The 144,179-nt window shown below is 39.3% G+C and overlaps 2 protein-coding genes across 19 annotated transcripts in view; both read left to right on the top strand.

Annotated features, from left to right (window-relative positions):
- The first annotated feature begins 2,099 nt into the window (after window positions 1–2,099).
- med27 (mediator complex subunit 27) lies at window positions 2,100–61,758 on the top strand. 2 transcript variants are annotated; one of them, XM_041242915.1, is made up of 9 exons: window positions 2,100–2,328; window positions 3,209–3,353; window positions 23,338–23,468; window positions 37,453–37,546; window positions 50,022–50,129; window positions 52,863–52,904; window positions 54,850–54,927; window positions 59,569–59,733; window positions 60,955–61,758. In XM_041242915.1, the coding sequence occupies exons 1-8, from the start codon at window positions 2,126–2,128 to the stop codon at window positions 59,701–59,703; spliced, it is 936 nt and encodes a 311-aa protein (XP_041098849.1). In that variant the 5' UTR covers window positions 2,100–2,125; the 3' UTR covers window positions 59,704–59,733; window positions 60,955–61,758. The 2 variants fall into 2 exon arrangements, with proteins under 2 accessions (XP_041098849.1, XP_041098848.1); XM_041242914.1 differs by having other exon boundaries at window positions 59,569–61,758.
- A 30,533-nt stretch (window positions 61,759–92,291) lies between these two features.
- Window positions 92,292–144,179, top strand: part of rapgef1a (Rap guanine nucleotide exchange factor (GEF) 1a) — a 63,681-nt gene continuing 11,793 nt past the window's right edge. Inside the window, exons 1-12 of one of the 17 annotated variants that reach the window (XM_041242897.1) lie at window positions 92,292–92,591; window positions 122,254–122,399; window positions 123,529–123,707; window positions 125,627–125,665; window positions 125,911–126,067; window positions 126,599–126,693; window positions 127,018–127,170; window positions 128,413–128,533; window positions 129,072–129,252; window positions 131,365–131,841; window positions 133,678–133,880; window positions 136,245–136,415. In XM_041242897.1, the coding sequence (XP_041098831.1) occupies window positions 92,567–92,591; window positions 122,254–122,399; window positions 123,529–123,707; window positions 125,627–125,665; window positions 125,911–126,067; window positions 126,599–126,693; window positions 127,018–127,170; window positions 128,413–128,533; window positions 129,072–129,252; window positions 131,365–131,841; window positions 133,678–133,880; window positions 136,245–136,415 (1,947 nt within the window). In that variant the 5' untranslated portion in view covers window positions 92,292–92,566. Of the gene's footprint in view, window positions 92,592–100,269; window positions 100,510–107,215; window positions 107,479–122,253; window positions 122,400–123,528; window positions 123,708–125,626; window positions 125,666–125,910; window positions 126,068–126,598; window positions 126,694–127,017; window positions 127,171–128,412; window positions 128,534–129,071; window positions 129,253–131,364; window positions 131,842–133,677; window positions 133,881–136,244; window positions 136,416–144,179 lie in introns of those variants that run through there. The other 16 variants (XM_041242894.1, XM_041242893.1, XM_041242901.1 and 13 more) reach the window with 16 other exon arrangements.

The raw sequence follows: 144,179 nt of genomic DNA on the forward strand, positions 1-144,179 counted from the left end.
CGTAAAGACTGTTTAATCCAAGTTTCATCGCGATTGATAAGCTTCCCTAGATATATTGACATGCTAACAGCAGACAGGGAGCCTCGATACCTTCAGATTCTGCTACTCTTGAGAAATTGTGCTAATGAATGTTCTTTTCAACCTTCTTTATTATGTGGATAAACAGTCAGAAATACAGACAGACAGGCACGTTTCCAGTGGATTATGATACTCAGTAACTAAAAAAGTGACTTATCTGTGGGGAGATAATACTAATACTGTATTAGCTTCAGAAAGATTTTATGCCCCTATAGGCAACAATGAGAGCTGCATTTCATTGTTAACTTTGTATAAGAATATGCATACAATTTTACAGCCAAACAAAGGTGGGCAATTCTGGTTTCATCTGAAAATTGATCAGTTAACAACAACATTAAATTGATAAACCTTCAAATGATACCTTCAAATTCAATAAAGCCGGAAGAAGACGAAAGCACGTGATCAATTAAATGCTTTTAAAACTATTACCAGTATATTTACCTTCTTGGTCAATTGCCAACTCATAAGAATGTTTCTGCCGTTAAAGATTTTGTTTGTGAACAAAGACCCGTGTTACCTTAAAGCACGCCTGCAATTTGGATATTGATGTTATGTTAAAGCTTTTATGATGTGGATGCATACGGGTTGGACAAAAAATCTAAAATTTTGTCAGAATGGTGTGTGCCACAACCATAGGCGACCGAGATCATTGTAAATTCATGTGAAGAATCTTCTGCTCTGTGGGCACGCATGACCGTTTCTCCATGGTCTAACCCTTCAAGAGAAGTTATGTGTGGAACTCAGTAGTAAAATCTGATGGCTAGAATGTTACTCTTGAGATAGTATCTTGTACAGTCTTGAATATGGAACCCTCTGCCACAGTTTAAGGGATTAGAAAAAGTCAGTGTTCACTGAGTCTGCGCGACACCAGAAAGATGCCTCTTGTGTATGACAGAGTCAAATGTCAGGGGTTCAATCCGCATAACAAACAGTCAGTCTTTAATATAAAACATGCACACCGTTTTTCTCACGGCACAAGGATACATTTACAATAGGTCCTCAGGAAAAGCTCACATAAACCCTATAATTAATAATATACAATTATCCACCTCACGCACTTCTGCAGACTTCCAATCAAGCTATGTGTTAGAACCACTTTTTATATCTTCATTATTTATTTATGCACTATTAAAATCACATGGATTAAAAAGCAGTTCAATATAAAGATGAATTGTACGAGGGTCGATTGCATTAACACAGCACAATCCACCTGGGATTTCTTGAGGCGAAATATAGAAGAAATTAATTAACGCAAGCTCAGGCATGTGATGAGGGGCTGAGGGTCGTAGGTGCTTCTTTGGTTTATTAGGCTGTAGCAGAATTTACAGTATAGGCAGTGTGTTTTATGACTATGACTAATACGTTGTTTCATCGCTAACTGTTATTTTATATGCTTTAATAACCCCTGTAGCGCTGGAGCCGTTTGAATTAGTAAGAACATATTGACAAGTTGAAAATAGAGCACACATTTTAACTGTCAGAATATATCATATTGGTTCATTCTCAGGAATACTAAGCTATTCAAACTATATATATATATATATATATATATATATATCATATATATATATATATATATATATATATATATATATATATAGAGCGTGCATTTAATTTTCTGTAGCTTACTACATATTACATCTGACTTCCAGATAGGTCCGGGATTATTACTTACTAGCACTGCGATCATATGGCTACACAAAAGCAATTTATATATATAATTTCTATATATGTTCACGTATATGTTTTCAGTATATATATAATTTCTAATATGTTCACGTCATGTTTTCAGTTCAGTTACAAGTGCATTTCCTTTGAAACAGCAGTTAGCCATTATTGTTGAATGTTTAATTAAAATATTAGTTCCCCCTTTAACAAAAAAAAAAAAACGCTGCCACCAAAGTAACTTTGAAATGGGCCGAATTCTTTACTTTCGGCTCGACTCCCGTACTCTAGTTATAAAACTACAACTCCCATGTCGCTAGGTAAATGACGCCTATTACAGTGGCCGGGCTGTTGGCAAGCAGTTCGGTCGCCTGGTGGAAAGATGGCGGAAGTTGTGAGCGTTGGAGTGAATTTGGAAGCTTTTTCCCTGGCAATCAACGCTATTCAGGCGCTTCGCTCCAGCGTAACTCGGGTTTTCGACTCCCTGAAAGATGGCATGAAAAACAAAGAGACCCTTGAAGGCAGGGAGAAGGCTTTCATCGCCGACTTTCAAGACAACCTGCAATCTGTCAACCGGGATCTCAAGTGAGTCGATTGTGAAATTGCTTTTGTGTAGCCAGGCTGCAACCATGATCGCAGTGCTAGTAAGTAATAATCCCGGACCTATCTGGAAGTCAGATGTAATATGTAGTAAGCTACAGAAAATTAAATGCACGCTCTATTGCTTTTGCAGGATACAGTGTAATTAATATGAAGTGCGCGTCCCTCCCCCAAATCTGCACAAACGGCTGCCAAATCCCATTCAGACAATAACTGTCACCATTTAAGATAGGCATTCACGTAGTATAAAACGTGATTATTCGTTATTATATGCTAATTACTGAATACAGTATGTTAGTTTAGCGGGAGGTTGACAGACTCAACTGCCCTCTGCTGTAACAAAACCAAAAATAAAAGCGCCTTTCTGGTTAAATTATAACTAAGCTGCTACCCATCCAGGAGAAGAAGTAACCCACGCAGTAGCTGCCAGTCATGTTGTGTTACTGTCAGTCACTTTGAAAACGACAGAGGTGAGTGGTCCAATTGATGCAGCAGCCTGTGTGTCATGATAGAGTCTGTACCCCAGGTCTCAAAACGATTTCCCTTTGGAATTGCAAGGTATGAGTCACAGGCATACCCATCTGGTTATACTCCAGACTACAAAATGGAAACGTGTTTGTGACAAAGGAATATTTGTGAGACTGGACTCGAGTGGCAGTTCAAAATTGTGATGCGGTGTTTTTGTTTCTTAAAATATGCAATTGATCTGACTGTATTGCCTTTTTAGATTCTGATAATATATTCTGATTAGGTGTGAAACAAAACTGGGCTTTCTCATTGCCTTTCTGATTTTACTATAGGTGATTGTCTTTCTATAAAAAGAACAGTTATAATATGTAAGACTGACTGTCCTTTTGTTGCTTAGTGAACTGGAGCGTCTGAGTAACCTGGTTGGAAGACCCTCAGAAAGCCATCCCCTCCACAACAGTGGATTGCTGAGTCTGGATCCGGTCCAGGACAAGACCCCTCTGTACAGCCAGCTTCTCCAAGCTTACAAATGGTCCAATAAGGTAGAAAGATGATTTCATTAAAACTGATATCAGTTAGGTGCTTCCTGTAGGTATAGCAAATACAGCATTAGGGTGAAAATAATAATTGGTTTTCTAGTTCTATTTTTGCAATGAGAGACCTTCAAAACTATGAGCTGGAAGTATTTGACTTGCATGACAACATAAAGACAGGTACATTTTAAGAGAGGGTGGAGGATGTATATTGTAATGGAAAACCTCTAGAAGGTTATGAACAAGTCACAGAAAATGATCTATTCATTGTTGTAGCTTGCATATATAAAGGCTTGCATGGATTATTACAAAGTATAACAAAAAAGCTAGTCAGCAGACAACAGGGAGTGTGTTTTTGAGCTGGGACGGTGGTGACAGACCCGGTGCTTTCACAGTTAAACTTGCTCACTCTGCGCAGGCACCAGATAAGATGTCCAAGACCAGTCAATTTGTTTTGAAGAATGTCACTGAAAACACAGAAAGCATTTCTGGCTTTCAATTAGTATTTTTCATGGGGGGAGATGAGGGCATTTCCTTTGAGGACTCCCTTTTAAAGTGCACAGTGGTCATCCTCATAACAAGCAAATAAGTAAGCACAGCACCCAAGGGCTGTGAAAGAGCGTGAACCGGGCCACATTTTCTGGAGGACAGAGGTCGCACTTAGCCCTGTGTTTGTTCCATTACCTTGCAATAGGCTTTGTCAGGGTTGCTTATTGCTGTGACACATCTAGTCTCTGTCAAGGGCCCAGGAAGAGGCACAGTAGCCTAATGGAATAATAATACAATGGATGTAACAAATTTAGTTTAGCAAAGAGGGTCATTGACTTTTGATCTTTAAAAAAAACTGTGCCTCCATTTTCTTCTTTAAAGATCAATTCTAAGTTATTTTGAATTCAGCCTCTGTCAAGCCCTGAATTGAAATTTTATTAAAAATGTTTTCTTGGGGACTGTGGATCCAGTGCTTTTTAATGTGCCATGAGTCTGGAAACTCTGTTCTGTTGTGGAATTTGACTTGCTGGTAGCCAAGTGGCAGAGACTCACACACTGCTCTGTTACAGATTGCTCTGGGACTGGGAGTGGTTCTTCTGCTTGTTTCAAACTCCTCTCTTGCCCATGTGCTAATCTTAGACAACGAGCATGGTGATTTCACAGGGATAATAACATTCGTTGAGCGTGGTGCTCCTATGCAATTTCCATGAGCTCAAGAGCACCTTCACAAGGCACGGGTCGTGAGAGTGTAATTAGCAGTGTTAATCCGGTCCTCACTCCTTCTATTAGAAGAAGCCTAATGCTACCTATTGGATCGGTAGTTTTATGGTACAGAAACATCTACTACAAAAAAACTGTTTCATTAACCTAAACCCTCTTGAATAAAATTTGATTACAGTATTCCTTCCAATTTAAGGCACAATTTTTAAACCATTTTAAGACTCATGAATCGCCCGAGTCTTAAATTCAAGTACAGTATAGTGATGCATGTATTAAAATCACCAACAAAAAATGTGACTACCGGAGTACACAAACAGCAATGTGACTGACTGCTGAGAAAAGATGAACAAAGGCATCACTGCCTGATTACACAAGCAGCAGCATGACTTACTGCCAAGAAAAGACTAACCAAAACGTTACTGCCCAATCTCGAGTCATCCCTTACATACAGGCAGACGTTTACCAAGCAGCGTCATTCGCTTAGAAGCTTTAACAGTTTCAGCGTTTCGTTATTAGTCTCAGTTCTAACAAACACTACCAGCTTGGACAGATCGGAAATGCTGATCAGTCCCCCGTGTTTTTTTAACATGCCAAGCAGTACCACAGTTCACATATTGGGAGCAAAACAGGTGTGAGTAATCACGACTGGAAATGAGAAGCAGCACATAACTGTAATGCTCTGTGTGACAGCAGACAGACGCTAACTGGCTCCATATGCGTAAATGAGGTTGTATCTTTGTAAATGCAGGTTTATTTGATTGAGGGTGGGAAATTTGGGCTGCATCTTAAATTTTAAAGAATACGGTATATTTTTCCAAGTGACTGAATATGTTAATGTTTATTACAATTTTAAAATGTGTATCTGTTTATTGACATTACTGTTGACTTGACAGATAGATCCTTTGCTGTGCAGCTGTGTAATATTCTGATTAGTTCTTTAGCAGGCAGTAGTAGCGGCTTTGCAGCTGAGAAAATGCCCGGAAAATGTGTGGAGCTGCTTTGTGGGTGTAGAGTTTGTTGTGTGTAAGCTTTTTTTTTTTTTTTTTTTTTTTTAAAACCCTGTTAATGTTGTTTCGTGATTTTTTTTTTCATGCGTCTGTTTCCGGTCAGCTTTGTAATTGAAACATATTCTTGTTGATTCACCAAACACTCAACTAAAGTTGTCTCTAAGTTAGTGGAAGTCATTGTGTTTTCTTCAGGGAAATGTCTGTATACTGGTACTGTAACCATCTAAAGGGCACATAAGGACCTTTTTATTTTATTGTGTTGCTACAACTGTTTAAGTAAGGTGTGTGTATAGTTTTTAAATGTTTTTTTTTACATTTTGACAGCTTTTTTTAACTTTTAAATTGCATTCCCTGCCTCAAGATGGCTTCCCATGTAACCGCATGGACCTATCAGAACTACATTCCCCATCATCCTCCTGCTCATTGGTCCATGCATCTTGAGGCAGGTAAAGCAATTTAAAAGTTGAAAGTGGTAAATAAATAAATAATTAAAACAATACACGCTCCTTACGCAAGCAGTTGTAGCATCACAATAAAATAAAATTAAAAAATCCTTATGTGCCCTTTAAGTCAATAACTTGATCCAGCCGTGTATCCCCATGTAAGTCTCTGTTAATGTTAATAAGCTCTACTTGTACATAAACTCATGTCATCTGGGATGTTTACCACTGCTGCACCTTCCTTAAAAAACAATGCTGTTACGCTAGTCTCCTGGAACACATTTCAGCGAGCACAAAGTGGTGCGATCATAACTGTCTTTTGAAAAGAATTTAGCAAGATCAAAACCTAATAAACATGCGTGACCTTTTATGTTAACTTAATCCACTTTGTTTCGTGCTGTAGAAGTGGGATCAGGTTTCTGTAATGAATGTGCCAGGGAGCAATCTGTGTTACTGTAACTGTGTTAAAATAAGCATGCACTGACAGCTCCCTTCCTGCCTTACTGAATGAATGAAAGAGTGACTCTTCACTAATTGAGTAATGTCAGCATCGACGGCGCTTCCATTAACCTCACTCCATCCTGTTTAATAACCCATGTGAAACGTTTACTACACTGTTCTCTTCTGCAGCACAGGTGAGTAATGTGTCTGTTTCTGCTTCCGTCCCCGCTGGTCTACTTCAGCAAATCTGAATAAGGAGGTGGTTTTGTATTCTACATGCATGAACCAGGAGAACCGTATGGCATTAGGGATCTGTGCAAATGTTCATCTCTAAGATCTTGCAATCATTTTTATTTAAACTGAGGCCCTTCCTTGCCGATGTAGATTCTATTACAGCAGTTTTGCTTAACAGCTCCTGAGAAAGGAGTTCGCAAGCACAGAACCTGCTTAGAGCAAACCTGGATATGCTCACGCATGTATTGGTGTGTGAAATGTTATTGACTGGATGGAATTAACATACCTCGGGCACCTTCCACCACCTTGTGGCGTCTATGCCACTTTGCCAGGCTGTGACCAGGGCAAACACGGTGGCGCAATGTTTGGTACAGGTTCTAATAAAGTATATATTGTACTGTTACTTAAAAGAAACTTTGTAATTTATAAAACATTTCAACACTTATATAAATACAGTGAGAAATTCGCTCAAATGCTGATGCTCAGTGCTTTAAAGTCAGACCCTGCTTTTATCCTTTTAAGGTAATGTTGCTTACCTTGGATGCCAATGTGTTTTGTTTATTAATTTTTTTATTGCGTGGGGCCGCCTGCGGGCGGAATCTTGTGCTCACAAAATTCTCTCAGGTTTCGCTTCAAGATAGTCGGACTGATATTAATATTTACCAAATGCACTGAAACTCCACAACCCTCAAAAACGTCTGCAGAAATACCAACAGGTGTGCACTGCTACTGGTACTGCCTTTTAAGAAGCATTTATAGGCAGCTGTTAAATAAATCCATTCAAGGAAAGCGCACCTTTGCAAGTGAGTACCAATCAATGTGAATTAACTTCCGCTTTGAGTGTTTACTGCTGACTTGCTGCACCCAGCCCATAAACTGACAATTACAATTTTGCAGTACAGCAATAAAAACGTAAGCACCTGGAGCAGAAGAAAGTTCTCTTCCAGTCTGTTTTTAAAACACTGCATGCACTCCTGCTTTGCCATTGATTGGGACGGCAATAGCCCAGGTGTCGGAGCACAGCATTTCATGTGCAGTCGCTCCTCTTTGCCTTAACATAGGGATCTAATTCAGCACTCAAAGCGTGGTAAAAAAGAATTTGCTTACATACTGACTCCTGTATTGGAGAGAGTGTGCCTTTGATATGGATCTGAGTGGAAACCAAGAACCAAGTAGCATGCCCTGTATGGCAACAGTGTTCAGTGCAAATAGCAGTTTTTACATTTTCATTTTACTGCACTGGATTTACCTTTGCACACCACGTTGGGGTTAGTTCATTAATTTTTTTACTTTGTATCTAAACAAAGTACAAGTCTATTTTAGGATAGGATTAGTTAACCCAGGAGTTAGGTGAACTCGAGGTAACAGTCGGACATCAAGCCAGCGTGGTGTTCTCTTGGCTATAATTACGAGTAGAGAAGATGGACATCTTACTTGGCCTGTCTAAGTACATTATTCTCTGTATACAAAATTGTTATTTCTATGTAATCAGGGAAAAAAAGATAATTGTGAGATAAAGTAAGCAGATGCTTTGGAAATGATTTTCTATTGGTTATTAGTGTTTCTTAAAATCTAAGGGTTAAGTTCTTTGGGTCTCAATTATCAGTAGTTCAAGAGAATAAAATCCAATGAACAGAAATGTTAGGAGTTGCTAAGAGTGACTCTCCATAGGTAAGTTTACCCCTGTGTGTTATAATGGACAGATCTCTCTGTGGGGTTTCAATAAATAGGATTAACCTATGCAGAAAACTGTAAGGAGTTTAGGTCCATGCTGTACAGAGGAGCAGGCTGTTGGCTTCAGATGGTTAATGCACAGTCTCTCCTGTGAGCAGGAAGTTTGGCTGATATCCCTTCCCTAGCTGGAGAGTCGTTTTTCACAGTCCTGCTCATGCTTTTAAACTAATTAGCAGGGTTTTAGCAGGGTGCAGTTTACCGCAGAGTCTCAAAATGAAATCAATTCCCTTCTTTCTGAGACTGCATAACAAACTGCTTTAGAGAAGCAGAACAACTCCAAAATAGTTTTTATATTTTATTTATTTATTTATTTTTGTATATCGAAAGATATGTTTTTTTTTTTTTTTTTTTTTTTTTTTAAAAAGAAAATGTCCAGGGATGGAAATAAGACTCCCATTGCATAGCAGTTCAGTCCATTCCTGGTTTTACTATGACACACCTGATCTTATTTCATACACATTGCGGCTAATCTAGCTTGTATTAAAACCTGGAATGGGTGAAACTACTATGGAGTCTTATTTCCATCCTAAATTTCGTTAGTTTGCCCCACTATGCATAATGAAGGTAATCTGAGGCTGGCAGCACATGACTTGCTGTCAGTACCCCACTGTCCTTGCACTTACTGTTATTTACATTGCAGATGTACTTGTGTGTGTGTGACAGTAGGCTGTATAGTGTCTTGAAGAGCCTTTGTGAACCAGAATTTCTCTATAATAATATGCAGCAGTGGTTGTGTCTCATTCTTGACACATAAAGAAACTATTTAACTTTTGTCAAGTCTTGGTCAGCAGGCTTGGCTTGTGACGTTATTGTTAACTTCAGCAGGAAAAGGCTGCCCAACCTTCACTCCCCATACGTGACACTGAAAATAGACCGAGTGTGTGACTGCTCTTAGGTTCTGGTTTGGGGTAAAGATTCTGTTGCGTGCAGATTTAGAGGTGAACTCGCACAAAGTCATTTTCTGGTAGGACTGTGAGGAGGTGGAGAAAGAGGCTGCTGCTCCTTGGGAGGAATCGGAACATGATGGGCGTGCCAAGTAGGAAAAAAGTGCGTGGTTAGGAGCTGGATTCGTGCAGTTTAAATTGAATGAGGCTGCCACTTTAAGTAGTGCTTATGTGAATGTATTGAGAAAAGGCTGTTCTGTTTCTCTTGCGTCTGTGCAAAGCACTGTGCAAATGACTCCCCCTTAACACACACGTTTCTCTTAGCTATATTAAATATTCAGGACCATGTTTCAGCGTAAATAGTGGAGCAAAACACATGCACATTCATTTAATTATTAATTTTTAAAAAAAGAAGAGAGCATTTTAACCATTACCTGAAGTACTGTACAAACAGGAAGAGCCTTGCATGCTGAGGATCAATTGTATGCACTAATTGAAAACAAATATTTTAATTTTAACATTTTTTGCATGTAGTGTAAGATTGGTTGATGGCAGGCTGCCCTTGCTTATACCAAAGCAAGCACACAGCTGGAACAAATTATATGACAAAATTAGGTGTTACAAACTTAAAACCCATGCTTTTATTGTAAAGTGCAAATCTTTAAAAAGGCAAAATAAATATGAAGGTGTCAAGCTGTGCTTGTGGGCATCTTTTGGTTTCTCTTAGTTTGGTTCATACAGTAAGTCACCATTGAACCTTAAATATCAGTGCCAGCCCCCAAGACACCCGTCTTGCATCATATGCTTTGGGCCGCTTTAGATTTTAGATGGTTTTTCAAGGGCAGACACGTATACTCTTTGGATAAAATACATCTTTAAAAGTTAGGAAGTTATTTTAAATGCACATTTGATATAATAAAGATAATTAAAAAAAACAAAAACAAGAATGATGAAAGATAAATGGCACAACAGTGAATAAGGAAAATGTTTTACTAGATCGCCATAGTTTTATTTTAATCTATATTAGGAATAAATGCAGTGAAAGAGGATGCAAACTACAAAGTGTAACAGAATGAGATTTTATTATTGAAAGCCTTTAGTAAGAAATGTATAGGTACACTGTACTCAAATGAAATCCTGAACGGTAGGCAATTATCTTGCTTGCGCACAGCGTTTTTGAAAAGACAAGCCATGATGGAATGGATTTGTTGGTCCAGTTTTCATTTGAACTGCAGGTCTGAGTTGAGCTGCTCTCAGACCAATCAGAAGTCTGTATGGTCAGATTGCTCTGAAATCGGTCTTTCAGTCTAGGCTGAACTCTGCTATAGTCCTGCTAGAGGTTGCCATAGTGAGCTGCAAAGAAAATATAGCAAGTGGCTCAGATCGTCGATTCTCCCAAAGTAAAACATTTACATGCATAGCATGATGCCTCTTTAGCTGTGGCTAAAAGTTTTGCATCACCTAGAATGTCAAGATTTAGACATAATATATTAACATTATTCATCAGGGTTCGTTCGACTTTATGAAGCAGAATGAGGTAGTGCTATAGGGTGATTAAGATGTTTGGCCATAGCTGTAACTTGGAAGGAAGCACTGTTCTCTTAAGAGGCGTACCTGCAGTCGCTATATAACTTGGTGCTTCACGCTGAGCTTCAGTACACTGGTGCTGGGAAATCACAGAGGAGCACCTGCCTTTCAGATCGGATCACGCAATCTTCTGCAAAACCCCCTATCTGATCTATTATTAATGGAAACGATCTGCCTTTCCTGTGGAGAGTGACAAACTGGAGAATTCTTCAGTTTAATTTTCCTCTTGACAATGCTGACACACAAACCACCATCATTTGTACGCCTGGTTTTCCCAGAATGCTACCAAAAGAAGGCAGGGTTGTGCTGCTGTGAAATGCATACAGAATTTTAGAGACCTTTTCAATATGGTGTATTTCTGCATTTACATAAGCCTCTATTATCTGGTATTACACCCGCCAACTGTTTAGATCAATTGAATAGACCCTGCCATATCACAGCAGCCTCTGCTGCCTCTCTGCTAGTGAACACTGAAGGGTGGTGATGACAAATGCGCATCTTAAAAATGTTAGGTTGTGTGTTTCCTGTATTAACAATAGGACATGGATTCATTCATGAATCTGGGTCAGCAGTTCACTAAAGCCTCTTGAAACTTATATTTGGCTTGCTGCTCTCTGGAAGCTAGCGAATGCAGGCTCAAAAGGAACCGGCTTGGAACGAAGCCCAGGAGTGGAAGGGACAACTTTGCACACCCTCGTTATAGCCTTTGTGCTTTCCAAGGTTGGTGTGGTGAAAACTAGAAAAAAAAAAGTATTTAAAAAGCAAAACAGAGAAACAACTTGTAAAATCCTTTTAAAACAAAGTTGCATTCTTCAGCCAAGAGTCAACTAGTGGGATTTGCTTCTGCTTGGCAAAGGACGAAAGTACAGTAAATTAATTCCCGGTCCTCTCAAGCATCTGCTGCAGACCCCATGACTTCACCTTCTGAAGGTCTGCTGTTTTTGAAATAAACACATTGATTTAGTTTACATTAACAAGAGAGCAAAGAAGAAGTGCTTGTGCTGCATTTACTGAAGCCTTGAAATTGTAGGATGTACAGTCTGTATCAGTAGCTCTACGGAGGCACTCAAATGGTGCACGTTGAGAGATGGAGGAGAAGATGCAACAAATCCCAGCTAATTCTCTGACACCCCTGGGCTAAGCTCATCAGAGTGTGGGAAAATCAAGAAAGAAGAGGAGAAAAGAATGAACGCTGTGTTTGCTAATGAGTTTGTTGAAGATTTATTGTATTTATTTGATGTCCCGTTTCTAACAGTAGAAATGAATGTGACTACTCATTTTATACAGTTCGTCCAATAAAAACTGTGTTTTACTAGTTTGAAAGATTCTACAAAGCATCCCACAACGACTGATAGTTTTTAAAAGGGCAAGGGTAAGAGATTTCAGACAGTGGTCTGCAAATGTGGCCAAAAGTTCAGCATCACCTAGAATTTTAGGAATGCATATATAATAGATCAGACGTTCAAACCATCTGCGTTAACGGTCGTTTACCATTTAAAATACCATACACATTTAAAAAAAGTAGGCTATATTCAGCGTTTATATTCATTGTTATATTTGGCTTTTGTATTAATTTGACATTTTACATAGATTTTCACATCCAGTATTACAGTGGTTTACAATGCATTAAGATTCTCTAAAAGATTAAAATCAATTCAATACATCTTCAGTTAAAATGTTGGCTAGTTTGTGCCGGTGTACAGCAGTGCTGTAAATGCTAAAGGAAACATGAGCCATTGGCGTTCATACCAGCTAAATTATTTGGAGCCTGTGCATATGCTTGTGAATTCAAAGCCAAGCAAAAATACCCTTTAGCCTGCATGGATGTTAAATTCAGGATGATACATTATAATTGTCATAGGAACACCCTTTTTGATTCTCAGGTTCGTGAAGCAGCCTTGGGGAACTAAATATCAGTCACATGGAGTCATCTCGATATGAACGGCACTTAGTGATCACTGAAGTCGTGCGAGAAAGCAAGGGTTTGAGTACATATGAAATTAATGCGTGAATGGCAGACTTGTGATCTTTAGTTGCTTTGTCCTACAGTGTGCATGCTTGGATATAAGCCTTTTAATTGCCACTGTATTACTGTAGTTTGTAAATGCCATGCTGTTGAAAGACAGATTTACGTACTGTTTTTTGTTTTTATTTTCTACAGATTTCAGACTGTTCTGGTCTCAAGAAACCACAGGAAAGTTTCCCAAAGGAATGTCCATGGAGCGAAAGATGTCAGTTGGCCTATGGCAAGAAACGATTTAATGTAACATTTAACAAAAAAACTAAAACCCCTGAAATGAAAGCTATGGAAATCGCATCTCCAGGCTTGAGTATGCTGGTAAACATGTAACTAAAAGCATAGCACATCAATCCAAAGCAATCTGCCAATCGCCAATCCTGAAGTTCCGCTTTCGTTAGTGTGAGGTATCTCAAGGTCCATTCTTTCCTGGGGTATCTTGTTACAAGACTAAACTACTCCCAGGCCAACGTTATGCAAGAACACAAGTGTAGTTACAAATATGTTTGCATCTGCTTGATGTTCAGCAGCATGTACTGCCTGAACTAATCACTGGTTTGTCTTCCACCAGAAGAAAAGTGCATTTTGCTTGCCTCCAACGGGAAAAACAGCCTCAAGCCACGGACAGATCCATCAAGGAAGATATCATTCGACTCCCCTTTCTGGGGGCTAACTTTTCGCACAGGGTTGCTGGGAGTAGTGCTTTAACACAATGTGCCAGCTTTAGTAGTTTATCCCCAGTTGTTGTGCCATAATGAAAAGCAAACACAAGATGGCTTTTTATTGCTCCCTTTTGATTTTATGGATTTGTAATGGCTTTTATTTTTTATACAGTTAATCGTCGTGGTTCCTTATTTAGGGCCTAACATACACCCCTTCATTATATAGAAAAAAAACTATTTATTCTTTGCCATTTCTTTTTCTTGTACATTAAACTAGAGGGTGGCATTGCTGGGGGTTGGAATGAGAAGCGTTTTCTGTACGTCTGCAAAAACAAGACCAGTTATCAATCCATGTGTATTTTCTTTTGTCACTTAAAATCTATTATTTGTAGGTCTAAAAAGAGGTATTTCACGATGAAATATAATTTGTATTAAAGCAGAAAAAAAAAATTGCGTTGTCGCTTTCAAAATGTATCATTTTCTCTTGTTATTCTACAACAAGTGTCCCTAAATATTTAAATGCGTTCCTGAAAAACAGTCCACGCTAAATTGTATAATGTTTAGTTTTTATGTCCACCTCTTTAAGACACGTGGAATGTCCCCTTTCTTGTACTGGACAGAGCAATCTTTAGCAGAAAGATTTCTGATCTTTGATGCAGCTGGTGTCTTTTTCGTTGAAGACATTTGAATGAAATGCAGTTTGTGCAATCATATACCGGAAGCAAACTAAACTGGCCGGCAGGTTCCAAAGCAGTGCAATAAGCAGTGTCAAGAAGACAGGATGTTTGCGGTGTTTATGTAAGTGGTAAAGTAAGTGTATATTTACACAATTCTTTCAGAAATGGGAATTTTCACAGGGAACTATGTATTGCACGGGAACGGGTACATTTTACGGTAATCTGTGATAACCGTGAACAAAATACAGCCTCAATTATCACTGATACCTTTATTAACAGGGCAGAAACAAATCTCTCAACAGCTTAAAAGCATCTCCCCTATCTGCTGCAGGAGGAACAATTCTGTCAGAAGTTCTGTCAGAACGTTGGTATAGCAAACCAGTCTCGCTTACCCAAATAGCTTTCTGTTCCACAGAAATAGTTCACGATGCCTTTTCATAGTCTCCAAGTTTGCTGCTGTTTTAGGTTAGTTACATGCAGTGTGTGCCTTTCCTACAATACAAAAATAACCTTCAGTAGTGTTTTTATTTCAAAGGGAAGAAAGCTAACAAGTAAATAACTGTCTTTGGGGATTAACAAACTGGTCTGTGCTGGTCTGTAAATGTGTCAATAATATACAGTAGAAGGCAGACAGCAAGGAATTCTATTTTGGTGTAGCCCCTCAATGAGTTGTTTCTCTCTCTCTCTCTCTCTCTCTCTCTCTCTCTCTCTCTCTCTCTCTCTCTCTCTCTCTCTCTCTCTCTCTCTCTCTCTCTCTCTATATATATATATATATATATATATATATATATATATATGACTACAGTAAGTGTAAATGGGTAGCGCCTTGAGAGGTTTACAAACAAAACCAATGCCAATAGAAACATTTAAATTGGGTTGTATTTATGTGCAGGAATTCATATGTGACTGAAGAAAAAAAAGGGAAATCTTAATTGCCTGTTTTGTTAAATCTAATATTTCAGTACAGCCTGTATTTCACAAAGTAAGCCACACTTCCTCCTTCCAGTTGCTGACATGCTTGTTAATGTAGTGATTCTATCCAGGGTTACTGCAGTTTTGTTACATGCTGCTTTACCTGACAGCACTCAGACTGGCAGACGAGTAAACACCTGCAAATTCATTGGAGAAAACAGTAAATCTATTGTCCATTTATGTAGCTGTCAAACTCTCTGGCTATATGACAGATTTCTAGATCTGTCTACCCACTGATACACCTTTGTGACGTGTCCTGATCTGTCTGGCAGCCTGTTCCTGCTTTTACTGTATGTACTGGGCCTAGAGAAAGAGGGAGTAGACCTCAGCAGCAGCTATGCCTGGCTCAATAGTGCATGAAACAGCTGTTTAACCTCTCTCCGTCTCACTCTCGCTTTATCAGTGGCGTTCCTTATCTCGACAGCATGACACAGTAACTGCTTGATCATTGTCAATTATCCCTGTGGCTTGTTCGTGGCCCGCGACGATGCTGCACATTCATTTAACAGCAGATAAGAATTTGATTAACGCTCCTGCTTTGTGCCCGGAGCGCTAACAAAGACCTCCAGCCCAGTGAGCCGTTTAAATACCTGCTTATCTCGACAATCCAACAGTGAAGACATCAACCAACCCTCTCGGCAGCTATTCCCGGCAGCAGTCCCAGTGTTCATTAAGCACTTGACCGTTGGGACTTTGTCAGATTAATATAGTGGATCCCCACTACAGCCTTTTTGATTTCTTTTAACACACGCTCTCGCTCTCTCTCTCTCTCTCTCTCTATGACTCTTTATTCCACTGGTCGCTGTCCATCACAAAGATGAGAACACAAGAATCAGGTTCCACCCATTGTGAGTCAAGCCTTCTCTCGGCAACATAGTTCAAGAGAGTACTTAATCTTCTTGCAAACAGCATAGGCAGGGACGGTGACCTGCAGTGGGGTGACATTGCAGTGTATCAGTGACTCTGCCTTCATCCACAAGGTCACGCTGACTCAAGTATTCGATACTGTCAGATTGTAAGATTTTTTATTTTTTTTTACCAGTAGATTTGACGCCAGATCCTAATGGGTATTGAAGTAACAGCAAATTGTAATTAGTTTAACTTATTGTAGGTACCTTTTTATAAAAGCAATTTCCACCATTGCCAGACCAACATTGGAAAGTTGAGGATGCAGTAGCAATTCTTTCTGGGAGATTATTTATTTTGCAGCAGAAATATATTTTTTAAAATCTCAGCAGGTTAGACATTCACAGCAAAGCCCATCTTTGCATGTAAATTCATTGTGAATTGTAATTTAATCAGATGCTGATGATATACAAGGAATAGTTTTTATACCAGCTGGCCCTGGGCTTTAATCATCTGTTAAATAAATACTGTCAGAACTGACGAATGGTTCACTTCCAACAGCTCGCCCACATAAGATCTGGACACAGAACTTCCAGACTGATCCTTTTGCTTTGGTAGTGATGGAATACACGTCTCTGGAATAATTGCTGCTTCAATTAAAAGGATAAAAAGTCGCTGAAAAAAAAAAAGTATGACCTTTTAAAAATAAAAAAGCAATGTTTGATGTGAACTGTGTAGCGCAGGCCAGTTCAGAGGCAGGGGTGCGTCGTTCTGAACATCAGATGTTTATTCTGCCAAATGTCTTTCTCGACAGGGGGCTTTTGAGAATATCAGAATTAGAATATAAAAGCAAAAAAATACACAATACCCATTTGCTGCATATTTGGAAATATTTGCTTTTTTTTTAAGCACAATTTACTGATGACTATCAATCTGCATAATTGGAAACTGTAATTTCATCCTTGATAAACCCATTGCTTTGATGCAACTGTGCAGGTTATCCTAAGAAAAGTCATCAATATCAATTATTGTCCATTAGCATCAAAAATCAATACCTGCTGTAGATTTGCTATAAATCATATACGCCACTTTGTCAATTGGATTGGGTGCTAAAAACTGTTATGTCTCATTTTTAGCGGGGGTTGAGCAACATAATTTTACTGCAAAGCTGAATCTTATAATGATAATTTACTTGACCACTATTTGTTAATTGCTAAAGTGGGATGCAAACCCAGCTTGTCTTTCTAGTACCGTCAGCTCAAGATGAAAACTAAGGGTTAAGACTGCCTCGTGCTCAATATTTAATAAAAAGAGGAAGGGGAGGGAGAAACCCCTTCAACACTGCAATTCCAGCTACGGTCAGAGCTTGCTTAGGCTCTTATTAAAACCCTGCCGCATTGTCACATTTTCACAACCCCTTGTTCAATCACAGCGAGCAGAAACTTGTTTAAACCCAAATTAGTTTCCTGCGCGGAGCCCGTCCGATCTCAGCCGCTTTCCGTAACTCTGATTTATGGGAACCGGTTCCAGAAAATACCATGAATCCCAAGCGGCTCGGCTGGTATTTAAAAATTAATTAACCCTCCGACTGCTCTCTGCTGCCTTTCCGTACAGTACAGTGTGCTGCTGCCTTCTGCACTCGCAGCTTCATACACTGTCTCCCAGCTCCCAAAGAGTATTTGGTAAAGTGGTTTGATATGCTAGTTTACTGATAGACGCATTGTATTCATTATTTTTTTTAGCTTGTTCTGTGATTTATTTTCCTTGCTCCCTTATCAATCATATGTGTTTCATTTCTGCCTGTTTAAAGGAAAGGTTGAGGAGTGGGATTGAAGTAATTGGGGGCTGATTCAGTTTAATTTTATTTTAGAGAATTTTATTTTATTTATGACCAGTAAGGTATTGCCTGAAGTTTTTTGATGGTTGTAAAATACTAATAATAATAATAATGGTGCTATGTAAAGTCCCTCTCAAGCAATTTCCAATAAATCTGAAATACTATAGCGGTCAAATATATAGATAAATCATATAGCCAAACCCAGGACCTTCACTAAATCATGCTTTGAATAATTCTTTCCTTTCTTTGCTGTTCACTGCTGAATAAACCCAGGGAGGCTGAGGCACTGCTGTCTCTTTGTTCTTGTTCTATCTGATCAAAAGAGCCAAAGAGCCTGGCTTGCTCACTGCCAGAGGATCCTTGCTCACAGAGATCCACTGTCTCACCCTGACTTGTGAGCGGCGGAGATAGGGTCTTGGAGTGCAAGAGTGGCAGGGATTTCCAGAGGAATGTTACCTGTTGTGCAGGTTGAGCTTTCCAAAGGGAGTTTTTATTGTTCTTATTACAGTATTTTCATTTTTGATGCAGGCTTTCAAGATTTATTGCTGCCCCAAGGAGGGCTGTGTTCTGTGTTTTTGACAGTTTCAGCTTCTGAAATTTATTTAGTCTAACATGTTTCAGTGCAGTACTAAGCCTTCTAGAGGTTGCTAAATTGTAAAAGGCCGTTTTAGTAAGTAAGGGTCACAGGGCGATTAACGTCTACCCCTCCTGGAAAAGACATTAGATTTTTTTTTTCCTCCCTCATCTGGATTGTATCAGATGCTTATTTTTAGGGGTAATCCAAGGATAGCCACAGATAGGATCAAATCAACCCCTTAAGACGTTTCCATCAGCGTCACGTGGATCACCCCTGTCTCAGATTTGCAGGCTGATCTGACAAACTGTCAACCTGGAGACAGCAGGGGTAGACCACAGCTGTATGACCAATTGAATAGCATTGAAACATGATTCTGCAGCAGAATACATTACTATCGATACAGATAAGAAAAACTCAATTTTCTATTAAAATACCCAGAGAAGAAAACAGCCCTGCCTTTATTTTCCGTCATGCTGTGAAGGGCAGTCTGTGCTTGAGCAAGGCCCAGGAATGAGTAGAGCTGTTCGTGTCAGGATTTATAGCGCTTCTAAAGCTACAGTAAGAGATAAAAACTTTGTGGTGCCTGCCTGCACCTTTTCATGAGCATTTACTAGCAGCAAAAATCATAGTTATAGTTACTGCTGTAAGGAGGACATACTTCAGTTTAGTTCATAACTAAGTTGCTCACTCGTTTTGAAATGGTTGGCAGTGTATGTGTGGCAGCTGGAGTTGCCAGTAGCACTGAGGCTTTGTTACCACTTGCATTAGCTGAGGCAACGGTTACTTGGGGGTAAAGGTAGGAGACACAGGAGTGAAAGCACAAGTCATGCATTTAGTCCGCTTTACCATCTCTCTAATGAGAAAGGCAATCAAACAGCAGAGATGGCTTCCCGTCATCCTCTCTTTGGCCTCCAACGGCGCACTGTGTCTCTTCTGTTCTGTTTGATCTTGACAGTAATTATGCTACCATAATCTTTGTCAGCATTCAGACACCTGCTGCTGGAACTGGATGCCCTTCTTTGTAATTTAGACCTCTGCTGCAGCTCTGCATTTAGCTGTCAGTCGTGGGGTTTGTTATGTTATGTTTATTTTTCATTTCTTTTAAAAGTTTGGCTATTTAAATCACTGGTGGCTCAACCTCCCCCCCCCCCATCACTGATTGGTTTACTGATTACACAGAGCCCAAGACAAGGCTCTCACAAGAGAGAGAGAGATTATTTGGCCATTATTAAATGTAGCTGGTAGCAGACCTGGCATGTCCCAGATCGGATACAGATAATGGTGGTCCTGCTGGTTTTATGGTTCAGTGCTAGCTGGATCCCCGGTGTGCTGGCTCACTGTATTATGAGCCCATACTCCTTTGGTCGTCCGAGTTCAAAATTCTTTTAATCAAATTGGCAAGTTTCTCCACAGGGATGTCTAACATAGCTGTTTTGCTCCAAAGGTTTCAGAAACAAGAAACAGATTCATAAGACATTTTAAAGCCATGTAGACGTTGCATGCCCCCCCCCCCCCCCCTTTTACATGCTCCCCCTTAACTAAAATGAATTCTGCACAGTTTCTTTGTGCTATCACTTTGTGACTTGATAGAAAACAAAGTTGTTTTGAGCAAAGTGTTAATTTTAAGACGTGCAGTTGCTTTGTTAAACCCTTTTTGTATCAGATCTCATATCCCAGCGTGCTAAACCATGACTAAAGAATTCAGACTTTTCTCAAACTTGTCTCATTAGCTGCGCAGGAGTTGTGATTAATTCAAATAAATTGGATGCTGTCGCGTCCGTTGCGGTCAGCCAGATTAAAGTGGGGGAGTGCCGTGCCATCTGTTGCTTGTTCTCTTAAAGCATTACCAGAGGGTTGGATGTAGGCTAATTAGCAGAAGAGGTGGAATATTTTAATAGCAATTAACAGGCTACGGATTTATTGAAACACTAATTGAAGGGCTCTGTCTGTGCTGAAGCCAGGAGACTGATGCAGAGATAAGGTAGTGATTCAGACTGTGGGGAGAGTGGTGCTGCATGCTGATGATTAGCTATTACTGTAGTGGGTTTCAGAACTGCCACCTGTTTGCTGCCTGGGTAGTCCTAATAGTATCAGTACTAGTGAGTCCATCTGCAGACTGGTCACTTCATAAATATTGTGAACGTATGGGAGCAACTACTTTGTGTTCCTGAGTGCGATTAAACTAGACAACTTGATTTCTTGATTGTCCAAGCTTTCAGTATAAATATATTCAAGTCTTTCTTAAGACCTCCTCCTATTTCAGATTTAAAGCCCTAATTTCTTTGACCGCTTAGTTTTCACACAACGGGGGTTATTTTTCATACTTAGAACTCTTCAACAGAGTTAATCAGTGGTGACCCCCATGCTACCACTTGACACTGAACAGCCAATCAAAGCGCATTCTCAGCCCCCATGCGTAAATGGTTTTGCACTCAATATAACAGCAATGATTGGGGTGTCCTTTAACTGGTCTTTGAATGTCACGTGCTAGGATGGGGACTAGACCGGATCATGTGGGTGCTGTACGAATCTGGTGAGTCGTGTCGTTCAAATACCTCCCTCATCATTGCTTTTCCCTTCTTTGTCAGGAACTGGTGTTGATCTGTTTGACGTTACTTTTCTTGCTTTCTTTTCTTTCTGTTTTAGTCCTACTGAATCAGTGCCTGAAAATAAAAGAATCGAGCTGAACTTTCTAGACATTAGTCAAACTATCCAGTGTTCCCATTGTTGGGTTTATGAATTGGAAAGATCCTTAAAACATGAGATTTGTTTTCTTAAAGTGGTCCGGGTCTTTCCTTGATATCTGCAGTTGTTGCAAAAGTGCTTTACAAAGGTAATAAACTAACATGAAGGTATATAAACTAGACTTAAAGTAGATTACAGTATCATAGCTGCTGGGTATTTGCTGAACAATTGGTCACCAAGCGTCTTGTCCATTTGCTGTCAGCCTCCTGAGATGTACTGCCTGGACAGGGTGTCTACAAAGGACTGACCAAAGAGCCATAAGTGAGACAGTGCTGCTAAGCCAGCAAAAGTAATGCTCACAAATAAGAATCAGCACACAAACAGCTGAGCTTGCATCCTCCTTTACAGCTTATAATCAAAAAAAGGACATGCTCCCAAAGCCAGGAAGCCACAATTTGCCAACTTATACTATCCTCAGATGCCCAACCAACACCTTTCAGTTTAAAAATCCAACACTCGTTTTGCTGCCATGGCAAAAAGAAAAACTGCCAGGAACGATGGAAACAGGAAGCAGCTGACGTTTTAAAACAGCCGGTCTTTCAGGATAGTTTTAGGGTTCTCAGGGGTCGATCCCACCCCCTCTTTATGGGTTTAGAGGAGAATTGGAGAAACTGTTTGACTTTAGAGGAAAGCGATTAGAGTTCCGGTGCTCCGAGTGGTTCTGATTTTATTAAGAATATTTTCCTTCGCTGTCAGCGCCCCTCCCCACCAATATAGACCTTAGCCTGTTAGAGAGACATTGCTTCCCTGCGGCCAGTAAATTAGGAGCTGCTTAAACGATGACACAGACACATTATACTCATTTTTACTCACAAGTCCATATTAAGGACTTTAAGGTTTTTCATATTTATATTTCCCCTTTAGGCATAATTTTAATTTTTTTTAATATCATTTTTTGAATGACAAAACTGTTTCTGTAAACTCTGTGGGGCTTGAAGTTGCGCTGCCAAGACTCAGGACAAAACACAAAATGGTATAGGTAACTGAAAGGGATGTATACAGTCAGCGCTATGATATCCGTTACCCAGATACACATCAGTCGCGTTTTATCGCCCTTGTATATATATATATATATATATATATATATATATATATATATATATCTCCCTTCACATTTATCTCTGCATGCCAAATCAGTCTGTTTGTATTGTATAGTTGCCAGTTGCACAGCGCTTCCTCCAGTTTCACATGATGAAAATGCAGTCAAACCAAAGCAAAGTGACAGGCTAGGGTAATGTAAGAGTTAATCATTAAACAGTTTTAGAGACTGTGACGTATTTTTTAAAATCTGTGGTCTTCGAGTTGTTTCTGTTCATTTTCATTTGCCAGTGAACTGTGACATTAGGAATTTTACATACTGCTGCAGTACGTACCAGATTTAAAAGTACGCAAGGTATTACAGTCCACGTGGCATCTCTTTTTTTCCAGTGATATTTTCAGAATCCTGTCGTTCTGAATTAAAATACTACTTCTGTTGAAAATATAGTACTATACCAACAAAACCAATCGAGTACATCTAAATGGAAGCCTGCTTATTTTAGCCTACTTTTCAGATATGTGTTTTTGATATTGTGTCTTTTTTGTGTTCCCTGAAAAACAGACAAGGGTTGGAACGGGCCAAAATGAAATAATCAGATATGCGTCACACGCGTTTAACTGTCACTGAAGTCTAAATTTGATAGGGATGGATATGTGAGTGCTGACTGTGCTTATATTTATATAGACTTACTGTAATGTTTTATCTTGCACACAACTTGCTTGCTCTCGTTTTCTGTAAAATAAATTAATAATGGGAGTCAACACTTCAATAGCTTAGTGGTGACGTGCAAAATGCATGTTGGCATATTTGAGAATTTTCCAACCTGCACGTTCTGGTTATAAGCAGGGCTTCTGATTTTCGGTTTATAAATAAAATAAATCCTGTTATTGTCTTAAATGTGAACCACTGAAATATAGGTAGCATGCACAGTTAGCACAAATATGCATTTGACATGCAGTGTCGTCACGGTAATGTGTGGCTCGGCAGTGCTGTCACGGTAATGCACTGTTGTTTAGACTGATCTGACTGTACCGGCCACGCTGTTTGTTTTTCTCATGGTTTTTTGTCTGTGTTTTTGTTTTCAGCTGCAATACCATGCTGGCCTGGCATCCAGTCTCCTGAACCAACAGTCTCTGAAAAGATCGGCCAATCAAATGGGGGCGTCTGCAAAGCGACGCCCTAAAGTCCAGCCCACCACTCTTGTACTACCCCCACAGTAAGTTATCATAAAAAAGAGGGTACAGTCAGCAACCCATTTCCTATTTGAATATCAGACAGGTAATAATCAATACACTGAGAGTGTTTTATCATTCAAAAGCAAGAATGATAAAAACAAAGTTTAGACACTTAACAAGCTTTCAAATACTACTGAAAACATTAAAAAAAAACAAAACAAAAAAAAACGATCATTCTCTAAACAATAATCAACTCTGTCTTGTGTTTTTTGGTTTGGTTTATTTTGGATGTCCTGTTGAACAAAGCGCCAGGCTCTGAATATTCATGGGCTGTTATGGAATTCAGTGAATAATGTATTAAAGTAGTTACTGCAATGTGTTACAACTACAAGGCGTGTTGCAACACATACCAAACTGTTTAGTTTAATCATTTTAAATAGACGCCATTCTTATTCTTGTCAGACATCAACTACACACTAAAATGGGTTGATGGTATTAAGTAGATTTGCTTTCACGCCATCTCTGCTCTTAACCAGGTGGCTTGAATTGAATTAGGAATCACAATGGGGAAAATAAAAGTAAAATCTATAAAATTGTATTTTTATTTATATATATATATATATATATATATATATATATATATATATATATATATATATATATATATATATATATATATATATATATATATATATAGAAAGATGCTCGCCACACGGGCTCAAGTTCTTTTTCAGCACTAGTGACTGACGAACACACCAGGAAATGGATTTTTAAACACAGTAGCACACTTTTTATTCAAAGAAAAATTAACTAAACAAAAACCGAGCTCCACTTTGGAGCGCTGATTACACACGGCAGGAACCTAACGAAATAAACAGCACAGCTAAGCTGTTTACCTTTTAAAATGAACACAAACAGTTACAAAGCAAGACGGTTCACACAGTACCTTTTAAACGACACACAGTCAGGCTCTTCACACAGCAGCCTCCAGCAGACTGACTGCTCTCAGGGGGACGGTAAGTAGAGTTTTCTATCATTTGTATCTAGGACAAAAGTTTTTTTTAAATATATATAATTTAAAAAAAAAAACACCATCCCACAAAACACACATACAAATAGAATATAACTTTTAGGATTTTGCTTTTATTAAACAATGAACCCAATCAATTACTGATTCGTAATCATTTTTACTTTATGAAATCAAATAAAGAAAATGCAATTCAGTCCAAACGTACTTGCCAAAACTGAGCCCATCTCATTTTTGTGCATGAACATGGCAAAACAAACATAACAGTTAAACAAAAAAGATTCAGGCTACATCAGACTTCACGCACCAGGCCAATGGGGATTATGAGGTGCAGCATGTTTGTATGTTAGGTTTCGGTTTTGATTACTGTATATACTGTGATTTTAAAGCACAGCGTTCCCGGAGAGCAGACTAATGAGACTACTTGTCCGACAAAGTATAACGGTAAAACTTGTTGTCCCTCACACACGTCTTGTTTTTTTTTTTTTTGTTTTTTTATTATATTCACCTATTTGGAAATCTAAACATACCCAACCGCTTGAAAACTTGAATTTTGAAAGGCTTGCTATCTTGGTCATCCCTGATTCGGGGTCAGAAGCTTTGATGCTGGAAAATAAAAGCAATCTCTTGTGTAAAGTCACGATGTGGCCAAGAAGCCACTTTGAAAATTGCCCTCATGGGTAAAATGGACTTCAGATGTAAGATGAAAGTCAGCCCTGTAAGAAGTCAGTGGAATGGATTGTGGGTGTCCCTGTGTGATCCTATAACAGTGTTGTGTTGCACTGGGTACTCCATAAGAGTTCTCAGTTTCAGGATTTATTCCCCCTTTTCTGGGTAATTTGTTTCTCTTTCTCCTATAATTGACCTGTTTATTGTTTGAGTAATGGCCAAGATCACTGAAGTTAACTTGTCTATGTCCAAAATATCTATATTTTTTTAGTGTTATTTTAATTTATGACTGTCATATCATTTCTGTTGTTCTTAATGGTGTGAGAAAAATGAAACCTCCATTAAGAAAGCAATTTGCATTTGTCTCAGATTCCTGGTGAATAGTTTCCAGCCCTTCTGTCAAATTAGAGTCAATGTTGTTGCTGCTGCACTCTAGTCACGGTCCTGTCTTTCAAAATGATTGACTGCTGTAATCCTTGGCAAACAAAAACAAAAAAAAAACAACCCAAAAAATGTTAAACAGCTTAAACCCACGTTGCGTTCCTCGAACAACACAACAGATTACATTAAAAACTGAATGAAAACCCTTGTACTGATATTGGCGGAGAGACATTTCGAGGAAATTATCCCAATGCACAGATTTGACAATTTGCCTATTAACGCACAGTTCAGGTACAGCAGGCTGCAGAACAGACTCGAAGATCGCCAGTTTCTTTACTGCTGTAAAAGTCTGTCTGCGGAGGAATTTAGTGAATGGGTAAATAATGGAGCAGCTCCTTTAGTGGGCTGATATTTAGCACTGTGGTAATTGTTAGCTGAGAGACACTGTGCTTTTCCAGTCACTGACTGAAATCCCAGCAGGAATCTTGAGCTGTTTTTTTTTTACCTCCTGCTATTCTTGTAAACTGTGCACACGGCAGCTTTGCTGTTCTGTGGACCATCAGCTATTGAAGAACTGAAACCAGGCATTCCATTTAGCTCTTTAGCCTCCACTGGAGGGGGGGGGGGGGGTTATAGGTAGCTTTTTTTGCATTACTGAAAATAAATTGTACAACCCCAATAAATAGAAAATACAATTTCCCTGAGATCTGGAGAGTTTGTTTTGAAGTACAGTTTGTGTTTGATTCCAGACTTGTAGTAAACATGCAAGGTTTCCAGTTGACAGAGAGAGTGTATCTGTGGTTAAACTGGTTGCTGCAGTGCTGTACCGCTACATGTATTGAAAATGTGCCTGTTTGCCAGACTGCCACGTAACATCCGCTCTGAGGGTTCTGTTCAAGAGCACTCTGCAAGGCGAAGGTCAGTTGCTTCTCTAGTTGTGTGACATTGTCCTTATGAAACCACACTTCTAAAAGGAGCTACTTGTGAATGATGCCGCGTGACTTTCAGGTGAATTTGCTTTTAAAAAATTGTTATACGTGCTGAAATCTCAGCATGCAACTAATTGTAACAGTGAGATTCCTTCTTGAATTCTAACAGGATTAGATTGATGTTACAGGGGCAGAAGTAGAGTACTAAACAGTTTGGACAGTAGGCACTGTAAAATATTTACAAGAAGTTTACTTATTTGAGATTTCTTGTTTTTAATATTTATAAGAAAGATAAGATTACCTTTCCTAAAACTGATGCTTAAGAACACTGCTGCAGTGCTGAAATATAATATTAGCTGGATAAGCAGCAAGATGCCATAGGGCTGAGAATGGAGTTTACTGTGCTGATAAAATGAGGAGATGTCAAAGTTAAATAAAACCTCATTCGGAGCTCTTAAGAACTTAATCTTGAGAGACTGTGAATCAAATCCAGATTGCCGAAATGTCCTGTATAACGCGGTGTCTAGTGGCGGTGCGCTACGCACACAAACTCAGTAAAGCATTCTAGTGAGTGCGACCCTGATTTATCACAGCAGAGAGCCATTCTGTTTAACAAATGTCATAATATCCACTGTGCAAGCCGTCCCCCAAAGTGAATTATGTAATGGTAGTAATCATACTTGGAACAACAGGCAAAGCCGTCCAAGCCCCTGCCAAGATTTCTCTGCCATCAGGGGGTTACGTCAGTAAGTTGCGTCATTATCGGTTTTCTTTTTTTAACCCAGTTAAAGCAGCTAAAGGGTTGGCTTTTGATAACTTCCCAATCAGCCTGCTGATCCTGTTCAGATTTTTATCAAAAGGCATTTTCACTGGGAAGAAGGGTTTTCGTACCAAAAAAATAATGAGATTTCAGGCCAACTTTGCTGTAAAACACTGAACGCCATTCGGGTGTTACGAGCCTCTAACTATTCATAACGTTAATCTTGTTTCACCTTTTCTTTTGTGACCAGTGACACAGACTGTGCATGCCCACATGAAGCTTGTTCTTTAACTGAGTGTCTGTGGGTGTAGAAAGCAAGTATGACTTTTTAAATGATAGTCATCTAATTACGTTTGCATTTGAATTTTTAAAGAGCTGTTTTGTTCCTGTACTCTCTGAGGTGATTTAATCAGAGGCTTACACAGTAGCCTTTTTGTTGAAGAAATGCTTTTTTAATTGATTGGTTTTCATCAATGCAGAGTGACTTGTCAAGCTTTACTTGCTCTGCCACTGGGGAGGCCAGGGAGATTTATCTTAAGAAAAGTGTTCAGTAGCAAATACCAAGGCAACAGAACAGGTATTGGAACGTCAATTTTGGGTCTGTCCAAAAACAGGTTATTTTAAGACTGCTGCGCTCCCACCCAAGGTGTGGTAGGAGTTACTGTTGTTGATGGAACTGATCCTGGAAAGGTGAGAAATAGTAGCATTAAATCTATCTATTGTAAATATAATATCATTGGATTAGCAGATTCTCTTTTTTTTTTTGTGTGTATGTGTGAATTTAGCCACAGCTGCGTAATCATTTGTGAGAGGTAAAACTAGACCTCTCCCATTGAAAAGTAGGACCAATTCAATTAAAGGCCACCCCAACATGAGCAACAGCTGACCATTAACCCATTAAGTACCAAATTCATTTTTCTTTGAAAAAATGAGAACACAAGTTGTGTTTTATATCATGTGATACATTCTAAATTGAAAATTGAAATCCTTTGTTTTGGTTATGTCCTATTTTGAGGGCATTTAAGTGAGACACGCCTGTAATCAGAGCAGTGAAATTTCGCTCCGGCTATGAAGCTCAGCACATAGAAAATGGAGCTTCAGCCTCGCTCTGTGTAGGAGAACATCAAGAAACGTATAATTTTTCCTCTTCAGTATCTTTCTTTGTATTGAAGTGTCAAAAAAGCTCCTGAAGGGCTATATTTGCAGAATTAACAGCAACATTAAGACATTAGAGTAAGTTATCATAACAATAAAGTTAAAATTTTATAAAAGGTAGATTCCAGTTAAAAATGTTTCAGAATTATAAAGTAGCCTGTCCTCAAATGCGGACAGAGGCATTTAGTGAGTTAAACGCAGCTTGGGAGAGTATACGTTGTTTTTGGAAAGTCTCCTTTCTCGTTGTTGTTTCTTTATTTCAGAGATCATGCTTGGAGACTTGTTACCATTGTAATCCTTTTACATGAGGTCAGCACGCCGCTCTCTCTGACCGTAGCCTGTGAGTATTCCTCTCGGCAATTGTGATGTCATCCCAGTGTAGATTGGCAGCTTCTTCTGTCAGCATCATGATCCAACTAAGAAGAAAAAAAGACTTTTTTTGACATATTACACTGGAAACCTTACTAAGAAGAATAGAATTAAATAATGATAACCTCTACATGAAGTTAATTCACTTGAAACTGACACAGTAGGATGTTATAAGCAGAAGTCAATGGGCACTGAATAGCAATACTTCTTTTTCTTAATTTATGGGTGCAGGTAGCTACATTAAACCTTGTAAGGTGGTAAAATGTCTGCTTTGCACCATCAAGAAAAAAAGAAAGTTGAATTTGTAGTAATTGGGTTAATCCTCCTAAATGTATCCCGTTTAAGGGAAGGAAGTACAGCACGTAGTCTGGAGTTCTAATCCTGATTTCCCATGCAGTGGGTTTCCTGTCTTCTGCTCCGAGTAAGAGATACAATCTGTTGTGATAGTTTAATCAGTCGTTTGATTCCCTGCCTATAAGACGCGGGGAGTCAACAATAGCTGCTGAGTGTGACTGCAAACAGATTAATCCTTTTAAATTGAATCATATTGAATTGGGTTTACTAAACTGGCACTGGCTTGCTGGTTGCATGTGGGCTTGTGCAAGATCATTGTCAGCAATCTACAGTAATGCTGTTGGGAACGGCTGGACGTCTGAACTGTAAGCAATCACTCTGAACACTTCCTCCTTGTTACAGCTGCAAGTACTCCATTCACTTCCATTGGCATTATTGGTAGCAGAGGTTTAAACATTTGGCTATAATTTGACATTTTACGTGATTACAAGGATCCTTTTTATGCACCTGCACTGGTTATTTTCATGTGACTTAAGTTAAAAAAAATAATTTGTATCCCTTCATTTTCCCTAAAGGGCAAACAAAAAAAATATATGAATGTTTTCTGGTCTGCTGTACTGCTTGGCACAGCTTTATCCATGATTTAGTAACACAAAAATATAATAATCTGCCGTCCTGTTTGTCGTCTTTATTACCACAGTCAAAGTCACATTGTGAGATGCAGCAGTGTGAGACCAGAGGACTTATTTAAAACAAGAAAGATGTGTTCTGTTAACTAGACTGGTCCTTTGGCATTCGCTGTTGTTTAAAGCAGTAGTTCATGCTGTTAATTTATTTCACGTTGTCCCTGATTCCGTTCAGCACACAAGCCAATTATTTTCTGCACACATTGCCGGTAATTACCTTTGCGCTAGCTTCTGGTGCAACCACATGGGGGGTCCGGATCCTTTTGTAACTTGAGCAAGGTACAACTAAGAACTGAATTCGCAGAACAGTGAATAACTCATTAAAACAAGTTTCATTTTTGGATGAGCATTTTTTTTTTTTTTTAAACCTTCTGTTATCCAGGGAATTTGTAAAGCCTTTAAATTGGGGCTGCCATTTTCTATAGAGAATTTTGAAAGTGGGAAGTAATCCTTTGACTAAATTCTACCCGTAGATCAAGAGAATTCAATGGCATAGGGCCTCTGTGTCCAAATGCAGTCTGCTTTATGATTGATTCCAGGCAGGGGAGGCAAGGACCGTCTGCATCTGGATTGTGTTGACTGTGTTCCTTGGTCAGCGTTATGAACCTGTAGTTTAAAACCAGCCCAGTCTCTTCATTGCCCGAAGCACAGGCTGAGCAGCAGAACATTTAACCTGCTGCCGGCCAGCATAATCCATGTTTTAAAACATTAACTCTCTCTTGAAGTTGTGTTTCTCTGTCGTCTAAAAACAAATCTATAGTATACTGTATTGTAAGAGCCAGAAACACTAAGTGGAAATACAATCGCAGTTAATCATCAGTCCACTTGGAAAATGCACGGTCACGCATGGGTTTTTTCCCAATGCTACAGTGTGCTTATTTCAACCACAGTTTAATCTAAATAGTTTTAGGCTCTGTGGTTTCTTTTTTTAAATCCAGGTATCTTCTCATTTGAATTGGCAGTGGGTTGTCTTTTACCTATTCAGGACTGGTTTAGACTCGAGTCCCTGAGATCAGTGATCAATTTTTGCTTCCACTTCCAGCCCCGAACCCATATGGTTAAGGTCAGGGGCTTTAGAGTTTGTTGCCCTCTTACCACAAAGTGATTGTGTGTCCCGGCTCTAACCTACATATAGAAATAACCCAGTTAATCCTTCGTTAGTGCTTTAACCACTGAGGTATTTCAGTGATAGCTGTTCCTTTTCTCTCTTATCAGATATTTATCCAGCAATCTGGGATAAAGCTCGCGTCACGTAGTGAAATTGAGGTCATTTGGAGAGTTGATGATATTGAAGGAGGCTTGTCCTTTGCAGGTTAATCTCTTTGTCTCCTCAGAATTTCAATTTCATTGGGTGGGTAGAGGTTATTTTGGTTTGCCATGAACTCTACTTGCAAAAATAGCACACTTTTATACAATGTTCATCCTACGGCTAGTTTCACAGACCCCAGTTAGCACCATTAGAGCTAATGTGGATCTGTGAACCCAGTCGCTAATCTTTCTAACCTAAATCAAGGCAAAATGGTCTTAACAATTGAGCCAGTACCAGTTTGGCTGATGTTTTGGATGCATAACTATTTGAATCAAGGGCTGTTTAAATGTACACTTATTAGTTTCCCTGAATGGATAAAGTCCCTTCAATTTGGTATTGTGCTTCATGTTGTCTCATTTCGTACTCTCTGCACAGCCCCTTCAGTCACTGGTTGTTTGGGGTGTTAGCTGCTTGCCACCTAGCTTCCCAGTATTTAATTACATGATCAGACTTTTAATGTTTCAGGCTGTTATTTAAACATCTTTTCTCTTCTAATCGGTGAGAGATTGGAGGATTATTTATGTTCTACAGACCAGAGTAAGTCTACATGCCTGCTGTATGTGACCACCTGGTGGGCTGGGTCCTTGGGTTCCAGGCACTCCTGTTGGTAGTGCTTCCAAATTGGATTTGCTTTACACCTTATTCTGTTAATCCAGTTGCTTACTTAGTCATTGTATTTCGGACAGCCATAAAGGTATACTTCAGTACAGCAAAAGTGTAGTAAAACCACGAGGGAAGCATGTTGAAGCACGGGTGAGAGTCGAGCAAGGGAAATCGTAAAATTGCCAGAATAACCTTTTACAAAACATCGTAACTGAGTATCTAACTTTTTCTTCTAAAAGGCACAATACTGCATTATACAAGTATTGACTGGAGTTTAGGCGTATAGTGGGTTGCTGCTTGGGTTGGGAAATCAATGACCATTTTTGACCATTGTTGACACTGTGTATTGCCTGTAGCTGCAGTTGTAGCTTGATGAATTCTGCCAAAGCCCAGTGAGACTCTCTATGCTTCCCTGTACACAGCCTAGCAGATCTGCAAGTAGGCACATTGGTTTCTATAGCATGTACAGCAAGGAACCCTTTATCACCCAATGGCATTTAGTTAAGTAATATTATTTGAAATCCAGTATTAAACAAATGTCAGATTTTGAATTTCTAAGTGCTTTATTTCCATGCTTTATCTATCTGATATGCACAGTGTGTTGTAGTATAATGAAATTCATGCTTTCTGAAAATAAATGGTGCGTAAATTTGAATTTCTTCTGTCCAGCTCTCGCTTGTTATAATATGCTTGTATTTATTAGCCAGGTCTGAACTAATTAAATTCATGTTGAAAACATGCCCGCAATAAAACACAGTGGATTTGAAAGTTGGTGTACTGCAATATTGCACTGTGTCTACATCAACCACATGTTTTAATAAAATCTGAGTAAAAGAAAGCAAGAGAATGGAACAGGATTCTGGGTTTATCCCGTAATTTCGAGAGAATGACATGCATCCTTTGTGTTATACATGGATCATCTTGGTTATGCATGTTATACACAGGGATGTGTGTTAACTGCTGCTACTTTATTATTATTATTATTATTATTATTATTATTATTATTATTATTATTATTATTATTATTATTATTATTTATTTCTTAGCAGATACCCTTACCCAGGGCGACTTACAGTTGTATATAAAAAATCCATATCAAGAATTACAGTACAATTAAGAGCAAGATACAAAATACAGTGACTTCAGTCCTAATAAGAGCAAATACAAAACACAGTACAATTTGATATCGGGGCAGTTAAAGAGCAGATAACAGTGTTGATAGTTACATCAGGGTTAGATACAAGTGCAAGTGAAATACAAAATACTATAGATTGGGTTAAGTGCAGGGTTAAATACAGTAAAATAGGGAGCAGATAAGTGCATGTTAAAGTGCATTAAAGGCAGAGTGCTCTATTGTCCAGAAGGGAAGAGTTGAGTTTTCCAAGTGTTGTCTGAAGAGGTGTGTCTTGAGGAGGTGCTCGAAGGTGATCAGGGACTGGGCAGTCCTGACATCCATAGGAAGGTTATTCCACCACTGCAGGGTGAGGGTGGAGAAGGAGCGGGCCCAGGAGGCAGGGGAGCATGGAGGAGCCTGTCTTCTAGTGCAGGCGTAGTGGGGAAGTCGGGTGGGGGTGGAGAGAGATGAGGATCTGGAGGTAGTTGCGTGCAGCCTGGTCAAGGCATTGGTAGGCGAGTACAAGAGTCTTGAACTGGATGCCAGCAGTGATAGGGAGCCAGTGGAGTAGCGTGGGAGAAGCTAGGTGAGCAGCGGAGTTCTGGATGAGCTGGAGCGGATGGGGGCCGGACGCAGGGAGGCCGGCCCGGAGGGAGTTGCTGTAGTAACGCTTTTTAGAGCAGTAATTTTGTTGATCTAATGGGAGGTTCAGTCTGTAGTACTTTTCTTTTTATAAATATAAAATATAATAAGTTCAGCATGAAAGGCTCTCATCTTCGTTCCAGCTCCGTGGTGGTAGCTGTGAGCTGGGGGAATAATGCACCGCAGAGTGCTTTGACAGTTTTTCCCAGCGTTGTAGTACTGTAGCTTTGTACTCTTGTGTTGGGACCACTCTAGTTTTCATTAAACACTGCTAACTGTTGGGAAAGGTACAGGCTTGCAATTTCTTTCCAACATGCCCTGGCATGTATCTGAGCTCCAGAGATGTTCAGCTTAGATAGTCACACTTTTTTTGTTTTTAATAACATTTAAAATAAGCGGATGAGATTCAAATTGCATATGAACTAAAAGTATTGTTTCCTATTGAATTCATTCACATGTGAAAAAGTTTTTTGTTGCTTTATTATTTCTTTGAAACGTTCAAATAGGGGGCCAGCATTGTCACACAGTAACTGGTAGATTCGGGACACGTTTTGTGTTCTGGTGTCCTCACATTTTATTAGGGGATATTGGGTTTAAGTCATTGCAGTTAAGCACTGCAATTTTATTTAATAAAATAAAGTGTTTTCTGCATGTAGCTTTCTATATTTTCCGACATCAAGGACAAATAATGTAAGATGGAGTTGCTAATCCAATAGATTTCTTGCAGGGAATGAGCTGTTTCTTTTCTCATTAAGAATGTACTTTGTTTCAAAACATTTGACTTAGAATTTTAAATTGTGTTGTTAGGGATGTTTTTGGAGTCTAGTTACATGATAACAGCTTGCTTTTTCCATATTTATTAAAAACTAAATGTCTGAGACCCCAGATTATAAATAATTGGTTACATCCCTTTTCCAGAAAGTAGCAGCTAAACAGCCTCATTATCCAATGTGATCTGCAGATCAGGCTGACCTGATGCAGTTCTTATGATTTAATTGATTTCTAATACAAAACACTGCAATATATATATATCCCACTTCCCACAGTAGAAATGTGCAAGTCAGCCTGCTTTTGAAACCTAAGTTGCAACTTTTTTTTTTAAAGCTAGTTTAGGGAAAGTGAATTTATAGCCCCATGTCTTTTTTAAATCTTGATGACATTGCAACAGAAAGTCAGGTTTAGTTCAATTTTGAAATGACCCATTGGAGGTCGAGCAAAGCAAGTGTGGATATCACATTGCTGTTTTAAAATGAAGAAGCCCACAACCCACAAGGTAGTTTTAATACAGTAATAAAGTGACATTCAAAATACACACATTAAGTTATTTTAATGTAAAACGGTTCTCCTAAAACTCTGTAGTAGTAGTAGTAGTTCGCTATGGGTGGCACGAGGACCCTTTTTATATGGGGGTGGCCAGTGGATGCTTTTTTCTTTCTTCTTGGACTTGGCAACCCTAACATGAAATCTAGGTTCTGTGCTGACTTTCCATTGGGATTCTCCACCCTTTTTCTGCTAATTTAGCCTAATCCAAAGAAAATGCAAACTGCTTGGAAACAACATACCGTGGGGAAAAAACAGAGATGGACAAACAGGAGCATAATGACTATGTAGGGGAACAGTATACTACGGTTTTCATAATGACTATGCAAGCTGTAGAGATGTTATTTACTTTAATTGTGGTACACGCTGAGAGGTTTTCATTCTTTTGAAATGATCAAACCTTTTGTGATGGGGGAATGGGGTGGGGTGGATGTGGTTACAGTGAAACATTAATAAACATTTTACTGCAGCAATTATTATTTTACACCTAAAATCAAACAGTATAGTGAATTAATAGGGATTGGAAACAAAAAGCAAGACTGAACATGAAAATCACTAACACCTTTGGTAGCAGATAATAAGTGAATAATTGTGGTGGCCCTTTATCTTCATCTCCACACTTTCCTTGTGAAATAAATAAATTGCCTGGTGATAGATATGATTCGGGTGCTTATGTTTCTTTAATGGTGCACCAGGTAGAAAGAAGAATAGAAAGTTACTGTACCTTAAAAATATTGTCTACTCCACATGCTTTGACTATAGTGTGGATGACAGTGATAACCCAGCATGCACTAAGGAACAACTATGATTCTACTCAATGCAGTACTATGTTTATTTTACCATGTTTACTCTATAGTGATATAGTCTGATCTTTCCAGTAAGGCCAACATAAAAACTGTCTGCCCTCCCAGGTGGTTCTCCTTGTAAAAACGCTTCCATATGGGTTACAGGGAGTGAGACGTGCAGGCTCGGTTCAGTGGTTTTTGACCATGCAGCTTGTCTGGAAGTCCACAGGGAGTGCTGCATTACTCTTAACGTTGCTGTGGGCTGATGAAAATTGTCTGGAGATACCTATTGTTAAGGATCCTGAAGTGGGCCAGGCAGGGTCTTTTCTGCAGGGTTCAGTGGCTCGTCAAAAAAGAAAAAAACCAAGAAGGCTCTGGCATCATTGAGATGGACCCAAACTTGCCAGCATCGGGGATTCTGTTAGTTAAGTAAAGCAGGCATCACATGCTAGTATTTCTTAAAACACATACAGTAGTCGATTGGACTTGCTCGACAGATCATTTATAACTATGACTGTGAAATCAATGGCCACTGCATTTTCTGCCTTTTTATGGAATGGCTATTTTTCCAGAAGGCAATTACTGATGGGTCTCATTGTCAACATAATAGACTGGTAAGAGATGGATGCAAAGGATTAGGGTGTAAAAAGTTAAAAACTAAAACCTTGAATGCAGGGAGTGAGCGTCAATCAGAGCAGTGCACAGGGAGTTGCGCAGCATGGCTGTTCGCTTTAGTAAGAATATCCCTTTCCTAATTGAGTGGCTACACTTTCTATAATGTAAACTAGGCAGTGAACAGTTTTATTGTTCTGTGACTAAAATATATGACTTTGACTGTTGAGTCTACATTTAATCTTGGCTATGCCCTGGGCTGATTTAATCAGCCTCTTCCCTGTCTGTGAAGTGTCTGGCTTGACTTACTTGACCGGAAAATCATTTTATCGCTTGCAGTACAAGACAATCAAATTGAAACTAATGGAGCGGTGGAAACCGACTGCTCGGGTGATACACTGGGAGAGCCCCAGGAACTGTTTAATTCTGGGCCCTGCTACAGTACTGTGGGGTTAAAGTTGGATCAGATTCACCCCTATTGAGTTAATTGCTTTCGCTGATTTATTTTTTTTTTTTTTTTTCCCGTAGGCTCCTTCTGCATTATGTCCTGCAGCCTGGTGATGTGTATTGATTGCTGATGGGTAAAGAGATATTCATTAAAATGCTGATTAGCATACAGTTAGCAGTGACCTCTGCTTGTATGCCGTGACAGCATGACAGCAGCTTTTCTGCTGACTTTTGCACATTCAGGTCCAAGTCTCGAGGACCTTTTACCAGCAGTATTGATATCTGGAAAGCATTTGGTATGTGAGGGGACTGGTCCTGTCTGAGGTTAATTATGAGCTTGGCGTTGCCAGCAGAGATGATGACATTGGCAGTGAGGGCTAGATCACGTGTCCCACGTTCATTGAATACTTTAACCTTTACACTAAGAGTTGTACCTTTTTTAGACTATGGAGGTTGTATCGAATATGCTTTCACTACAGCAACGTGAAGTTGGATCATCACAGTTTTGTGTAATCCGGAGTTACAGCATCGTAGCTGTATGTGCATTATCGTGACAATTCTAATGATCCCTTTTACCTCAATTTGCATTTTTATCATTCCCCAATCCCCTCTCTACTGAAACACTATGAGCTAATCTCTACTGATTGTGTTTTCCAGCTGTGTTGAGCTCTGATTGTGTTTTTCCAGCTGTGTTGAGCTCTGATTGTGTTTTTTCAGCTGTGTTGAGCTGTGATTGTGTTTTTCCAGCTATGTTGATCTCCGATTGTGTTTTCCAGCTGTGTTGAGCTCTGATTGTGTTTTTCCAGCTGTGTTGATCTCTGATTGTGTTTTTCCAGCTGTGTTGATCTCTGATTGTGTTTTCCAGCTTGTTGATCTCTGATTGTGTTTTTCCAGCTGTCCTGATCTCTGATTGTGTTTTCCAGCTATGTTGATGACGTGATCTCAAGGATCGGCAGAATGTTTCCTGACATGTCCATCGAGTTATTCAGACCCAACGGAACCTCCGCAGTGCTGCTGGTAAGGGAGTGGCCATGGGCAAAGTTCTTCATTTATTAAATATGATCTTGCTACACAAAGTTAAACTCCACTTCACTTATCCTACAGAGATGAATGGATCTCATTTCTGTATCTTTTCTTCTGTAGTCTAGCTACAAGAACTGTCTTTTGACTAGCTTGTAATATCTGATTCAATGACTGTATTTGTTTTTATTTGGTTATTTCTTAAGATATCCCCTCTCTCCCTCTCTCCATCTCCATCTCCCTCTCTCTCTAAGCAACACTTGCTATGCTATAAGTTACAACGTATTCTGTAGACTTGTACAGTCAAAGTCGGCTGACCACATACATAAATATGCTATATATTTGGTCACCAGAAGATGGAGAGTCACAAATGCTGATTTAAAGCCGCACAACTAAAGCTGAAATGATCAGAAGTCACCACCACAGAGAGGGTTGGTTTGCGAGTGGGAGAGTTTGTACTGGAGTGCTTCGTTAGCTTAATAGATTTGTGGTCATTATCTCTGGACCGACGGTTTTTCTTTCAGCGTTCAAGTCGCAGGGTGAAAAGCAGCATCAAGGACACAGTGGTACCAATAAGCAGTGGCACATTAACATTACTGCTGTCTGACTTGGCAGCATCGCCACTAACGGGGGCCCATTAACACAGCACACTTCAAAGCAGTGCTAACCTAATGTGGGACCGAGGTCTGCAATAACATTTAGATCAAAGAATCCTGCAGTGGAGAAAACCGTACTTGTTTCAATTAGATCCCTCTGTGTCCCCACACAAGCTTGTTCTCTGAACTGTGCTTATTCGTTGATGGGCAGTGGCTGTCTTTTGCATTATTTAAACCTGATTTATTTCGTACTTTAAAAAAGCATACATAGAAAAAAATAAGTGTATATTGCTTGAAACCCTTTGCCATTGGAGACCCCTGCTTGAAGGAACCACATTGGGGTCACACTTGGTTCATCCATAGGCGTTGCCTTACAATAATGCAATGTGCTGTCTGCATCCAAGCCCTGGGACCGTTTTATTTCTCTGTGGTCGTCTTTTCAAAACTACCAGTAACATTGATGTCCTCCAGTCAACTTTTACTGCAATATAGTTTGTGTTTCTTGGAAGAGACATAGCAGATGTATTTCCTTCATCCCTGAAATGTTACCTGTCAAAGATAACAAGTTGTGGGAATGCAGTAATAAAAGAAATGTCAATACACAACTAGGAGCAATTCTGTAGGAAACAGGTGCAGCGTGTAGCAGGCATATAAAAGGAGCACCCGGGAGAGGAGGGATTAGGCTGTTTTAATTCCTGTGCATTCACCCCTGAGGTTGGATGGAGCCTGTACACAAAGCTCTTTAACAGTAAGCGCTGAGCAGCAGGAGTAGGGGCTCCCTCGGGACCCTCACTGCCTCATCTGATTGAGATGAAGTGACGGCAGAACCTGGCATTGGAGAGAGCGAGCTTGAGGGAGACTGAGCAGCCTAGGACATCTTTCACGTGCTGTCGTCTAGACTGTTGTTGACCGTTGTGTTTTATATATGTAATCGCTTTTTTTATGACTTCTTTCACTTGAAAACAATGCCCTCTCTTTTATTAACTGCCTGTTTCTTTTGGGAATGTATCTTGTGTTGTGGTTCCTGCCTTCCTTCTGCTTGTAGCCCTGCAGTCCGGATCCCAGATCTTGTGCGTTTTTGTCTGACGGGCGAGAACTGTTGCAAAAAAAAAACCAGAAAACCCTCTAGATACATGAAATGTACAATAAAAAAACTGCTTTACTGTTCCATGAATTGAATGACAGAAGTATACTGTAACATATTTTCGTCATTGCTCCTGTTCACCAGTTTCATCTACCAAAACCAACAATAAGGCACGAAACCCCAATCCACAAGCCGATGAGAACTTGAAGCATATATGGGAGCTGTAACATTGGGTCTAGAAACAGAAATACTATCCCTTTTCCTTCATTATAAAATCCTAGTACCTTTTTATTTTCAAATTAACCTCTGCCTGCAACAGAGGCTTGGTTAGAAAGGAAATAAAGCTTCTATCAAAACATTTTAGAAGCTTGTCAGATTCATCAGGTTTCCCCCAGAGATTACATTTCAGCTTGTGAAGTTGCCCTTTGTTGATTCCCTAAATCTCAGTGCATGATGCTCCCTGGCATATACCTTTGTAGTAAACTTGGCAGAAGATGAGGGGTGGCATCTTGTTTTGAATTTCACTGGTGCCATTTGACTAGGTTTCATTGGCTTTATATTACAGGTGGAACTTATTTCTGACTGGAGCTAAAATACTTGATCTCAAATGTTTTTTTTTTTTTTTTTTTTTTTTTTTTTTTTTTTTAATGAAACACTTTTGCCTTAGCTCAGAGGCCTCACACTACTCCTTTCACACTGTGGGTTGGTGTGTGTAGGTATTTATGCTTAGTGCGGTGTGTAAAACGTCGCTGTAAAGCAGAAAAGGTTGTCCAAGATTTAAAAAATCCAGTTGTACTGTTATGTATATTTTTAATGACTATATTAGGATGTGTTTTATTTTGATTTGTTTGAAAATACCATACTGTGTGATAACAAGCCTTGGTGGGGTGCTGTATGACTTTGTGACCTATTTTTTAAATTTGCTTCTAGAAAAAAAAAGCTTGGGGAATACACGAGAAAATGAAATGTCTTTGTTTATGAGGGATGGGGTGGAGTGGGGGGCTATGTTGTGTGTTATGCTGTTTTATTTAGAGACACTGTTTAGTTCTGACTTTGTAACCTCTAATGGAAATTATTCTGCAATACTGAAAGTAAATTTCCTTCATTTCTCAGTATTTATTTGTTCTCCTGCACTTTCTCCTGCATGCAGTAGTTAATGAGCAAGCTGATGGATGCAACGTTGAGTGTTTTCACAGTTTGTTATCTATGTTACAGACACAACAGCGCTGTAGTGTTTAAACACGAGGCAGGTGAGTAATTTCCTGTGAAGCAGCCGCTCCATGCAAATTGTTCATTAGTGTTTGGACTGTGAAGCTGGAGAGGGTTCATCAGGGCCCCTTTATTTTCCTTGCCACAATATTATCTTAATTAACTAGTATTTCATAGAATATATATCTAATATTGTTGATTGCCTACACAAGATCTGTACAATATAGAACCGAAGGTAATGAAGCATTTCTAGAAATGCTAATTGGCTGGAAGACGCTATTGTCAAAATTAATATGTCGATTAAGCTGTTCTAGAAATGCTAATTAGCTGGACTACGCCATTATCAAAAAGATGTGTGAGTTTTCGTAATAAAAGTGCTTTACTGAGGTTCTACGGAGAGCGCTTCTGCAAAATGAATTACCCTTTGGCACCCCAACAGTTAAAAATGAAGTGTTTTTCAAAAGCAAACCGATTGTCTTTTTTTTTTTTTCTTAAGAGACCCAAAACGAGCAGTGCAAGGAATAACACTTGTTTCATGAATTGAATTTATAAGTGACCTTCTAGTGTTATTGATTTGAATGAAACGCTCCCCTTCAAGGGCGAGACAGCACACGCCCTAAGGGCAGGAGTATTAAACCGCAGTGTTCTATCTGTGGAATATTGACACACAGTGCGCTGTGTGCTGTAATAACTTCAGAAGTTCTCATTCTGCTGAGTAACGTGAAAAACACAAGGGTCATTAGAGGCCTGCAACCGATCTCGCTCAGGAAAGACAGCAGACTAGTGATTACAGCATTGGAGGTTCTACCCAAATAATTATCTTGATATTCCCTGAATAGGAACAGTAATCATTCTAGTAAGTACAGCGGTGCTCCAAATATCCACAAACTACTAATGAATATTGACTGGTTCCTCTATTAAGTGCGAGTCCCCCTTGTTGTTTTGCATGTGTAGTAAATGAATAATATTTGGGGGTACCACTGCAGTTGTGTGACAAATTGGGGTACCTTTAGTCGAATGTAACTGTTAATCTCTGAATTAAGTGTCTGCTATTGAGGACAGAAAAACAAACACACATTTTCTGCAACAGCACAATTGCATCCAAGTATTTATTAGGCTGGCTGTGAAGTTGAACAGCAGGGGCTAGAAGCTCTGTTTCACAGCTTTGTGCTGCTGTCGTAATGAGGATGTATATCCAGTGATTTGCTGTGGTACCGTTATTGAGTGTACACCAGTTAAAACTAGATCTGTATAAACAGGCATTGTCACTTTTAATGTCATCACTTTTACAGTCGAACATGCACTCTGTGTATAAGAAGCACCCCACATGGTTATAGCCTACATGATTATACCTTCATAACGATAGGTACTTTTATATGACAATACTCTCGGCTTGGCTGAATCACATCCTGTTAGTTATAATGTACTGAGACACTGCAATATATTTCTGAGAAATGGGAGGCACAATAAGATTTGAAGGTACCTTGCTATGTTGTGTTCTGTTTTTTTTTTTTTTTTTTTTTTTTAAATACAGTTTATGGAAATTTGTGTACAATTTCAAATGAGATATGAAAATACACTTAACAACACAAAGTAACAAATTAAGCACTTTAAAAAAAAAAAAATTACGAGGTGTATTTTGTGTTGTAAGGGAGAAAGAAACATTTAGACGTTTTACGCAATCAGATTAGAGTGGCTTTTTTTTGTCTTCAAAGGCAAATACCAGCAACAGTCTGTTACTCAGTGATACAGTACCTATAAGTCCTCTTTGTAAGCTGCTGAGTCCTGTAACTGCTTATAGGTATGAGGCAGGGTGCTAAAGTATAAAGCCTTGCACAAAGCCTTATAGTGCTGAGACTGTGCTGTATTGGACTGCCAAGCACAGAGATTGAACAATCCAGTGTGAATCTGTGGATAGGATCAGTTACAGTGCTGAGACTGTACTGCACTGCTAGGCACAGAGATTGAACAATCCAGTGTGAATCCATGGATAGGATCAGTTACAGTGCTGAGACTGTACTGTACTGCCAGGCACAGAGGTTGAACAATCCAGTGTGAATCCATGGAAGGGATCAGGTTCCCCCTTGACCCCCCCCAGAGTCCCAGAGGAGATCAGGATTCACCATTATCCTGCAGCCCACACCCCCTTCAAGTACAGGGGAGCCACTGTTCCCCTCTATCAGTTCGTGTAGAGGACTTCACTTTCTTAAGGATTTGATTTCTAAGAAGTCAGGTAAGTTACAGAGTACATGAGTACGGATCGAGGGAAACCGAGAGGAACTTTTCTTCCACATTGAATGGCATGTGTTTAAGGGGTAAAGATTTAAGACCACAACCTGAAAATAATTCAGACAGCTGCAACTATCATCAAATCACAATTTAGAGTAAACAGTAAGTGTCATATTTTCTTAGATTTTGAAAATGGAGTCGCTTTTGATGTGCATATTATTATTATTATTATTATTATTATTATTATTCAGTTGTTTTACATGTTTAACCCCTGAACAGTCAGATGTGTTTAAAGGCACATGCTGTCACAGAGCGTTTTGTAATTACAGAATCTTTAGGTTTAGTTCATATGTGTGCGTATGTTTTTAAGGTTCTTATTTCAACCTGTGGTCCTGCAGTCTAAAAGTATACCTAACCGATACATGCAGTGATTGCTCAGAACCCCTCAGACAGAGCATTGTGCTTTCAGCAGCGCCAGCGAGCTGCTTGATGGACATTGTGGCTATTTGGTTGTACAGGGAGGTCGCTACACTGTGGCTTTCATCTCATTCCTTTTGATTCCAGCAACATCGAGAAGGGAAGAACAGATGGATTATTTTCACTGCCCTGTTTTCTTCTTCACAAATGTACTATCTCTGTGAGGGATGAAGAACAATAAAGCATCCAAATCCATTTGCACCACATTAAAAAGCTTGTCTGTCGAACAAAGGTACTTCAAATCCTTAAGTGTCTGTAGCCAGCAGGAAAGAGATATTTGAATAATGCAATGACAGCAGCTGGTATAGACCTCTCATGGTGTTATTGATAAGACTAAGATATGTTATCAAGGTCACTGCAGTCCTTATAGAAATTCACAGTAGTAATAATGTTAGTGCTAAGGAAAGAAGACTTAAACTAGTACACGTTTGCCAGCAAAAACTAGTGCATGTGTCTTTTTGCTCATAAATGCCAGTTGCCTAAAGTTTCGGTCTGTACCTTTCCCAAGAGAGCATGTGTTTGAAAACTAACAGTGGAAATATTTATAGAGTCTTTCATGGCATAGCAATGTTTTTTTTTTTTAGATGTGATTCTAAGTTTATACTCTTGTTACACTTTTGTACTTAACATATCTTTACCCAAAGTATGCAAAATAGTGCAATGAACATAGTCAGGTAGACAGTCCAGAGTTTCTTACCTAGTAAAGGCACTATCATGCCGAGTGCAGGGTGAGTCCTGTGCATGTGGGCTGTAAAATCAAAAACAATATATAACTTGGTTGGCATCAGCAACTCTTTATTGGATGGTTGTATGTTTATTGTATGTTTTTTCTTTTAACACAGTGACATCATAATGTGCGCACACAGAGCATCAAGGCTTATGTTTCCTCTCCAGCTCTGCACAGCTAACTTAGTCTCCCTCTGCACTTTGGTTCTAAATGCATTGAATTGTGTTCTTCCCTGGGGTAAGCAGCCATCAGATCAGTTTGAAACCTGTGTTAAAACCCAGCCAGCCGCAGCAGGCGATCAGACACTCGACCTCCCAATCCAAATCCAACCGTATGGCACTGCTAAACATTTTGGAAGGCAGCGGTTATGATACAGAGATGCGTTCTAAGAGATGCTTGTACAAAACTGTTTTATGGCCTGTCTGTCAGGGGTCAATATGGATTGATCAGCGGTTTTGTTAATCAGAAACAGTTTTGATTAGCATGGGGGGGTTTATTGATTTGAAATTGATTTGCTATTTTTCCTTCCTGGTTCTCATTTATTGGTTTTCTGTGGTAGCCTAAATCTTAATTATGGACCTCAAAGTTTAGGAAGATAACAAGGTCAGAAAACAAGGTGGAGCTAAGGGCAACAAGGCCAGGCTTTTCTGTCACTTCCAAGCCAGCTCTGTCACATGCATGAGCTGGCTTAAACAAGCCGTTTAAACCCCTGCTGTACAATACTGGAACTGTGTCAGTGTTTTATAGAACTTGCATTGCTTAACCCTCCGCAATGTCATTTTGATATTCAGCAGCGAACACCTCAAGCTTCTTCAATGACAGGGATTGCTTTCTTCAGCAAAGCCAAAAAGTTGTATGTATGAAGTGCCAGTATGTAATGGGTTGTATACTAAAGAAATGTCTGATCTGAATTGTCCAAATACTGAAATGAAGTCCTCTCTGTGAACTGATAGAATGGTCACAGTATTGTTGGTGCTTGGATCGTTGTTTTCCATGTAGCGCAGGCTTCAGTACACAGTGCAACTCTGATGTGCTTCCCCACAGTTGGCTTCGGGGACTCTTTTAAAAGCCCTTTTTGCAGAAGTATAGTGTAACTATGCTTACTAACATTCTACACAAGACACATAATCCACTATACCTTTAAAAATTACAGCAGGGCATTCCAATGACCGATCTGTCTTAGTGTTGCTCAAACAGGATGCAGCTTTGTAATACCCATCACTTAAAGTCCTCTGCCAGGAATGAAACCTGCCATACTTGGCTGGCAAACTGAGTCTTATTGCACTGGTATGGCCTCTCTGCAGTAATGGCTTAAAGTGTGACTGGCTGTCTAAGTACAGTTGCGTCTCTACTCTACATGCTAGAAAGACATGCATTCAATTTTGATCCAAATTGACCCTGTCAAGAAATTATTTCACCTAAAGAATAAAAAACTTCAGCATGTAGACCATGAAATATAAATGTTTGCTTCTGAATTTACTTGCTGTTTTTAATAATGTATTAAATCCATTTTATAAGTTGATGGGCCATGAAAGGCATTGAAATCCTTTGTAGGAAGCATTTTCTCCCAGAACTTAAGTTGTACATGAGTTTAAAAAAAAAAAAAAAAAAAAAAAAAAAAAAAAAAAGATTGGAGAGCATTCTCTTTAGACTAGAGTGTAAAACGAATTGGTAAAGAATGATTACAAATTGAAATAAATGTGGGTGTTTGTACACACTCACAGTAATTCCCACACGTATGCACACCCTCTATTCATTGTTAGTGTTAATCCCCTAGGTAGCATGCAATAAATATTGATTTTGATGAAATGTTTTACACTAGGGCAGCATATCAAGATTTTTGGTCTGCAGCCCAGGCTCTCTCCAAATCATAATCTAGTTAAGTATTGCTGTGTTCAGTGGCAAAAGGTATCTATACAAAAAGCTTATACTGTAGGTGTCAAGTCAGCTACTGTAGAAGTGGTGAAACATTTAAAGAATTTGAATAATATGAATATGCTATGAAAATTACTTTGATAATCTGCCTCATAGGTGTCAGTGTATTTTTTAAATGACATTTTTAGTAATTATGTGAACTCTTGAGAAGTTGCTCTGCCGAAATGTAATGCATTGTAAATAGATACATAGATAGGAAAATGATGATTACATTTATACACGCAGTGACTAAAGGGGATGTTGGGTTATTTTTGTACATGATGCACAACCAGGTGCTGCTTGCATATGAAAACAAATTGTAAAGAGTAAGTATCTTAATGACATTTTCTTAGTTTTTATTTATTTACTGTTCTGTGATGCTTACAGTGTCTGAGTGGTTTATTACTGCAATTACTGAAGGATCAGCACACCTTGTAATGCACAGCTGTGTAATTCCAGCAAAAGCAAACTTAATCCGAAGTGCAAGATCACTAGATGGCGCTGGCGCGTACTCCTATAATGATTCTTTGGCTGATCTAGCCTGTGGTATGCATATCTATGGCAGACAGCTGGAACCGAAGAACAGCTGCTGTGACTGAGCAGCTCTTGGGACATTAAAAAAAAAAAAAAAAAAAAAAAAAAATTAAACTTGAAGTTACTGTTTTAATGTTTATCAAAAAGATTATTTAGTTTGTGGCTCGGTTCCTGTGAAGAGAGATTATTTCAAAACATCAATGAAAAAAAATGTTGAGAGATAAACAGAGTCTGTAAGACCTCTTTGATTTGAAAATCACCAGGGGAGCACAATAGGAATTGTACTTTTTAATGAGTGCAAACTGAACTTTTTTTTCGTTTGTGTTCCAAAACTAAAAAGTTGAGCATTAAGAAGGCAGTGTACTGGATTGTATGGGAGAGACACATTATTTCCTATTTTCTGGCTATCTGCCTTTTTTTGTGTTTCTTAATAAAATCAAATCATTTGCAACCCAGGATTTCACACCCTTTTTGTCCTTTTAACACTGATCTGATAATCGGATCTTCCCGTTAACTATCGCTTTAGCGCCTTGAAAGTTCCAGGCTGAGAAGAAGCTGATTGTGTGCTGGGAGAAATGTAAAAGTAATCACTATGGATTATTTACGCTTGCAGTCAAGCATATTGTCATTGTGTTATTAAAAAAAGATTGTAATTATTGAAGGAGGAGGAGACCACAGATTGGAAAATATTCCATGCCTGACTTGCTCGGTCCATTAGTTAGTAAGCCATTAACCCTTTACTCTGTGTAATTATTAATTTACTTGATATCCAGAATAACTATCACGATTGTGGTGGTCACAGGGCTTGAAGGTCAATGCTGTGATATTTAACTGGATTTGAAAGTAAAGCAAAGTATCCCAGCATTTTAAAATACTTATTTGTGTGGTTTCAGCACTATAACCCATTCGTAGTTGAATGAATCCAGTTAAAATAAATGAACAACCTACCGTTTGTATATTTTAAAAACTGCACGTTATATGATCCCACAAAGATTTAAACAGCTGCCTTTCACTGTCCTGGGACTGTGCCATCTGGACAGCCATATCTTCCAAATGCATTTGAAATAGCATGCATTCGGCATCATTAACATCCCAGTTTAAAAAGACAAGCAGCTGTTACTTAAAAAAAAATCTAATCTCTAGTTAATAATACATGAAGTACACATGGAGACTAATGAGGTTCTATCAGCATACTAAAGATGTTAAAACTAAGGCTTTAACAAAACAATCACTTTACTCTTTTGCACTTTGTCTTTTTGTTTTCCTATTACCTGGAAGGGAACGTTTATAGCGTGGTGGCAAAACATTAACTTGTGAAAACTCTATGGTAATTTTAAGAATTCATTTCTGGAACCTGTAGAAACCCAATGTGTCCACAGAGCTTAACAATGATATTTTTTAGTTAATCTTATTCAAAGTAAAGATATCAAGGGCTGATATGTGCAACAGTGAAATATTTGGTTGGGCAATAACGTTGGCCCAGGTTTGCATTTTCCTGCAAAAGAGTTCACACATTCTTCATGCCTTTTTAATATGCTTTTTAATTTTATTTTTTTCTGGTGCATTTTTAATTTTCTTATGCTGAACTGACTGGTAGGAGGAACTTTCTTTACTTTTCACTTTTCACTCACCTTAAGAGGAGATCTTTGCAGTTCTGAAAGCTAATGTATTTCACATGCTTCCAGTTAAAAGGTTTGCTGTACATTTCACATGTGGACCATGGCTTTGACCTTATCAATAAAACACAAGCAGAAGTGTTTAACTCCATATCCACGAGGGCCCCTGACAGGGCTGCGTTAAAGCTTTCTGGTTTGTATGCCCCGTTTTATGTCTGTTATGTTCTTTAATTCAAATCAATACCTCTTTGTAGCCAGGGGGGTCACATCGGTTCCAGAAATCCTACAGCAGATCAGGAAACTTAGCATGTACTGGAAGGGCACAGGAAATTTGGGATGCCAGCTTTCATTTGAATCTCGTTTTAAATTCGAAAGCAGGCTACACTATAATCTCTTCACGTTTTTTAAATGGCTGTGTTCCATGTTTAAAAGGCATTACATTTGTTGAGGGATGATGGCTGGTCTGCTTGCCAAGCTTGTCGTTCTCTCTTGCCAGTGCAGACAGATTGATTGATCTGAGCTTGATTGAGGTTGATGGAGGTAGAAACTAAAGCAAAGCATTCTTTTCTCCTTCCTCCGTGTAGCTCGCTGAATGAAATGCTACCTGTGGCGTCAAGGCCTGTGTATGTGTGGAGTGGCAGGCAAAGGCTTTTTTCTTTTCCTTATGATGAGTAAAAGCAATCCCGAAAACATAAAAATAAGCATTTAGGAATTTGAGGGACAGCTGAAATGATAAAACTTGCATTTAGCACTGAAAACAAAAAGTCTTAGCATTTGGAGCTATTGTGAGATTGCTCTTATAGGATCATTAGTGTTGAAGTATGTATTTATTTATTGTTAATTCCCTCCACCCCCACCCTAATCCTTCATACAGTTAGAATACAGGTCATTGCCTCTCATTTCAACCAATTTCATAACACAGGATCTCAAACTGACCTTTTAAGCTATCCCCCAAATGAAAAACATATACACTGCTTATTAACTTAATTATAATCGCATTTTCTTATACGTAATTGAATTTGATAGTGATACCCTGGGTGGACTCAGTGGAAAACATATTGGCCAAGCGCAATCCTTTTTGTATGCAGTTACAGTAAGCTAGTTGAATTCTTATAATGACAATTATTTACAGTAGTGATACAGATTTAAACTTACAAAGGGAAATACAATATGATGAAATAATAGCCCATTTCTACATTAGTCTTGAACAGTTTGGAAATCAATTTCACTACGATTAGAATAGCAATAATGTGAGATAGCGTCCGCTTGCAGACAGCTTCTATTTGCTAGAGATGTAAATAAATAATTCAGTTCTCTGAGCACAGGGATAAAATGCCATTAAAGCTGTTTTCCAAATGTCATTGATGTTAAACAGTGCGGGTCAATAAATTAGAGTTTTAAAAGGGGTTGGGCCAGGGAGCACTTTTCTTATTCAGTGGAGAGATTTCCACAGGCAAGCACCAGGGCTGCGAATCTAATGCACACACGCATCAAGAAAACAGAAATTATAAAGCACTTGCAGCTACACAGTTAAAGGGATCCTTTTTTTATATACATGTTCCTAGTACAGTGAAACCTTGCTGTTACTGCAAGGCTAGTCTTACTACTGGGGACATTTGTCAAATCATTTGTCAAAGAATTTTACGAAGGTGATATTTATTCAGATTCTCTTTTATACAGACTGTTCTTATTTATAGTTTTAGTTTCTCAATCTAAACATGCAAACGCATTACTTCACATTGCATCCAAGCTTTCCGATGGTTTGGTAGTTTGATAGCATGTTGATCTTTTTAGAGAGGTCATTTGACAGTGGCTTGATGCGTTTGCAACGCTGACGGTGCCCCTAAGGGGTAAGAAATGAAATGATAGCTTGCAGGTGTATAAAGTATCACTTTAAGCAACGCCACTTCAAGGTAGACAATATCTTACAATGGTAGGCATAACTGAAGTTCATTACAAATATTGCACACTGTATATATGGTAGTAAATCTCATATATGTATATGACTTGTCAGTTTCGATGAGTTTGCTGTTGCATGAAAGACATCTATGCCTATGTTTCTCCTTGTTGGTGTTGTTTCTCACAGGTGACTTTGGGAAAAGTGCTAAAAGCCATCGTGGTGATGCGGAGCCTGTTTATCGATCGGACGATCGTGAGGGGATTCAAGGAAAACGTGTACTCCGAGGATGGCAAGGTACTATTCCAAAGAGAGGAGAAATACGTGCATCCAGCCCGTTAGCACATCAAGAGGCAATCATGCAGCAGATTGCCCTGCGCTGGAAGTACATTAGTATTTATTCTGATTTGTGTGGTACACAGAGGTTGCATGGTAAAATCCAACTCAAACAGCCTGCTGAATTATCCCATCTCTCATAGGGGTGATGGTAAGGTATATCTGCTGTATCTGTTTCTTCAGCGCCTCAGTAGAAACAAGCATGTGCAGAGGCTTCTAATCAGCACCTGGAAGTCCTGTTGTGATCCTGAGGATAAAAATCATGATTTGAATAATTCTGGTTTTACCTTGTGGTTCTCTCTTTCCAGCAACATGCTCCAGACTCCGAAAGTGTGTGTGTGCATATATATATATATATATATATATATATATATATATATATATATATATATATATATATATATATATATATATATATATAAATGTAGATTCTCCCTTGTTAGGTGCCCGAGTCATGTTTATGCAATTTCTCAACTAATTACCGAGCGCCAGGAGAGCAGAAGCCTCCTAGTGTACGAGAGAGAGGGGAAACAGTGCTATCAAAGGAGGGCTTCAAAGACAAGCAGAAGCCCCTCTCGGGTAATTTGCGATCCTGCATTCTTCCAGCTTCAAAGCCTGGCTGTGTGTCGGGGAAAGGGAGAGTGAATCTGATTTCTCTAATAAATGCTGACACCAGCCCTGTTTGATATTAGATTCAGGGAACGTTTTGATTTGTTATCGCCTTTGAAATCGTTCGGACGACCTTCACAGAAGTGCCTTATTACCACTCCTGTTATGCTAAAGAAGGACAGGGTGGGGGACAGGACAGAAAACAAGAAAAACAACAAGAGGTGCAGCCATGTTCAAAATAAAAGCAGGAGGAGAAGGACGCCCCCCCGATAATGTGTTTTCAGCAGGGTTTTTTTGGTGATATGGATTTCAGGCGTGATTGAAAGTGAAAAGCTGAGGAGTAATACAATAGAAGCAAGAAGGTGCAGGATTTATTTCACAGGGTTTATCGTCAGTGAGCTGAGTGAGAAGCTCCCCCATGTAACCCTGATCTCAGCTCGATTGATTGATAGATATAGGAGATTAGTGGAACCCTGTCTGCATTTACAGTCCTATATATATATATATATATATATATATATATATATATATATATATATATATATATATATATATATATATATATATATATATAGGACTAAATGCAGACACGGTTCCACTAATCTCCTATTTATCGTTTATTATTATCATTAGTAATAAGGATAACAATGGTAATTGTTTATTTTATTTATTTCTGGCAGCACACAGTGGCCTGGTTACAGGGTCACTTCCTGCACCAGTGAACAATTTGCATTAATGTATAACATAGAAGGTGGATTAACATTATAGTAGATTACAATTATACATGCAGTGACTGACAAGGGATTAAAAAATGGTTAAGTGCAATATGCTAGTAGTTCATCAAGAGCTACAGTAGGCTTCAAGATATCCTACGTGCTAGAACAGCGGCGAACATATTCAGAAACAAGCCTCAAGTGTTAGTGCACATTGAAGTGAGCTAAGTCATTGGTTTTTCATATTGAGAAAACACTGTAGTAAATATGGCGCCAAGACTCCCATTGCATAGCAGTTGGAGCCATTTTACATTGAGTTTGTGATAGTGATACTGTTTGTTGAAACAGGTGTAACTAGATGGGAAAGCTAGAGTCTCTCTCACTGCTGCGACGTGGATAAGTTCTTGCCATGCCTGTGTTTGATGAATACTGCAACAAAGCAAGTGTCAGAACAGAAGAAACTAGCTAGACATATTCAATTGAAAGAAGCAGTAACACGTCCGAATGGTCCTGGCAAACATTTCTGCAGAGGATTGCTTTTCTGTCACAGTTTTTCTGTACCGTGTCGTCTTCGTGATAAACTCAGTTCTGAGCGCCTCAGTTTTGTTTTAAGAGACCTGCAGTTGGAGATCAAGATGTAAAAAAAAAAAACCCAAAACTGGGCATTAACCTTTTTCCACAAATGGCAATTCATTGAGTAAGTTTACTAACCAAAAAGAGGCTATTTACTCTTCCTTAAACTGAATAATTTAAGGAATAGTGTTTGAAGAAAAATATACAAAGGTATGCATTCCCTGGCTTTCAAATTATGCTCACCAACTGATTTCGTAGAGACTTACCACTGCACTTAAAATGCAAATGGCAGCTTCATAAATTCTTGTCATCATATTTAAATATCTTGCAACAAGAGATCAAGGTGGTGTGTAGATCAAGCAGTTTTGACTTAAGCCAAGACATTTTTTTTTGGGGGGGGGGGGGGGGGGGGGGGTAGTATGATTAAAGCTTCAACACATACAAGGTAACTTTGATGCTGAGATCTTACACCCGTCCCTTGCGATTTGAAACTTTTTCTGAAAAGTTGTCAGCTGACAGTTTCTGGAGAATTAGCATTGCTTGCAAGTGAGAGTGAGGAGTTTCTATTCCAATACAAGTGCAGGTTGTAATTGTCCTACAAGGCAACTACAATGTAAGTTACCCCGAAGGCATCTGTTTCATGTGTCAAAGTGTTAACTTGTTATCCAGTTAAAGCCTTTTTTCTGTTGCTAAAAAAGCAGGACTTATCAAGTACTTGCGTTGCAGGACAACAAAGAAAACTGCCCACATGGCAAACGATGCGTAGTGTTGATTTATTGTTTCCTTCTTTCTGTTGCAGCTTGATATCTGGTCCAAATCCAACTACCAGGTGTTTCAAAAGGTAAGCAGCCCACATTCTTCTTATCTTTTGATGGAAAGCACCTTCAGATGCCACATTAAAGAAACTGAGATCGCTTCTGTTTTGTAGAACACAGTTACCAAAAAGGTGAGGTGTGGCTTTTTCACAGAGGGACCAATTTAAACACTGGGAAAAATGTGTTAAGGTCTTAACGACAAAATGCATTTGCGAAAGGAAATATAATAAATAAAACTGCTGGTTTTATACAAGCGAGTAACAAGAAGTAAAACTGGCCCTTTTTTATGATGTTTGCAGTCATACCTAGTGGCTTGTATTGTGGATACTCAAATACTATGTTTTATTTGGGTGCTTTGACTATTAGTTCAAGATCAACAGCTGCTTTTCAGTTCTAGTTACGTGCCATAGACATATGTAACGTAGACTAGATGTGTCTTTATACCAGTACACTCCAGCATCATCTAGTTCACAGCAGTATGTTGCCAGAGAAACTAAAGAAAACCTCCAAAGCTACAGATTACTAGATCCTGCTGGCTTTTGCTATGGTAGAGTAACTTTGGCTAATCTAGCCCAGGATACATACATCTGTGACGGGCAACTAGAAGCGAGGAGGAGCTCCAAAATTCAGTGTTTCATTAAGTAAGAACTCAAAAGTGTGCCTGAGTTGTTTTTTTTGTTTTTTTTAACTGTGTAGCATTAACATTGATTTTCCTTTCATGAATATCGGTGCAAATTGCATTTTGGTGTTGTGACCTTGATAAATCTGACCATTTTTAAGCAATTGCAAATAATAATTAAAAAAAAATACATGTGCTTAAAGTTTGTAATCAGCAGGCACCATGCACAGAGAGAAACGACACCTTGAATATAAGGATGGCTGCTCTTCTCAGTTATTGTGCAGAAACTAAAATGCATGCTTTTTTTGTTTCCAATGAGATTCCGAAAGTGCAGAAATCATTCCCCCAGCAAATTACTGAGTCCACTTCCTTGGCCCTCCCACCCCGAATTCCATGCTGTCGTATTTGTTCCTGTGTTTGTCAAGCTCCTGTCTCCCTTTTGATCCCTCAGAAGCCAGTGCTTTTTCATTTTCTTTGTTTCTTTTAAATGCATTGCCTCCATTTTCTTCCACAAACATTGCGAGTTTCCGACTGCGACGAGCATCTTTTATCTTGTCCCCCAAATCTCATTAGAGTGGAATTGCTGCCGGAGCAGCGTGTCTGCCACCAGAATTAGATCGCTAGTCAATTTGGGGGTTTGCCTTTTAAAAGAAATTGCTTTTCAAGTGACTTCACATCTGCAGCACTGGATGAAAGAGGGGGAAAAAGAGTGGTGACTGAGATACTATACAACTTTCCTTCAAAGCAACAGAATATCAGTATTTGTTAGTATTTTGTTCTTGTAATTATTTTTTTTCTTTTCAAATGCTCATTGCACATTTTAAAAATTAAAAAGCATTCAGATTAAAAAGCATTCAGATTAAAAAGCACTAAATTGATTAAACTCCTTTTGAATGCTGCTTAATCCCTCTCCAATGTCAGTAACATGACAGTGCCTAGTAGAATATACAACCTTACCCCTCTGGTCCAGTACATTACTGTAATTATTAGAAGCACTGTATGCCAAGCTTATATCCTAATAAAATGAGCTGCAGCTCGATTGCAAAAATCAGATCCCCAACCCAATATTTCCCCTACCTCACATACCGATTCCACTGCGTAAGATTTTATAGCCTGAAACTTGAGCCTTTTTAATTTTTTTTAATAAGGGACATCCCAATAACTTAAATGAAAGGCGAGCGAGATTGAAAGCAATGCAGTTGTATTCTCAGATTGCTGTAGAATTGTTACATAATAAAAGTTTTAATATTATACATTTGGAAGGCTGTTGTAATCGTACAAGGTTAGTTAATCAGGATCGGTGTGTACAGTGCAATATTACCGGTCTAAATCTGCTCTGTCATGTTTTTCAGGTGACAGACCATGCAACAACAGCACTGCTACACTATCAGCTGCCACAGATGCCAGATGTGGTGGTAAGGTCTTTCATGGTGAGTAATAGGACAGGGAACCTGTAAGGGGAGCAGGTGCAATGTTAGGTACTTTGCAATAACACGCCAGGATTGTAGATAAGGTTGCCAACTGTCCAGTTTTTGACTGTACATCCATTTTTAAGGGAATTTATACAGTGTCCAGTTAGAACCACTGACCAGGCAGCAAAAGTCTGTTTCTTACGAATCTCGCTTACTCACTGTTCATTGCTATTTGGGTGTTTCCATTCTCTCTGAGCCAGTCCTTTCAACTCTGCTCTGTGGAAAAAAATCATGCACAACTTATAGTGAAATATCTGTTTGACAAACCAATCAAAATGTATTTCCCTAAAGCCCCTAACCAACAGAGTTGAGTTTTTGGATGCAGTGCAGCACATTTCAGTATCTATGATTGCAGTATTTACTGGAGATTATCATAGACCATGGCATCAAATCACAATTCTTTACCGGAGAGGTTTCTAAAACGTTTTGCAAGTCCAGGTTCTACAGACACTCAGCATTTCAAAAAGGTATCGCACTCTGTGTTTTAAATGGATATATACATTAACTCGCATAATAAGCTAAAACCTTTCCAGTCACTTCTCAAAAGTGTAAAAAAGTGCACCTGTCAAATAGTTTTGTATAAAATCAAGATCATACATGATATTAAAAAAATGATTTCAGATTCTTGCAGTGTGTGGCTACCACTGATAACTTTGCATATTTTAAGTTGGAGATCAATAAATTAAACTTTTGAGAACATTTCTAAAGAAATTAGTTTTCAAGTGGATTTTTTAACTTTTTTGTCACATTCAAACTAGATCAGTGTGGGTATACTTGATCATAGAATTACATGATTATTTATTTAGTAATCTGCAGAGCAACAGCTTTTTAGAAATTTATAATACTGTATACTTTTATACGATAAAAGTTTGATCTGATACATGCTCTAAAGTCAGCCCTCAAATGGTAGAACTCTCACAGTCCCCAAAGGGTTAAATCCGTCTTCTCAGAATTTTACAGTCTAGTCTTCAACCTTTCTCGCAGTGCAGAGGGAATTGAGATTGATTAAACCTTCTTTTAAGATCAATGGAAAGCTATTCTGATCATGCTCTTATGCGTGGGCAAGGCCTCCTCAGAAATGTATCATTTATTATGCACCGATCTTCCAAAGCATTTCATTCCTCTCCCATATTATTTTCTTTTTCGTTCGCTGGCTACACCCCTTGTATTGAGCCAAGGACACAAACCTGCTGAATGCAACTTTACACTTTGAACTCTAGCAGCTTTTAAAAGGCTTGGTTGGGTTTCCTTGCTTTGAGCAACCAGAACAAGAGAAACTGCTACAGCCAGTAGTGATCGCAGTGCCCTGTTCTGTAAGAAATAGTGCTTTATTCTTCCTTTGAGAAATGTTTAGGTCAGTTGCGTTATACATTCCAGTATTAAAGAAGAACTGATCAGATATACTATATAATGTAAGCTGCATTCAAATTGTGTTATGTTTGTTTAATTGAAAGGCAGTCACTAAACTGTAAAGTACATAGAAAAAAAATTTAACATGAATCCAGTGATTGTAGCTTTGCTTCAAACTGATCTTTTGAGACAGGTTTTGAGCTCCGTCATAGATCTCATTTTAGTAAACGTGTGTTTTGTATCCTTTAGGCAGCAAATGAAATGTAAAAATGAAATAAACTCTTACCAGTCACATGGATTTGTAAGCTATTGAATCTGTACAGCAGAAAATGTAATTTGACAAGTGTGAGCAGTTCCAAGCTGTGTACCTCTGAAGCACTGTATCGTGCGAAGAGCCGAGGATAAGCGGCTTATATTTACAGATCTGTCCAATCGATCCTTAAAATACCACCAAGAACGTCTTGCAGGGAAAGCTGGGCATTAACCACAAGTGTCAATATAATATTCCCTTCAGCGATCAAATGTAGGATTCGATTGACAGGGTGCTATCTGGGCTTCAGTATCTCTGCTGAAACAATCACACCTGTAGAAAAAAGGCTGGTCCACGCTGTCTCCATCTGCCAGCTGCGGGAAAGAAATCCACTATAGATTGAGTCGTGCTCTATTTCTGTTCCAATTACTGAAGGGAACGTTTTGATAATGAATTCAGGGCTGCTCAAGTGGAAACATGGCTATTGGACGTGTGCATCAATCGTAGGTGTGCGTGAACTTATCTACAGCGGTGGAAAAAAGTTTTGCATCACCTAGATTGTTAGGATTAAGATATCATAAAAAATAAAACTATAAGAATTAAATTTAGAACATCATGTCATCAAAGAAGCTACAACATGATATGGCAAAGTCTACCGGAAGTCATAATAGTAGTACAATATTACATGTTCGATTTTTGAAATGTCACCTTTTTCAATTTGTCCGTATGAAGAACTACAAAAGCAGTACGTAATTCAGTAAGTTCACGTAACATTATTCAGCAGGTTTAATTGGACTTTATGAAGCAAAATTAGTTCATTCTATAGGGAGGTGCAAAACTTTTGTCCATAGCTGTATACATGTACAATATGCATTAATATCTGTCTATGTGTGTGCTGTAGCTGCGTGTAATTACATGGGTGTGTGTGTGTGTGTGTATATATATATATATATATATGTGTATATATATATGTGTATGTAAATTTGATTTTAACAGGAAATATATCATTTAGATTGAGTATCTGTTTCAAGAGCATTCAAGGGCCCATAACAAGCCGTAATGCATGGATGCATTCACAAACACGCAACAGAAAACTATATCTACATTCCTGTTCATGGAAAATATCCATAAATATATTTTCTACCTTTTTTTTCATGATTGTCATGTTTTGATGCCTTTGAAAATACGCCAGGTGTCCCTGTAATACAATAGAATTGATTTTCAAAGCTTACTACAGTGGAAATGACTCAATTTTTCAAAAGGAAAAAAAAAACCACCACCCTTTTGAAGTTACAAAATAAGAAACAGACAACCTTCCTTACTTACACTGCCTTAAATGAAATACATGCTGTGTCAATAGCAACAAACTGAAAGCAGCGTACAAACTGGGGATGAGCCAGCGGTCAGTACAGAGGACAGTAGTGATGGTAGTCTGCAGGATAGTTTCAATTGCAGTGAATCTTTCAGATAGACTGCAGGTTAGGTTTTAAGATGTTCTAAGCGGCAGCAAACACCATGTATCAGTCATCTGCCCCTAGAGGATTGTCAAACAGGTATTAAGTACAGAGCTGGAGATGATCTGCAGATACAACCGTACTTTCTGCTGTAGTACTCATTTTTGTACGGAACTTAGGAGTAAACCCGCAGCTGTGTTGCAATTTGGCCAGCAGTGCTTATTTTGTGTTTTGTAGCTTCAGCAGATGTAATTTACTCTTTTGAAGGAAAAGGTTTTGATAATCAGCCCTAGCGTTGTTTTCGTTGAGACTTTAAGTCAGTCACGGGTACGTGATACTGCTGCTGCACCTGTCTCTGGAAATCAGCCATGAGCCTTTTGTGTATTCTTTTTCTCCTGGGGGATTACTTTGAATTAATTTAATTAAGTCGCTTGCTTGAAGATCAGTTCTTTGCAGGTAGTCAGGCAATCTGGTTTAAATTTTGAGAAGGCTGGCTGCGATTCAGATAGGTAATGTACCGGGATCTAACAGCTTCGGGAAGCTTCCTGGCAAGAGAAGACACTGATTGACAACAGCCGGTCAAAATTTTTAAATCTGTATTCTAAATGTGTGCAGGGATTGAAACAAGACTCCTATTGCATAGCCGTTTCACCCATTCCAGGTTTTATTACAAGCTTCGCCACAGTGTATAGGTAACAAGCTCAGGTGTATCTTATTAAACTCGCAGTAAAACCAGGAATGGATCAAACTGCTGTGCAGTGGGTCTTAGAATGAAGTGAACTTGTGTTGTAAATGTTATAAAGTACAATGCATATCAAAATGAAAAGGTGATCATAGTGCATTACATCATACTATAAGATCCTCTCAGTTTTCCAGCATGATATCCAGTCTTGTGTGCATCTCCAGAAAGCAGCAGGTGCTGTGTGAAAGTGAAATTGATGTTGATTCAAGCCCGCTGACTATCCAGTGTTGGTTTCTCTTGGTCTGTCTCTCCTCGCGTCCCTGCTGGGCTGGTTATCACACAGCTGTCTCTCTGTTATCTGCATCCTTCTGAGGCTTTTGTTGGTTTACATAAGCAGTTATTTTAACCTCTTTTAGAAACAGCTCTCCTGTGGCAGGTGGGACTTCGCACACATGTACAGCACCTTTTCAAAAGACTGTTTTTCCCCATACATGTTAATCGTACATAAAGTGTATCATTTAATGAACAAGAGCTAGTTAAGCAGCTGACTAAACAGTAATTGCCGGTGATGAGGGCTTACACTGCTCAACAGAGGTCATACAGAGGACAGCATGTAATGCACTGGTTATAGAAGTGAATGAAACCGCAAATCAGGCTGCAATACTGACCCCAGCAGTTGTAACGAAGGCTTTGCATCCAGACTAAGAAAAAGCTATACTCTTCATACAGCGCAGAATAAAGAGTGTGACTCAGCACTGGATTTCAAAGAAAGGGCACATCTGTGGATACCCAAGACTGCTATTGTCCACCAGTTTGCACGTCTCTGCTGCATCAGTTGTTGTTTTTTTTCTGCTTGTTTCCAGACCTGGTTGAGAAGTTACATCAAGTTATTCCAAGCTCCCTGCCAGCGCTGTGGAAAGTATCTGCAGGACGGGCTGCCTCCCACCTGGAGGGATTTCCGCACTCTTGAGGCTTTCCATGATACCTGCCGGCAGTAACCTGGGAAGAACCACAGGACTGGGGCTGGGGCAGGAGTCACTGTTGTCATCCAGTCTGCAGCAGTTGGTTAAAGCAACGGGTCATTGCATGAGAATTGTACTGCTGGAGGCCTGGGTCCAAACTCAGTCCCCAGTGTTCTGTGATTTTAATGAACCAGCACGGAAATCCCTTCAGATTAAGATTAAGGTGTTTTTACAAAGATCTGCAGGGAAGCGCGTATAACTCCACCCCAGAGTTGTAATCCCTCATGGTGCATCACCTTTGTAATAAATAAGTAAGAATATGTATTGCTTATGGCAGCTGGAGTACATATAATTAATCATAACTATAAATCTCAGGAGAGTCTGCAAGCCAAGTCATGGGGTTTGTTTTTCAATTAGGAAACAATAAGTACCTGATCAGCCAAAGTTTCAAAACACTATATGCAAGTAATCTGATTCTTGTAAATACAGACAGGGGTTTAAATATACAAGCAAGCACAGAACTGTCACAAGTTCCTTGTTTCATTTTATTATACCCCTCCAAGAGGTATTATGAAATCAAGTCAGAGCGAGACTCCTGTTAAAATCAGCCTGTCGGAAATCTACAAAAGCGCTCTTCTTGTGGTTTATCAGATACAGTCCACACTCCAATGATTTGATATTTGCTCTACAAAATATATATATATTTTTTTTTTAAGATCTGCATCTGTTTCTTCCACACCTCGCTTGCTGGTAGTCACATATTTTGTTAATTGAGAAACGGCAGACCAGTGTCTGAAGCTAGACAGAAGTGATTTATACACTAGTGTGGACACACTACCATATATTTCTTGTTTGACAACCAGAACTGGACAGTGCATCAGTGTTGGAAAGCAGGAACAAGCACGCTTAGAGTAGAGAGATGGCAAGCTGCCGTGAAGTCATCATGGAATAAATGATGTAATTACTTGATAGATGTATATGGTACTAGGGTAGAATGCTAGTAAGCTTTAGCTAACACATTTTATTCCTTAATTCAGTATTAATTCATTTTTTTATTTTTACTTTCAACAAATAGGCTATTTACAAATCCCATTCAGAAATTGAGCAGCACTGACCAGTCTATTACTACACAAATCAGTCTAATATTAATTGCAATGTTTAGCTGTTTGAAATCTAAAATGTTAATTGTCGTGTCATTTTAAATATGCAGTATAATATTATCAAGGTTCTTTTCAAATCAGAAACAAGAGTTTATAATTGACTAATTGAATTTTTCATTCTTTGTAGGGATCTACTGTGCTGTACATGACTTAATGGGATCATAGATAGAAAATAATGGAAGGTGATGACACATGATCTTCACTAAGATATTGAAAATTGGATTCAAGCTTATCCTCAGATTACTGTGCAGCAGTATATAATGTCATGACAAAATCAAACTTGTGTCCCTCTACGATCTGTGCTCTAGCAAACCCCTTGATAAAGAAACAGCACTGCTAAACGTTGCATAAAAATACTCCAGGTTTTTCAGACATTTGCTTTTCCTAGGAAAGCACAGAATAAGCAAGATTGAATTTGATTCTGAGGATTGAAAGGCACAAGAGAGGCAGTGTCTTATATGCAAAGACTTTCTTCCAATATGCAAAGACTTTCTTCCACGTGTCCGTGTTGGCCTTTGATGATCAATTTGTTAATCAAACCCTGTGTAACTATTTCCAGCTGTAAATACTAAGAAGACTTTCCAGTTCTGCATTAAAGCTTCCCAAGAGGCTGTGAGATTCAGTTCATTCCCCTCCTGTTTCTAGCGTGATGTGTTAACATGCAGTTAGCACACCCTTGACACTTTTAGTTCAATTCACATTGTCATACAGGTTCTTGGTGATTTCATGATACCAGTGTATATATTTTTGCCAGGCTAAGGTTAAGGTTTAACCCTTTTGAATGTTTGTTCCATTTGGAAGTCAATGATTTGCATTCTCATTGCTTGACTGGCTGCTACTGGTTCTAATGCCTGTACTTCATCTGAACAACAATATAAAATATTCAATCATTTTGTTCTACTTTTTGTATAATAAAAAATAATAAAAGCAATCTGATGCATCTTCTTTTTTTTTCTTTAATATTGCTTGTGGAGCAGCGTTCTGAGATGCATACTAATTGTTTAGCAGCAATCGGCACAGCGTGAGTCAGGGTTATTCCTTGATGCACCCCTGGCGCTTTCATCTGCATAGGAAATGCCTCAAGCAAGTCCTATAACAGCCCCAGCAAAGAACATATTGTCGGTTGGTGTGTTTTAACACATTTGACAGCATGTGCTTTTTCATGGTTCTCTTTCTTTATATACAGATTAGTATTTCATAACAGATTAAAATGAAGATTAAACTCCAGTTTCTGGTGTGTGTATGTGTAAAAAGAAAATAATGATTTTTTCTTTCAACCAGGGTTCTAACAATTAATAGCAATCTAAAGTTTTAGGAGCTGCGAGTGTATTGTGTTTTATGGGCAATGAAAAAAGGACTGTAGATTTGAAAACCTCGACTATTTACAGACACCAGCAACTGGAGTTGAGAACTAGTGGTTTGGACGTGGGTAAAGGCATGGCCGCATGGCGTGCATTGTGGTTCATACAGTCAGGGAAGCACAGGTTCATGTCCTGGCTGTGCAACATCACCAGACTTCACTGGGATTTTACACCTCCACACGTACTAGATAGTCTTCTCATAATTGGTAACTCCCCGTTTTATATATAAAGACTATCAAACTCCCCGGACAGTACAGCGATCGAAGTGACCTCCCAACTGAAACTTATTTGGTTGCTTTCCGAGAAAAAATATAAGGGCCAGCGCTGCTCATACTGCCGTCTTATTTTTAGCCCTCTAATACAGCACAACCTACATTTGTTATTCATTAATACTAAAGGTTATCAAATTCCACTTTTATTAGAAAGCCGAGAAGAACAAACAGTATTAATTGAAGTCTGGGATATATATTTTTTCTCCATGAAGGATTTTTTTTTTTAAACAGAGGGGAAAATGGTTGCTTGCTTTAATTTTCCTGTCGATACTGGATAAATGTAGCCATGCAGGTTTTAATTTCCTATACCCAGGCATGCCTCTGCCCTAATGTATTTTTCATCAGCCCTCTCGCCTCTCGCTCGCCTGGCCTCGAGAATGCTATTGATTGCATGATTAAGCCATCAAGCTTAGGTAAACAGGCTTACGTTTGTCAACTGGAACTTTTTTCTAATAAAAGGGGAATTTGATAACCTTTAGTATTAATGAATAACAAATGTAGGTTGTGTGTGTGTATGGGACAGGAACAGAGAGCCGTTCTCGTGGAGCTGTGGCCGACACAGCTGGGCCTCCAAGGCTGGGAAGCAAGCTTCACATCCCCCAAGAGGAAACAAAAAATAGGATAGCAGAAGATTCAAGAAGATGGAGAAGTCCAGAGGTCTCCCCGGCTTACAATGGTCTCCTTTTGTGAAGAAGAGGGCCAGGGGTCTCCTGCTGTGCCCTGCTCTCAGAGAGCCATTTCCAGGGGTCTCCTGCTCTCAGAGAGCCAGTTCCAGTGTTCTGACCCTAAACTGTAAATCAATGTGAGCTAACAAGCTTTACCTTTGAATTTGCAACAGTTTTATTGTTTGAAATGTTTACACAATAATTCAAAGAATACGTGCCTGTATAAAACTATTCTAATATGATTAAGTTTTGGACATATTTGTAACACCATTACACAAAAACTGATTTTAAAAAAAAAAATGTTTTGGCATTAACACTTTTAAGAATAATTACAATTATCTTAATTGCAGTTTTTTAGTTGTTTTTTTTAAATCTGCTAATATTAAAATGTAATTCCAATTACATCTACGAAACCTATTTTTCAGTGAGCTGTAGATGGTAAAGGGAGAATGGAGCTCGGGGTTTGAAATGTCATATTCCAGTGTCTTGAATTGTATTGCCACATTGCAGCTTGGCTTTCAACCAGTGAAACCCCAGAGTAAGAATCAAGGAAAGTCCAAGGACATTGTCAGAGTGTCAGCTCACTGGCTCAGATGAGGGATCACTGCAGTAAAGTACAGGCAAACAAAGGTGTTACACAAATAGACAGTAAGTGCCAGAGCTACTCTGCTCTGTCTTCCTGAGAAGGATTTATTTCAGCAGGATTCTTCTGCCTCAGCCCTTCTGCAGTTGACTGGGAAATGTCCTGTTGAATGCCAAACTTCACCCAGATAAGAAGAAAGTGGACCAATAACTTTAAGATTCTGTATTTTTTTTTTATACGCCCAGGTTATCGCAGATTTCATGATGTCCGTGAATTTACCCATCGTCGTGTAATCAGTGAAAATTCCCATTTCTGAAAGAATAGTGGAAATATACATATATATTTTTTTTTGCATTTAAAAATAAATAAAGCAGATTCACTACCTGTCACATTCAGGAACCTTGCAGCCGGTTTAGTTTGCTTCCGGTTAATGATTGAACACGCCAATAGAGATGCACGATTATTAAAAAATGTTTCACATGGGTCTGTTATTAATTTTAATGTTTTTTTTTTTTTTTTGGTGAAAACAGAATGTCTTTAAAAGGTGGAGATAAAAAGCAAAATATTCTGCAATTTAGCATTTACTGTTTTTCAGGTACGCATTTAAATATTTAGAAACATTTATTGCATAATAACTGTAGAAAAATAATCAATTTTGAGTGGGACAACACAATTTTTTGTTTTAATATTATGTTTAATGTCATGAAATATCGATTTTTAGACGGCAAAGTGCTGTGAAGTGAGTCATTTTTTTTTTTAAAGAAAATAGGACCCAGCTCATGCGTGGTTACAGGTTTGAATAAAGAAAACACATTACGCAACTGTATCTTGATAAAATAGAAGTGCAAAATTATAGTGAGCCCTGTATGTGATAAGAGTTTCTTTCTTGGGTTGATCTCCATGTCTTTACCACCACCGGGTGCAGCTGAAATTCATTCGTTTATGTGGTTTGGTGTAAACAGATGTGGTCATCCGAAGAGTGGAGCCAAGTTTTAACCTGTAATCTTTCAATCAAAACCCGATCAAGTGACTTAGTTTATCCACACCCTACATTTCCTTTTCCGTAATCCGTATCTCAGGAAGACGTTTTTGGACTGTGAAGTTATAATTGGGGGCAGTGAACTGATAATCCCTTTTCTAAGTGTCCAGCTTCCTGAGGTTAGTTGTTGGCAGATCAAGAGCTGCAGTGCCTTCATTTTGGAGCAGGGATTAATCAGCTGTTACAAATGTAATCAATTGCTAATCAATAGAAACATGCAGTGGGCCTTTGGATTACCACACCAGCCTGCTGACTCTCCACGTGAGACAAGGCTGAGACACAAGACTATAGGCAGCGTCGGAAGAGGGCTGTCCCGCCCTTAAAAGTTCCACACGTGAAGTCACTTGAAATATCACCAAGCAAATTCAAAAGCTGGAATGAAGCTCTAATTCCACCATATTCAAGGTACATTTACAAAAAGCCATCCCAAGTCATAAGTTGCTACCAAAGTTGTCTAAAGTTTCTTGAGTGGGTTGTTACAGTACCCGAGTGAAATCAGAAGCGACTGGCAACGGTTGATTTGAAAGTGAAATTAATAACCTTGGAATGGGAGGTGACCTGTGATTGATGGCCAAGCCCTTGCCCATTTCCACAGGTGCGTATCCCGTCTGCACTGAATACTCCCACAGGCAGATGAATGCATGTCTGCTGATTCCTGACAGGTAGTCTGGCCCGTCATCTAACTGCTTTTACTACAGCACAAAATTTCTTCTTAGGTCTTATTTTTTTGAATGGAGCAAAAATGCAATTTGTTGAGTCACCTGTCCGTTAATGATGTCAGTAGGAAGTATAGACTACTGCATCCTTATCTCATCGAACTGAGCCCACCGTGTTCTTACTCCTGCATGAAACAAAGAGTAGCGCATTCTGTTGTGTTTTTATTTATTGTTTTACTGTATTTTGAAATGCATTTTATTTCGCCCTAAGACCTCGAGCCTATGGAATGCTCCTAACAGTTTCCTCCTCCTGTCTCCGTTTGATCAGGGAAGAGTTCACGCTGACAGATTGATGCTGTTTGAAATATTCCTGCCGTTTTCACAGTGGCAGGGAGTGCTGGAGAAGCAAGCTGAACCAGTCCTTCTGCACGTCTGCACGGCTGCTGCTGGAGCATCTGCTCTGGTTGGGCAGGCATGGCGTTACCTCACAATGGTGCATTCTGATAGTTATGTCATTATCAAGCTCTAACCTTAGCCGCCTTCCATCCTGTACAGGTGGGACTATGAAAACAGATTGCGGTTAACTTAATCAGAATAGATTACTACAAAGCTGAAGGCGCTCAATGAAAAAAACAATTTTTTCAGGGTTGGTAAGTAGTCAGGTTTTGTTTTTACAGAACTGGAGCACTCATTTAGTGGTTACCCAAGGTAGTCCAAGATTAGAGCTAGTCAAGGTCTGTGAAACTATAAACACTGCTGGGATACTTCGACACATAAATCTTCAGCTCTTTGTCAACAGCTTAAGCTACTTACTAACAAGTCAAGATAATGAGATATGAGGTTTTATACGACTGCATGGTATGAGGGAGCACTCTGATTGGCTAGCGGCATTCTAGAAGGGGTAGATTAAGTTACTCATCAGAATGTATTTGATTAGGTGATTTTCCTAATGGTATTTTCCAGGTGGTTAGTTAGCTAAACAACCTAAACTTCGACACGCCCCTATGAACCCCAAAGTCCTCCTCGTGAGTCTGGGGAGTGTACTGGGCCTGTAAGAAGCCTTTGTGGTGCTGGAGAGCTGAACGATACAGGGAAGGGAGTAGAAGATTCTTCTCGACGCATCAGTTTTTACCTTACGGCTATGGCCAAAACCTGCTGAATAATGTAACGTTGACATTGAATTACATACCGCTTTCCATATACTTAACAAAAAACTGATACAAATTGAAAAATGTGTCATTTCGGAATCTAACATGCAATACTGTACTACTATTATGGCTTCAAGTAGACTTTTGCGATATCATTTTGTAGTTTCTTTGATTTACATGACATTAAATAAAATATCTAAATTATGTTCATATCGTTTTTTTTTTTTTTTTTTTTTTTTCTAATTCTGTCTCAATCCTAAAATGCAAGGTGATGCAAAACTTTTGACCTTAGCTGTAAATGGCTGTCTTATGAAAGCACTTCACATACCGGGATACCAGCAGATGCTGAAAAGGAGTTTGTGGACACCTTGGGGAATCTTTAAAGATTCAGGGCTTCATTCGTCAATGCACGTGCACTGAGATGGCACATGCCACTTTCTAACATTTGGAGGTTAAGGCGTCATTGCCTGTTGTAAACAATTATGTTCACTTGTATTATTTGTTTAATTTTTGTTACTCAAAGCACCCTGCCATGTAACTCAATTGACAGCTCTCTGTAGCGCACTCAGCTCTTGCTAGATGGTGTCATTGCTCCTGCTAGTCTAATTACATCGAGATGAGTTTGCCAGGGATTGTAAGTTTATTATTGTAGCTGTTGTAGCTGTTCCAGTTTTTAATGTGTGTCGTCTTTAAGCAACTTCAGTCTTCAGTATGCTGTTTAGCATTACGAGGCTTCTGAAAGTTTACCAGTGGCCCAACACAGTGACAATAATGCCATCCTTCCATCTGCCACTGGGACGGACTTGAAAGAGATTTGAAATCAGACCTCTTTATTTCCATCAGCAGAAGATCAAGATAAAGACTGCAATAGTGACTCCCTCAGTTCCAGTTAGGATTGCAGACTGGCAAAAGACAATCTGTCCGACTAACACTGACGGTGCTAACTGGGTGCAAGAAACAGGTTTTAAGAAAATGTGCTGGCTGAACACAAGTCGTATTCATGAATAGCAATCATACAACAAAATGGTAAATACAGGTGATATTTGACTTTTGTGCAGATGTAAATGGCAGGAGCCCCAGTTTGATATTGGAATGACACGAGACTAACCAATTCCCCTGCTAACCAATAGCCTCTATGGCTTCAAAGCATACTATAGTAGTTTCAGTCTACTTTTACTGAGAATGTGTGTGTGTGTGTGTGTGTGTGTCTATATATCTATATATATATATATATATATATATATATATATATATATATATATATATATATATATATATATATATAGCATTACAATTAGGCTCAGAGTGAGACACAGTGGTGACATGGAATGTAAAGGGAATAGGCTGTTTAGTGTCTTCATTAATTTCCTCATTATTTCTCGGGTTGGTTTCACAGTATTTCTTTTTTTTCTTTCCCTTTTCTCTCTCGCTCTCCCCACAAACCTTCCCGCTCCGTGCTGCCGCCACAGAAAGCAGCACCGCGTCAATGTTTGCGCTCATTAACTGCGCCGCACTCGTTGGCTCAAAGGAGTTCCCCCTGTTTGAAAATCTAATTATTATTTCAAACTCTCACTAATGCTAAATAATCGGGCGCTGTATTTTTCCTTCAAACTGTAGCAAACGTATGTACTGCAGAGAGAAAGACCTTTGATTCATCAATTAATTATGATATCTAGATTTATAATATGGTTATAAAGACAGCTACAATCTACATACAATACCCATGTCCATTTTAAGTTTTTGATTGATTTTCTATGGGTATTTTAATCCCACACATATATTTTTAATCAGTACGCTGATAGGCGCGACCAGAACTAGTTGTCTATATCTTACTAGCGGTTCTGTATGAAACTGTGAATTAATGCTTCTCCCTAGAGTGACGCAGGTTGGGAAAAAGCTTTTTGGGGTTATTTTTTTAAGTCTTTTAAACAGTTTAATGTTAATTAAAAACAGACGTTTTTTTTTTTCTTTAAATAAACTACCTTTATTTGTATTACTTGTATTGGCGTTTGGTGGCTGGGGTGATTGTGCAGTCTCTTTTGGGACAGATGGAAAGAGGCATAGATCCTGCCAAGAGCAAACTGGGCTGATTTCATCAACCAAAACCCAGCATGGTGTGTGGGAGGTGCTGTGATAATAGAGAGGCCTTCTTCTGAATTAGATTTCAAATTAAAGTCCCATCTGTTTGGTGGGCAAAAAAATACAAGTAGCAGGGTGGCGTAGTCGGACAGTGCATCCTTTCACCTCTGGAAACTTGCAGGTACAGTACAGTCGCAGTTTATAGTGCAGTGATCTTGAATTGCACTTGCAATGTACCGTAGTTGTATGTTTAAGTATGGCGAGAGAAAAACTAAACTAATAGGAAGTTCTACCGACTGCACTTAGTATATTCCTTCGAATTTAAAACGCCCTTCAAATATATCTGCATTTACAAGCTGCAAACTCAGTTACGCATATCTGTGGCCGTCTGCTATCACACAGAGCATTACAGTTATGTGCTGCTTCTCGTTTCCAGTCGTGATTTCTCACACCTGTTTTTCTCCCAATTCGTGAATGGTAATGACGCTTCTTTGTAATGAAACTTCTTTCAAAATACCTGCCTGTATGTCATGGATGACTCGATCGGGCAGTAGCGTTTTGCTTCTTTTCTCTGCAGTAATTCACGTTGCTGCTTGTGTATTCAGGCAGTGACGTCTTTGTTCATCTTTTCTTGGCAGTCAGTCACGTTGCTGTTTGTGTACTTGGGTTGGCCACGTCTTTTGTTGGCGATTTTAATACACACATCACTGTACCGGACTCGAATTTAAGACGCAGGATATTTTTGAGAAGATTATAATTGGAGATTCTAAATTTATATTAAAAAAATAAATAAATGTGCGTCTTAAATTCGAAGGAATATGGTATATATTGTGTACGTTGTTATTACTGTTTTTTTTTCCCCTAGCAATGAAAGTGGGCACATTAGCTGTCAATTATTTTACAGTAAATAAAAATGTCTTTTAAAGGACCCTTTTGTCATATTTTGGTGGAGAGGACCTTGGGATAAGTCATGTGATTGAGAGCTTGCTGGTTCAAATCGCGACAAGTTGGCGATCTTGGTTAGGGGCCCACAGGGAGCAATGCACTGGATTTTGGAAAAAGAAAGAAAAGGAAAATCAGCTGGGGGCCCTGTTGATCATGAGTCCGCCTTGATTAGTAGTGGGTGCAGCGGTGAGATGACATTACATTTGGCACTTCAAAGCAGGAGTAATATAATTGGACACTATATCAAAGCATTTGTGCTTCCACAAAAATTGTAAGGAATCCATTGAATAGTTTCCACCTTTCACCTTTCTGGTTCTGTGATGTGCCCTTGTCTTCACTTCCTCACCTGCCACGCCCAAGTGACTGCTCCGTTGAATGCTATTCAATTATTAGACTTTCGTTTAAACTGCAACGAAAGGGTTGTACCCTGTGCAAAGCTGTATCAGTGAAAGTGAAATAAACATAAAGGTTTAAATATTAATATTTCAATATGTCAGTGTTGAAACGGTCATTGAGCTGTGCTTTCCAGAGCTCAGGTATGAAATTGTTTACAGCCCAGCTCATTGCGAGGCTCCTTTAAATTCATATCGAAAGCACTGGCACTGGGAAACATTAAAAAAGATATTTCAGTCAAGCGCTGAATTAATTAGCGGAGGTGCCAAAGAACACTGGGGATTGTTTTTCCAAAAGGATTTGATCTGGGTACATTCCTCTTGTTGAATTATTTTCTGCACTGATGTCATCCCGTCTATAGAACACACCTGCGCAGTTCGAAAGTAAACGTTTAATGGCAGTACTGTACAATCTTCCATACGTAGTGTGCTAGTGTGCAGGCTGTCTCCTATCAGAAGAAAAGCCATTCCATCTTCTGCTTGCAGTTCTCACACCAGAACTAGACACAATTTCATCTCTTATACGACATTCACCATTCATTGCTTACTATCTGGAACTGTACTAAATTAAAGAAATGTTTTCAAGCCCTGCTTGCACTTCCTTGTTCATTTCGCCTGGGGAGTGAAATTGTCCTCACCTCTTTGCTATCAAACAACCACCTTTCTCAACATTTCTGAGTGACCCCTGAAAGGGTATCGACCTGCAGGCAGATGATTATTAATGATGCTTATACAGGGAGAGGCAGAGAGAGAAGGGCATCCAGAAACACATGCACTCTCTGCACCAAATGAGCCTGCTAATGCAGGCATAATGCATTGCTGCATAATGCTAATAAATCATTTGTATTCTGAATGCATTCTACGGACAACAGGTGCTTATTAAGTGGACATTTCTTGAAGCAAAATAAGACACCCTTCAATATAGTTTGAATGTCAAAAGAAAACATTTCGGGCATTCATTTGGAATCCAGTTTGAATCCAAAAATGTTGGAAGAATGCTTTTTGAATCATTAGATGTTTAACATTTACATTCTTAACGCATCGCACACGCTCTGGCTGAACAGGACTTACAAAATATGAAAAACTGAAACAAGCCCATAGCTTTTAAAACAAGCTGTGCTTTCTTTATGAAATTATCTGGAAACAATAGCGGTCCTGAAGGACACATTCAAGACCTCTTCCAACAGCATTCAGGAAACTGGAGTACAGGACACACAAATAGCATTTAATACTAGCTTTCAGAAGTGCCAGAGATCACATTTGGGATTAGCTGAGACATTTCCATTCGGTACACTCTGAGTCGTCGCCCCCCCCCCCCCGAGGCTTTAACATTTACATTTTCCTCAGGCCTCTCCGCTCTGGGACCGCCTGCACACTGCCCTTCTCACAGCCCACACCTGGGGTTCTCTCCAAGCTCACCGCAGAATATCTTTAGCCTCGTGATTTATTCCATGGAAGCAGAGTCCCTTCTCTGCAATTAACACTATCTGTACTGGCTTAACAGAGCGCTCTCAAAATCCCTTTCACACTCATTTTAAGAGCTACCTTCAGACATAATATCAAATGGTCAATGCTTTAAAATAAATTAGACTTTTCTAAATGTGTTAATTGTCCCAGGAACCTGCTGGAAACGAGGCCTCATTCCAGGTTCTTTATATATAGAAAAATGGGTTTCCATTTCTGATGGTTTTTGATTGTAATACAGTCACTCTACTGTAGCTCTGACTAGGTACCATTATTCTCATCTAAGGAGGTTATTATATTTAATACAGTGTACTGGACAGTGATAAATAATAAATAATTGGGATCTCTGAAAGTCGGACAGCAAAAAAACAAACAAAAAAAAGCTTTATTTGAACTGAACACCAAGTAGCATTTATATGTCCTTCACTCATGAATGCTACACAGTATCCAATTCAAATAAAGGCTCACCAAAAACACAAAGTGTTGTTTATAATATATGTAAAAATAATTCTGAAATTAAATCAACCTTTTTCCTGTTGCAGTATTGTTTACGGTGCCTGACAGGACCTGCAATATTAAAATCTTAACTTCATCCAGTTGATGAAATATCCCTGCTAATGCAGTGCCCTTTTGGTGCTGTTTTCTATATTAAATCCATGCAAATAATATGAAAATGTGAATTCTGGAACGAGGGGATGGCTGATTTAACAAAGGGATGTGTGTTTGTTTTGTTTCGCTATGTATCATTTATTTTTATAAATGGAATTAAAAACTCTTTTTGTTCTAAATGAAGCAGTTCAGTTTTTTAAGCATAACACCCTGCAAAGAACATCTCTGTAATGGCCTGATGGGAGATTAAAATAAAGAGTGTTATCTGTTTCTATTTATCTTCCTGTTTTTAATTTTATAAACATAGAAAGAAACCTGCAGCTAATCTTTGTTCACTGTAAGAGGTGACTGGTGCAAGGGTGTTGAATATATACTGTTGCATACAACATGTATATACAAAGCATGAGTACCCTTCCCAAAATACAAGAGAGCACAAAACCCATTCAAATGCAGTTTGAATGAATTGTAAGCTATTGTTTTTAATTCTAAAAATCTTGTAGGCTTTTATCTTGGCATTGTCTAGACACACATAAAGAAAGCTGCAAGGTGTTTGTAGGGTTAGCCTCTCAACACTGGCAATGTGCCCTTTTTCAGTGTTCACACTTAAATGCACCTTAAACAGGGAGCTGAAAATAAGCAGAAATGCCAGATCTGATGAATGAGGAGGGTGACTGATAGTAAATGTAAATAAAATGCAAACATGAAACCCGTTGTGTATATTGATGTCTGCAAGGAAAGTGCTGCTGTAGGTCTTGTGGGGTTAATAATGTGAATTGCATTGATTTGGGGCTTTCTGACAAGTGTTCAGTGATTTTCTGTCCCCAGCAGAAATATTGTGCTTGTTAATCCATTTGAGGCTACCCAGGCTGGGGTTCGGAAGGTATAGGTCACCGCTAACGGGATGCTAATGAGCAGCTGGTAATCAATTTGTGCTTAATCAGCCAATCAATACACAATGCAGCTGATGCTGGTCGGGAGCCATGAGAAAACAGGGGCCCAGTCCTGCCTCACTCCCACCAGGTTTCTTTTGATTTTTTTTTGTGTTTCAGCTCTTTGAAAATGTTATGAAAGGTAAGGGCAATTGTTACACTGGATCAACCATAAGAATGTTTCAGGGTTCTGACAGACCGATGGGTTTTATTAGCGCATGTTGTGAAAACTGGGAGTCGTGATTCCCTGTAGCTGCCGCTCAGCCATTGGCTGGAAGTGAGGGGATAAAGTCACTCCTTGTGCTCCAAACTGGGTGTTACCACTGGGCCCACACGGCACGGTTCAGTGTATAAATAGAAGATTCACATGTGCCCTGTGGCTCTCTGTGTTCTGCGCTGGCCCAAGGCTCATTAATAACATTCAGTACTAGAAGGTACAGTGAACCTGAGTGCTAGATTTATTAAAGCATTTGAAGATTCCTTTTTTTTGGTGAGTTCCTATTTTACCTCATTAAAAATCACCCCCTGTTTAACGTGTGTTTACCTGTCCACAGCCTGCTCCCGATAGTCCTCGTTTTCTTGATGTATACATTGATTCTTAAAGCGTTCACAGAATTGGACTTCAATCCCTGACTCTTGTTCAAAGGCCTGCAAACCACCTATATGATGTGATTTCAGGTGATTAACTTGGCAGGCCTGTCTCTCCTGGGATTCCCAGTTCCCAGTAACCAAAGAGTTATGAGGCTGTAGAATCAGCAGTCACCCTCACTAGGTATGAACAGACTGTCAATACAGGCAGCCACTTGTGTAACTTTTTTTTTGGGGGGTGGCTGTTTCATTTATATTTCTATATGGTTCTCATAACTCCAGCCAACTTCCTTTCCTGTCAGTTTTGCCTGGCAGCCAAAATGAAGAAAAATGCTATTTTTCATGGAACAGTTTGAATATACTTGCCAGCTACCTGTTCCAGAAGATGCCCCTATCCTTAACTTTGAACTATTGGTTTGGACATAAGACTCCAGGTGTATAGCAGTTTCACCCACTCCAGGTTTTACTACGAGCTTGATTAGCCGCAGTGTATAGGTAACAAGGTCATGTGTGTCTTATTAAACTCGTAGTAAAACCAGGAATGGATCATACTGCTATGCAATGTCTTATTTCCATTCATGTTGTCCAGTATTTCTCTCATGTACAGATCCAACCCCTTCTGATGACTGAGTCCACTTACCTAGTTATTAAAGAGAGAGCTCAAATAAATACATACATAAATAAAGCAGCCACAGAACTACTGATTGCTTCACACACTCCAATGGTTTGCCCAGTTTTTAAAAATGAAATCACACTGAGCTGCTTGCTTCAATAAGCGCTTTCGGAGATGTGGATGAAAATAGCGCTCAGGCCACATTACCAGCTAATCCATATCAGGAGTAATTCAACGTCTGAGACTGCCAGACTTTCACGAGGGGGATATTTATGAAGTAAATATTTGCTGTGCTGGGGTTTTTGTAAAGGGATCTTATTTGCGTGCTGCATTTTTAAAAGATTTTTATTTGTATTGCCTAGTTTCATGTTGCTTCTTTCTTGTTGTCCCCCCTCGCTCTGTCATGTCTTGTATCTGCGGGTTTATTTTGAAAGGGGGAGGAGGAATTTGAGTGTTTCATGTATTTCAAAAGGCTGGCCTACATGTTTCACTGCTTGTTGAAGATGCAGAACCAGCCAGACTGTCTTTGGGGGCTAGATGATAAAGAGATACTGTACAGCATGTAATCAACATTTAATAATGCTACAGGGTCTCACCTACTGAATCAGTCATTCTACAACAGGCTGCTGTCGCTGTGCTGTCAGTGGGACCCTCTGTGACGTTGCTTTATCCAAGCTGGATCCCCAATAAAAAAGAGAATGGCAGAGAGATTCCACTTGTCATTTAATTAAGAGTTAGTTAGTGCTGAATTGGCTGAGGTTTTATATGTACTGGACTTTAGCTACATAGAGAGCTGCTGTACTGTACTGTGCTGTTTGTCCCTTGTTCCAATCCACTCATCCCTTGGCTAGCTGTTTCTGCTAAGCTGTAATCATTGCACTGTACCAGGGATGTGTCGCTGAGCAGTGAGCAGCAGTAGGTAGGCAATGTAGGGAAGGGGTGTTCGGGGGGAGATTGTGGCTGCCGAGCACTTAATCTGGAGCTGCCTGTCACCGGCGCTACTCAATCCCATGGAGAGAGTTTGGACACAAATGAATCATGCTTCCTGAAGACAGGGCAGGAAGAGCTGTCGAGAGGGAGGGCATCCGCCAGTCAGCACAGTCAAAGAATACAAATACAAATCACCAGCTGTGAGTCTGCTGGGTTTCTTCTGAGGATCTGAGTCAGGAACCAGTCCTTCCTTTTTGGAGTTCTCAAAGCCAGGCACTTGAGTTGTTTAAACGGGAAGACAAAGAATAGACGTTTCAAAGTATCAAACCCTATCCCTGAAGCATTCACGCTAGTCAGAACGGGTTGGCTCCTGTTAGAATCACACAAGTCTTCAAACAAGTTTCTTTTGGTTTCAGAAAAGTGAAGGTGAGCACAGCGAACACATTTGGAAGCCCTTGCTGTCTCTCTATAAGTGGTGTAGCTAATGCAATGCTTTGTGATTTATTTAACCCAAGTAAACACGAAGTGCAGTAAAGCTAGTAAAAGGAGATGTATTTTACATGGCATCAGTATTTATTAAAGAAGCATTTACCCATTTACTGAAGTATAGTTCCAGGTTAAAAAACAGGCAATAGATATTGAATATAGGGGTCTTGTGTTTGCCCACCATTAGACTGACATTGCAATTTTGATGTCATTATTACATAGTTCTGCTGAGTGTTTTTTTTTTTTTTGGTTCTTTTTAAAAATGCAGTGTTCACAATTACTCATCTACATGGAAACCTATCTACCTAACCTTCATTACTGAATGAAGTGTGCCTCAGCATCTCACACAACATTACAGGTTCCCAGGGGCTGTGTTATAATGAGCAATGCATGTGTTTCGTTTGCTAGGGCTGCAACTTTGAAGACACTGTGTGGAATGCTTCAAGGCAGTTAGCTGAACAGTGCATTTGGCTGTATAGCCCAAAGAGCAAACAGCAGGGTTAAGGCTGAAATATATATTTTTTATGTTGGCAAGAAAACCTTGTGAGTATATTACAATTCCTCTTTATCGTGCCCCTTTCCCCTTTTTCAATTAACATATACTGTGCTATCCTATATATAAAAACCACCATCTGCATGCAGCTCACTCACATAACGAGGACCCTAAAGAGTTGGAAGGCTAATCAAGGGTAGGAAGATAGAGGTTAAGATCTAATAGTCAGTAATTACTCCAATAGAATGTGATATGAGTAGATGTTACATAAATTGCATATTAATTCAGCTGGAAGTGAAGCGTGTTTAGTTCACACATAATTGCATTTGAATTGCTGACATAAAATGGTACCAAATATTTGATTTGATCAAATTATAAAAACTGATCCGAAAGCATTTCAATTCAAACACAATGCCACACCATAGTTGTGGTTCTGTTTTTCTACCCTGTATTTTAGATGATTAGTGCTGTGATGTGCCTCTTGCTGTCTCTTTTCATTGGGGGGAAGATAGCAAGTAGGGTTATTAGAAATTCTTTTTGAAACTGTAAATATGATCTCGTGTGTGGTGCTTCACATATAAAGCAGTAGATTGGTTTAGGGATTGGGCAAGCTTTTTGGAGTTTAAGTACATGTGTTTTAACCTCGATGTTATTACCCTCTGTGTGGGAGGCTTTGTGGTTAAAGAAACAGGCTTATAACCAGGAGGTCCCCGGTTCAAATCATCCCAGCCTGACTCACTGTGTGACCCTGTGCAAGTCACTTAACCTCCTTGTGTAACGTCTTTTGGGTGAGACGTTGTTGCAAGTGACTGCAGCTGGTGCATAGTTCACACACTGTAGTCTCGTATCTTGTAAAGCGCTTTGTGATGGTGGTCCACTATGAAAGGTGCCATATAAAAATAAAGATTATTTATTTATAAGATATTACTCAAATAACATACATTTAGACAAACATTACATTTATATTACTAGGCGTACATAATCATGTTATAATATGGTAATAACTAGGTACCTTGCAATGGATCTTGCTCTTATACAGTAAGAACACCTGGAAAAAGGCTGTAATTACATGGAAATGATCTGTACTATGATGCTACCATGCAGTTACATCAGATAACAAAATGCCTCGTAATTAAACAGTAGTTGAAAGAGCATGGCATATTGATGATTGTCCAGTTATATAATTGCAATATAATGTAATCTAAGGTTCTTAGTGTTGTACCTTCACAGGTGTAAATAACATCATGAGGTGGTGTGAATAACCTGGTGGATCTAGCAGTCTACACACACTTTCTACCCTCTAATGCCATCAGAAAACCACTGTAGAATCTTAAAGAGTTTTAAAAATGTAACAATTCAAATCTTTTCATCAGTGCTGCTCCCGACTCATTAGGATCAGAGATTAAAGGGGAGGGTTACAGGCCTGTGAACTGGATACTTCTGGCAATAAATGTGTTGATCATGAAAGTTGTGTTGCTGCTCTGGCCACTGCTCAGACTGTGAAAGTGATTTCCATTCATCTCCATATCACATGTATAACATTAAACGCAGAGCGATCTGTTCATTTACCACTCCACAGAACAGACCCAAAACAATTACCTAGAGACAGTGTCAAAGGTGTTGTTTACTTCCTACCCCACTGTCACCACCACCCCACAATGTTCTTTTTTGATGCAATGTAAAATGTACCACGAAAGACTACTTTTAAAGAAAAAGATCTGTCATCAACAATCAACGCATCTCTTAAATTTGTTATAAAAATGCTATTATACATATTTCTAGATGTTTTATAAATAGATCCCAATATTTCTAGGTGAAGCACAGTGATTGGTAAAGCATGAGGTTCCATAACTGTGTTTGTTATGCTACAGTAGAGGTCAGAAAACATATTGACCTGGAATAAACTCCAGCTCAATATCCGAAGGTTAAACACTTTGGGTCATGAGAGCTGTAACACGCTAGCTGTAGTGTGTATTTTCTACTGGTGAGAGAGAAACCTTCTTAATCAGGGAGTAAGCACGGTGACCTTGTACGAACTGGCAGGAGTCCTGGTACTAAAAGAAAAAAAAAACATAAGCTGTCCCATTGCCTAGAGTAAAAGATGAAAGACTGCAACACAATACTGCCTTTGCTTTATTCATTAGTTGTTAAAATTCCAGTTATTAGCTGGAGAAGCACATTTGGAAAAAAAATCTTTTTTTGCCTTTAAGCACATGTTGCAGGATTCGGCTACTCAGTGTAAGGTCTCTCTGCTAATAATATGCATTTGTTTTGAATAATCAGAATTCTTGGTAATTTAAATAGCTTAGTTAAACTCTATTTTACTGGCATTGTGTTTGCGGCCTCTATTCTCAAAAGCATTAGAAAAGGCAATGGGTACGTGTGTATATATATATATATATATATATATACTGTGCTGGGATGAGTCATAGTTGGATTTCATTTTAAAGCACAGGTTAATCAGCCTCAGATTACATCAGCCACTTCGTTTTATGACTAATCGGATTAACAAAGACAGCTGCTGGATGCAATTCAGTTTGATTCTGCAGCGTTGCTCTAAAAAAAAAAAAATCCAACTGTGGTTTATCCTGATCAAATCAACCCCTAAATCAAGCAAACTCCCCAAGAAAGTGTCTTAAACACTGTAGCATCCCACAACCCGGTCCGCTACGTGGAACAATGTTGACTCGTTTACTTGGCTTAGTTTTTAGATCAGATTTTAGGAGTGACTTTCAAGTTGTGGCTGAACCCCCAGCAATGTCATTCCTAATATCGGATGTGAAGAGTCTTCACAGAGGCTTCTGGCTTCACTTTAATACGGGAAGATTAATAATGGATTTGTGCCTGCCTCTCCCAGGGCTTCATTATCCCCAATTTATCAAGCGCAGATCAAGAAGTTATCCGGAGTACTGTAGACACCAGCCCTATCTGGTTTGTCAAGACGTCTTTCTCTAAACCAAGACAAGTAACACATTGGTATTACTGTTGTCCCCTTTGGAATTATTTTCCTAAACGAAATGTTTTACCCTGTGTAACCTAGGAGGGAACTATGCATTGAGTGCTTCTGCTTGCTAGCTGTTTAGTTGACATACCTGGAATAGAACAGGGGGTTATTTCAGTGATCTAAACAGAGGGCGATCTTAATACTGCCACTATTTGCATAAAATTTGTGAAGCTTTCACCATGTTTCTACTTCCAGTAGACATTTACAGTGTTTGTTATGCTATGCCTGAACCCAGTGCTTCTCAAATATTTGCTGACCACCCTCTTGGAAAAAGCCATTTATTAATAAATTGTTATAGAAATATCTAAATCTCGATTTTTATTGTAAAACCAGGGAATATCATAATAATAAGCAGATATGTTGCAGCATTCTTAATCTGACAGAGTTTAAAAATGCTGAGCTGCTGCTTTTCAACAGATCTGCTGCAATGCAGAGCAGTAGGTCTGCTTGAGGTTGGCTTGCGACTCCTGAACCCTTCTCGTGACCTCCCAGGGAGTCTCGAATTCTACTGTGTAACCCGTTGCTTTAGCTGTACCTCTGTGAGCTTTTCCATGCTTTCACTATGATTTGCTACACTCTGCTCTTACAATGTTATAACACTTTGTGCTGCACAGAACCCTAGGATGTATGACATGAAAGAGCCTGCTGTATATGGCCAAAGGTTTTTTATCGTCCTGTAGAATGAATGAATTGTGCTTCATAGAGTCAAACGAAACCTGCTGAATAATATTAATTTATCATATTGAATTACATACCTCTCTATAGTTTTTCATATACTTAACAAAAAACAGACAATTGAAAAATGTGACATTTTGAAATCTAACATGAAATACTGTACTACTATCCTGGTGTCCGGTAAACTTTTGCAATATCATTGTGTAGTTAGTGATACTTCGATTGCATGATGTTAAGCAAAAGATCTAAATTATGTTCACAGGGGCTTGTCAGCTTCATCCCGTTCTAGTGAAATGAACTAGCCTGACCCCAAGACTGGAGCCTCCCAGTGAGATGCAATGTTTTTTGTGGAACAATTGTCAAGGCCTCTATTAATAATAGAGAGAAGAGCATCTTTCTGGCAGGTTTCTGCCTGCGGCTGTTTTTGTATTTTCCAGAGAATTTGTCAGCAATCTCGCAGCGCACACAGAGAAAACGCCTCATTAATTTTCAACCCAATCTGCATTCTGGTTCTTAAATAATGTATTGATTCCTGGGCCCGTTCCTAATTCCCTTGTTATTAGTGTGTTTAAAGTGGACCGGTGTATTTTGATGGATGAGACACTTACTCCTCGTGTCTTCAGGAGTGACACAAAGCCACCAGTGTCATTTTAAAGGTGACCTTTAAACGGTTTGTGGCCGATACTCACGGCACAGGAGCAGTCCAGTGTTTGGTGGGGTACATACAGAGGTACATACAGAGGGTTTATCTATCTCTAGACCTTTTGGAAATTAGGAGATGAGTTGCCAGTATTGAAGACAAACAAATCCTGCATTCCGATTTTCTAATCAGTGGGCTGAGACTGCTTGTAATGCCTGCTTCATTCTTTCATTTTCACTTTGTAAAATTCATAGCAAATCATCAGTGCTAAACAAATAAAAATCTACTGAATCATGACTTTACCAATCTTTTTTTTTTAAATGATAAAGATTTAAATAAATACTGTGTGTGTGTAGATAGATAGATAGATAGATAGATGCAGTAGATAGATTGTGATACCTGAAGGTTTAAATAGAAAGGAATAGGAATAGAAAAATTAAAAACAAGAATATATATGTGTGTGTGTGTGTGTGTGTGTGTGTGTGTGTGTGTGTGTGTGTGTGTGTGTGTGTGTGTGTGTGTGTGTGTGTAAAATTAACATAATTTAGATATTTTACTTTACATCATGTAATCAAAGAAACTACAAAATTAAATCACAAAATTCTACCAGAAGCCATAATAGTAGTACAGTATTTCATGTTAGGTTTCGAAACATCACATTTTTCAATTTTTTTCAGTTTTTCATTAAGTATATGGAAAACTTCAAAGGTTTTATTCGACTTTATGAAGCAAAATTTGTTAATTATATAATTATCTGGGGTGATGCAAAACATTTGGTCATAGCTGCAGGTATTAGGGCATCAAAAGCCTACAAGTTCATCCCGTTTGTTTTCAAACACACTTTAACTTGGCAAATGTTGCGAAGTTGGCTCTTTTGAGCAAAAACTGTAAATTTAGTGTAACAAATGTGTGTCAAATCCGCCATGTACCTTTTCACTTCTCTTTTGTCATCTTTCCTGACAGAGCTACCCTATCATCTTCACTCCACCAAGTCAATTAAGAAAAAGACACTATAATACGAATAAACATTTACCTTGGTGGATATTCTTGAAATCTGTTGGAAAGTGTAAGAATTACACTCTTGTTTTCAATGTTTTATTATTTTTCTATGTGCTGATATGTGTGAGTTGAAATAACCATTTACTGTATCTGTGGTTTCCTTGTCTAGTTTTTGCTGCTTTTATATTTTCAGATGATTATAATAAAGCAGTAAATAAAAATATTTAGCAATTTCGAAACTAGGCTATGAAAAAATGTCTTGAAATATCCCACTCCTCTACATTAAAGCATTGCTTTGTGTGTAAATCAAAGATAATATAAATCAAAGATAAATCAATAAATAATGAGCTGTCAGGTTGTTTGGCTCAAAGCTATTCAAGTCTCTTAGTCTGCTATAAGGAGACTTTTATGTTTTTGCTGTGACAGCACATGCTATGCTTTTATTACAGTAACCCTTCACTGCTTATCTGTAATTTAAAAGAGGCTTCAATCCCAGGTGAGGCGGACTGGAAACATTTCCACCAGAGATCGAGCTACATTTCCAGTAATTGTATTCATGACAATGTTTTACATTTACCAGAGTAAAAGTCAAAGGATACTAAAGCATAGAGAAAGCACTGTAAACAAAAATCAGTAACACTTTACACTGTCTCTAATTACTGTGTATTTACATAGAAGTTACATAGTAATTACAGGTGTACTTACACATAATCACAATGTTACTATGCATAGTTACAATGTACTTAATGTGTCAATCTGTTTACACAATATATGTAAGATCACACTTGTATCAAAAAAAGGTTTGGTTTAGAATTATATCATGCAAAAAAAATTACATTTTAAGTACATTGAAGCAATACATAATAACATTGTAAGTAAACATGTATTTAATAAGTAACTACTATGTAAATCAAAAGTAATTAGAGACATTCAATATCAAGTGTTATCCATATTACTAGGGTACAGAACAGCCTGGTGTAACGGTCTGTGATATTCCAATATGATGCATGTAAAGTGTTCTGCTGCTCCACATGCTGTCCTCATGAAGAGAGGTCCATCGGGAATGTCACAGCTGCTTTACGGAAACCAGCAATTCCCACTGCTGCCAGTCCTGCTTTTACTCCAAAAACCTTTTCTCTTTTCATCCCATGTGTAAATAAGAAAGCACAACCTTAAAAACAGATCGGGCACCTTGAGCTGTCTACATCAGTAGTGGGGCTATCTTAAATGAATTTCACTGCGTGATTTCTCTACAGTTAGTGTTGCTTGATGAGAGTCCCAGGGAATGGAAAATGAATAACACTTTAGTTGAATGCCGTAACAGTGTGTTATAACGTGTTATAGCAATACAGCAATATAAGAATATGTAATTAAAGCATTTTAAGAAGTTGCCTTACAAAATGACATGAAGCTTTATGTCAGTAATGCGTCAATACAATGTTATTGTAATAGACTGGTATTGCTTGTTTAATAGCACTTTGTGCTTTAAAAGCAGTTTGTTATAAAAATAATAATAATAATAATAATAATAATAATAATAATAATAATAATAATAATAATAATAATAATAATAAAAGATAAATGGAAAAAGGCGAGAGGATGGCCTGGCATTCTTACACCCACTCCATTCTCTTCGATTCCTCACAGCGGATCTAACTGAATTGCAAATGTCAGGAGCTTCCTGTCTGCCTGTGTCAGGGTGAGCAGAATGGGGATAGCTCGGCGTATCTTGACCCCTGAGCCCTGCGGTAAATAGAAGATTTCAATTGAGCGTTCTGGCTCCCCTTCTTGCTTCCCTGTGGTGGCTCCAGTCACAATGACAGCAATCGCTGCCTTTCAGCACAGACCAAATAAATAAGTAATGGAGGCTTTTCCCTGGTTTGTCCTTGTCTCTAAACAAGAGCCAGGACTGCAATAGCTAGCTTGTGAATATGTGTTGCCGTTCATTGTAATATTGACCGGTATGCTGTCTCCGTTGTGGTCTTGCCCCCTTCTTGTGACTTCCTGTTGACCGTAGCTGACATTTCTGCCATCTGTCTTTATTCTATGATGAAAAATGTTCTCACAGCTCAGCAGTCAATGCTGTGTCATTGTGAAGGACGCATGATAGAAAGCTTGGTTCCTCCATTGCTGTCTTACATTTATTCAATCATTTAAGCATCGTCTTTTTTCTATCAGAGAAGATGGACTAGCTTGCTTGGATACAGTCCAAGGTCACCTGAGCCCCCCTGCATTAACTCCAGCTGAGAGAATGTAATTGTTCAACACTGTCTTCTTGTTAAACTAAATAAAGTAACAGTGTGCGCTATCACTGCTGTTTGAACCCACAGTTATTTATAAATAGTCATGCAGCGCACTGCTATCTCAAAAGCAGGAGATTCTTAAAGGCTGCAAAACGTAGAAAAGGGTTTTCTAAAAGTGGAAGAAACCATTTCTGCAGAGGTCTTGCTATCTATGGTAGCATGGTAGTTGTACTGCATTGCAATACCACAAGTGTGGCAAGATATGAAAATTAAGCTTTGTGGCAACATTGCAGCTGCCTTTTTGTTACCATTGGCCCTTGGTGCAGAAGAATTATATTCAATGAAGATCAGCAGGCATGGCTAACAGCTGCTTTCCTATTTGTAGTTATCACATATGAGACATCAAGGATTCGGATTTGTTCTGATTCAAGTTCATCCCATGCACAGAACATACAGTACAGTTCTGAAGTTTGTATATTTAATAGTACTTCATTAGAATATTAGCTTCTCAGTGTGGTCCTCTCGCACAAACTGATGACAGCTCTTATAACCCTAATTTCCTCAAGTTTTTCCCATGGTTATACTATGACTGTACTGTAGTTTACCCTGGTTTGCCATGTTTATGGATATGCTTTACTATGCTTACCTATGCTTTGCCACGCTTTGACTATGCTTACTCTTTGCTGTGCTTTTACTATAGTAAACTTGCACTGTATAGGGCAGAATTGTCTGCTGCAGTTTAGACAAACTGAATACAAATATGGACTAATGTTAACTGAGAATGGAGGAGACGAAAGCTGGAGCTGACACTCCTCCAATCAGGAAGCTAATGTTAGAGGTCAGCTAAAGAAAGACTCCACTGGCTAAGCTTGGGATCGTTATAGAACTGAGAACGTCATCTACCCTCCTGGGGGGCTTCGTCACTGAACTGCAGGATGGCTCAGTCAGACAGGCACGCCATTGGGAGCAGACATAGTGCCAAGTCCCATATGTCTATTCATTTTTACTCCTGCCCTTTCATTTTAGGTGGAAGGGTGTATCACGTGATTGGGCTCCTCTGTACCTTCCTGTTATTTTACCAGTCGTTGACTATTCTGGAACCCTGGGCTCTTTATTCAAGCCATCCAGAGGCAAAGACATTTTCGGTCATCTAATAGTCTCCTTCAATCTTTTCTTTATAAACACCCTTAAATACTGTATGCGTCATTTTCAGGTGGCAAACCTCTTGGGGCCCAGCATTACACACACACACACACACACACACACACACACACACACACACACACACACACAAAAATAGGGCAGACAAATGGAAATGAATAAAAGGCGCGAGAGAATGAATCGACGTTGCCAGCAGCAGTTACGTTTAGGGAGCAGGTGTTTTGTAGTCATTTTAGTGCCGTTTCATTTTTTCAACATATTTTATTTTAAAAGTGTTACCCAATCCTGATGTTGAGAGCGACAAGATAACGAGTTACCTCGCCAACCTCTGTGTAAACTGAGCTGTTTCAAAGGGTGAGGTGTTCTACCGAATCCTTCAAGACCAGGCTGTGTGTAGCTGTTCACAAGCCAGCCAAACACGAGCCCCTCCTCCTAATTAGCAGAGCACATGCAAAGCTCATTAAGCTTGATGCAGGATCTACTTTCCCATATGGTTCCTACGTTGAGTGCTTGTAGGCACTCTTCCAAGTCTAATTTTAGCTCTTCTTGTGAAAGGCTATAGTAATGCATACTAGATTCAGTAGCGCATTGCTTGAATTGGACAATTATATAAGACCTTCATAAAGGCTTGGAACTCTGAATTTCTGGTTACTTTTAGTTTGAAACAAATGTTATGACAATATGTAATTAATGCTTCTAATATATGCGTGTTTATACAGTGCCCCCTTTGTGTGTGGTAAATAGTGTCTAATTAAAAATAATAACCTCAGACTCACTGAGCAGTTTGCTAAAATGAAAACCATTGCTATTCAATTGGACACTCTATTAATCAGCATTAATGACGCTGTTATTACAAACAGGTGTGGATGTGTCGTGGATGCATTGGGACAATGCTGTTCTGCGGTTCGCCACTCTTCGGCTTCACATTTAAATAGATTTTGTTGGTGCGCGTTTCCTCAGTTTTGTCTCTCTTTGCTCCACTTGGAGTGGCGTTTTCTCCATCACCTAAACTAAATGAGCAAAAAGTGAAAAATGTGATGGATTTCATCATTTCAGCTCTGTCAGTTTAACCTACATTTAACCACAGCTAAATACCATTGGTAGCGTTAGGGTCCATCTAGTGGTTGAAAAGTAGTATAGCACCACATATCTATTAAACAGCTCACCTGTATGCCATGCCGGTGCACTTAGCTTAGTAAATCCACTGCCATTGCATAGGGTATAAACATTAGTCACAACAGTTCAGAAGGATTTATAAATGCAGTGGATACAGTTTATGTACCACGTTATTGAATGAATGTGATCAAAATGAAGGCGCACAAACAGGAGGAGGTTTTCACTGTGCTTGCAATGGGATGTTTCACCATGTTTACTGTAAGGTTGAAATATGTACTGTGGGGTCTCTAGAGCCCCCAACCCTGCACCCTAAAACCCGTCCTGCAGTGCCCTGTGTGACATTCGCAAAGATAGTTTTGTGCAGTTTTTGTGGTTCTAGTTGGCACGCTGAGACACTGTCATTGTGCAGCTTCACAGCAGATCTTTTATAAATGACCTTAAAGATGAGTAGCAGTTGAATGCAGCCCCCAGAGCCTAAGAAAAGGATCAATTCATGAAACACAGAAAAGGGCTTTGGACTCCCCTGGGGAGAGCTCCAGCTCCTAGCAGGGCAATGCGCCCCGACTGCAATGCACTCGGGGAGATGTTTCAATGGAAAGGCTAGCTGAGACAGAGCTGTGTGCACCACGCAATGAATAATACATGATAATAACTGCCCTGCTGTAGAGGGTTACAGTATCCATCGTAAGATAAACCTGAAGAGAACAACAGACACAAAGGAGTGCTGTTGTTGTTGTTGTTGTTGTTGTTGTTGTTGTTGTCATCATCATAATAGTGATAACATTATAATATTAATAATAATCATCAAAATCAGAATTATAATCAGAATTATCATTGTAATCAGAATTATAATGAGAATTATCATCGTAATCAGAGTTATAATAATTTTTTGGTAAGTATAATTACTGTTTCTGTTAACATTTTAAAACAATAAATACATTTTCAGAACAGTCATGTGCTGTATTCAGATTAGACCCCGTCCCACAATTGCACCCTTTGAGCTTGTATATGTGTATATGTGTACTTGCTAAGTGCGGTCCTATTATACATTCAAAATGCGTGCAGTGTGCTATGCTTGTTGTCACACCTGGCAGTGTTAAGGATTATGTTAAAAGTTACCGGGCAATGCTGTTTTGTACAGCAGCCCTGGTAGGTTGTGAGTCTGATAAATGATGTAGGCAGCGGAGTGCATCGCAGAGTGTGGATCAGCAAGGGGGCTGTAGTTGGTAATGGCTAATGAACGAAGTTTGAACCCTGGCGACGAGCCCGGAGATGGGATTAGAACTCTCATCTCAGAGAAACACGGCTTTGAGATGGAAAACAATATCAGCCTCTGTCTAATTATTCCCATGAGATAAAACTCACCGCCCTACAAAAGAGCCTTCTATAATCCTTACCATATGAAAACAAATAACTGTAATCGATCAGAACTTTCACTGCAGATGTTTTACAGGGTTTACTGCATTGGATATATACAAATTCTGCTCCTATATAGGAACCAATCTCTTTCTACTGTATTTGTATCTAGAACAAATGGGTTCAGGTGGGGTCCTATTACCAGTAACACAGGAAGTGGCCGTACTGTACAGTAGGGCATTGTTTTGAAGTGAACCAAAGGCAAATCAGAAACAATTTTTAACTGTTCATGTCTGCCAATTGTTTCTTTCTAGTTTAATGCTTTTAATATATATATATATATATATATATATATATATATATATATATATATATATATATATATATATATATACACACACACACATTAAAAATAGAAATGTGCCATTACACTTGTTATATGAGCCACAGTTTGAAGGGGGGAAATATACATAATATAGATTATATTTGTGTTACAGTGCCCAGTCCAATTATATTTATAATGTAGCTTAATATATTATGTAGCAACACTAAAAGAAAGTAGTGACATTTTTTTAAACATGTTTAAACTAGAAGTTATTATCATTACTTGTGTTGTGGAAAGATAAAAGATCCTCCTCCCTCAATCATTCATACACATGTAGACTTATCTTAATAATTAATTGAAACAGCAGCTTCCTCCCATGAGCACGATCTTGACACATTTCCCCTAGGAAAGCCCTTCTCTGCGGTAATCCTGTGTTAAGACGATAGCTCCTCTGTGACCTAAGTCAATGAGATTTTAATTGGATACGAAAGACCATGGCTCGTTCCCAGAGACTGGGTTTCCAGGTGACTGTATGAGGTCAAACCTTAAAGGTGTCCTGCAGTATTAGCATATTAGCATAATAAACCTATCCTTAACTTGTTAATAATAACTCGTCTTCTAAAAGATCCAACATACCTGTGCCTTCTGAACCATAGTCAAAGAGCTCACCTACCACAGGTAGAGTGTACACGACCGACGATTCCCTTTCTCCAATGACCAATTCCTAGCAGTTCATGTTTATGCCACTAGATGTCAGTATCACCTAACCCAGAGGTCTCTAATTACATTAGGAGCTAGAAGACAGTTGAGCGCCGTAGTGCAGTGGTACTATAATCAGCTAAAACCACCCTAATTCTCCATATATCTGACACAGTGACACAAATTTTTACACTTTCCTATTGCATAAATCACTGAGCTGAAGCCAAAGCCTTTCCTTCAGCAGTTATCTGCTACAGAATTGAAAATTGGTTAAATGTGTCACTGTGTGCTCTGGCAAACTAGTGTATAGTTCACACAGGAGAATTGCAAAGGACCACACTTTGGGTACCCAAGACTAGCCTTTTTATTAAATAAATATTGGTAATATTCTAGCTTTTTTATTAAATAAATATTGGTAATATTCTTTCAGTGACAGTCAATTAGAATATTCTTACAAAATAAGATCTTTATTTTTGCCTGTAGGACTATACAGCTGTTTTGGATTGTGCTGTAATAGTTTGTGTCCATTTCAATAGTGTTCCTTTGTACAATAGATTTAATAATCTTTTTAAATGAGTTAATGACTGTAAATAAATGAATTACCTGAAATATGTGATTGCAATATATTTTTACATTTTCAACCGTTTATCGAAGTCTAGTAATTCTATTTAAGACAGTAAAAGTAATTCAAACTAAACCATATCTAAAAACAAAACCAATACCATTAATTAAAAAAAAACAGGTGCAAGCAAACAGCTTTAACTAATAATAACTAACTGGGTGTGTTTACCTTTGACGGGAAGTTCATTAATGGTATACCGCTAACGCAGTGATTTGTAATTGTTTCTTTATATCGTTGTATTTTGGCAGCAAGGCTGATATAATTAAAGAAGCAGGTTTCCTCAGACGCTTCCTGGAATCAGAGCTTTGTCTCAGCTGGACGTCATTCGGTTTAAATATTAAACAAATAAATTACGCTGTGTTGTACATTTAATGCACGGAAGATTATTTTCATTAAAGATAATCCAGTTTGTTTGCATTCTCCAACTGAAAAGTGTTTGCCGTAGGGACGCAAGCTCTCTTTTCCTCTGAAACCTATGAGGCGTCGTGTTACTCTGCAAGACTACTTGCAGCAGTAGGTGGTTATAATCCACTCTTCAAGCTCTGTGATAACTCGTGAAGGAAAACTGAAATCCTTAGTAGAAGTATCAATGACTACTGAGCTGTTTATTATCATAAAATATTGAATTAATTTATTAACAATGAAATCCAGGTGGTTAAGTGCATTAATCATAAACTGTAGAACACGTGTTTCGTGGAAGAATGGCTGGAAAATTTGTTGGTGTCTCTGAAGACATAATTTTCAATAAATACTGCTGGCTAATTTTCCGCGGCCATGGCAACGGTGTAAAATGCTTTAATTTGTAGGTCTGATTCCAGCTCAATAATTCCACCATGCAATGGATACACATCACTTAACCCACTGAGTACCTGTTATTTCTAGTCAGTCAGCGGTCTGTGTTGATAGTCCTAAAATGGTTTTCTTGTTCACTGATGGTTTAATATAACCAAGCTACACACCATGTGATAGTTGTTTCTCTATTTATGCAACACAGTGTGCCCCTGGGCTACACATTCCCTAGTTAAAATCCTTTCCTTGTTGGGCACGCCTTACCTGCTCTGCCTCTATCACCACAGGGAGAGCGTGTGTGAGGGTGTGAGAGGTTGGGTGGAGTTCTGTTGCTTGGCGCATGTTGGAACGCTGGTGAAGGAAAAGCATGTGGACTGATCCTGAGCTGGCCTGGCCAAGGCTTCCCTCCCTCCCCCATCCAGAACTGCAACAGGCCTCCCATGTTAACATTCCTTGAAGGAATTTGGCACAGCAGTTTGGGGAAGCTGCTTTGGTTTCAAATAGCGTTCATTCAAGATTGCTGTTTTTTGGTCACCCAAATTACCCGTAGGCCTTTATAATATGAATTCCTGAACTTTGGCCTGCGGAATTTCAATTCTTGAAACACTCCCAAAGACTGCACAAGTGTGAGTTTGGTTCATGTTATAATTGTGGAAGCAGTAAAAACACAATACTGTAAAATTCAGCTGCATACTGTAGGTTGGTCAGATCACTTTGACAAGCAGACAAGTCGTGTTTGAAGTAATGGGGGAATGATGAAGGACAAGGCTTGAATCAGATAATGACTGGGATCTCCATATCACAAACTGACACAGTTCAGACATGCAGTGATAATTAGGGACAAACTGCAATTGTACTTTTAATCAGCTTATCAGTGAGACTGAGATAATGCATTCCATTGCATTAGTCTAAACCCTATAGAATCGATTACCTTCCCATTCCAATCAAGCATTGTCCAGTAAGAGCCCAGCTATTTAATGGAATTGTAGATTATTGATAATATGATGAACATTGTAGAGGTCAGGGAATATGTATCCCTCTAGAAGTAATTTAATAAAATTGTGCCAGCACACTTGTCTACTTGGGCTATATTTCCATAGTGGTTACTCTTGTCTTTTATTATCTCCTATTTTTTGAAAGAAGAAAAATGCCTGTTATTTAAAAAGAAAAAAAACAACAACGAAGTAATAGAATTCAATGTTAGGCTGTCTGTTTGGTGTCCATTTTGTTACATCTTTGAAATTTCTGTTTTTAAAATGAATAATGAAATACTACAGTAAACAGTTTGTGTATGTTTCGTCCCCAGGTCAAACAGTAGGCAGGAACAGCATTGAGCAGTCCAGCTTTATCTGTAGAATGTATCAATCTGATAAGGTCTGTTTGAGGACACACACACACAATCCCTCTGGCTGCCACTAAGGAAGACCGGGCCTGACTCAGATAATGGAAATAAGAGACAGAGAAGCCAGACTATTCATAAAAACAGCCTCCACTTTGAAAGCTTTCATTACAGCAAGGGGAGTGAGATGGATTTATTTTTCATGCTAACCAACATTAAGGTCTAAGGAGAGAGAGAGGAGAGAGAGAGAGAGAGAGAGAGAGAGAACATGAGCCCGAGAGAGAGGTTGGGATGAGAGACGACGGAGAGAGAGAGAGAGAGAGAGAGAGAGAGAGAGAGAGAGAGAGAGAGAGAGAGAGAGGCCCATATTTTTTCTTTTTTATACTACATGGATACCCTTGTGATGCTAATATTAAAGAAGACGAGCTTCAGCAGTTGGTCATTAATGAACATCGAATGGGTCAAAGTTGAAGTATATTTTCCTCTAGAGTAATTATCACTTTTTCACGTCACTACTGTGGTATTATGCTTTTTTTGTAATGGCTCAGGATGCAAATATAGCCTATATATATATATATATATATATATATATATATATATATATATATATATATATATATATATATATATATATATATATATATATATATATATATATATATATATTATATATGCTATTCACATTATTGTCTGTAGGGGGCAGTGCTGAAAGCACACTCCCCTCTCAATGCAGCTGTTTCTTTCTTGCAGAGAAACATTCCAATAATACAGAGTGGGCTTGGTTGCTTGTGTCTATTTTCTGCAGGATACTGCCTACTACAGGGACAGAACATCCTATTTTCCTGGCAGAAAGCCTTCTTTTTTCCATTTTTTTTTTTTTCTGGAATACATACCAAGTACAAAACACGTGATCTTTTTACTGTATTCTCTCCTACTGTTGTCATACTAAATTAATATTTAATAAAATATGTATCCATTGTATATTCCAACTATAGGGCATCAGTGGACAGCACTGAAGATGTGTGTGTATAAATTAACAGGTCTAGAGATTCCTTCACTGAAGCTGGTAAAACAATACCTGGTAATATAAACAATACCATAATTGTATTTCACATACATGTGTTCATTACCTGGGGTACACAGAAGCAGAATTGGACATGTGTCTTTCACACCAGTCAAACGACATAGGCAGAAAGTTGCAACTCTGTGAATGTTTTCCATTCCAGCCTTTAGGGGGCGATGATCGCAATCCTTCTGACAGATAGATTAGACAGGGAGGTCTGTTTCTGTCGCCTCATTCAGTATTGCGAGTCTGGGTAAAGCAAAAAAAAAAAAAAAAAAAAAAAAAAAAAAAAGAAAGCTGTACCGCGGGCGAAGAGAAGAGTCTTCTGAATTCAGGGGAAAATCTGCAGCTTCGCTTGGTTTTTCTAATGATGCCGCAGTAAAAAGGCCCCAATTTTTGGGGAACAACCGATAGCGGGGTTTTCTCGTCGACAGACACCGACACTGTTCCTTGGAAATGTCTGGGAAGATAGAGAAACAAGGTAAGGCAAGCTGCCTGGGCCCTGGGGTTGATGGACGGCTGGCGGTGACAGGACACCCCGAGGATGCCCAGGCCTGGTGGTGGGGACGTTTTGATTTAGTACTCGTACCGTTTTGCGTGTTTTAAACAAGGCGTTGCTTGAAAGTAGAAGTCCTCAGAGTTTGTGTTCTTGGTGGTTTAAACGTAATTTGATTTCCCTGTTAGATTGTGTGAAGGGGATATAGCATCTCTAAACTGTTGCTCTGAATCGGAACAATTTCAGATCCGTTTCATATAAAGCCAAATTCACACTTACCGTTATAAATGCGGATATGGTGTATTTAGGTTAGTTTTAAATGAACTATGCGCATCACAACTGGGATAGTATCTCGACTAAGTGCAAAGAGTAGATATAGCATGCATTTTCGCTTTTCAGATCAACCCAGAGGGGAAAAAGACAGATACAAAGTAAAACCTTTAATTTACCACACAAAAAAAAAAAAAAAAATCGCAAATAAATAATAAATCATTGGTAATTAGCTGCCTTTTTCTTTTAGATGAACATATTGTGTTTATTTACATGTCTGGTTATAAATGCGTGACCGGTTCTGTTGACGTTGTGAATGTTTCAGAATTTGTAATATAATACTGTATTTCTAAATAAGCAATTGTTTTTTTTTTTTTTTTTTTTTTTTAACTTTAAATATATTTTGTTTCTATTTACGACTGGTGCAGCGCAAGTTGTCTGACTAGACAGTAGAGACTGGCACAAAAACGGGACTGCTGTTTGATATTTGGGTCGATTATTTTGTTCTCTTGTGATGCTAGTGCTGCTGTAGTTTGTACTGGTACACACGATCGATCAGTAAACATACAGCAGTCATGTGGGCTGTATAGCTTCTCAGAATGCAAAACCTGGTGGATTGATTATTCGTATAAACAGTAATACAATGCACGTGTTTGAAGTTGCAAGCCGTTATCAGGCTGTTTGTGTTTGTTGTATACGCCTGGAGTTGCTTTGAGGAGCAGTCTGTGTGCAGGGCTGGGGCAGTGTTGACAGGCTGCAATGGAATGCACTGATGAGATGGATCTCCTGATTATTCAGTGCTCCAGAGATTTTGTTTTTCACCCTGGATTGCTGCATTCTATGACAGTCAAATGTATAACATGTGGTGAACCAGTAATTCTTTTTAGTGGCAAATGTGTGACTCACGGTGGTATTATATATATATATATATATATATATATATATATATATATATATATATTATATAATATATTATAATTACATTTGACATACTGTAGTGTTTGACTTTTTCATAATGTTTAATTTGTATAATGTTATGAGTTCTCTCTGAATATTTTTGTAACATGCTTGTTGTAAAATTTAACACCCTGAGAAAACTAAAATAATATTTTACATAATGTGCAACACAGTCTCACTGCTTCTATAAAATAAGATTGCAGTTCTTTTGTGTGAAAGTTGTTCTGACACAGATTAGGCAGAATTAGTAACACTGTGTACTTAGTAAAGTCATCCACCACTCTTTCTAGTTCAGAGGAGGACTTTCATTCAAATCCTTTATACAGCTGCTAAAATTATTACCACTTGGGAAAGTCATATTGTATTTAACTCAGTCTTATGCAGACAGCAGTGCATACCATTCGGGGGGGTCCGGGGGGGGTCTGTCAAAAAAAATTCTACAGCTGAAATGGAAATCCGAACCACATTACCACTTGCTGGGGACTCTCCTAAATATGTGCCGGCCTCACAGTCACAGACTAGTGGCGGATTTCTCTCAGCTGTTTCTGATCCCTAGGAAGGAGTCCCACAGTGGGGCTGAATAATCTGCCCTTGAATCGGCAGACTACTCTAAAGGAAGGATTTCTGTATATTGGATTTTTTTGGCCAGGCAGAGGTGAGGTTGATGTTTGCTGATGGTTGAAGTCGACTGAAGGCTGCACCTGCTGTTGCATCCTGTACAGATGAGCACTAGGGTGCTGAACTGTACTGGAGATGTCCTGGACCGTGGTCTCAAAGAGTAGTTGTATGGCACGCAAGCTCTTGACAGAATCATTGAAGCAACGGGTAATTTCAGTGCTTCTTTAGTAAAAGAAAGAGAACTGAAATGGCATTCAGAGTAAGATAAATCCTTGGTTTTTTGAGCGTGGATTTCTCACAGGTCACAACTGGACATAAATGCTTTGTGTATTCTGGTAACAAATTGACCTACAATTTACTATATCATATACAAGGCCTATGTATTTAGTTGTGGCAAATACTGTAGATATACAGCAACCAAAGCAACATTGTACACATGGTTTACAGCTGCAGATTTATATTGGAATAAAAAGGAACTGATCTTAAACCCAAGCCTTTTTAAACCAGTCTGTCAGCGATCTTCAGTTCCTTTTTTAAATATTGTTATGTCTATTTTCAAGCCTCGTCAGACTGGCTGAAGTATGCTGTGCTACTATGATGCCTGGTGCTCTGATACTAGAGTGGATTAGATTTCAGGTTAAACTTTTTTTTTTTTTTTTTTTTAACCTAAATACAATTGACTTTTTTTTTTTTAATGAAGGGAAAACAGATTATGGTCCATGCTGCCTTTTCTCTCAAGCCACTAATTCTTGCGGTGTTTACCGTGGAATCCATGTATAATCTTTTTTAAGACATTTTTTTAAAGAATCCAGATGTAAACCCTGGAGCAGTCTTTTAAAAAAAGAAAATAAATAAATAAATGTATTAATGCAGTGAGGAAGTAAGGGTAACATGTCGTACCAGGGCATGTGTATGTGTGGGGGTGTGGTCTATCTTTTTATTCAACCGCATAAGAATCTGTTTGCATTTCAGCAAATTACCATATAGTCACGCTTAGACCGAAAAATGGTTGCAAAAAAATTCCCATTTGTTTTGATGCACGGATGACTCATGCTTCACATACAAGGGAAGACTCATTCTTCCCCTTTGCATTGTGTCGTATACAAAGGTCGGCCTCTCACTAAATTGCTAAAAGCTTTAGTGCGAATTATAGATCAAGATTGACATTAGCAAATGACATTTTGCCTGCTGTCATTTATTGGGAGTGACTGCATGTTTAGAAGAGCTGTCCTCAATGCCTCGCTCTTCCCATAATTAGCATCTCTGATCATTGATATGAATTTGCGGCAGGTTTTTCACAGCAGGTGAGCTGTCAGTGCAACGTATTTGAAAACTGGCATTTCATTATTCAAATAGATATTCAGTCATTATACTTAGAATTTTCCATTAATTCACCATCATAAATACTGAACATGCATGCAAGTCTCATTACCCTGAAAAAATGTAATCCAGCCAGCACTAGGCTCTACAGAAAGTACACGATTTAGCTAGGGGAAAAAAAAACCACATAGACCTTGCTTTGCAAATATTGTGTTATCTTAAAGTTAAGTATAAAGTAAGCTCATGTATTTATTGGCAGTGAATCATATTGATTCATTCAGTTGAAAGTTTGTGAGGACAGTGAGGCATAGTTAGGCTAGCTTCTGGTCATACAGTGGCCGTTGTCAGCGGGGAAACTGAAATAAACGTTGTTTATTTAAAACTATCCAGTTTTCAAAGTGCTGCAAGAGTTCAAATCAAGAACACCCTCCCAAAATGCAATGCTGCAAGCCAAATAAAAAAGGTGCTTGTCCTTAAACAGTAGCATTAGCAGCGGTGAACATCATCTAGATTATATGCATGACACAACACACAGCCTATTTCTGCCTCAGGATCCATGAATGACATTAGAATGCTCCGCCCTCAGGATACAGCCAAAACTTCACAATAACTCCCTAATGAGGCTGCGTGCCTTAACATGAAGGAATGACGGTATCCATTTGCTTAGAATTTATAGCCTGGTGGCAGACCTGATCACATGGCTCTTTTGCTTTCTGTTCAGTGGGCTTTTGTAGCACAGAGGTGTATGTGCTTGTTGTACTTCTCACCCGTAAGCAGTCTCTCCTTCCTCAATAGCATTTCCTCACAAGCAGGATGCAGAGTGTTTGTTGACACTGGTAAAGGATAATGCATGATTGGATGTCCTTTTTTTCTTTCACTTTCAGTAATCGCTGCAGAGTATATGAGTCCCACACACACACACACATGCACAAAATCAAATAAATGATAGTTTGAACAAATATATGTTATGTTGGGTGTGTGTGTTGCACAGTGAAAGTGTTTTAATCAAGGCTCGGGATTTATATGACTATGCTTTTTGAGTGTCAATACGATGAAAATACTCTGATCGTAAATAGTCTGTCATAATAGAATGGAAATAAGAGGCTGCTTTTGTGTTCTGATTTTCACAGCACCATAGATTCATTTGTAGTCACTTTGGGTCCATCTGAAAACTGTTTAGCCAGAATCATAGAGGCGTGCTGTTGATTTCCACACAGTTGGTCATTCGGTCCTAACAAAGTTTGAATTTCCGCATAATAATCACTTTTAAAAGGGGTCTTGGCTAATGACCACTTTAAATCAAATTTTCAGGATGAGAGTGAGATGTCCATGTTCTAAACTGTGCCCTTTTGCTACCAGATGGGTTCCTTTAGGCCAGGAGTGGCCAAAGTTGGACCTTTCACTCTTGGTCTTTTGTTCCAACCATGTTGTAAAGTGTTTCATTAAACCAATTAAACCTCCATCCAGACCCTGAGGTAGGTAATGATCTCATTTTACCTGTTAAACCTGGAGTGGAATGGCCCTCCAGGCGCATGCATGACTGGACTCCCCTGATTTGGGAAATGTTTAAAACAGCAAATTTAAACTTTATTGTATCCGCTACAAGACTTTGTCAAATACATTTTACACAGGAACGCCCAGGCTTCGCCTTGCATACACTGCTTCACATGAAGATCAGCAGATGTGTTTGAGGAGAGACTAAGCTGTACTTAATTACACTATTTTGCACCATTTGGTACACCAGCTACTGCACCCTGGAAAAAGAGTTAATGTGCAATGTTCTCTATTGTTTATTGTGTTGTTTCACCATAAAGGTGGTGGTCTACTGAAAGAAGTAAAATATGACCTAATAAGGTAATTTGGCAACATATTTGAATGGGGCAAATACAGCAGAGTTAAAAAAAATGGCTTCCCATTTCATTCTAGAATGTCATTGAGAAATCCATTAAAAAGAGTTGCTTTTGAAATGCTCGAGATTGCGACTCCCTGCCTCTGAATACTATCTGGCAGCAGGCAGCAGCCCAGCTTCTGTTGTCGCCCCAAAAACAAACAAAACAGGGAAATGGATTCAGACTTCAGCAGTTTCCTATTTCACAATGGGGGATCATAACGCTAAGGCATCGAAGCCTGTTTGCTGCACCACCCTTTGCTCAAAGCTACAGAACTGGCTTCAATTTAAACAATGCTGCTGTTCAGATAACTCTGTGGATTAAGCTAAGTGTTGCTCAGAGAAAAACAAAGTGCATTGCCTGGAGGCTGAGAGGGTTTGACAAGTCTGGATGTGCAGTTAAGGATATGGCTGTCTGAAAGTGGAGGGATGAAGCTCTAGATGCAGTTGCATGTTCTGTATACTGAACTCCAAGCCCACAGCAGTCAGTGGCCACTGAAAAGCTCTGAAGAAATGGCCCTAGTTGGACTTTAGCATCTCATATATGCTTTGACAGCATAACTTTTGGAAAGCCTAGTATAGTTTGACCCTTGTTGCCATTTCAGGTGTCTGCAATGCTTTCAGTTTGGCCTCTCTTTTAAAACTCTTTCAGATTTAGGGTTGTTGTCATAGCTTTTTATTTATTTTTTTTAAAGACATTCACTATATGTAGCACATTTTTCTGCTCTTAACAATGACTCACTGCAGTTTTTTTCAAGTGAAATTTCTCCAGCTGTTACTTATTATAGCAGAATCCTGGCGGGGCAGACAGGGAGCTCAGTCTCTGTAGTTACGTCTGGGTCAGGTGAAACAGCAGACTGGAGGCAGCAATCCAGATTCCCAACAGACCACTACCTAAGCCTCCAAATATGCATTGAAACCTGATGACAAACAGTAATGAAGTGCCACTCGTTGACAAGATCTATCTATCTATCTATCTATCTATCTATCTATCTATCTATCTATCTATCTATCTATCTATCTATCTATCTATCTATCTATCTATCTATCTATCCTATTTTAAAATTTGACACAAAACTTTTTTGGGTTTATCATTTCCACACTGGAGTCCATACTGCAATAGAAGCTTTCTCTATTGGCTCTGGTCTCTGGAGCAGGCAGACGCCAATCAAGCATTACAAAGTTGTGTTCCCTCAGTCGGCTGTGAGCAGGAGGAGAGCAGAGCTGTCAGGGGAGAGTTGATCTGACTGTAACTGGGGTGCCAGATTACACTTGAGTATAACCTGCTATAGTTGTTTTCTATTCTTGCATATATGCTTTAAAGAAGGGTGATAGTCTTTTCTTGAGTTGAAGATGAGCCATTTGTTTCCGATAGTGATATTAAATGTATGCGCTGTTTGAACTTCATGATGAATGTATGACGGAATGGAATTGTTAACAGTACTGTACAAAGTCACCAAAAAAAAAGGAAGTACAGTGAAGCATCGTATCCTCCTCTGTGTGTGTTGGTGTTACATTCCCTTCCGTTTGTCACTTGATATACTGCTTTGCAGTGTCACGCTGATTAGCGATTGCCTCAAACCTCTCTGTAGTCAAGTCGATATTGGTACCAGTGCACCGCAATGTACTGTTGTCTGGACTGAAGAAACCCCTGTGCTGTACTGTGACAAATCAATAATCCCTGCTGACATTGTTCGGTAAAATTGGACGGTCTTGACGTTTAATTTCTGTCGTTACACAAATGCACTTTTTTTTTTTTTTGTTCTATAAAAATAGCATTTAAATCCCCAAACGAAAAGGTTGGCTTCCATGAATTACAAATGATCCCACCCAAAATGTCATGTACTGTACAAGTAAGAACCAGGTTTTTCTCTTCTATTTCCTTTCCTGAGTGTCACATTTTCTTACGACACCTTTTTATCTTGATTCTGGGTTATGTACATTCTAAAGGCTTAAATTAATACTGCATGTTTTGAAATCTCTCTCGTCTCTTTAAAATAAGAATGAGCTAGTATAAATTTAGATTTTGCTGTCGATTTATAATATAGTAGTCCCCTATAGAGCTAGGGTTTCCCACTGTTATCGTCTGAGAAACTGTGGAACTTACTGTACCGTAGTTTGAGGGTTGGTCCGTATGAGTGAGTAGTTTCTCCAGGAATGTGAAAACTGTTTTCCCTGTAACAAAATGTTGAAATATGCTGTATACTGTAATTAAAACCTAAAGACCAGACGTAGGCGGGGGAGCTAATTACTAAAACACTGAGGGGGAAGAAGTTAAAGTGAAACAAACAAGGCTCTTGAACCAGAGGAGAACGCAAGAGTGTCGCTTTGGAGTAAAGAAGTAGTTTGTTTAATATATCTGATGGGAGAAACACTGCTCTTGGACCTTTTGGGGATTATAAGCAGCAACCAATGTGATATTCTTCTTGATCTTAATACATGTGTAACCCTTTTTAGGGACAGAAGGAATTGAGCGGTTGTTCAAACAGTTTCTTCTTAAAATACATTTGAGGGTATTTATTGTTTGTTGAAGAATATAAAAGTTTGAACTTTTCTGGGAAAAGAGTTTTTACTGACTTACTTTTTAACTCCAGCAAGAAGAAGAACAAAAAAGCATGACAGGTCCTCGTGCTTTATTCCATGAGTAACTGAGCTAATGCTGTTGAGTGACTCAGTGGGTGCTTTATGAAATGCTCCTGACCAGTGTGAAGTAGAGAAGAGAACGGTAAGGACTTCACCTGGGATTCTGGCGACAGACCGCTATTTAAATGGGGAATACAAATCAGAAGACACGACCTCCAGATGCAGGGGTGAAAAAGGATTTGCCCAGTAAGCTAGAGCCTATATCAGGTAGGACGAGGTTCTTCAGGAGCAGGATGGAGCCGTCTTGTAGGTTTCTTGAACAGGCTGACGCTTTCCTAGTCAGAGATTTATAAAAAGGACAGCTGCTCTATCAACTGATGGTGACAATGACAACTTTGTCCTAATAAAAATCAGCTCACAGCTACACCTACTGTGCTTCTGCAAAGCTTATTTATCTAGCGCTCAGCAAGGTTCCAGTTCAATTACAGTTTTATATTTACGATGTTTAGGATGTTTTTGATAGTATAGCTCATGGGAGGTGCTGTTGTTGCCAGTTGCAGATGGGGTTGCCCAACTTTGCCTCTTAGTACATTTTCTGTAATTAATACAGTACATATGGTAACTATGCAGCGCGCTTATTAATATGTCAGAGTGTGTGTTTATTTAACAATCTTTAAACTTGTTTTTTTTTGTTTCTTTTTAAACACTGGAAAGGGAAGTTAACCCACCAGTGTGCTATGATTCAAAGATTGCTTCTCAGAACTGCTCACAAACCACCTCTTCAGCAATTTTTTTTTTTTTTTTTTTAGTTTTACAAAAGTATGAAACAAAAACAGCTGATTTTTAAAAAAAATGGAATTGGGAGGCAGCTGGACGGATTGAACACAAACAAAAGCACTTTTCCCAAAACTGCACAGTTGGAGTGGAACCTTTTAATCTGATGGAACTGCAGTGGTTGCATGCTTACTATGACTTAAATCATCAGCCTCAAGGAATTCCATTTCTATACATAATGTTTAACATGTGTCAAATGCCAGTGAAAAGGTTTAGAAAGGTGATTGCTGGCATTTACAATGCACAGATCAGGCTACATTTTAGCACTTCCCAACCCCTCAGTAATGCAGTAAATGTATAGAGTACATTACAGTAGAGATACTGTATTTACGTGACTCCCGAGCAATGCTGGGGCGAACACAGGATTTTCATGTTCTCATAATTTAAATATCTGTTTCGGTATTCGTTCGTTTTCAAAAAGTAATAAAACACATTATATTGCTGAGAACACAGGCAGAGACAGCATAGCAGCAGGGGCAGGGGGGGCGTGGCCCCTGTGTGTTTGTCTTTATTTTACAGCAAGACGTTACAATATGTAACACATTAAAGTAGAGAAATATCCCAGAATTAAAGAATTGTGTGAATTAACTACAAAATAAAGGATGCCAAATAGTAGTTAAAGTAATTTTTTTTTTTTTTTTTTATTCCTGAAAGAGTACATAAAGTTGACGCCACATTTGATTTATTTTTTACTTTTTTTTTTTTCATTCCTTGCCAATGCCATTTCTTCACAGTAAACAGCGGCCATCAACACGATTTCATAAAGTAATAACATGAGGTTTGCTTGTGCCTTTTTGTAGTTGAACAAGCAAACGAAAACTGAAATTTCATTTTTAAACACTTAAAAACAAACATGGAAATGTCGTTTTAAACGAAGGTGAAAAGAACACGCCGTCTTGGTCCTCATTTATTACATTCCACATAACGCTGGCACTGTTTAAGAGGCATTTCAGAATGACGTGCTTGCCTTTTTTCTGTCCCATGAGAGTCTGACTCTCTAAAGCAGCGCAATGCTTTTGACCCAGATGGCTTTCCACAGAGATCACCATGCGTGCGCGCACATAATCTGGGTTGTTTACTTTTTGCTGCCTAAAACTTTTAAATAGAGGCTTGAGAGCTGCTGTGTTTTTTTTTTTTTTTTTTTTTTTTATATACATTACTCTCGCATATCACACAGAGCTGTTTTTCATTTGCCATTTTTTAAACTGTTGCACAGTTTCTGGTGAGGCGGTGAATAAGTGCAAGGTATTTTTGTCATTTCTAACATCTGATTTGTGTATCCGAATACATGTTAAAAAATATTTGTTCGAGTAGTGTTTGGGTCTGTTTGTTTTGTAGATCAATTATCATGCCGTGTGCACTGATCACGTCCAAGAAAGCAGTAACACGATGACAACTGAAACCACAGAAGGGCTTTAATAATCCATTGTTGGGGTAACCAAGGTTTTATTGGTCATCAGTTAAAAACTAGAGTATAGAGTTGCACTATACTGGATAAGCAGTTCCGAAGCTGAGCTATACAGTGGTGGTGTTTTCATCATGAAACAGACTGCTTCCCCAGTTGAAGAGAGGAATGTCTGGGTTTTCTTATTTGTTTTTGGGACATTGCTAGGGAGTTTTAATCTGATTGGCCTATTATGTGTCATAACAAACAATTGCAGTGTGTGTTAACCTGCCTTAAAATCAAACAAACAAGACAAACATTGCGTAGTGAATCCCAGTTAGGCTGCAGGCGGGTGGTAAAATAGAGTAACTGATATTGTACCTGAAAGACTGTGTGCTGACAAGCTGGTATTCGCTGGCTTTTAAGTGTAATTAAGGGGAAATCATTCATGATGCTTGCTGCTGAACACATTCCCGAAGCACAGTGTAGAAATGATAGTCCAGTGGTCCGAGGATAAGTGGTAACCACTTTGGAAAAACTCAATCTGATGGTTTTATATTTGCAGTTGTTATCAGAAATGGTGTGTATGTATTATTTAAACACTTATTTAAAACATGTTTTTATTTTTTTATTAAAGCTTGTTTACACACCTTTTAATATCCCAAAATGTGAAAGAGCTGATCAGAATAAAATGGTGATGTTTCTTGCTCGTTTTGTACCATTTAGATTATTGTCCTACTTCATGATTAAGTAAAATCTGTTCTGTCAGTGAGCGATTCAACTTTAATCTGACTGCACTGTGGGAAAGCAGTTGACTGCATGGTTTACTGCAAGTAAGATGCATCATTTTCCAAACGATTAGTTAGATTTTACATGTGTTGTAGGATTTCAGTGCATCATTTTTTAATCACATTTGCTGGCCCTAAGGTTGCACTGCTCCGTGTTCCCTAATCAAATTTAATGGCTTATAAAAATCCCTGTGCTTTACTGAAGCTGCATATCTGAAATGTGAGTTCCTTGTACTAGTTACGTGCATGTAACTGGCTGCATCATAATAGTCCAATACTTCTGCAAACTGGTTCCCTTGTGAACAGTCAACCAGTTAGCTGAAGCAGTACCATGAAAAAATCAAGAGATTGCAACAGGCTTAGTTGCTGTACCAAGATGTTCTGTACTATAATGGCGGTCAGAATTTGGCCACAGCTGCAGCTCATGAGTGTACCTTCCACTTTTTTAACAAAGCTGAGTGTAAAATGAAAGACACCAGGTCAAAAGTCTTAAACAATTTTATTACGACTAATAAGAGACATTTAAAACAGGAATCAAAAGCCCTAGCAAAGGGGAAATATCCCTTCTGCTGGGAAGGAACTGCTTTTCCCGAGGTAAATAAGTGCGATGTGGGCTGTAGTTTGTGCGTGAACAGGGGATGCATGAAGAGGAACCATGCTTTATGACAGACACCACAGATTTGGCAGATTCTTATTAACACAGGTTCAGAAGTACTATATGCATGCTATTACTACTATATGTACTATATCTTTTTTTTAATTTAGTTGTCGCCAATGGACAGACAGTGGGCACCTTCAGCTAACCAAAGTGTTATTTTTCGTGGTTGATCTGTAAGGGTTGCTAACTACATTGATTAAAAAAAAGGATTTAATAATGCACAGTATACAGTAGTGTGAATTTAACTGTACTCGCTCTGTAGCTTCAAAAAGTGACGCCAGTGGGAGACCATGCTATGGCCTTGGCGAAAGAAATACATTGCCTTACAGTACATTTGCAAGTCACTATTTGCTTCAGATGAATGTGATGAATGCTGTGTTCCAACACCAGTACATTCAGTTTATTTATTTAGTTATTTGAACATTGCCATTAGTCCTGTACATTTTAAGTGTTAATTCAGATGGAATTCAGATTTGAATAGCATAAGTTAGTCCTCATTCATTAAGGGGATGAGGATACAGTACTGTACACTTAAAAAAAGCTACTGTTCTCTGCCATGAATGCCTCGAGTGTGAATTGCCCGAATAGAAACATCACTGTTCCATTACTCAGTTGCCGTACATGGATTTGATTGTACATTAAACCATGATGACAGTGCTGCCTTAGCCAGCCTTGGGTGACTGAAGAGGTTTTATATGGGCACAAGTGAGTTGATCAGGATCATGCATACTGTACTGCAACAGTGCCTCTGGACTTTCTGCAGTGCAGCGTAGTGTGTGCAGTCTGTGCAACTTTATTATTCTATCATTCTGACAGCTATGAGTTTTTATTTCTGTTATTTTAAGTGATGTGAAAAAAGAAATGGGTTGAAAATGCACTACTTAAAAAAAAAAAAAAAAAAAAAAAAAAGGACCCCAACGTGAATTCTCCCTTAGTATTCCTCACAAAAGCCCTGGGGGACAAAGGTTTGTCTCACAAACTTTTAAAAAGAAAGAGTAAATGAGCTTTATATAATGGTAGTTACTGCACTCGCCTCACAAGCTGCTGTGGAGACAAAGTCCGCAGATTCACTTGCCTAAACTGCATGTTATGGTATATTTCAGTACTGTCTCAGAATGTTCTGTAGAAGTGTTACTAGCTTTAAGTGACTATAGTGATCTCAGTGAGTTGTACCTTGATCGCCGTCTTTCCAGCTATTCTTATCTGCGACCGCGTGTTACTCTGCTTGGAGGTTATTGTTTTAAAGAGGGCACAGATTAGTCAGGCTGCTCATGGCAAAAGCCTCCACAGCTTCGGCACAGTGGGAGAGGATGGGAGGAGATGCTGAAGGCATTGACCTTAAACTGTAACAGGAAGGAATAGGAGTGACAAATGGAACGCAGAATGTGGTGTGTCTAGGGGGGGAGGGGGGTTCAGCATCTGCACTGGCTGGCATTGAGAGCAGTCCATGAAACCCATATAAAAGTAGCCCTGCCCTAATCCCTTAGTTGTTTTATCATTTAAGTCAATGCATCTTACTGTATTTATATCTTCCCTGTAGACAGGCTGTAACTTACAGGCTAACGTTTTCCTTGTTCTTTTACCAAAACTGTCTAATTGGCCTCCTGCTGTGCACATCTCTGAAGACGCAGCTGCAGACGAGTGTTGCTGTACTGTACATCAACCTTTATTGCATGCTTAAAATAGTACAGTTTAAATCTAGTATTTTCTGTCCCAGATACAATACAACAAGAAAGGAATATTGAATGAGGAACCAATAAGGAGACATTTCCATTAAAGTGCACTGCATGAGTGGTAAATAAACAGTAATGGAAAGTAGACGCATTTACTTCAATGCTTGCACATCTAAAGTACCTCAGTTTGCAGTCTCTGAAACCGTGGAGCAGTTGGCTGCTTAAAAGATCTTTTGCTGTACTTTCTGAACTCTTACAGCAATACCACAAAGTACATGTTTACAGTACATTACAGACCACTTGCAAAATACATGGTGCAATCTATTTACGTAGTGCATAGTGTTTTTAATGTGAAATTTTCCCAATGTATTCTAGGAGGAAATCAAGCTGTCTCACGCATTGTCTTCAGGAATATCTCATCTTGAGCATGTGCAATCTTGGAATCTTGTGAATGGCCTGGTTCCAGTAATTCTTTTTAGTCTATTTCTCGTTTAAAGCACTTCAGGATGAAAAGACAGACAAGGTATACGTACAGGATAGACGGTGGTGCCAGAAACACAAAGATGTTTTCAGGGTGAAATGCTAGATTGTGGAGGAAGGTAGCATTGCTTATTGATACTTACATCGATGCAGTCATCCACAGATTCTTCGTGGGTAAGGTAAAGGCCCTGAAGCTAAGTCACTCTGCCTGATTGCTCCTCAATCTTCCCATCTCTATCTGGGACCCCTACTAGAGTTCAGATTAACCACCCTGGGGGCATGAAGACTCCTCAGTCATTAGCCCTAGTGATGGCCGTGGTTGATCCAGCCTAGATAACTACAAAGCATTAGATATGCATTGGGTTTGGGCCAAATGTTTTTGTGAGTTTCGGGTTAAAATAGGAAAATTAGGTTTCAGGCATTTGTAAATCCAATCATAAAACTGCAGATGAATCTAAAGACAAATGTTAAAAAGTCATATTTACTGTATTGTCAGACAGCAAAGTGTGATTTGAATGACCTCCAATATCCATATTGTATTCTGATTATTACAGCACATCTCTTTAATGCTATTGAATCAGTTTAGAATCAGCTGTGTTCTTGTGAAGTACTTTCCCAGTTTCCCTTGATTATGTGAACGAGAGCTACAGTAAGTCTTTCGCTGATCTTCTGAACTGACATTGCCACAATGGATCCAGTTCTGTTAAGCTCCAGCCTGGGCCGTACTGCACCTGTTTGGCAACCAGAATCAGCTAAGAGACTAGATGGCAACTGCAAAACTGATATTGTTGCACACAGTTTTGGTGCAGAGAATAAATAGCCTGAAGATTCATGGGGTTTTCTCTTGGGCACTTCCCCCCCCGTGGTTTGTAAATGCCCATCAACCTGCAGTGCCCTGTGATGATGTGCAATACAATAGGACCTTTTTTCCTAGGTTGTGAATAGATTTTTATTTTTTTTTTATGTTCTGTCCACCAAATAGATTTCATCCATATAAGGAATTCTAACCTTTTCAGTTTTTTACCCTCGTTTTTTATTTTTTAAAGCTATTTTCAGTGACTAGTCGCAAAAACATTTAATAAATAAAATAATTGTATCGCTAGAGTCGAAATTGTATGCATGTGATACATAACATATGGTTGTTGTTGTTTTTTTAAGGATTCCACGTACAGAAATACCTGGGTCTAGTGAGAGTACAGTGGAGGCAGAATAGACCACATTGAAATGGCATCACACAGGGAGAGACTGAACAAAGAGTAGCAAGGAGACATCACCAGACAACAGAACAGAGGAGAGCAGAGCAGCCCATAGCAATGCTGTGCAGAGAGACCAGCCTGGAAACAACAAGCGGTACAGAGCACATCTATGAGTGACAGCAGGCTTTTAAAAAGCTATGGCATTTTCGAAGAATGTCAGACAGTAAGTCTAGCTAGAGCTATGGAGCAGAGTGTAAAAGTTACAAAACTGTGTGCTGTTCCCATGTCAGAATTTGCTGAATTCAGTAAAGCAACCTTCAGCCTTCCTACTGCACACGCAACACAATAAAATGTTGCAGAATTACATTTTGTTCATTAACTTGAAAGAGCTCATTTGGTCTTTTTTATTTTTTAATCTGTTTCTATGGTGTGTTAATATCTACTTTGGAATAGATTGGGTTATGTTAAAAGTGTGCTGGGAGGGTTGATGTAGGTTGCAGAGAGTGATATGACCCTTCTATGTCAATACCCTGCTTATTAAGTAGTTTTGCTTCCCGGTTGAATACAGTAATACTTGTTTAAGCAGAAGACGCCGTACACTAAAAGACTGCAAATAAGTCCATCCTTTCCTGGTCAGCTACAGACAGAGTAATGCAGTACTTTCTTTACAGAGTGAATGCTGTGCTGCAGATTTTAAACCATCACAAGGAAAAACAAATCCTCATAGGCTTCTTTTTTGGCAGTGTGCCTCAGTGCTGAGTTAGCATTACAGTATCTCCAAAATACCAGCAACAGCAGCTCCCTATGGGGATGTCTGCGTACGGAAATGGGCTTTCATGGGAAATTGAACTTCAGTGTAAAGGAGCCTTATCTGTAAAATTAAGGGGACGGGGGGCGGGGCTCATCATAGAGCAGATGGAGAGAGGAGGGATTTGAGAAATTGGGTAATTTTACAACTGCTTTTATGCCTTGAGGACTGGGAGAAAGAATTGTGTTTTAGAATGAAACAGAACATGGAAATTGTCTTTTTTTGGGAGGGAGGGGACTCTACAGTGATGAAGATGCACTTGGGTGATCAGGCAGAGTACCCTTTTATCTGTACACTGTAACTGTTCAATAATATCAAGAAAATATCTTAATTAGACTTCCTTACTGTGAGTAACCCAACTTCTCTTCAACCTCCACCGCAGAGAGGCTGCTCCCTGAGGCAGTGTTTGAATGTTCTACGGAAAACTGCTGTTGTTTCTTAAATGCCCCGAAGCTCTTGCTGGAACAATAGCAGGCAGATTGTCCCTGGTGTCTTAACTCTTTTCAGGGCCTTGTTGCCTTTTAGGACCATTTTTTTGTACATCGCAGCTCTGTTCATATTTGAAAGCAGCTGGATAGCAATTAGAGGATTGCACAGTCGGGAGGAACTTACACTGCATTCAGGGTTTCATTTTGAGAAAAAGTAATATTTTCCTGGAAATAGCCATTTATAGTCATCATGCCAAGTAAGGTATCAGACGCTAACTGCAGTCTCCTGCTTTGTGTTAGTTTACTGCCAAGACACAGTAGCTGCAGAGGTAGTTGCTGCAAGGATGGGATATTGATAGTCACACTTAGAGGGTTTGATATCCTGTAGTACTTCACTTGATTAATCACGCTTAAGTCTTCAAAATACATTCCAAGGTGTTCAGTAATGCAGTATTTAAACCTGTGACAACCTTTTGTCTACAACTGTGATCCAGTAGCTTTACAAATATTAGCTCTATTTCATAGACATACAGTACTGTACTTTTGTTGGATATCTGTGTGAAGTTTTTTTAAATGTATTTATTCTGAAAATGTTCGAATAAATTTACTATGCATGATGTCATTTAATTTCAGTTCAGTATCCGATTCATTCAATAGGGAAGCGATACTATACTTATGAATAGATTGCAAAAAAAAGGAAGTTTAACATGCCTAATTCGTGAGTTCACATTCACATCACTGGGTTTAAAACACTATTGTGAGTGTTCTCTTTTTTTTGCAATATAATGCTTAATCAATCCTGTACAGTCTTTGCGATTTTATAGACATCTTGATTTACCATTTCGTGACCCTGCTCAGCTGCAGAGACTCGAAACTGTGAGCATTCCTATACTCTGCTACTTGTTACAAGGGCGGTAGTTGACAGTGGAGCTATTGTGAGGAGTATGACTGTTTTGTTCACAAAAAGACATCAACCTTGTTCTACTGATCCCACCTCCTTTTGCTCTGCAATTTGTAATGGATATTGAAGTTATTGGAGATTGCTGCTGCACACTATAACAAAGAGGATCAGTTTCTATGTTATCTCTGTCTATCAAAAATCTCTAAATGTTTTTTCTAAACACATTGACCGAGTGGTTATCAAGCTGACGTTCAATGGAAAGATACCTTCTCTTGGGTTACTATGGCTGTTCTTTTATTTGCTTTTTGAGTCATTCATGGGGTGCACTGTGTCTCACATTAGGGTTTCTTTTTCAAAGCATGGAACTTCAGACAGCGCAGTGCAGGTCTTCATCAGGCTGGGGTGTTGGCAGATGATTAATGCCCAGAGGAGTGTTGTTTCCTTACAGTACCTGTGCCTTAAGGTGGGTCTACACTGGAAGTGAGCGACACAAGCAAATAATTTAAAAATGATTGGAATGTATGGATTTGTCTACACTGACTGCTGTTTTCCCGCCAGTCATGAGTGATTAGAGAGAAACAGACCAGTCAGAAGCAAAGTCAGTTCCCAACACTCCCACAAAACCACATCCAGGATCAGCTATTTCTAGGCACAGCCCCAACCCCAGTTCCAGGATAAGCCCCACCTGCAACAGCTTTAATGCAGTATGGACTGTTGGAGAGTGTGAACGAGAAGGGGAAATTATGTAAATGGTTGGTTTGTGGGTGCCAGGTGTGTATTTTGTTGTATTACTGCAAGCGTGATTGTTTGTTTTACCTCTTCTCCCTGTTGGCGGGACCTCTCCTGGGTGTGGGGCGACTTCGCTCTCTGCTGTGTGTTGATTTCGCTTGCTTGCTCTGCAGTCTGTGTGCTGTGAGAGTGGTGTTGCGAATAGGCCACCTCTGTCTTGTGTGGGAGAACTGCTAAAATACTCGCTTTTGATGTAGATACAAAATATACTTGCGTTGCTGTCTTCCAGTGTAGCTCCACGTTCACACAGCCAGATTGTTAACAAAGGAAGTACCCACTGATTCTTTGCAGTTGGTGAAATGGAAACATTCTTGGGTCTGCTTGTAAGTTGTGTCTGTTGGATTTTAGTAGAGGGAACAATTGCATCTTTGATCCTGTATCTGCATTGTAATCTTTCAAGCATGCACCGTCACTGTCTCTCTTTATACCTGTTCCACTTGACGCCAATGCCAGATTTTATATCTTTGTAGTCATCTCACACAGTGTCTGGTGATTGGAATTTCCCAGCTATACTATTCAGTTTAGGATTGCTGCGGTTTTGAAAAGAGACATTGTGAGCTGCCAGGATCGATGAGTAGTTTTAGAAAACAAACTGGATCAGGCTGTGTCTGGTGACACAGTTAACATCCAAAGGTGGGGCAATGGAGAAGTCAGGTAAGTTATTGAAATATATATAAATAAAGATGTCATTTTGAATAAGCTTGTAGTTTCCAAAGAAGCCCCCTTTCCGGTTCTGGAATTGTGGTTTGCTACAGGGCAATGCCTACTACATGAGGAGGCTGTAATACAAAAGAGAGACTGCGTGTAGGAGGAGGCTTGTAAATGCCTTGAAGTAATGTGGCCACAGAACAGGGTCGATAGCGTGGAAATCCAATATAATGTGTGCTTTATGGCTAGAATGACAGAGGTTCAGCCGTCGACTTGCAATTGGTTCCACCTTGGGTAAAACAGACCCTATTTGTCTTTTAATGAATGTGTGAAATGCCCCCCTGCAGTGCATTGAACTGAAAAGCCATTGTATTCATCAGATTTGGATTTTTGCCTGTACAGGTCTCAAACTTTTCACCACATGATGGCAAGCCAGGGTTCTACTGACCTTCCTGGGAGTCTTTAACCCAACAGGCTTCAATGGGTTGCAGCAAGACCTAGCCAGCTGCTACAGTGCATTGTCATCATGATCTCAGGGACACTGTTATAGGCGTGTAAAGATACACTAATCTCACTATACGATGTGTTTCGCAATATGCAGGTCCTGATACAGTATGCATCGCAATACATGTGATTGTTCTAATTAGCTACTTGTGTGATGCCTAGTAAGCGAAAATAGTCATTTAATGATGGACCATTTTGTTAAGACAAAAATGTAATGCGATAGGGAGTATATGCATTCTTGCTATAAAACACGCTTATTCTTCATTCAAGAACCACTTGGTGATTTACAATGAGCTATGTGCTTTTGTTCTTGTATAACGACATAAACGATACGTACTTCAAGTGCAATACAATATATCATGTTAGGGTTATATCAATATATATTGATTGTTGCACCTGCCCTATGTTATATGTAGTCCAACGCCATATGATGGACAGAAATCCAAATAAGGTCAGGATTTCCATTGATACTGATGCAATGTATAACCTAACCTTGCTGGATTGTTGTACATTCCATTACTTTGTGGGTAATAGTGTATGAGGTATAATACTTAAATATCCATAGGGAATAGGTGGGGTTATGCAGAGACTCCAAGCACTCATTAGCCATGCTTCCTGTTAACCATGAAAGTCTCATTTAAAAGCTGGACTTACTGTAAGAGAGTGCAGCAACAGCCACAAACCAGAACCTTGAATTGGAAGATGCATAACAACTGATAGAAAAACCAGTGAACATGCTCCAGCAAGGGATGGGTGGGGTTCTCATACAAGACATGCTGGCAGAATAGAAAAAACTAAAAGCATGAAAGGCTAGTTTTATTATACATGTCATAAGGGGTGTGACGCCTTGAGATTTAGAGGAGCCAGCAGGTTTGAAGTGCAGGCCTATATCCTCTTTACATGTTATACAGTCAGACCTGCTTTGACAAGGTCAAGTGGACCAATTTTAAAAGTGGCCCAAGGATCCAAAATTAGATGTAAAGTCTAATAAACTGCCCACAGTAAACATACAGTTGAATATCCTGACTCCTGCCTTCGTCGTTCTGACCACCCGGCTTCTAGTATGTGTCTCAGGTTAAATTTATTGTAAAGGATGGAGCAGTTTTTTTCTAGTAATGAAATAACAACCCAATAAGCAAAAAAACTAATCTATTTGTCTTTTTATCTTGACCTTTTAAAATGTCCCATGAGACAATAAAAAAGGGCTGGGATATGGTGCATCCAGAGCAGGGCAGGGTCATGCTTCCTGCTATAGTGCTGAAGGAACAGCCCAGTCCTCTGTAGTGTCAGAGGCCCCGAGCGGTGGGGGTCCCTGGTACAGTCATGAAGAAATGCTGAAAAGGGTGGAGTTCCCCAGGGATGTTTGCTGACGTAGTAACGCTTCCATTATGTCCTTGCCGCTCTACGAATTCTATTGTTTAAATGCATTACAGCTAGAAAGGGAGACCACGTGTTCTCCCTATTTCTAATGTTCATTGCATGAAGTGAGATGACAGAGTTAAATACGTTCTGGGATGTCCTTGAGAAACAACAGGTATTCCACCACATTTTGGTTATTTATTTTGAAGTAGAATTGGTCTTTTTTATTTCTCTAATGTAACGAACCCCAGACCTGAATTAACTGGGTGTTTTGTTGCTGGCGTGGGTTGCTTTTGAATCTTATTTGAAAGCTGTCTTGTGATTCCTTCCAACTGCATGTGAGTGGAAATGTGTAAGCTTTATGAAGCGCCAGTACAGATTTCTTTTGTTGCACTTTTATTTTTTTAATCAGTTTGATTAACTCAGCTCAGCTTTATCTCTTCCCAGTCATCTCAAAAGATTAAAATGAAAAGTAAGAGAAAGTTTGAAGTTCTAAAGCCAAAAAGCTGGCAAAAGGAACAACAAGCTTTCATTTGCCCATTTGTCTAAACAAGCGATTCACACTGATGATATTGCATGTTAATTAGAATTTTGAATATGTTTGTCTCTCAGTACTCCCTGAGGGGATTGTGTGGGAGGGGGGGAGATGTTTGTGATCTTATGTCTCTGGGGAAGTTTTCTTGTAAAGAGCACAGCGTTGGTTGCATGCTGTACTGTAAAAGGTTACATTTAACAATCAGCGAATGCTACAAAGAAAACTTTTAAGCATGTGTGGTAGATGTGTTTGATATATTGGATTGGATCTCTTGATAGTTTGGCTACGTGGTTTAATAGAAGTACATATTTTGTGATATGTAATAATAATAATAAAAAAACTGCTTAGTGTATATACCTCATGTTTACCTTGCTGTTTCTCTATACTGAGAATAAAATTTGTTTAAGGGGGGGGGGGAATGCAGTGGCCCTGGAGAAAATTTAACGGCACTTTTAAAAGGGCATAAATAGTAAAAAAAACAATATCACGATTTGTTTATGCCTTTTGGTGGATTGGGTTTATTTGGCTTCAATTAATAAACATTACAGAGACAGTTACATCATTTTTAAAGAGAAAAAAACAAAGATACTGAGCATTAGAAATGAGTTTGTTGGCATGACATCCGATCGTCATGCTGGCTACTCCCTAGCGCACGCGAAACCACCCCAAACCGGCTGCAGTCTTCTGAGAGCAGGGGTGACATCATCTGGTAACCATGGCAGCAGGTAAACAACCTGCCCAGCTGGGAGCCTGGAACACCAGGTTCTATTTAAGAATGTCAGATTGATGGCGATTCATTGAAGTGGAGTATCTGCAGGGTGGGAAATGAGAACCAGACCCACATGTTGCCTGTCTAAGGGTGTGCTTAGTCTCTCTGGGCTTCATTTTTCTTAACCAGACTAATGCTCCCAAATGAATTTCTACAGTAGCAGCGAAACCATACGTTTTGAACACTAGACACTGAAAATCTTATGCTTTTGATTTATACATGGTCAGGGTTAAATAAATAAATAGAATCCTTCCTGGTATTTTACTTCTTTAAAAAAAAATCCACTAGCATTGGTAAAAAGTCTTGTTTTACTCATCAGTGGTGGAATTTAGATCAAGCTCAGGGTTGCAGTAGTGGTACAGTCGATTATGGGGAGCTCACACTGAAACCAGCTCTGGTTCCTTCAGGGTCTGTGGACAGCAGAGTATTATTAGTAACATCAAACCATGGAAAGGCAGAGATCATGACTGGCAGTGCAGCTTCCTTGCAAGAGAACTCTCTTCATTTGATTCTCAGCAAGAGCGTAACTAATAGGAGTTTTACTGTAAATGCAGTGTGTTATGACTCATGTGAAAGCCATATGCATTGTGGTTTATTAGCACTTCATATGCTGCACAGAGTTAAACACAATCTAATCCGATTCTGCATCTCTCATTTCTGGGTTAATGTTTTGAAGTCCTTTCCGGATGTCTCGTTTTGGAACCTGCTTGCTTTCAATGTCAAGCCCTGCTGATACAAAGTTGGTGCGGTTGCCAATACAAGAAATCGTGACGGATTGATCGTGTATCCGATCTATGTATCAGGTATTAACAGAATATAATAAAGTTAACTCCGCAGTATGTTACTGCAGTACTGAGCCACTTGCCATGTAGTTGCTTGTTGAGCAGTAGATAAAGGAGGAGCGTTGTGTTTTCTGCTGTTCAGAACTCTTGTTTAATTCCACTGTTATTCTAATTCCAGTTTGGGAACTTGTAGTGTGCATTCATCTGTTTTTGTTATGGCTTTAAGCTTCTAGGGCACAGACTTGGTGGCACTTGGTCAGCCGACTCGCTTCTGCTACAGCTGCCTGCAGACAGTGTGTTGAGCACCTGACGAATGGCACGGGGACAGTAGCTTTATGTTTTGCACTTGCGTAGCTGCATTGTCTCGTGGAATAAAGCAACAGTGTTTCCTACAGCATCTCAAAGGAGGTCTGTGTAAATAGTCATTATGGAACACCTGCCTTCCACTGCTGCCTTCCTGCCCCACTGACACAGTGTCTGAGTCAGACTGCGCTACTGCAGCTGAGTGTGAACCAGTTTCCTCATCCCGGCATCCTCAAGCAGCTTCTCATCCTTGACCGAGCAGCTGCAACTTGTCCCTCATCCTGTGGGAAAAATTGCCAGGTTCAGCATTTAGCAGGTGTAGCATCCAGCAGACTTGGGTTCAGTTACAATTACAGCCCAATTGTTTGCTGAAATTTCTATTACAATGCTATTTTAAGTTTACAATTGTTCTGCAGTAATTTATAATTACAATTACACTAAAAAGTTACATAAATGACAACGCACATTCGCATGTTCACGCTCCTGTATTCTAAATAACCATGCAATGCTGGCAGGTACAAATACAGAAACCATATTCTAGAACTTTTTTTCCCCCAAACAAATGGGGTCCCGGGAAGTGGTTGAAAATTCGAGAATGATCGAATGACAAATATGAACTGTAATGGATCAATTAAATGGTAGAATTATTACAATTCTGCAGGTGTGCCGAGGCTCGACTACAGTTACATTGTTATTGTACTTAATTGAATTGTGCAATTACATGTGTAACTGACCCCAGGCGTGGTGTACAGTATCCAGTCTGCTGCACTGGAGTTCAATGCTTTATCCCATTGAGGACTGAAATCCATTGAAAGAAGATTCTGCTAACTCCCTGGCAGTGCTGGGACGAATAATGAAATACTCCGTTACTCAGTTTGTTTAAATATGAACACAAATTATAAACTCCTATTCATTCCAACACTTATGTATTGGTAAACCCACTTAACAGCCAGGATAATTAACCTCCTGTACCAGCTAGACCATTTTAGTTTTGGTTTAATTAGCTTTAGTTTATAAATGTTGCCCTGAATTGCTGGAAAGCACCGCCCCTCCTCTATTAAAACACTGCAATAAAAAAGCGCTTCATTAATTAGGCCTTATTTAATCCTCCGACTAGCTCTGTAACCATGCAAGTCAAACTGATATTGAGATTGAGGTGGACGCTCCCATTTCAGAGGCACCAGGGCAGCTCATAATGTACTGTATCTGGCACTGTGGCCCCTCCCTGGTGCGGTGCGGTTCGGTTTGCGCCTGGCTGTGTGACTCCTGACAGAAACGTGCTTGCCTGATTGAATCCCCGCGGTCTGCCTGCAGGCTCCAGCACGTTCAGCCTGTCAGCAGTGTTGAGATCATCACCTCCCTTTGTGAGTGGAATTAACATCCCCGCTGCTGTAGAGCTGCTGGCTGTGTGTGTGTGCAGAGAGGTGCATCAGCCTGTAGAATGAACTCACTTCGCTTCCTGAAGTCGAATGAAATCTGCTGAATAGTGTTACGTCAACATGTTGAAATGCATGCCGCTGCACAGTTTTCCATATACTTAACTGACAAAAAATGTGTTTTTGCCGTATTGTTCAGCAGAATTCAAACTTTAAGTAAATGTAGGCCAAACAAAGAGCCTCAGATTTTAGTGATTTTGTAGAAGACATTTTATCAAAAAAAGTGTCTACCTTACTACCTTAGCACTGTCTTTATATCACAGAACTGTGTGTTAAATCCCAGTTTCATTGCTGTAGTGTTTAAACTGGCCCAAGAAAGGTATTGCCAGGTAAAGTTATTTGTTGGAAATGACTGCGTATATCAGTAGAAGCCTTCATGGCGTACTTGTAAATTTGAATTTATCAAATTGTTAAGGGTGTTAATCTTGACTTTCTTTGTAAACTTCAGCCTTTGGGATATGGGATGTGATTTGCGGATTTGCATGAGTGATTGGAGTGCAAGTGAACGGCCAAGCTTGATCGTTACGAGTCCGTTGAGAATGCAGAGGTGTTCTGGACACAGGAGATGTCAGCACAGTAAATGTGGGCGTGAGATGGAAATCTTAGCAATTCAGCAACGCATGGTGTGTCAGCAGGAGGGTCAGGTGCTGTTGTAACAAAAAGAATGGTCATTATCTGGCTGTGTTTTAATGAAAGTGCAACAAAACACACTTTCATTTAAACTGTGTTGCTTTATATTGTTTAGCTACTTACTGTTGTAGATATTCAATGGGTAGGGTGCATTCTAATGCATAGTTTGGTATCTTAGGTTCTATTTACCTGAAAGAAACCTGAGGTGTCTAGTATATTTAGCAGAGTGCTGATGTAAATACTGAGCAGAGGCACTTGGAAAACTACAAACTAACATCGTCACAGTTTAGCTGTAAGCCGCAGGCAATATATTTCAATGGGAACCGACTTCATTAAACATCTTTCCTCAATATTGACAGAGGAAGTGTGCGGTGTAGTAAACTGAAAACCCATCAAAACCCCAGATGTTCACTCAGTCAATGGATGTGCAGTTTGAAAAGCCACTGCAGCCGTGAGGAATGTTCACAATGAATCCTACATTTCATCATACCTGTGCTAATTTCACTGTCATCCCCAGCATAAGTGCCGTGCATTGCAGGGAATCTGGCACACAGTGGTGAGAATTGCATGCCGTGGTCGTGCTGAACCTTCATTGAGACACAGTAGACTCTTTGCTAATAGTATCTGTGTAGCAGAGATGGAAGGCTGTCAATCTGTAGACTAGAAAGTCACGTTGGGTCTGAATAGCAAAGGTAGAGAGAGTGTCCTACCACTGTGTGCCATAGGGGGCAATGGTTTCAATCATCATCATCGAAAGATGCCAACCAGAACATCCTCTTCCCTTTGATATGCTGTTGCTATAGTGTCTGGCAAGTTTCACTTGGCTTTTAGCTGTAGCTAGACTAATTCTAACCCTCTACAGACGTCAGAACAACCTCCAGGTTGTAATGCAATAGTTTTCAGCCTAGAAAATCATAACTGGTAATACTGGGAACGTTGTTAATGCTGCTGCTGGCTGCACCCTTGCACAAGAGGATGCTGATGAACCCAGCTCTCATGGACAGTGATGTTCCACCCCTTTACGTCAGTGACTTGGAAAAGCCTTGAAACCAGCTGCAAAGTGATACCAGAGGTGTACAACTCCGCTCCTCGAGGATAATTCCACATCAGGTTTTAGAGGTTACCAGTGAAATATTCAACAGTAGTAAGACCTGAATAGAGGGTTAATTGGTTCTGATAATAAGTGTTTCAAATATCTGTGCTGTGCTCCACTAATCTAGGCCATCCTAGCATCTTTGCTAACACATTCTCTGCATGCGGGACATTTTCCATGTTCACAGCACCTACTCCTTTTCTCTGTCTCATGTGGTTGATGATTCATCAACCACAAGATCGAATGCCTAGAAATAGGATCCATTGGAACGGGAATGACCATATATAAAGATTTGTGAAGTGGGCTGCCTTTGTTTTCTCTTGTGTCCTCTGAGAAGTTATCTCGTTCTGATAGGCCCTTGTTACAGAATACAGCAACACATTGGGTCCTTTTGCTTTATACTGTAACGAAACACGAGAGAAATATAAACATTGCAACGGTATAAAAACCAGCAAGACTCTCTCAAAATTCTAAAATAGACCCTTTTTTTTTTTTTTTTGTTCTAGTAAAAAAAAAAAAAACTAATAAAAACAACACACAACGCAATGAAGACGTTACTTTGCACACTGGTACCTTGAACTGTTCTATTACGGTAGGTCAGAGTATTCTCAACAAATTGTTCACGGTACACAGACGTCAGCCAAAGTGTGATTTGTACAGAACATCTTTACAGATTATTACAAATCCAAGATATTTCTTAGAAGTACACTGGAAAGCGTCACAAGTACGCACGCACGCCTCACTGTTTTAACCTTTATTGACAGATCCTGTGGTTTTTTTAAAGGGGTTTTTTGTGTTAAGAGCACCACGCCACAGAGAAAAACCACCCTCAGTTACCACAGCACTGAACAACTGAGAAAAACCTACATACCTGTTCAGTTTTTACAGCTGTGCAGCACAGTCTTTTAAGTGTTGAAAATCAATGAAATGTACAAGTGAAATGTTATTGAGCGTGTCATTGAGTATTCTGTGCCAGCAGTCTTTTCATATTATATTGCTTCACTGTGCTTCCACTGCAGGAGGGTTATTGACACTGGAGTGAAACTTCAGTTCCGTCCCATCAAAAATGTTCCTGTCCCGTCCCATCCCGTGAAAACATTTTCAGTTTAATTTTTCCTATCCCACAGGAATTTTTCCCATCCTGTACTGTTCTGTACATATAATTTTTTTTTCATTCCCGTCTTGTCAAAAAATGTCCTGTCTGATCCCTTCCCGCGATATTTAAGAAAAAAATAATGTCTGTGACATACCTTTCAGGCAGGATATTTTTTGCGTTACCCTTTTTTCTTGTTTTTCATACTCATCCTGTTCCCAGTTGAATTTTATAAAGTATCATTCACTGCTGCCATATTACCTATTACAAGAATAACAAGAACCACACAAACCTACTTCAACCGCGTTTCACTTTAACTTGAACTCCTAATAAGTTTATTTAATCCAATTATTTGCCGAGGTTGACGTATTTTAGTTTAGGTCGTTTACACTTTTTTTTTTTTTTTTTTTAAAGCAATGGTCTTGATTGGTTCGATTTTACAGCATCTCGTATTGATTGGTTTAATGTTACAGCAGCTAAAGTTCTTGTAGCTCGTCTGACAAACTAAAGTTTGGTACTGCTCTTCCCGTTCCCGTGAGATTTAAAGCTCTTTATTCCCAGTCCCACCCGTTCCTGCCAGTTTCATTTCTGTTTCCATCCATTCCTGCAAACACAAAGAGAAATGTATTCCCGTATGGCGGGGGTCTTTTCCTAATGGCACTCTCTAATCGGTAGGCCAGTCTGTTGCTTCACTGGGTTGTTCAGAATTCAGTAGCTGCTGTAGCTCAAGCAGTAGTTCAGGTGGACACTTCTGCTGGTGACTCAACCCCCTGACAGCGCTAAGGAGTTGTGGAATTTCTTGGGATAAGTGATGATGTGTGAAAATGGAGCTCAAGGGTAGTGCTGTATGATGTTCATGTGGTTTTCTGTTCTCGATCATTGCAAATACAATAAACATGACTGTCAGCAATTTGTGAAACTCAAATGTGTTCAGTACTACATCAAGCTTAAATGTAGTATTAGTATAGTACAACATTTTTAACCTAAAATGTCCAGTGTTTATTAACATCCTGCATTGATTTGGCAATTTGTTCATAATTATTTTATAATATCAAATTGTACTTTAACTACTTTTGACATATTTGCCTTTGATCTTCAAAGGCTGACCGCACACCACTGGCAAAGTGTGCTGGTGTCTCGGCAAAATACCACTGACAGCTGTTCACCGGTTAGACAACGTCGGTCAGGCTGGACACTCGGCATTTATTTTTTTGTTGGTGCTCGGGCGTTTTCGCAATGCCTGAATAACAATAAATTTGAAACAGCTTTGCAGTGAAAGTAAAAAAAAGAATTAAACTTAATAGATGGCCGGCCTTGGTCAAGCCGCTGTGTAGCAGAAGTACATTTTAGAAGCCTTTTTAATGTTAATGGATATTGGGTGATGCATTTCTTTTTAAGATCATTTTAAACAGGGAACTGTCCTGTTTTGCGGTTTCCCTTCTAGTTCTCAAGAATCTCACTAGCTAGCAGGATCCAAACCACAGTTCTAGCAGCTATTCACTGTGTTTTGGTTTCACTGCTTGAGTGCTTGAGAACGGGGCTGTTCTTTGTTTGCAGGGACTTCGATGCGGTCGTAATCTGCAGTGTTTGTACTCAGATCTGAAGTGTCGTGGCCTGTCTCTGATTACTGTGAAGGCTGAGTTGCAGCAGGCTTGCTGGTGCACTTTGGATTAATGAGAAAAGCATTGCATACCCACAGTAGCATCTCTGTCTTGAATACACAGTGGCCTGCGCGCACACACAGACACACGTACTCTCTCGCAGTAGTGGAATCTAAATGGGATCTTCAGGTTAGGGGGACACTTTCCATAATTGATGTTCAGCCTTGTCGTTTATTGATTTAGTGATAATTAATCAGAGATGTTCTGGTAACAGGGTAAAAAGAAGCTAGTGCCAGTGTAAGCATATACTGTAGTACCAGGCCTGTGACTAATACGGAAGCCTTAACCCTTTCTTGGTTGTTTTTATAGTCTATATCTACCCATACATAGAGACTTGTTGCGCTGCCCTCAGTTGAATGCAAAAAATGCATATTGAATTTAGAGAGATTACATTGCGTTGTATGTCTTACAGAGATTGCCTCGGGCTGTTGAACCCTCTATTCAATATATCCATATTGTCCATTTTATCCTTAATTATGTGGTTCTTAATGTTTTAATATGATTGCACCTTAGATTGCATTGGAAACACAAAACTATTCTCCCCACTTTCAAAGCAGTTCTGCAGCTTTGAGGGAAACGACTTTCTGAGTTTGTGATGATTTTGCCAAACCTCTGGCATGATAGCTACTGAAAGCTTTTCATATAAGCATCAATAGCTGTTACAGTGGGCCGTAGCCGAGTCTGCTATCCTCAGCAGTTTTTGTTTAATGGAGAGAGAGAGAGAGAGAGAGAGAGAGAGAGAGAGAGAGAGAGAGAGAGAGAGAGAGAGAGGAGTTGAGACAAATGGCTTTAGGGGAAAAAAGTGTGTGTCAGATTTCTGGGATCTGGAGGGAATACAAATCCGAAACAGTGCTTCCCTTGAGGACTACACACTTGTTCAGGTTCTCTGCTTAAATAAGCTTATGATACTAGCACTGAAAACAAATGGGGGAAAAAAAACAGAGAACAGAGGCTGCTGTTTTCAAGGTATATAGTAGGGCCACTGTTGATTTGACTTCTGAAGGGCAACTTTGTATTAGTTCTGCAGTTGGGCATGAAGAAACTGTCTGAACACATTACTATGTCTTTTGATTATAATGCAAATACAGCATTCCAATTTATTTTATAATATGACCTAATAGGCTTAATTAAACCAACATGGCCCTGAAACGTTGTGGTATTGTGGTCTACCACTGTGTGGTTTCAGGTGTTGAATTTGAAGACGCCAGCTTTGGAGGTTCTTTCTTTTCTCATGTTTGGTTGTCCTTTTGTTCCCACAGATTCCCAGCGCTCCCACCTCTCCTCGTTCACCATGAAGCTGATGGACAAGTTTCACTCTCCCAAAATCAAACGGACGCCATCGAAAAAGGGGAAGCAGCAGCAGCCAGAGCCAACAGTGAAAGCAGCTGAGAAACCAGTGAACAAGGTCTGTGATGAAGGGAGAGTTCATGACCAGCTTTCCTTTTATTAACGTCCTCCCTTGTGTTAACACTAGAGCCGCCACGGTTACACTCCTAGTAAATCCACTGCCAGCAGTCACTATGACGGTTACATTTTAAACAGCATCAATGTTAAAATGAAAGACAAAATGTCGGATACAACTCAAAAGCAAGCACGTCATATCAAACATCTGCACAGCCGGAACGCTGTATTTAAATGAACAATGAAACATAAAATGGTTTATTTTCTAACTTGCCACATATAAAGCGCTGCTTAAAAAAATGAAAAACTGTAAAAATGAAAGTAACACATGTTTTCTTTTGCCTGTGTCACTCGGTGCAGCACAGAATCCAGGCTGAGCTGCTGCACTCTGCTGCTTTGCAGCTTTCTGATCAAAAGATTTCTGCCGAAGTGCTGTGGCTAGCTTCAAGATAGTCTTTTCTACTGATATTTTCCCCGGTGCTTTCCTTGTATAAAACAAAAGAATTGACAGCTGCCAGGTCCAGTAGAGATAACAACAGGCTTGTATATAAAAATACAATAAAATATTGCAAGTTATATTCAGAATAAAAACATGTCTTGTAAAAGACAGTAAAAATAACTGCGATTCTAAGTACAGGGTAACTTATTTTGCAATCCTGCCTTTTCAAACTCCTTCGGTATTTAATACATGTATTTAGGAAAAGTCAAGAACGGACAACCGCGTATCTTTCACACACGCAGAATAATTGAAATTTTAAACGTGAAACCGTCAAAATGATTGACGCAGTGGTTCTAGTGTTAAGGAAAAAGGAGATCGCCAGTGTCTTCTGTATTTTAGCTATCACATTCAAACAGCACCCCGATTGAGAGGAACATTCTCTTCCAGTCCGCTTTTAAAACACTCTGTGCCGAAGTTAATTGCCATTGATTGGTACTCAGTTGTAAAGGTGATGGGAGGACAGCGTTCCTTGTTTTGAAATTGGCACATTAATGAATGGATTTATTTAATACCTGCTGATTTTTAAATACTTAAAGGTGAGTATCAGCACACCCCTAGTATTAATCCATCTTGGATTATACAACATTTCAAATGGCCCCAGTGATAAAATTCTCCTCTGTTTGGCTCCCTTCAGAATGTGAGTCGCTTGGAGGAGCACGAGAAGGATGTGGTGAGCGCCCTGCGGTATTTCAAGACCATCGTGGACAAGATGGTGGCCGACAGGAGGGTTCTGGAGATGCTGCCGGGCTCTGCTAGCAAAGTGCTGGAAGCCATTCTCCCGCTGGTTCAGGTGGAGCCGCGCATCCAGCACAGGTGAGTTGAAACTGGGGAGTCCAAGCCAGACATGATCACAAGGCTCCATGGGGCTCTCCAGGGACAATAGTGACACCATGTTGTAAAATGTTACGATACAAGACTGTTACATGTGTAAACCCATGTGTTAGAATCAGACTTTTTAGGGTCTGAGAAATTATAGCCACCAATTTTACAGGTAAAAAGGAGACAATAAATGCTTGAAAATCCAAAGCTCCAGGGACATTCCATGAAAATGTAAAGTTTATGTCATTGTGTCATCAAAACTACTGGCAGTAACAAGATGTTTTGATGATCAAACTTCTGTGTATCAGGATCAATGCAAAAAAAAAAATCTTAATTGACTTCTCTAAAGAAACAAACCTGCCATTTCCTCAGACTGGCCCTGTGGCTGGATAAAACCAGCACCCAGAATTTACTACAAGAGGCATTAAAGACAACTGTGCATGTTTACAAATTAAAAATCACCTTTAATAAGACAGTGGCTAGTGTAAAAACCACATTGATTGGAATGTTCTGAACAGAGCGTTTTGATTGGCTTGGAGGGAATTCAATAAAGCATGTAACATTTGCGCTGGATCACAGTGAAGCGCTGTAAACGAATCGAGGTGCTGGTGTGGAACGTGCAGGTATGGGGATAAGCGTTCTGTTCAGTTAGTCAGAGATCTTTCACAGAATCCCTTGCTGGTCACCACCTGTGAAAAAGTGGAACATGTGCTTTCCAGATCCTCTCGAGTGGCGTGTGGAACACATCATCCACTCCAGCACTAAACACAGCATGAACTGTTAAAGCCAGTGACCCAGACAGAGCACATTTCTTCAAAATTACGAAAGCACTGCAAGACCATGTTCATAACCTATTATTAGCAGCTGAACAATCCTTCCTTCTTTATTTTTTGTTGCTGCTAGTTTATCAGGTGTTTTCTTTGCCAGATTGGCTTAAAGTTCAGAATTTTGTAACCGCTGCTTTTATAAATACCAGACTGTTGTAATAGCCAGCAGGCACACTCCACTTCTTTGTGGGTCTTATAACTGCTTGGTATTTGCCCTCATATGTAGATATTAGAAATAGCATTTATATTTGCATAGACAGTTATTTCTGTAGGTGGGAGCACCATGTCATTCTTCAAACCTCAAATGCATTATTTATTTGAATGTGGGTCACCAGTGGTAAATGGTCTTTTGAATGTGTTTGTTTAAAGTCTAATTGACACAACCATATCTGTATATGGGTCTATTTGGGTCTCTCTTTGTATTAGTGCAGCATTATTGAGATAGTGAATAAACTAAAAACTAAACTTCTACCATAGGGAACATTCCTCAGTGCAGTAACAGGAGATCCATGAACTGTATATTTTGCATTGCAGTCGTTGAATCGTCATAGAATTTGGCAGTCTGAACCTTTTGAAGATATGCTGTAGTGTGGATAAGGGGGAATGCTGCAGGTTCAGGCAGGGAAATGCTTTATTTTCACCCCTGCAAGCACAGTGTCATACAACGCTCACATCTTCAGTTCTGATGCTTGCTTGTGCCCTGTCGAGGTAGGGGCTGTGTGTGCATGAATTGCGTGGGTGGTTAGGGCATTGTGTGGAATCGCATGTCGCCCTCTTTTAAAGCAGTAGTGTTATTTATATCCCTCAAGAGGTTCCTTTTTAATTACAGTAAAGCCTGACTTTTAAGGCCGGTCAAGGGAGCAACAAAACACAGTACTAATTAAGAAGTAGTACACTTTTTGTTAAATTCAGCAAGGTGAAGAAAGTATTTAGTTTTAATGAGAGAGGTTTAATTACAGCTTGTTATTCACCTGGTTTTATTTAGCTTCCATTCATTCTGATTTGTGTGTTTTAATATTTATGTATGTATTTTTTTTATTTGTTGTTTGGTTCTAGTATTATCATTTTTTTAATTTATTTGAGCAGGGTGACTGACGGGAGAGCTGAACATATAAAACCCTTCAGGCAAGACTATCTTTTTTATAAAAACAGCAGGGGGGTGGGGAGCATGGTAAATCAGAGCTGAATGCTTGGAAATTTCCCCTTAGGCTTTGGAACAGCATGCACTTGTTAGGTTCAAGTTGAGAGTTCACTACCCATGTTTTCCCACAGTGGACACCGGGAGGGCTTCACTTTATGTTTCTACAGTGCAAAGCCAGCTTGTTGAGATGGAACCTGGGTTCTAATCTGGCCTGTGCCTCTCTCCTCAGCTCTGCGGTCTCATCGTGTCACAATCGGGTCTACCAGAGCCTGGCCAATCTGATTCGCTGGTCTGATCAGGTGATGCTAGAGGGTGTGAACCTGGATGACAAGGAAACGGTACATGCCGTTACCGCGGTGATAAAGGCAGTGCTGGATGGAGTGAAGGTGGGTTCAGGATTCTGGAAGGGGTCTCTCACAAAATGGTGTCTCTTATGGGTTTTACAGATGAAAATACAAGTCAAATTTAAAATAAGTTGGAATCCTTTGGTTGAAATGGTGTTTATTCACCTAATAGTTATTTTTAATTATTTTCCCATAAGTGTTCCATCCTATTAATAAAAAAATTAACATACATTTAAGTGAATAACAACAGGATAGTATTACGAATATGGAAAGATTTCAAATATTGAAGAATATAGTCATTTATCGCAGCCACTTTACAGATTTATATTGCCACTGCTGTTCTGTTTAATTCTTGTGTTTGAGAATGAAAAATAAGGCTTCCCTTCCCTCATGGTTTTTGACATCTTTAGACATGGTCCCTAAGATTCAGGAAGAGAAAGGGGTGAACCTGTTATTTTCCTTGGAAACTGCTGGCTTTGAGACAACTAGTAATGGGTAAATGTTTCATTGTGTGCACTGGGGAGGTATTCACTGGCGTCAAGGAAGCTCACACTGTTTGTGTCTTTGTTGCAGGAGCTTGTGAAACTGACGATCGAGAAACAGGAGCACCCGTCCCCAGCCTCCCCAGCATCCCCAGTCAAGATTTCACCACCCTGCAAATCCGAGATGTGAGTGGGCAGTGCAGTAACATGAGAACAGGGTTTGGGAGCCAGTTGCAATGCTTGAGATACACTGCAGCAGTGTAGAGCATAAACAGGCTTGTGAAAAAAAAAATATGTATGTCCTGGCTACCTTATTTAGGCTGTTGGAGAGCTCTTTTTGTATTTGATAACTGCTAACCAATATATACAATTGGAGAGACCCAGTGAAACCGGTCTATAGTTACATTCATTGTGTCATTTCCAGCATGGCAATTGTTCACAGATACAACAAAAAAAAGCAGAGTAATATATATATATATGAGGCTCCATTAATGTTTTCAAATATCACAGCACTACAGAGCTTCCTTTGACGGAGAGGGAAAAGGAGATTCTGCACAAAACCACGCCCATGACGCGGTCGCTGGAGATCCTGACAGACGCCGCTGAGGAGGATGTGGCTCCACCCAAACCACCCCTGCCTGGGATTAAAGTCAATGAGCACAGGTCAGAGGGGCTGGGCAAATGATCAGATTATCAGATTCGGGTCATTCTAGCTTGAGTGGACCAACACTCTGGGGTGGTTTTACTCCATTTGTGGTTGATGATGTGTTTTCCCAGGGGAGGAAGAAATGTGTCAGCTAATTACCTCTAACCAAAAATATGAGAACTTGCAAGACCCGATTGGCTAAAGTCAGATTTTTTTATATATATATATAGGGGTTTTTTGTGCTAGTTTATTAATAACAAAAAAAAAGAAATATGCTATAAACTTGCAGGAAGGAAGAGGCTAAATACTAAGCAATGTGCTGTGCTATAAATAATGTGCATTTCGAATGAAGCTCTCGCTTAAAGGCAGAGCGTGTGAGAGAGTCTAGCTTCCTCTTGATATTGTTGGTCACAGCTTTACTCGAGGATGTGTAGGGCTAGATCACAGAAAGTGATTCGTGGTCTGGTCAAAGACTGACTTGTTGACGTGTAAAAATGAGTACATTTTTGCACAGGAAGCTAAAGATCTTTTTTTTTTATATATACAGTTATTCACGTCATGTATACTTTTATTATATTTCGTTAAAGATATATTAGCAGTCTTGAAAAGAAGAACATTGAAAAGAGAAAGAACTCCTAACCGTGGAGAAATTTAGGAGTTAAAACTTTCAAGTTAATCAAAATTTGAGAGAATATCCTCGCAAACTATAGTAATTCCTGAAAAACAACATTGTGGGGACGTCCTCTCTTTGTAAAACACCTTTTTAAGAACTAAATATGCCTTCAAAATAAATAAATCAAAATCAAATCAATAAACGTGCCAAAATATTTAGTTTGTTGTCGACTTTCATCCTGTGTGTTTTGTCTGACACGAGTTAAAAATAGTAAATAAAAATCTAGTGAGAGTCAATGAGAAGTCCCCACAAATAAAGGAATACAAACATGTGTGTGCAGTGCCTCCCCCACTGTCTTCAGTAGCTGCCTCCCTTATTTTCATTGTTGTTGCTGATGCAAAGTCAAGAATGTGTAGCTGCAGCAGCTGATAGTGGTGGAATTCAGCTAACCACAATACATTGCTGGTGTGCTGCCACAGCTCTGTGTATGGGAACCCTGGATATAATATAATGAAGATCCTTTCAGAACATCTGTCTTGTTGGGTGTGTTTTTTTTTTTTTAGTTTAAAGCATGTAATCTGCATTGGAAAGCATTTGGGGATATTATACAAATTTTTGAAAACCAAAAATGTTTTTTATTCCCCAGCCCTCCAGCTTTGCCACCCAAAAAGAGACAGTCAGCCCCCTCACCTACTCGTGTAGCGGTTGTTGCACCAATGAGCAGGACAACCAGTGGTTCTAGTTTACCCATTGTTATCAGCAAGCAGGTAGGTCACATTTGGTCGTCTTTTGTAGTCCTTTATATTAAACTCACTGGGGTTTTAAATGTGCGAGCTCTGTAAAGGCATGTAAGAAATAATCTAAAAGTAAAATTCTTTTGAATTCTAAAAGCATTCAATCAGGATTGCTTTCAGCTTTGGATTCAAACTGGATGTCTTTTGCAATGCAAGGGCCTTGAAAAGCTTGCATGAACGTAAATGTTTATCATACAAAACTTCATATGATATGTTCAAAGCATCAAATAATATTCAATTTAATGCAGTGAATCTAAAAATGATGGAACTTGCAAAGACTACAAAAAGAAACAGGATTCGCAGACTATTGGGCAGTGTGGGATACGTATTTTAATGCGATCAAAACGGATCTGCTTTTGAAATAGTAAAAATAATATGGTTTCCATGTTTTGTATAATTGAGTGAGTGTAATTGTGTGTGGGTACTGCTGTCTTTCCCAGCCACCTTTTATAACAGATAGAAAGGGTTCTCCTCCAGGTTGAATATGAAAGTGTATTCCTTGTTGTCTCAGGAGTACGACCAGGACTGTCTCCAGCGACGGCTCTCTGGTGGCAGTCGCTCTTACGGAGGCGAGTCTCCGCGCCTCTCCCCCTGCAACAGCATTGGGAAGCTGAGCAAGTCTGACGAGCAGCTCTCCTCCCTGCAACACGACAGCGGGCAGTGCTCCCGCAACACCAGCTGCGAGACGCTCGGTAAGAACAGCTGCTCAATTCAAGCGAAGTCCAAAGCTCTCTCGATATCCCGAAAATATTCATGTAAAAGACTATGTCTACGTATTATGATTATACACCATTAAAGATCTTTGTGCTGCTTCAAAACCCTCAGCTATTATGTTTTTTCCACATACTTAACGAAAAACTGACAAATTGAAAAACGTAACATTTCGAAAATCTAACATGAAGTACCGAACTACAATTGTGGCTTCCGGCAGACTTTTACGATATCGTTTTGTACTTTCTTTGATTACGTGATAAAATAAAATATCTTAAATTGTGTTCATGTAGCTTTTTTTTTTTTTTTTAATTATGTATCAGTCCTAAAATTCTAGGTGATGCAAAATGTTTGTCCATAGCTGTATCTACTGTAACAGTAGCTGCAGTGTCTTATATACTTTTGCTGTACACTTTGTGGTTAAAAACTCCTTGTCTAACCCTGTCTAGTAGCTAAATCCCCTCTCTGTCTCATGATGGTGTCTGATTGTTTGATGCCACCCCTGCCAAGTTCTAACTTTACAAACTGGAGAGTCGGATGTGTCTGGTTTCTGAAGTACAGTACTGTGCACAGAATGGTCAATGACCAGTAGTTATCTCATTTTAGTATAAAACGAAGCATGATTGTGGGACACTGTAGCTTTAAAAGGTTGCAGAAAGACCATATACTGAAAGCTTTAGTAAAGTAACCAAGGTTTAGCCAAACAGCACAGCACTCGCAGCGTATAGAGAAAGGGGCTTTTGATGCCAGAACTGCAATTTCATGCAAGGCTCAGACACCATTCAGGAAACCAGAAAGACAGACTACATCAAAGATTACTTTAATAAGTAATAACTACCGGGGACTGGGGCTGTGAATGGTGTACTTGTAATGTAAACATTATGTATAACCGTAAACCTTTCATTTTAAGTCTTTAATGCGTTTCTTTCTTTACTGCTAAATATTTCTTCAGGCTATTAAGTTACAGCGAAAAAACTGTGCCCGACCAATTTTATGTTGGGATCTCATTTGAAGGTGATCTCATGTATAAGAGTAGCCAAAAAAAAATAAAAAATTTTAAAAAACATACAGCGGCCAGCAAAGATGAGCAGTCTTGCAAACATCAAGTTTCATCAGAAATATTTTGTCGGGTGATACTTAGCCCTGTAAACCAGAATATTGTGGGACTGTTTATGCAGGGTTGAGGTCAATTCCTGTTTTTTCAATTTCCAATTCCCTTTTAATCAAGTTGTGTGAATGAATCTATTAAAGGTTTCCATTTATTATTATTATTTATAATTTTACTTCCCCTACCTCTTGTTAAAGGCGTTCCTGTAGTTTTAACATTGTCATAACATACAGTTTTTTTGTTTTTTTTTAAATAAGATTTTATTGATGTCGGCAATTACCAGTGTTTTAAAATGAATTGTTTCGCCTTTAGTCCCAGTGCCTTACCATTACCCTAAATTGATAGAAAATGAGTGTTCTGCACTTTTTCCTAACTTCATGATTGTCATGTATTTCTCTATCGCAAGAGCTCTGCTCCGGTGATGTTGCGCTCTGTGTTGTTGACCGGGCTGCTTGAGTGAATTCTGCTGTCCGTGTTTTCCGAGAATCACTTATCATTCTCATGGAATCTTGTAAAGATGTTTTTAGTGCAACGATATGGGTGCTTTCCAGAGCGAGCATAATTCAGCTTTTGAAAGAGGAGCATAGGAAACCTCATCAGGGGTCGGAAAAGAGATCTGGGGGCCCTATACAGTTCGAACCAGTTCCCTGTGTGTGTGTGTGTGTGTGTGTGTGTGTCTTATATTAAACTAATCTGGTGGGGTAATGCCTTTTTAAGTTGTATTGCATCAACTATCTTATACGTTATGAGCAACATTCATTTCATTTCTGGTGTTGAGATAACATTAAAAGCAAATCATTGTTTTAATCTGTTGGCTCAAATCGTGTAGAGATTTGTTTTCCCATTGTGGCAAAAGTTGCCAAATCGCTTTACAGCCATCCTATAGACTGAACAGTGCAGATTTGGGTGGAAACCCACGAAAATCAAATGTCTGGCAGATCAAGGTGCTGCACTCTAACAATAATCCTTTGTTGTTCCCGTGCAGATAACACTGAAAACAACGACCCAGATTACGATTTCCTGCATCAGGACCTCTCGAACGCTGAGCAGGGGCCTCACGTGGTCCCCAGCGGAGTGCTGAGCCCCCTGCCTGAGTCTCACAGCGAGTCCCCATCCTCCTTCCCAGGGCAGCCCTTTGAGTACTGCCACTCCCTAGGACCGGGGGCTTCACCGCAGCCAGCCTCCATAGAGACCCCCCCAGCCTTGCCCCAGAAGAAACGGCGCAGCGCGCCCTCCTTGCAGTCCGAGGGCTTAGGTTCGAGGGTCTCCTACGAGCGCCACCCCTCGCAGTACGACAACATCTCCGAGGACGACCAGACAGTGCCCCCCTTCCCTGTGTTTTCAGCCGTCTCTCCGGTCCCCCAGGGCATCGCCACCATCTTCCCTGCTGACTTCAACGCCTCGGTGACGGATGACATTCCCGTGAGCCCCCCTCCCCTCCCGGAGAAGAAGAGCAAGCACAGTAAGTGTGAACTGACACTGGGCTGTTTATCACTTTGAGTCGACGTGTTCTCCAGTATTAAAAGCGATTTACTCGTTTTACAGTACAGGTAAAGATCAGTGGCTGCAAGAGCCCAGCTGTCTTCTAAAGCCAGCAGATTTAGTCATAAGTTTAAACCTTTTAAAGGAGACAGCTTTCTCTATCTGTGACATGTTTTACCTGTATTGTATCTGATATAAATCATAGATACATTTTATGAATCATTCCAAGGTGGGCATTGCGATAATGCTATGAAAAGGAGAGTAGGAGATGCACATCAAACACATTGTGGGTTGTTTATTTTGCTAGTCAAGCACCATGGCAAGTTATGTCGTAGCCTTCCCTTTTCATGATATTTCTTTTTATTCCCCCGGTGTGGTTACAGTGTTATTCTGATACCTCCTTGGGGCATATTCAATGCCAAAGCCTACAGATCTAGTTGCATGAAAGGACATTTGGATAATTCATTAGAAGGAGCGCCATTGACTGAGTCTTGACGTCTATAACCAGACCACCTATAAGAACTGCTTTAGATCCAGAGTCAGTAACACTGATGAAACATGTGTCCGCTTGATCATGTAGGAATGCTAACTTTTGTTGGGCCAGTTGTACCATTAGACATTTCCTCAAGAGTGTGACCTATAAGGTAAACTGGAGAACCTCTCCCTGAATGAGACAGAGAGGAGGCCCATACCAGCTTCTTCTTAATCTTCTGTACGTGTATGCAGAGCTAGCCAGGAGTCAGTAGTTCTAACCTCCCATCCTGAAAGGGGCCTGGAAATGCTGGTATTGATCAGCACTCTGTAAATAAATCCCCCGGGTTTGCTCCAGATCTGCAGCTGTTTATTAACTCCGACTCTGGGGGCGGAGCCGATCGCAGAGGGGAATGGTAATATCAGAGGAATGAGGTCATGCAGAAGAATGCCTTTGTTAGTGTAATATGGGAAATCTCTTTGCGAGTCTCCCCCAGCATTGCAGGAAATCAACCCTAGACCATGCAGTATAGCTTTAGGGGATTAAATGTAATTTCCTGTCGGATCAGTGACTTTCGGAGGCATGAGAAGAGCTGTGATACGGGAGAGAGATGAGACAGTGCAGGGAAAGGGCAGTTGGGATGACTGCAATACTAAAAAAGAACAATGCTCATAGTGGTTTCTTATATGTAATTAGCTTGTTTGTTGCTATTGAAAAGTAATGGGCCTGGAGAAGAGGAATTGTTGCAGTGTGACTACAAAGCAAATCATATTTTTTAGTATAGTTTTTATGTATTTCGTAGCCACAAGCATACATGCACACGTAGTATGTACACCCACATAGTACTTAGAAATGCATGTAGGAGTTTCTGTTTCATATGGTACAGACACATCGGTTAATAAGAGACATTTAATTTGTTGAGTGCTATATTAATTTAGTTAGCTGAAGAAAAAGTATGATATAGCTGTCATAAGCAGAAAAATCTGCTTACTTGCCACCAAGAGAATATGATAAACTTGTTGTAATGCCGTGAAAGGAAAGCACCAGTGAACCAATGTTACAAGTTGCAGTCTTTATTTTAATATATACTTACTTACTCAATGTTTTGTTGAAACATCAGTTAAACAATTTTAAGTTATAAATAAGAGAATATTTTTTTAAACAGCAATGAAAAACATCAGTAAATATCTCCTATATTTAATAGTCCCCACTCTGTATAATTTCTCTGTATCTGTGTACTGTGTTAGGTGTTTTCCTTGAGCTCTCATTATAAACAAGCTAGGCTGTATTTAGCTTTCTATTTCCTGCCCTTCAGTAACCCTGCTGGTTTGTTCCCCTTGGCAGTCCAGCAGTACATGCAGTTTCTGGAGGATTACTCGGAGCCACAGCCCTACTTGTTCTATCCGACACCGCAGAGCGAGATCATCTACGAGCAGCGGAACAAGCGCTTCCAGGAGGCGTACTGCTTCAACGACTCCTTCAGCAGCACAGACTCTGTGCATGAGCTGCTTCCCCCGCCCAGACTACCGCCCAAGCAGAGGCAGCTGGTGAGTGCCGTACCCGTACCCCCTCCACCTCCACAGTTTTAAATTCAGGTGAAAAGTCAGAACATTCCCATTTTTTCTTTCCGTCGCAAGGTTATTATCAGCTGTGCCAGTAATCGGGCCGTTCAGAAAGGCATTCTCAAACCGACCTTTCAAACTCACTTGCATTGAAATTGAGAACCTTACTCGCGGTCTTTATTTAACTGGGAAAAAAAAACGTTTTTATGAATGGACAAGTTGCGTCGATCGCTTGTGTGGCTTCCTTTCAAAGAGATGCTCTTGGTGTGCATTCTGAAACAGTCATGCCCTGATTTCAAACTAGCTGCATTTTCACTTCTCAGAATCTGCTTATCTGTGGCGATGACGACACATCTCTCTTGCAGGGTTTTCAGGTTATCTGCTGAGTTAAGCACCTTTCTGTTTATTTCCACGGCTTGACTCTCCAATCTCCTAGCTGCTGGGGTATTGCACCAAATGATTTGCTGTTTGTCTGAATTTTTTTTTTTTTTCACAGCTTAGCTGAATTCTGCAGGCCGCTCGTGCAGGATGGAAATGTGACATCCACTGCATAGCAGTTTGACCCATTGCGGATTTTTAATCACACACATCTGATGTTACCTGTACATTGTGGCTGATCAAGTTTGTATCAAAACCTGGAATGGGTGACACTGCTATGCAATAGGAGTCTTTTTTCCCATTCATGTCATATTGTGCCTGTTATTAACCTCTAGTATTTAACAGAAGCATCTACTAGCCGCTGTCCATTTAAACAATGTGTTTTCTGTAGCATGGTCCTGTATAGGTCTGGCATGATGCAGAGTTTTTAAACCTTAGAGCATTGTGGCAATAGATATTAGTCAAGTAGATAGTTCCCTCTGCAGAACACAAGATAGATCTAAGGGGAAATAGAAAGAAATGTGAAGACAATGAACTCCACAAGTACGTAAAACAACACCATAGAAGAAGCAAACATTGGTATCGCTCACTTGGAGCTTTTGGCTCTTCCTCATAAAAAAAAAAAAAAAAAAAAGATATTTGCTTCATTTTTTTTTAGCTCCAGTGGCAGATACAATTTCCTGATCCTTGGTCAAATTTCTGTTTTTCCCCCCTTTTTTTTGCTTCTCCATTTACTTCAGGAAAAAAAAAAAAATACTGTCTTATTTTGCCTTTTTGTTTTTTCTGTGCTTTCCAAACAAGATTCACTTCCAGTGTGTGCAGCATTTAGTTCCGAGCTTTAATAGAATGTATTTTAAATCCTCACCAGTATTACTAGTGTATTAGAAAGCTATTTATTCTGCTTACGCACTCTAAAAACAAGAAACAAATTGGATATCTAAGCCCTGCATATTATGCAATCACCGTATCGGGAATCCATATTTAATATCATGTTAAACCGTGGAGCAGAGATGATTAGGACTTTGCAGTCCATGGCTCCACTCGCTCTACACCTCAAGCCACAATGCTGACAGCGGCGTCTGTTTCTTAACTGTTCTGTACATCATCTGGAGGTAACAGTGAGTGCCACCTTGTTGTGAGGTCAGGGATCCCTTTACCGTTTCCCGGAAGGCGACTAGTAAACCAAACCTTTCTCATCAATCAGCTGCTTCTCTTCAGTCGCGTCTTTCTGAAACAAAGTCGCGTGGTGTGGTTTTTACACCCTATATGCAGTGCGTCCGTTCACGTTGTCTTTTCACACCTTCTTCAGATTCAATAATCTTGAGCCTGCAGAGAATGTTCTTCTGATGCATTCTCCTTTTGTTCTTTCTCTTTCTCTTTCCATGCAGGGTAAGATCTAGGTGTCCCCAGTTATCTAAGCGGTTGCCATCTTGCCATCACTCTGCACTGTAACCCAAAAGATCCTTGAAAAATAGCTTTATGCGTTTGCATTTCCAGTATTTGGTTCCTTTCCCTGTTCTTGGGTCCCTGTACAGAGTGATGTGTTTACGATTAACTACCACTGCAGTCTGGTTGGGGTTCTCAAAGTTGTCTATTGTTTTCAATGTACAGTAGGACATCAAATAATAATAGTGCATTTTAGACTTTGAAAACCACTAGCAGCCTCCCAAAGATGTTGTAGTTACCCTTTAAGCAAAAAGTCTCACAATTGGAGTGTATATCATTTGGCCAGCTAGTGTCATGCCACAGTGAAAAACACTGTTCTGCTTAAAGGGGTGCAAAGTTTACCACAATATCTGAGTTTATTTTGTACCATGCCTATATTAAATAGGATTTAATAATTCTTGCAGCTGCTTTTTGCCTCCTGCTATTTGATATCTCGGTGCTTTTCCTCAGGGCTTCTGGTTATTTGAATTAAACTTTCACTGCTCATTTCTTCTCTCCTGCTTTCTGTCTCGCCATGTCCTGCAGGCCTCCTATACTGCCTCCTCCTCCTCCTCCTCCTCCTCCTCTTCTCTCTCATGTCATGTTCAGCATGCTAAAGCTGCAGTCCCAGTGGAGGATGCCAACGCGGCTCTCAGTCTGAGCATGTCCGTCTCTAACTCCTTCCTGAGCCGGCACAGCTCCTTCACAGCGCCTTCGGTGAGTGCCGTGGCCTGCCTGTCCGTGGCCCGTGGTGTTGTGTGGCTGTGTCTGCTGCTTGCTGGTGCGCTGTGTATTCCTTATTGTATTAGAGGGGAGGGGATGTAAACCCAGATTCAAAAGTGTGACTAACGTTTGCTTTTCTCTTTGACTAAAATTTATAATTGATGTAAAGACCTTCTTGAGTGTTGCCCAAACTGTGGTGCTGAACAGTCATTGTGTACAAGTCGAGAAAGGAATGTGAGTCTTGTTTTTTTAACACCCGAAACCACTGGAAACTGGGAACAGTTTAGCAAGCATAATTGTGATTTTGTGTATTAAGCAAGCTTTCGGTCATCTGTTGTGAACAGTTGTCGGTTGCGCTGCTATTAATAGCACCCTCGCTGTAAGATATTAAACCATCTTCAAGTTTTATGTTTGGGGTGTTGTTTTGGAAAGCAACGAAATGCTCAGACTATTAATGAGATGTGAATTCAAATTCACCCGTTTCGTTGTGTGTTCCGTTTGTGATTAATGAGAACGTTTCTCTTGCTCCCAGTGCTAAGTTGTTTAAAGGCAGAAACAGTGGTTGGTTGCATTTGTAACAAAAGTGATAAAATGGTTTAGAAATTGAGATGCTACAATGGTTGCTTTTATGGGTACCCAGAGAATGACGACAAATTGAGTTGGCGCATAATGTCTTGCATTATTGTGGATATTGATACATTTTAATGTATTAATATTCACTATGTTTTATTTAAATTGCATTTTAGAGGTGTTCATTTTTCTAATCTCACTTTTACACGATGGCTGTGCTTTTATAATAGATATATCCACAAAGCTTCAGAGATAGTGTGCAGCTGTATATATATTCTTTATAGCTACACTAACCTATGCTGTGTGGTTTCAGCATTACAACAGTGGTGCATAGGTTTGTGCAGGTTTCTTTCAAGATTACTCTCAGAGAAAGAGAAAAGAAAAGAGTATGCATGCGAACTGAGCAAATGAAATTAAACCAACAATAAATAGACCAGGACGTGAATCACTAGGTAAAAGTAGTTGTTGAAATGTCTGCATCTCACAATATTAATCTAATAGGACATAATCACACATCCCATAAAAGCAATGTGCATGGGGATGAATAGACATCAGTAAACTGTCAATATAATTATCACTCTTCATTCTGTTTTTGTGATCTACTGTCTTTTTTTCCTTTTAATTTTGTTTTCTTTTTCCTTTTTAAAGTTGATTTTAGCTTGTAATCTGTATTTACTAATGACGTTGGTCTATTATTTGCATCCTTCAATGCATGTACTTACTGTTTCACCGTTTGTTTCAGATGGTAAACTGTCCATCTCCTGCTGTGTAATAATGAACTTCTGTAACTAACACTTCAGGTTGACTTTCTTCCTAACTCCAAACATGGGTTACCGTGCTTGTGTAGTGGGTCGTTATTGCTTCCTCTACAGTAGTCTGCGGTTGCGTTGATGATAATGCATTCAAAAATGACGGTGTCAGCAGTGTTTTCTACAGTAGGGTTGGCATACTGCACAAGTGTAAAACTAGTAGCCTGGGGGTTGAGCTATCTGATTGTTGAGCTAATTTGCAAGAGGAAGCCATCTTAAGGGCAGTTCAGCTTCCCGTTCAAAAATAGAAATGCCTTTGTGAATGCTGTCATTGTTAATAACTCATGCCACTGCTCCTGCGAGAGGGCTGCTCTTTTTGTAAAACACAAAGCTGTGAAGGACCTTGAGCGCAGCTATTTCCAGTTCTGGATGCGCCCAAAGGGCATTGCGCATGAAGACAACCCATAAACTAGTAGGGTCATGACCTGGAAGTGGTTTGCATTCTTACCATGAGCATTGGCTGAGCTGTGAATGAGAGAAGACTCATTAATGCAGGGCGACCGATTTAATGCTATGAATTCACTTGACCTATTTGTACGCTTGCTATGCAAGTGCCACTTACTGCAGCACAACATGGAGGTATGAGATGATGGGCAGCAAGACTATTAGCACTAGAGCACTGGTACTTGCTGCATTAACTGCTGGCCACCATTCGTCCTGAGGAAAGGGGGCTATCTTGGCTGTTTCTTCACAGCAGCAGCTTCAAGTGGATGAGTGGCTGCAATAGAGAGGTTTCCCTGGCGATTCCGACCATTCCCTTCACGTTGTGTCACTGTAGCAGCACTGCTAATATTCCACATTGTATACAGTGTGCCAGACTGGCATCACTGCTGTGTCTCGCTTATATAGAGCCGGGTTGTTTAATCCAGCAGAAAGAGGCTTATTGAGACCTGCGGCTCTCCGTTGTCTGAGTGCTTAACGACGCTTTTCAATTTGGTAACCGAGTGTGTCAGTCCTGGGAAAACGGCTCCATTTGCTGAAACCCCTTGTAATAACAGACCGGGTGAAGAGGTTCTTTCATTCTTTCACTGGGCTTCAGTAGAGGATGTCTTTTATTCTAGCAGCCGAGGCATGAAATAACTAATCTGATGGAAGATGAAATGTTTTTTGTGCTAGGCAGCGTGTTGCAGGCGTCTGTTTGGCTGTCGGTTTACCAGCCTAATAATATTTGTATGAGTAATGTAATGACAGCTGGAATGAATGGTGTTTGAGTTAATACCTCTGCTACAAATAGCTTCAGGTTATGTTTAGAGTATGGCTGAGCAATAAAGGGCTGTATCCTGAAGTCATTATAGGTTTCCACTTTGGCGTCTCTTGCTGTGGCATCAGCAGCAGTAAAGTACAATATTAGTAGTTGTCCACCCATTCCCTATTCAGTCTAGTTCTAAGGACTATTTCCTGCTGCTTATTATCCTCCACTGGGTACACGGTGAAGGCACTCCCACATGTTATATCTACATATTCCACACTTACATCTATATAGAGACTTGCTTTCCCAGTTGTGATCAATCTTGGGGCTAGGTGAAGGGACCTGTCTGTACGTGATTAGTTTTTTCCATGTACTTACAATACAGTGCGTGGTGATCTAGGATTACGTGATATTGATAAATCCAGTGTTGTATTTACATGCGTCATTCTTTCCATGTTAGGGTTACAAGCACTTTTTAATACAACTGGGCTTGACATACAGTACATGAAACTTGATTACATCAACAAATGATGCCATTCTCTATGAACTGTGCAAGAAGCTTCTTAAATCAGTCCTAACTGATTCTGTATAGGAGATACAGATCAGAACTGTGATTATCAAAGAACAAAGAGCAGGACTTTAGGTCCACTGCAGTACCAATAAAATACATAGGTATGCAGATTTTAGTAATAGTGTGCACATGTATTATAACACCCCTTTCATGCATATGAAATCAAACCACTAGAACTGAGAATCTTGGAAAAAGGTCAATTTAATTGATTTCTTTAATAGGCCACATGTGCATTTCATTTAAAATAGTAAGAGAAAAGGAACACCTACCCACCGATGGTAAAATGCATGAGACTTGTTAGAAGTTGTTTAAGAGGTTGAATTAAAGCACAAAAGTGGTCTAACATTTTCACACATGAGTGCCTGTTATTTCAACATCACTGATGAAAAGTGGAGATTCTCACACACAGAGGTTTTCATGCATATGAAGGCTATAAATGACAAATCTTGAGGTGTTCTAATAAATGTGCACACTACTGTAGATAACTAGTATTGGTGAATACGGCACTGGTTCAGTTTTCCGAAGCAGTTCTTGAAGAGGACTTTATCCCAGTTCTTTTCCTGTGTCAAGCTCCTTGGTGAGCGTGGAATGCCGATCGTACGGATGTAACTCAAAACAGATTTTTTGGACGCTTCACGCTCAACTCTCGCCCCTAGCATGCAGGGGAATTTTTAACATTCTTCAATTCCTGTGGGTATGCCCAGCTGCAGGGCAGGGCCTGCTAGGAACACAGCAATGTCTGTTCTGCATTTGTAACAAAAATATCCAAAAAAAATACCAATAATACATGAATATTGTTACTAGGTTTGGCATTATTTCGTCATTTACACAAGCTAGCTTTAAGCTACAATTTTCTGTTTGTTAAGTTGTTACTTGTTAAGTTAAATATAACAAAGTCAGACACATGCCTATCACTTAATTAGATAAGCTGTTAAGGGCTATATCTACATTTTATTAATGTGTAACAGAGTGGAGGCTAGGTGCAAACTGATTAAGACGCACACCTCAAGCGAGCATCTTAACCACTGTGCAAAAAAGAGCCAGGCTCATTTGCATTTGTGGTTACAGAGCTTTTAACTTCAACTCTGTACTGACACCTAATTGGCTGGGAACCCCTGAATAGTTCAGGATGAAATTACATATGGGCATTTGTTATGACATGCTATTCCACATGCTGTGTATTTGGATCATGACGACTGCTTCATGGTTCTGACAGCTGTGTAGAGGAAGGCTTGTTTTTTCATTTTAGTTTGCCAGTTATATTTTGAGCATACTGTGTTTGGCATTAAGGAACGGTTGTAATCGGCCTCCCGCTGTTGCCGTTCAGAGCGAAGCAGTGTGCTGGAATCTGAGGGAAAGGAGGTTTGCAATCAGGGAGTGTCTCTACATACTTGGTTGGTTCTGCTGTGGAGCAGGCAGTGTTTGCTGGAATCCACAGTGCCTGAATGTCATCACCCATGGCTTTGTCATTTCCAGGACAGAGTGAGTGGAGCTGCGTGGGTGGGAAGGGTTGAAGGGGATTCGTGCTGTGAGGATGCAGCAGAAACACTGGTGGTGATACGGTGAATAACTAAACAGTTTTCTCAGTCAGTGTGCAAAGGGAGTCTAGAAAGCAGAGCTGCTAGTATTACTGCAAAATGCTTGTAAGCTAAGCATGAGTTTTCCCCCCAAGAAATATTTAGCATGACATTGTGCATAACCTATATACAACGCTGTGGGTGTTCCAAAGCATATTTATTTGTCATTTTGCAATGGCCAGCTTCTAGCAGCGACGTCACAATAGGGGCTTCAACAAGCTTTGAACTCAGATCTCCTCCCAGCATCAGCAATCCTAAAAGAAAAATAATTACCTAATTAACCCACTACATTTGCTGTAAAAAAAAAAAAAAAAAAAAAAAAAAAAAAAAAAACAGAGCACAAGCTGTATTTATGTGATTTCATACATTCTCAATTGATGTGCTACCTTTCGAAACGTTCTCAGTCTCTTAGGAGTGTAAAATGCATATTCCTGCAGTATAATTTATATATATCTTGAGCACAGTGAAATTTCACGCCTAAAATTGAGCTTTATCATCACTGTGAGGAGGAAAAAAACACCAAGAAATGTATCTAGGAATGTTTTAGGCTTCAATTTTATATTGAGGTGTCATAAAGGCATCTGAAGGGCTGTATTTGCAGAAGGAATAGTTACATTTAGACTTTTGCAGGTAACAAAATTAGAGTAAGTTATCAAAACAATATAGTTGAAGAGACAATTGAAATCAAAGGTTAGTTTAAAAATGCTACAAAACAATGACAAAGTAAACGGTTTTTCTGGGTTGTTCTCCACTCACTCACTGATTATTTGTGCGTTACCCAGTTGGTAGCATTCATGTATTCTCTCTGTAGTCAGTCTGGGTGACCCATTGTAGGATGTTTTGCAGGGTGTAATAATCACCTGCTCTTACCAGACAGCAAAACTCCCTAATGCAAGTGAATGACAGAGGCACCTTGAACAAACAGCCCAGTCCTCTGGGTGACTGGTTCGTTCAGGGTTCACCGTGTTTGTTTGTGTCTGAGGGGCGTTTCCAACATAAACGCAGGCTTTTGTTATTCAGCAGCATAAAAGCAATTTTGTTACAACAAAATGTTACCAAAACATTAGGACAGTATTGTAACAGTAGAATAAAAAAAAAAAAAAAAAAAAGATTTAGAAAAAGAGGCCGGCTGTACAATATTTAGAACAGCTCATTCTGATAATATCCTTATTAATAGTCTACTCAAGCAAAGGCTCAACTCAAAAAGAAAAATGATTCTGTAATTATCTTTTCAAATACAAGAAGTACTTGGAACAGTTGAGACTTGTAATTGGTGTGTTTTGCAAATTCCAGTTTAAAAATCTTTCCCTGTTACCACTGCACTTACCACTTAGGGCCTGAATTTGAAGGCTGTCCAAAGTATTTCTAGTGGAATAAAATCCTTGTAAAGGTATAAAGCTAGCAAGAAACACTGCTGAACATTAAACAGCTGCTTTACTACAGTTATTATTTAACTTTATTTCTTAGTCAGCTTTTATTTGCCTCAAGTACAAGACAGGGCCTGTAATGTTTCTGGGTGAAAGATTTCTGAAAGGCGATCGGCCTGTCATGGCATCCAGACACTTGGTCTTGTTGTACAAATGTTACCAGCTGTTCTAGAGAGGTCTCTTCAGCAGCAGCTGTGCGCAAGCAGAGAAAAGGTCAAAATAAAATGTATTAAAAATGAATGGGATTTTAGGTCTGGTGCAGAATTATATTATTTTATTTTATTGTAGCAGGACAGGAAGTAAGCTAATTGAGTCATTTCCTATTACCACCCACATACATAGCAAATAAAACTAGCAAAGGCGGCTATTGTCTTGTTATATAGACCTTTCTGAACCTTCTTTCTAGGAACTCAGTCCTCCAGTGATTGATTAACCCATTAAGTAGGCTGTATTTGTGTAATTTCATGCACTCCATTTAGACTTAACTTTTGCGGTTACCAAAATTAGACTAAGTTGTCTTAACAATATAGTTAGAGACAATTTAAATAACAGGTAGGTAGATACCAGTTCAGAAAGTTAAAAAAAAAAATTACAAAGTAGCCTGTCCTCAAATGAGCACTTAATGGGTTAAAATACAAAGAGTGTGAACATCGGTACCCGGTACTTTTACATTTCTCTCATCTCAAATTGTAGCAACAGGCATTTTTCCTTATTGCACATGTTTTCAGGAATTTACATCTCAAATGATTGTACTACTATACAATAGCTATGTTGTCTTAAGAGTAGGGCTGTCAATTAATCACAGTTAACGTATTTCTTTGTAGATTTATTTTTTTAACGCGCGTTGATTGCACTTCTCTGTCTTGATCCTCTTAGCACACCGTAACTCATTCCTTGCAGCATCATTTTAATATACTGGATCGCATGCGTTGAGTGCAGGCGTGTTTGCATAGGAAGTTAATCATTTAACTGCATTACAGAGCAAAGACTTTTTGTGAATGGGAAGATTATTTAAAAAAACAAAAAACAGTTTGTGACATGTAATTAGTATTTACAATTAAGGAGAATATAACAGTTACTCAGTGTTTTGTTGAAACATCAGTTAAACAATTTTAAGTTATAAATAAGAGAATATTTTTTTAAAACTGCAATGAAAAACATCAGTAAAGGATTCCTGTTTTTAAAGGAAACTGATAAGAAAATACACAGTATAATTTGAAATGCAGTAAGGTGAGTAATAACTGACTTTAGCAGTTGGTTCAAACAATCTAACAGCAAATGCTGGAATCTTTTTGTGTAATTCTGTGTAAATAGAAATCTTGGAGAAGAAGGTCCAAGACCATATAAGGCCTTATAGATGATAAGAACTACTTTTAAAGTAATACTAGCATCAGTAATAAAACAAACTTGAATGAGATGGATGCAGTAATTGTGTGAATTCAATTTGCAATTAAAACCAAGATTAAGTAAGGATTAAAGCATGTTCTACTTCAGAGACACATTTATTGGCAGCTATATCTACTGCACCGGCACGAATTGGAATTGAATTTTGTCCCTAGTTTTCCGCTTTTAATTTCACGGTTTATGGGCATCTCTTTGTTTTAATATAATGTAC

Source organism: Polyodon spathula, unplaced genomic scaffold (assembly GCF_017654505.1).
Source record: "Polyodon spathula isolate WHYD16114869_AA unplaced genomic scaffold, ASM1765450v1 scaffolds_1438, whole genome shotgun sequence".
NCBI lineage: Eukaryota > Metazoa > Chordata > Actinopteri > Acipenseriformes > Polyodontidae > Polyodon > Polyodon spathula.

Coding starts and splice junctions, on each gene's coding strand:
- med27 (XM_041242914.1), top strand. CDS start 2,126: ATGGCGGAAGTTGTGAGCGTTGGAGTGAATTTGGAAGCTTTTTCCCTG. Junction 37,547..50,021: donor GAACCTCCGCAGTGCTGCTG/GTAAGGGAGTGG, acceptor TGTTTCTCACAG/GTGACTTTGGGAAAAGTGCT. Junction 50,130..52,862: donor TGTACTCCGAGGATGGCAAG/GTACTATTCCAA, acceptor TTTCTGTTGCAG/CTTGATATCTGGTCCAAATC.